Here is a 142,352-nt window from a genome sequence, read left to right on the forward strand (position 1 = left end):
TTAAATACATTGTCTGCACACAACACAAACTCTGACCACTGTTATCACAGCACTCCTCTATTCCATCTCCTCTGTACATTCCAAGGGCTCTGTCTACAGGGTCTTTTGGGGGGAAATAAATCCTTTTCAGGCCAAGAAAAGCCCATATATTTGCACAGCTGTAAGACAGAGCAGTGCAGAAAAGGCTAGGAGAAAACCATACAGAAAAGCCAAAATAAAGACACTGCCATCTGCATATTTAGCTTTTACTGAGCCTCTGTTTGGAGTTAGCTGTCAACCACTGGGGTTATTTAGCACTAGGAAACATGAGAATAAAGCCCATGGATTTAAATGTGTGATGTGCAGTTCTGCTGTGTTCCAGCTGCAGAAATCCAGCACAGATCTGGTGCAACTAAAATAATTTCTGTAGAATGTTCTGACCTGTAAGGCTGGGTTCACTCTGGGCTTCCAGTTTGGGGATCACACCAACAGGTCTTGGCTGGGAAGGGGAAAAGGCAGGAAAGATTGGACCAAACTGAAACAGATCATTTTTTAGTGCAGGAAGGAAACAGGGACAAAACTTGGTTTGGATCAAACAGAAATTAAATGCATTGAGTTTTTCTAAACTTTAAATTCCATGTCTTTTGGATTAAACACCTGGCTAAATTCAGCCATAATTGGTGGGTTAAAGATCAATTTACTTTCATTTAACTTTTAGATAAATTTACTATGCAATAGAAAATTTCCACTCTGCACATTAGAGTGTAAATACCTTTTCTCCTGGAAACAAACAGCACATTCACTGGGACCAGGAATAGTCTGAGCTGCTGAATACACAAACATTTAATTAAGGTTAAAAAACCCCAGCATGAAACACCTTGGCAAGAGGCGAGGTTGAAGAGTTGCATATTTTCTGCCTGTTTGGGGTTTTTTTTGCATATTTTCCGCAGTACTTTGGCAGCGCAGGGGCTCAGGACAGTGAATTCCCTGCTGCTGTCTGCGAGCAGGGCTAAGGCACAGGGGACAGGAGCTGCAAAGCCACCCTGGGCAGGCCTCACCTGGGGAATCCCTCTGGGCACCCTGGATGCTGAATAAACCCCAGAGAATAAACCCCAGGGGCTCAATAAACCCCAGGGGCTCAATAAACCCCAGAGAATAAACCCCAGGGGCTGAATAAACCCCAGAGAATAAACCCCAGGGGCTGAATAAACCCCAGAGAAGCCCCAGAGGCTGAATAAACCCCAGAGAATAAACCCCAGGGGCTGAATAAACCCCAGAGAAGCCCCAGGGGCTGTGCCAGGGGCCAAACTCCGGTGCACAGCTGGGGTGGCCCTGCCCCGTGCTCCCAACACCACTCCACAACCCACAAAACACTGCTCGGAATAAAAATTACAGTGCTCATTTCCTCCTTAAAGGTACTTCATAGCAGTACTAAAGCAGAAGCTACTGAACGCCGAGCAGAGTCTGAAAGCACAGAAGAGGCTGCAGAGCCCTGTTTAAAAGCTGTCTGCAGGAAACAATACACAGAGCTGTTTGCAGGCTGGCTGCCTTCACAGTATATCAGTGTGTTACACCCTCGTGGCAGGAGTTCAGTGTCTCAAAACGGCCAGAAAAAGGAGCAAGGTAAGTCACAGTGCCAGCTCTTGGCTCCTGGAGGCCACAGCGAGTTTGCAAAATGCACTCGATGGAGAGCTGTGGATTGCAGCCCTGAGCTGCAGGCTAAGCAGGGGAATAATTGATAATTTGTATGGCAATACAGACACAGAGCAGCAGCAGAGGTGCTGGGGGCTGCTCTAGGACCACCACAGCCAGCTTTGCCTCTGATAACACAGCAACAGGAGGAGCTAAAATGCTAACAGGCCACATCCAGGAGATTTACACCTCACAGGTGATGCTCATACCTTTATCAGCTTTGCTCATCCACACCCACGTTGGGAGTGGGGAGCTGGAACCTGCTTCTCCCTCAAGGCCTGGCCTCCTTGTAGCATTTAGATAAACACCATAATATGTATTTGGAATCAACTTCACTTTGATAATTCTGCAAGGTAAAAAATGTAAACAGAGAGAGCACAGCAAGTCTGGAATAGTCTCATTACAACATCACAATGGGAAGCATTTCATTTTGGAGCATAAAAACCCATCTTTTCAGAGGTATGTTGCTTTCCCTCAGTTCTGGGAGCTGGAATGATTCAGGGAGCAATAAGCCCGCCTTGCATACCTAGTGTTTTCATCAATGCTGACAAAACCATCCAGTGTATATTTGTGCTGGTCATTTTTACAGGTATTGCTAACGGCCAAGTGCTAGAACGTGTTACAGTTCTGAAGGCAAGCAACGAGGGCTATTTACTCAACAAAACAACATGGCAATTCCCAATTCATTAGGCAGTGATTCAAACCCCAGTTTTGTGCTGTCACCGGCAGTGGGGAACAGCTGGTGGACACGGTGTGGGGGTCCTGATGTGCGGCTTGGTTTCCTCTGAGGAGCTGCTGCTCCTGTCACACTGCTGATAAATCAACGCGGTTTGCTGAATTGCTGCTTTTATCCCAGGTGTTCAGCTTGGTGGGGGTTGTGCCTGGCCTGTTCCCACTCATCTGGAAAATAAAATAGTATAGAAAATCTATTTATTTATTTTGCCAAGCAACTCTTGCCTGGATGAAATAAAAGCTTGAAAGCATCTATTTACATTACAGTGTTGTCACAGGGTCTGGAGAGCATATGGCATAAAGGATTCTTAAACAGTTATTGCCAGGATCTGGGGTGATTGGCAACAATCACTTAATAATACCTATCACTTCAGATTTCTTTTGTCTCAAGACAATCTAAGGAGAGCTGGAAAAGGACATTCACATGTTGGTTTAACAGTAAGAAAGCCCTACCAGAGAGCCACCATCATCAGAGCAATACACTGCCAAAATGCTGCCAAAATGCACAAGTCCATTGCAATTGGTGGGAATGGCCTTACTAACCATATCCAGAGCTCATAAAGCTGCTTGCTTTTATCTGATGGTTTCCCAGAAAGCAGAGTTTTGTCCTTTGCTTTCAAAACAGATATTAGAGCTGCAACTTCGTGCTTGCCGGTTCCACCTGTCTGCACCTTGCATTAGGCTGGTACTAAAAACACCCATGGGCCTGCTCTGTTCCTTCCAACAGAATTTAATGGGAAACACTCTCAAGTACAGTAGGGGAAAAAAGGAGCAATACTTACAATGTCTGAATTGAAGGGCTTCACATTGATGTTGCGTGTTGAACTACTGGTGAGGGACCAGACCTTGGTTTTGTGCTTAAAGGCAGCTCTAACCTTTGGCAAAAACAGTGAAAGCAACTGAAAAAGCTGTGTTTGTTTTCACAGATGCAGCCTGCAATCATTTCCCCTTTTTCCTCCCTCCACACAAATGTCACTGTGCTATTGAGCAACAAACAATCCACCCCTACACTTTTCTTTGTCTTTATGGACTTTTCCCCGGGACAGTTTCACATTTCCTGACTGCACACAGAGCCCCAGGCTCTCCCTGGCTGCTCTGACAGGTCCAGGTGCCACCAGGACAGAGAGCAGCTGCAGAATTGGTCACTGAGAGGTGCTGGATGGAACTCCCTGGAGACGGAGCAATATTCTCCACCGAGTGAAAATCAGCTGCAGAAAGCAGATGGTGAGACAAGGAGGTGAGACTGGTCAGGGACTGAGGCTGGAAGTGACTGGTGTGGAGATCAAGGGCATCTAGGCTCATTCTCCTGTAATTCTTTACAACACCAGTGCATTTCTGTCTGGAAATAAAGCCCTTTTTCACCCAGCCACTTCTGTACCCAGTCCATGGATGTTTCTTTACAATATCTGGGTTTTACTTCCCAGAAAGAAATTCTCAAGAGTTCCTGCTGTTTAGCTAAAGGAGTATTTTAGATATGCACTGCCTGTGAAGGAGCCAGTAGGACCTGCTCTCCAAAAATAACAGCTCACATCAGCTGTGTGGTTTCTGAGGATAAAAATTCTGAAAAGTTTCTGAATTTAATTTCTCATGAGGTTCCAGAAAAAATAACAGCAATTCAAATATTTGTATTTGATCTAAAACATTTGAAACTTGAAGATTTCTAAGCCTGGGGGAGAATAGAATAAAGAGATATTTTTCCTCCCTACCTTTAACCTGCTTGCTTAATTTTACTTGATTTCAATAAAGACCAAGAGCTCCACAATCAGACCTGACTCTCCAAACTGATTTTGGCAGAGATCACACCAGTGAATGCTCTGGGCTGGAACAGGTTGGCAAGTACTAACAAATGATAATTTCTCTACAGAAGAGCACAGAAGCAGCAGCAGGTTATGGGGCAGAGCTCCTCGTGAGCATCCAGGACAAAACCTGTGCAGAGCCAAAGCTGCTAGGGTCTCCACTGGGCACTGCCCCGGCAGCTCTGCAAATGGCTCTCACAAAAACCAAAGAAAAACCATTTCTTTCAGCAATACTCGTGGCTGGGCATTTTCTGCTATCTGCCACAGGAGGAGAGGATGCTGCAAGCCAAATTTACATCAGCCTTGTCTTGGCTTTATCCCAGCTGTTCTAATGAAGCCTTAATGCAAAAAATGCCTCGGTCCCCTGCGAACACCTGAACTTCCTGCCAAGAAAAATACCTGGAATAACTTCTGCCCAGTAGGGCTTCCCATTAAGGACTGCATGGGCAACGTCCACAAGTGTGTTTTGCTGAGAATGATATTTATTTTCCTCGCTGGGGCTGCAGCTGTACCAGAGCCCCCAGCAGGGACTGCCAGGGCAAGTCCAGCTCCCATTCTGAACCATCCTCTCCCCACAGGGCAGTCCTGCCTGCTCAGCCCCATTCTGGAGCATCCTCTCCCCACAGAGCAGTCCAGCTCCCATTCTCCTGCTCCCATTCAATCCTCTCCCCACAGAGCAGTCCTGCCTGCTCAGCCCCATTCTGCAGCATCCTCTCCCCACAGTTCAGTCCTTCCTGCTCAGCCCCACAGCTCCAGCACAGCTTCCTCCTGACTCTTCAGCTGCTCCTCTTATCTTGGTTCTGTGCTCCAAACCCTCCTCTAATTAAATGCCAATTAAAACAAACGTCAAGCACGGGTAAAAATGCTGCAAGTCACGGAGCCAGAAGAGTCATGGACTAATTAAAAGCAAAAGGAAATCAGTGGCATAGCAGGCAATGATAACGCAGAAAGTCTGTTCTTGCTTCACACTTATGTTCTTTGGATTTGGTAACATCAGATTCATTAACACCATTTGGTTACATACCTCTGAGTTCAGAAGACAGTGAAACAGGAACATGAAAAATCCCTGAAAACAGAAAAAAGGGACAAGGGTGAGGTCTGGCTGTGAAAAATCAAATGTTTCATACTGTGTTTCTCTCAGGGTGTACAGAACAGGCATCAGGAGCTGGAGCCCTGTAAATATCTGAGTGCACTAAACCAGAGTGTCCCAAGTGAAACTGGAGAAACCCGCAGCACTGGGTTACTGTGGGGCTTCTCTGGAACTATTCCTGCAAAAAAATTTAGATATCTCCTAAACTTTGCTGTACCAAAGGAAAAATCTGGCTGAAAATATGCAGAAATTCTTGTTTCATGACAACACGAGAACTTTTTGTTTGTGGTTGCAAAGACCAAGGAGAGGGAAATGCTCTCAAGGAAACAACAGATCAGGATTTTTCAGGTTAGAAAAGCAAGGTGTTAGCACCAGGAGAATTTTCACAGCAGAATTTTGCTATCTTTGGGCTTTTAGTCCAACGCTAAGTTAAAAGTCCAATGCAAAGTGAAAATCCCTTTCCCTCACAAAGAAACTTTATTTTTCTGGCAGTAGTTTTCAGCACAAAGGGCCCCGTTTCACTATTTTTGTATCCACAGTGGTGTTTGTTTCCAATTAAAGAAGGGATTTACAGGAGATTGCTTTTCCCTCCTCTTTGTACCCACTGCTTGGGAATGCCCTGTAACATGCCTATATGCAGGTTATGCCTGTGCTGAAATGCCTGCTCAAAGCCAAGCAGATGTTTACATTCCTCCTCGGACAGAGCTGCTTTTCTGGGCTGAGGGCTGAGTTTCCTGCATGCAGGAGCTCTGTACAGCACAGGGAATAGCTCCACTTTTGATCTTTCCCATAAACTTCTGTTTGCTTTCATTTAGTCTCAGTAATGAAGCCTCAAATTGGCATTGAAAAATTGGCCTGGTATCTCTACAGAAGAATCCTGCCTGTGGTACACAGTGCTGCAAGAATGAATTTCATTTCATTTCTGAGGCTCAGTGCTGTCTCATTTATTTAATTATTGCTACTGGAAACTCTAAGGAGTGGGATACAAGTTCTGTTCAAACAAAGACAAGCAATTGCCAGCACTCCGTGCTTAGCACAGACTTAAAAGACAGAGGAAGGAATACAGGAAAAAATAAACATAAACATGTGAAGCCATTACTAATGAGGCATTTAATTGGATCTCAGAAGCACTTCTGTAGCCATAGATTTCCCCACCAGGCACTTACCTGTAGTGAATTAAAAACAGCAAATATGTACTGAAATACTAAAGCGTGGGCATTGACAGCCAAAATGCCAAAGATCCACGAGCTGCCCAGGATTGGTAAGAGAACAGCCACGGCTTTAGCTGTTAGTCTGTGGGAGAAAACGAACACAGGAAATTGTGGTGAGACCATCAAAGAAATGTCAGCCTCCACACCAAGGAGTTTATCAATTATGTGCTGGCAGCAAGGCAGCAGGCAGAAGTCTTCTTTACTATAAAATTCTTTTAATGGGAGAGATTTTAATTATTGTTTCATCTGTGGAAAGGGGGATAACAGAACATTGGTATCACACAGGATAAATACAGGTGGTGAGTCATGAGCTGAGGGAGCAGGGAAAGAGATCTGAGAGATGGTCATAAAAACACATAAAAACAGGGCAGGCACGTCCTCAGCTCACAGAGAGGTTTGTAATGGGCAGCCAAGGGCAGGAGTCACAGGGCAGCGAGTGCTGCACATCGAGTAGTGAGGAACTAAAAGTCAGTCCCTGCTTGCTAAAACCATGTTTTCCAGAAATGACCAGATTTCTATTTAGATGGGAACCTATGCAAGAAAATAAAAGCTGTTTCAGGGAGATTAATGTCCTACTTGTGCCTTGTGCCCCCTTGCATAGATTAAAGCACACACTGAGAGAAATGCACAGAGCTGCCTGACAGGAGACTGCTTGTAATTACAGCAAACACAAAACAAATTATATTTTTGTACAGCACAATTCAATGAAGAAATCTTTTAATTAAACTTAGAGACAAGATGTCTTGTTCATTTCAGTGACCTGAGCACGCACTTCATTATATCCTCAACGAAAAGTGTGTCATGAAGTTTATAGGGAAATCTGGGACAGGGAAGCATCTAGATAATTTTTTTTCTGTTCTGGTTGGGGTTTTTTTCTGTATTGATTCATATCTCTGTATGCTCAGCCATGAATATTTCTGCACAATTCAATCTAATTCTTCAAGGAATTTTTTCAGTCAGAAAACGAAGGAATGTCTTAAAGCTTGAGGTCCTATTTAAATTTTAAAGTGCATTTTAAAAGATACAATTTTTAAACAACTTACACAAGTTTATTTTTGCGAATCAAAGATGCTCTGGGTTGTGGTTTTCTTTTTTTTCTCTGATAGGATTAAAGATCCTCCCCAGACTCTAAGATGAAATGTGCTGCACTGGGGAGCTGCCAGCAGAACAGCTCCTGCCATGGAGTTTGTGCAGGAAAAGCTGTGATATGGCACTGAGCATCCAGGAAAATGCAGAGGGCAGGATCAGGGGCTGGGCAGGCCAGGAACACCTGGGGATGGAGCAGGTACACCCAGAACCAGGAGAGTTCAGGGTTTGAACGCCTGGGGATGGAGCAGGGACACCAAGACCTTGGAGGGTTCAAGGTTTGAACACCTGGGGATGGATCAGGTACACCCAGACTCCAGGATGAGTTCAGGTGTCCCAACACCTGGGGATGGATCGGGGACATCCAGAGCCCAGGAGGGTTCAGGGTTTGAACACCTGGGGATGGATTCAGGGACATCCAGATCCCAGGATGAGTTCAGGGTTAACCCTCTGCATCCTGAACCATCAGGGATTGGCACACCCAGCACAGCTCCACCTGTAAAAACTCCCTTGGCCACAAACCACCTCGTTTTCTTTTCCCCTTTTGTTCTCTGGTTTAATAAAATTTTCAGTTTGGAATATAATTTTCCCCAAGTATTTTCTTGCCAAAAATGTTATCATGGTTTCCCTTTGAGTCAGAGCATAAAGGGCTTCATCTGATTTGTAGCTGGGGGCAGAATAGTCAGGCAGTCAATTTTCAATATTTTCAAAACCATTCTTACAGTTTGGATGTCCAGAAGCCTTTAATATTGCAAATTACTCATATAATTTTAAAAATCACGTTTAAATAAAGATGGCTCCTCATGAAGCCCAAAGTTCAGCACATGTGCAGCAGAATTCCATAGCTAAAATGAAAATACAATCCAGATGTGGAATTTTCCATGCTAGAGTATTAATGTTTCATGCACACTCATTTAGAAAAGCAGCCATGCAAAGGTGAAATTTGTTCAAGACTGAGGGTCAGCTCTGCCTATGATTCTCTTAAATCTCAGTAAGAATTTTTGTTTTTTTTTCCCTAGTTATTGCACAGCCTTCTATGCTATTTGGCATTTCATCCTGCGTAGGAAATTATTAATTCAATGTGTTTATGGGCTTTACCTACCAATCAAAGGACCCGGCTCTACGGTTCCTGGAGCTCTTTTGTCTTCTCCCACTTACCCCTCCCCTTCCTACCCTTATTCCTCTTTAATCTTTTAACTTTAAAAAAGAAAAATACCAACTGTAAAATGCTGCTTCAGAATGCCATTAAGGTAGCAAGGTTAAAAAAACCCGAGAAATACAAAAGTTAATGTTCCACTAGGTGCATTAATTCTGACACGCTGCACATACTTTATCTTTTCTTTTTATTCCAGTTTTCCTTTGGTACATGAATATTTTAGTAGATTAGTTCTAGTACACTAAGATATAGAGCACAATCAAATAGAAGCTTTTGGAGAAGGAATACTTCCCCATGCACGCCTTGTGCTGTGCAACCTAAAAGAAAACAGTCACTAGCATCAATGGAGCTTTATATTGTCCATGAAAGCGCGACATGAAGCAATAATTTGGGGCAGGGGCTGTGCTTACTCTGCAGGTACTGTGGTTCAGCCCCACCAGGAGCCAGAAACCTTGCTAGAAGCTTCTTTCTTGTGCCCAAATGTGCCAGAAAACAGAACAGCCATCCACATTTCCCCTGAGTGCCCCTTCTCACGCCTTGGCAATTAACAGCCTCACAAAATTAACAGCCTCACATTAACAGTTTCCCAATGCACTTTCAAAGCTCACATACTGCCATTTTCTGCAGTCCAATAGCACCAAGTTTGGTCAGGTTTTGTCTCTCTGCATCTAAACACACTGAAGGATCAGTCCTGGAATGAATTCATGGAGAACAAAGCAAATCCAGCACAGAATCCCCTTTCTATCATCACATTTTGCCAAGTTGTTGTTTTTGGGGTTTTTCTGTAAAAAAACCACTGTCGTTACCGAGACAACTTCTGGAAAACACAAAAATACTTACATACAAAAATACTCTGATTTGATTTTCACATCTGGAGTGCCTGGAGAAGCCTTTGGGGTGCGAGTATCTGCACAGAGTATCTGAACCTGTGCGTTCAGGCTGTGCTTTGGGGCTGCTAAACCCTGCCCCAAAACCCCTTGGGCTGGCAGAGACTGATGGAGCTCTGCTCACCCAGAGCCAAACGGGCTTTGGCAGGGCCTGGGGAGCCCTGGGAGCCCAGGTAACGCCCACAGGTGTGCCAGGTAACGCCCACAGGTGTGCCAGGTAACACCTGCAGCTGTGCCAGCCCTGGCAGCTCAGGTAATGCTGTCCCACTCACTGAGCACTCGTGGCTGAGCCCCTCTGGCAGAGAGCCAGAGCCCAGCTCCTTTGAAAGGCCTCAATCAATTTTTCAGACACAGGAACAGCATTCTCTCCCTCCGTTAACTGCTAAGCTGTCCATTTAACATCCACTCACCCTTTCAATCTCCAGTTGGCAAAAAAGATGCTTTCCTTCCCTTTTCCTGTTCTTGGGGTTGAATTCTATTTCCTGAGGAGTAAAACCTTCTTGACGGAGCTCTCTTCCCATCCACACAGCCCCACTGAGCTGTGACTGTCCCTGTCCCTCACTCATCCCTGCCCTGAGCACCCTGCCCACACTTACACCAGTGCACAACGGCCACACTGACACCTTACGAGAGACAAATTTCTCTGCTTGCAGAAGGAAAACTTTGTGACTTCTGTGAAGGGGGCCCTAATTCACGAATCAATTTTATTGGTTCTATATGGAGCACTAATCCTTTCAAGAGTTCTGACACCCACTTTCCTGTCGTGATGCCTGCTGAAGCAAGAACTAAATTCAGACTCATAAGCCAAGATTATATAATCATTGGAGGAAATACTGTCTAACAAAAAACAAAATTCCTTCACCACAAGTCACAGAACAAGACAGGTCTTTTAACTAAAGATTCTCTCTTGTTTCTTGAGCTCCTCTCTAGTCACCTCCAGCAGTACCCTTTGTGATTTATATAAAAATAAATAAATCCCCAAACCTGCTAACTAACATTTCAGACTCGTGACTGAAAAAAGAATAATTCAATTGCAGTTTCCTGTGTGTTACAGCACGTGCTGCAGGTGCTGCAGGTGCTGCAGGGCTGAGCTGCCACCAACAGCAAAAGGACAAATGAGCAATAATGGTGACAGCTCATCTGTCTGATGGAAGGAGGCAGCAAAGGGCACAAAACCCACAGAGCAATCTCCAGGGCTGATGAGGAGCCACTGAGTCCATCTGGATCAGAGCAATGAGCTCCCTTGCACTCTGAGGGGTACAGCTCCATCCTGAGGGACACACGTGGGGTTTGCCTCTGCTCCTGACTCCAACAGCAGCCCACAAATTCCTGCACATACACAAATACACAAATACACAAATTCACGTGTGCCTGTTCCTCCTCCTCCTCCTCTGCCCTGCCTGCACAGTCAGGCTGCTGGCACAAGCAATGCACTTCAATCAGCACATACACAGCTCCTTACCTAATCTGGGGTGATTTCTAGGCAGAACTACGGCAAATTAAAGGGGAAAAGAAGACAAAACTAATAACTGCAGAGGCCATTTCCCATTTCCCAAATGTTATTTGCACTTTCAAAATAATGGTGTGAATCTGACTAAGAACCATTTACAGTCACTTCAGATCATTGCTTTCTTGTGGGTGTCATTTATAACCCAGGAAGAGGCTGCTAAATGAGAGCATTGTAGCTACAGAAAAAAACATTCTAGGCTGCAACAGCAAATAAATTCAGATTGATTTTTATCCCCTGAGTGGGAAGGGAGGTGGAATTGTTCCTTCTCTCAGCGTTAACAGTCTGCCCTCTCCCCATACACCCTCCCAGGAGGGCAGATGCTGCCGCAGCAGCCTCACCTCACACCTTCCCAAAAATCCTTCCCAAAAACCTCCCCAAAAACCTCCCCAAAAATCCTCCCCAAAAAACCTCCCCAAAAATCCTTCCCAAAAAACCTCCCCAAAAATCCTTCCCAAAAATCCTTCCCAAAAATCCATCCCAAAATCCATCCCAAAAATCCTTCCCAAAAATCCATCCCAAAAATCCTTCCCAAAAATCCTTCCCAAAAACCTCAGGCTGCCTTTGGGAGACGAAGCATTTGCCCAGGACACAGGAGCCTGGGCTCCAATCACGCTTTGCCCAAGGGATTGCCCTTTCCATTTCTGCAGAAAAGCATTCTGGCTCCCTGCTTAGTGCTCATTCCTGCCTGTTGAACCTGCCCCACAATTATATATTGAATAATTAAATATTGTCTGGCTCAGAGAGAGAAGGTGAGCTCCACAGATTAGTCACAAGGCACTCCCTGAGAGAGAGGAGTCCTACCTAATCCTTGCTTTATTAATATTGCTGAATTTATATTAAACATTCAGCAGAGCAGGGACTGGAACTCAAGTCTCACTTCAAATCCCCATCAAGCCAGACAAAATTAAGGCCATGACCAGAAATGGAGCTACCTTAGGAATTTTAATACTGAGAAGGCAGTTCCAGGGGCTGCAGCACTGACTTCAGCACCTAGCCAGGGATTTAGGAATCCCTGCCTTGCTGAGGCTTTCCACAGATCAAATCCCTTATCACCTCCATTGCTTCCAGATTCTAAGAATACAAAAGAAAAAAAAAATTCCCAAAATTAAGTACTGAACCAAAACAGGTCCTTCTCCTTGTCTTTAGTGCAAGTTATTAAAAACAAATACAAAGAATTAAAACATGTGATCTTTCATGTCCTACAGTGACAGGACAGCCTGGAGGACAAACTCACAGTCAGGGGTGCACTCATCAACAGCCAGGTACACAGCGTGGGCAGGTTCTTTGTTTCAGTAACGGGTTACACTTTTTGGAAATCCAAAAATGTGGCTCCAGAAATGGATGGCAGAACGAATTTCCCAGGGGTGCTAGCTGATGGCCTTGGCCAGAAGCCAAAATAATTAAATTCTTAGAAAATCATGTGGAAAATGAAAGCAGTTTAAAAGGAAAAGAACTGGTCCTGATGCTTACAATAGTGAAGATTTGTTCCTTTCTTGAACACAAATGTTCACTTGCCTATCTGCTGCTGTGGAATGCAACAGGTGCATCTGTGATTGGTCTCTATGGTTGTTTCTAATTAATGGCCAATTACAGTCAGCTGGCTCGGGCTCTCTGTCTGAGCCACAAGCCTTTGTTATCATTCCTTTCTATTCTATCCTTAGCCAGCCTTCTGACGAAACCTTTTCTTCTATTCTTTTAGTATAGTTTGAATGCAATATAGATAATAAAATAATAAATCAGCCTTGTGAAACATGGAGTCAGATCCTCATCCCTTCCCTCATCCAAGAACCCCTGTGAGCATGGTCACAAGCTTATCCCAAAAACAGGGGAGGGCACTGCCTGTGGCAGCTCATTCCCAAAAACAGGGGAGGGCACTGCCTGTGGCACTGCCTGTGGCAGCTGATCCCCAAAAGCCTCCTTACCTGTCTGTTCCAGCATGGCCTGTCTAAAATGGCCGAGGCTCCAGTTCCTCCTTTCTCAAACTTTCCTTGAAGAAACACCAACTCTTTAAGAGAAAAAAAGGTTCTGAACCAGTTACTCCCTGAAGAGACTCAAAATTCCATCACCAGAGGCTTTTACCAGTAAATGTGCTTGTGTTCTACACACATTTCAAAATTGTCAGAGACAATTACACAGCAATTTGCCACTGCTCAGCTGACAAGTGGCAAGAAACTGCACAGCTGGGACGTTCTGTAGCCCAGAAACACCCAGGAAAAACAGCTTTCTCTAGGAATCTGCGGTTTGGCAAAAATTTCTGCCTTTTAACCCAAAGTCAGCGGGACCCGTGTTTTAATTGAGGATGACAAAGTAACAACCACGCCAAATGATGAGGAATTCATTGCAATTACCTGTATTTCCCATTTATTCTATTTTATTCTCAGATTGCTTCATTGGGAAAATACATAAGCCGCACTTAGCTAGGGGCTGTGTCAGACTGGGCAGTGATTTACAGGCTGCCCAGAGCTCTGCACGAGGCACATGCTTAAATAACATTTGTATTCTGCAATGCCACAACTGTAATATTTGTTCTTACTATTCTGCATAGAGCTGACACAGAGTTCCAGGGTTATAAATTGGAGCCAAGGGTGCAAATGAAGCAGCTCAGGCAAACTCTTGAGGTTATTGCTGTTCACAGGGAATTGTCCCATTTGTGATGAACGAGCAGCAGTTAATTGTTGCTCTGGAACCAGGGACCAAGCTGTGACTCACAGCCCCGTCCTCCCACCAGCACTTTCATGGCTTCAAATCTGATATTAAAAGATGGAAAACTAAATCCAGTTAGGACGTTTTAAAAACAAATTAATGCCAACTTCAAAGCTATAGATTTTTAAAACCTGCAAGTTGCCATAATTCTAGAAGTGAAGGAGACAAGCTGTCCTTCAGAGAGCTTTGGCAGCAGGAGGGGACAGGGCAGTGACAGCCCCGTGTGCTGCTCTCGGATGTCTCATTCAGTTCCATTCTGTTATCAGCACCCTTGCCCTGGCTGCTCTGATCCTGGTGTGCCTTGAAGGGCTCCCCAGGAGCGCTCCAGCCCCAGCCAAGGGCCAGCAGAGGGTTCTGCTCCCATCAAATGCTGTGCAAACCCTGCTTGCCCCAAGGAGATGAGCTGTGAGCCCTGCAGAGGACGGGTCACAGCTGCAGCCAATGCAGGGACTGTGGGCTGGGCTCAGGAACTGATCCAGCCACAGGTCAGCAAGAACAGCACAAGGTTCTGGACAGATGATAACAGCTGGAGGGGGCTTGGTAGGGCCCCTGCACCTCCAGCACTGATTCTGTTCTGCTCACAGCAAGGTTTCATCACAGGGATTTAATGAGCAGGTTTTAATAAACCTCATTCTCTCCACATGTGCAAGCAAACACGACTAGGCACCTCCAACAAAAATTGGTTTATCTGTATACTCAGAAAACCCAGCACCTGTTAAAGATGAAGTTTTCCCTGCATATTTTGTACCCGTCTGTTTTGTCCTGCTGCCCTTCCTACCACGGAGAGAAACAGGCACAGGCATCAGAGCTGTGTTCCTTTGGAGCCAGTACAACAAACCCCGCCTGAGGAGCAGCGACAGACACAAAGCTCTTCCCACAGAGGACATTCTGGCTCTGAAAGACACAGCCAAGGAAACATCCAGCTGTGTGAGGCTCCCCGTGTCACCCAGCTCAGACAGGGCTGTTGCTGCTCCTGCAGCAGAATCAGCCCTGGCAGGCAGGGCCCCAGCACTTGTGAGAGCTGCTCAAAGGCTGCAGCTCTCCAGGTAACCAGACTGCTTTGCTGCTCCCTTCCCACCAAAGATAAGCTTAAAGATATTTGATTTATTTCATCAGATTAAGCCTGTTTCTATTTGTCCCTGCTTGTCTCCTTTTTGCAGAGCAGCCTCCCCTCTGCAGCTTTGCTTTACATCCTTTTAATCTTTTAATACTCCTTCCAAAAAGTGCCTGAAATGCTGCTGAGCAATGGCAGCGTGGCCTGGAGCCTTTCTGCAGCCTGTGACTCTCAGCATCTGCAGTGGAGAAAGCACTCCCATTACTGTCATTGTGGTCTCTGAAAGATTAGCACTCCCTCATTAATACCCTCATTGGCAACACTCAAACCCATGTTATTTTTAGTCTAAAACCCTGAGTCTAATAAGGAGACACCCAAACTGCATTTGTATTTGTCATATTCAATGAGCCAAAAATTTAATTAGGTTGAAGCCATTATCATTGGCAGTAGCACTTCAGCTCACTAGTTGTTACTGCTTAATACTTTCATTTTAATTATTTCCTTTGTTGCCAGTCAACTTTTCTCCTTCCAACAGTGTCTAGGAGGCGCATCCCTCATGCTGTTTGAAGCCATGTTCAATGAGCACGATTCCTCTCCCACAGTGAGAAATTGGGAAGAAAAGGAGCTGCTGAAAGCAGATTTGGCCTGTCACACTGCTCTGTCTAATGGATGGCTCTCCTTCAGCACATGGAAAAAGCTTTTTCCTTTTCATTAGAGCACACAAAAGCAGGTGCTCCCTGTCTCTGAGGGCTGCCTGCAAACATCTGCCACACAGGCAGGCACAGAAAGGATTTCCTAGAGCTGTGGATTTTGAATCCCTGAAGACTTTCAGGAAAGTTTACGGATTGCAACTTGCTCCTCACCTTCCTTGTGGAAAGAGATGGAAAATAAAAAAGCAGAAACATTCTCCAATGGCATCCCAAGGAGGTGGAATTTAGTTATGGAGGAGAGCTCCCAGCAGTGCTGGGATTGACAAGAACATTCTGTGGAAATGCACAGCTGGGAGCGATCCTCACAACGAGGAGTCCTCGGACACCAGGTGCCACCAAACAGGGATGGAATCACAAGAACAAAGTGCAGCAAACCCTCAGGAGCTCTCAGAACAGCAGCTGATGACAAAGCAGCAGAGTTATCAGTGCTGACTCCCAGATTTGCACCCCAGGCAGGAGGTGGAGGGGCTGGGGAGTGTTTATAAACAAAGGAAAACACTGAGGCAGAGCCCTGGGTTCGTAAACAAAGGAAAACACCGAGGCAGAGCCGTGGCACGGAATGGATCGGTGATTAAATAAATGCATGAGCAATCTGCACGCAGCCCATGCTGCAGGGGTGCAGTCGATGGCTCTGCAAAGCGCTGTGGAATGGCCAGTTGTTACTGTGAGAGCCCAGGTGTGTGCAGCACCTGAGCTGCTCGGGACAGCCCTCCCGGCCTGGGGAACGCTTCTGTGCAGCTCTCAAACCAAGGAAGGACCAGGTCTGCACCAAAGCTACAGCTCTGCTCCAGTTCCCTGTGCAGGGGGTTGTGATCTATTAAAAATGCAGATGGAACTAGCACAGCAAGCTGACATGACTTACTCCCTGTGCTGAGATTTTCCTGCAGCCCTCTTTTGCTCCCATTCCCTACAGCTGCTGCCATTTTTTCCAATTTTCAGTCACTAATTTAACTACAGAGAAAGCATATTTTTCCAATGGATAACTGTTTTACTATTTGACTGAGTTTGAGGGATGAAGAAAATAATGAATTAAGAGAAAGAATAGGGTGAATAGCAAAGAAATATTTCTGATTTTGCTGTAATTGCTTTCTCCATGGATGATTACGATAGCTATCACTTTTGGTTCACTGAGTAAAGCGTACAGTTTATAAAAAAGACAGAGATTTTTCCAACTCATTGGACCATTTCAGAGTAAGCAGTGAGAATGCATTTAATAAGAGTTGGACTTGGCAGTTTATTCAAGAGAAGTTAATGGAAGTGTCTCTTCTGGACAGCAGCATGCAGAAGAGAGCTGGCTGGGAAATCACAGGGGGCTGGCTGGATGTGCTGTGTGTGCTCCAAACCAAAACCACTCCTGCAATGGAGACAAGCTGGGCACTCCCTGCTCTGCTGCAGTTAATATCTGTCAGTGCCTAACAGATCCCTGGCGGTTCCCTGTGTTACACCCTGACCCTTGCAGCCAAGGGAACTCAGTCCAATTATTACCTAAATGTGCTAAATGGGATCAGGCAAGAGCTGTCCCATGGGGAAGGAAACGTGCCCCTGTCCAACACTGGGGGATCCCTCTCACTGTAACACAAAACTCACCTGCCATGCAAAAAGCAATGAGACTCTGAAAGGGCTGGGCAGTAAGCAAAAAAAAAAATCTTATTTAGGCCCTTATACATCAATGAATGAGCTGAGTAAAGTCTTTGGGTGCAGCAGAAATAAGTCACAAAAAGAGTTCCAATGGTTCATAATTCAGAAATGTAATCATGTGCCTTTTCAAGCACATGAGCAATTCCATTAAACTAATCTGCTTTAATTGCATTAAGCTTAGAGAGGCCACTGCTTAAACTCAAACATATGATTAGTTATGTCCCTAAAAAAGGAATGGATAATTCAAACAAATGTTTTATGTATGCATTTAAATATTTCAAGGTATTAGATTCAGCATTCTATAAACTAAAACAAATTAGCTTTTTGGCAGAAAATCTGTTCCCTGGATGCAAAACATTCTCATTAAGCCACAACTGAATTATTGCTCAAAATTATTTTGCTGAGAATCAATAGCTAATCCTCTGATAAAAGGTTCAAGTATAATCAATGACAACTAAAGGAAAATTTCATATTCTATACGTGTTCAATATGCTTCAAAAACAACACAAAAACATGATCTTAAGTAGATTGAAGTAATAAAAGGAGATGATAATAATTCTTTGCTCAGCTGTTTCCAGTAAACTGGTCTTGCACAATTAAAGTTTCAGACACTAAAAACGTAGCTATTTTCACACATAAGAAAATTACTAGTGACCAAATACTTACTATTCAGACTGTCACAGGAGTCTATCATGCTTCAATTAGTGTCTCTGATCATAAAGTGTTTAATTGTATTCATTTTGCCTTAAATTACTGGATATTTTGCAGTTTATGTATCGTTAAAGCTTAGTCTTTTATGTTGCATGTTAAATTCCTTTTAGGGGCACTATTTTTGTTTACTTTAAACGAGCAAAGGAGCACAGCAATGGCAGTGAGAGCAGAACAGGATGTTCAGCAGGATGGTCTCTGATGTCTCCTCTGTGACAGCCTGAAGAGGCCAACAAGCCAGGAGCTGCGCTTTGTTCTGGGGGAAATGGGAATGGGGAAGATGAATAATATATTCACTTTAGGACACTAAAAGGAATTTTGCTCACAACTTTCTTTTATGTTTTGGCTTTTTAAACCTGAGGTTTGCCGGCTGCTGCCTTCCAAGCAGAGCACTGGCTCACCCTGGTGCACACTGCAGTCACGTTTGAGTCAGCATTTGAGAGGACCTGCTGCCATATGGAAAATCAGGAACAATTACTCTAAATAATTACATCAGTTTATTGCTGCTTGTTGCCAAGAGAAACAAGCCTTGTTGGTAATATCCACTCGCATTGCCAAGTAACTTAATTTTTCAGAAAGTAAACATGCTCCAGCAGCAGCAGCAGCAGTTCTCCAGCAATAAACACCCTTTCTAACCGATCCCATCACGACCCAGAATGTCTCTGTTGTCAGGATTTCCTGAGGTGATCTCTGCTCAGGTGTGGCTGAGCCACCACACCTGGACTGAGACGCGCAGAGATGGTGTCTGAGCCCAGCCTGGGCTTTGCTCTGCCCCTGGGGGGAAATCAGAGCTTCTGGGGCAGGTGAGGGGGGCATTGAGCAGAGGACATCAGCTGTGGCAGGAGCCAGCACAAGGAGCAGGAGCCCAGTGCTGGTGTCAGCCTGGGGACACAGAGCCAGGGCAGCTCCTCTGCCAGCGCCAGCCGAGTTCATCCTTGCCAGTGTGACTGCAGTTTGCCTTGGGCAGCAGAGCCTGGCAGAGGCCAGCCTGAGGAGCAGCCTGCTCTGGGACACCTGCAGGCTGGGGTTTCTGCTTTGGGAACACCCACAGGTGTGGGGCCACTCAGCCAGGGGCTCACAGACCTGAGCCACCAGGGAGAGAGGTGGCCCTGGCACCGCCTGGTGCTCCTGTCACAGCCCCTTTGGTCAGTGCTGCCAGCCCCCCAGCTCATGGTCACTGCAGGGGTGACGCTGCTGGGAAGGTGTCTGTCCTGCTGTCTATCCTGCTGTCCCTGCTGGGAAGGTGTCTGACCTGCTGTCCAACCTGCTGTCCCTGCTGGGAAGGTGTCTGACCTGCTGTCCAACCTGCTGTCCCTGCTGGGAAGGTGTCTGACCTGCTGTCCAACCTGCTGTCCCTGCTAGGAAGGTGTCTGTCCTGCTGTCTGTCCTGCTGTCCCAGCAGCTCACTCTCTGTCCATACCGCCTGTGTACATCTCACCCCAGCTGGAGAGAACAGCACTGAAGTTCCTCTTCTTTTCTGCCCCAGGTTCACTGGGCTGAGCAGGTTCTCCCCCACAGCTCCCATTTTCTGCCTCTGGCAGTCTGAAAGCACAAGCCCAGCTCTGAAGGAGCCATTTCTCCTCACATCCCCCGGCTGCTGCGGACGGTGCCAGAGCGTTCCTGCCTCACCAAACCCCACCGTGCCAGCTTCTCCAGCTGTGCCCTTGTGAGCAGGCCTGGTAACCTGCTGCTGCCACAGCCCAGCCCTGCCCTCAGCGATGCCCGTGGGGTGCAGCACCCAGGGGTGCCTGGCAGCCCCTTTATTCAGGGTACACAAAGCATTCTGCAGCCTTTGGGGACCCTCCCTCAGCCTGCTCCGCTTGTTGATCCACAACCTCCCCTGCAGTCCTCCTTCTCACAGGAGCTACAAGCCTTTCTGCTTTCCTGGTCCCCGTGTTTGTCACCGGTTTGTTGTGCTGTGCACATCCTCCCTCCCCAGTTAACAGCCTGTAATCAGCTCCCAGGGGCTGTAATGCTGGAGCCACAGGGATTGCACACCACGACAACACTTCCCCTGCACCTGTCACATCAGAGCCCTGCTCTGCTTTGTTCTCTTATTTCTTGGAAAATACACACAAGGATTTCATACTAGCATATCAACTCTGTGCTATAAAGGCTTTATCATTATCTTTTTTTCAATAGACCAGTTATTTTCCCCATGACATCCTCTGTACATAAAACTCTACTTCATCATGCCTCGCTGCTATGTTAAATCAGGGTATAAACACTTCCCAGGATCTGATTTGAACATGTATTTATGCACTTCTCTTTTCAAACTTCTTTTGAGGACCCACTTCTTTAATGATATGTACAGAAGAACTATTCTCTAAGTTCTATTTACCGTCTATTGTATTTTGTTGACTTTTTTTATTTCTGGGAGGAAAGCTGTTCTGTAAGAGCATATTTCCACTTAATAACTTAATGGGTCAAGTTTTCAGATGCATCAACCCTCTGATAATATTTTTTCTCCACTTTTCTCCCTGTAACTTTTGTTAGGTCAAATCCTGAAACTGTAATGTGGAAAAGCCTTGGCACAAGGAGCATCTCTCAGCCAGGGTACCTGGAGGGGTCTCATTTTCAGTACAGAGTTACCCCATTCCAAATCTACAGCTGATAATATTTGGGATAAGAACATGTGCTCCTCATTAAAGGCATTACATCTTGTTCCTCAACCAATCATTCATAAATCAATTTACTTATGTGCACACACACAGTTTAAATAAAATAAACTGTGTTAGTGTGCAGGGTACAAGTGTGCATTGAATCCACTCCTTGCAATACAGTGAAATATCCAAGTACATGGAGCAACCTCTGTAGCTCCTCTGGTACTTTTGAGATGTGTCTTTGTCTTCATATTTCTAACAGCGCATAGAAATGGGCATTGACAACATACAGTTATTTGCTTACTAAGTTTCTGTATTTCCTTCATATTTCTGAAGGTCACAGGAGCTCAGCCAAACCTGAAACAGTCATTTTAATTCCCAGGCCTCTAATTTCACTACAGTGTAATTATCATATTGATTTTTGTGTAGACTTATTTACTGTTTTTCTTCTCCTGTTGGATAAGTGTGCAATAAGTAAACTAACTTCAATTAGGTAACTGTCACCAATATTTAAAACTTAATGACAATTTCAAAAGTACATAAGTAATCCAAGCATAAAAATTATTTTTTATGATACCATTTCAGAACAGTGGCACCAAATCCTTATCATACAATAACCTGTGCCTCAGAAACATTAAACACAAACCATCATCAAATTTTTCTGCTACCTAAGTTCCATATTCTTTTATTTATGTACAGTGTCATTTCTCTATTTGGACTAAAGCTTCTTTAGGAGATACAAAACGGAATATTCAACATCTTCATTTAGCCCTGATATATTAAATTATCTTCTTAGCTACACACATGTAATCTCTCTGTATATTTCAGAGATCAGAATTTGTCCTTGTAATTCAGAGCTATCTCTGTGTGTGCCTTACATTTCCCCTCCAGACTTGCTAGTGCTATTTCAAAGATGACTCACTCCCAGAGGCCACCACCCCAAGGGGCTCCAGGCACTATGAAATAAAGATCTGCTTGAATTCAGGCACACATTCAAATCCAGTGTAAGTCTGTGTGCTTTGCAATGTCAAGAGAGTCTTAAAGATAAGCATATGCCTAAATATTATACTGAACTGGGGCTAGAAGCAAGGTCTGTCCTCAGAAGGAGCAGAAGAGTTGCAATAACCCAGTACAGATTAATGATGATAACCCAGTACAGATTGATTATGTGCTGTGAAATTCAGCTTTTGACCATAGCAGGAAGAGGAAAGTCTCCATTTACAAAAGGGAAAACAATGAATCAGCAAAGGCAATAGGCAGGGAAACACTTGAGCCCAGCTGAGCCACAGTTCCACCCCGTGCAGCTTTAACAAACACAGGCTAACTGGCTGCATTCAAGGGGAGCACACCTCTAACAGTGTCTGCTCTCTGCAGAGGGATGGTGCCAGTGCTCTGGGAGCAGCCCATGGTGTGACAGTGCTCCTGGGGGACTGGTGGTGTCATTTCAACGAGAAGAACTTACTTGAAGGCATTAGCATCCCCATGGACCTTGTAGTTGTCTGCGCTGATCCTGGAGATGACCCTCGTGACAGCGATCAGAATGCCGATGTTGACCTGAGGAGGAGGAGGAGGAAGGAGCCTTGGTCAGGGTCGGGGGGCTGCCCTGGGGTGTGGAACCAGCCCGGCAGCAACCAGAACCTTCTGTGCTGGGTTTATTGGCCAAGGGAGGCTGCCAGGGCTGGGCTGTGCCACCGATTCCCACCCCACAGCTCCTCTCCTTCCTTCAGCAGCTCCCGTCTGTTCAGGATAACCCGGATGGGTGCACTGCCCACGGCCAAGGGGCTCGGGATCCCCACACACAAATCAACATCCTGAGTGTAAATCGATACCCTGACGGTAAATCAATATCCTGACTGTAAATCAATATCCTGACTGGAAATCGATATCCTGACTGTAAATCAATATCCTGACTGGAAATCGATATCCTGAGTGTAAATCAATATCCTGACTGTAAATCGATATCCTGACTGGAAATCGATATCCTGACTGGAAATCGATATCCTGACTGTAAATCAATACCCTGACTGTAAATCGATACCCTGACGGTAAATCAATACCCTGACTGTAAATCGATATCCTGACTGTAAATCAATATCCTGACTGTAAATCAATATCCTGACTGTAAATCGATATCCCAAGTGTAAACCAGTACCCTGATTGTAAATCAATACTCTGTCAATCAATACCCTGAGTGTAAATCAGTAGCCTGACTGTAAATTTATACCCTGACTGTAAATCAATGCCCTGAGTGTAAATCAGAACCCTGCCTGTAAATCAATAACCTGACTGTAAATCAATACCCTGCCTGTAAATCAATACTCTGTCAATCAGTACCCTGAGTGTAAATCGGTACCCTGATTGTAAATCGATACCCTGACTGTAAATCAATACCATGATTGTAAATCAGTACCCTGACTGTAAATCAATACCTTGATTGTAAATCAATAAATACCCTGACTGTAGATCAATACCCTGACCGCAGATAAGTCAGTCTTGGGTACAAGACCGTTTTAAAGGAGCAGTGAGAAAAATATGATAAATCTGAACTGTGCTCTTCAAAGGCTCCGCTCTTTTTGATGTCAGGTCCAGCAGAAACATCAATAAAATGAAAAGAATTCCCAACAGAAAAGCAGGAAATCTTGAAAAGACTAACACTGAAAATGTTCAACAAAGGAAAGTTTGTGCTGGAGTCACAGGTGAAGGAAGAAGGAAATCTTTATCTCTTAAAGGAAATGTGGCAAAGATTGTCTTGCTGGGCAAAGACCTTGGGTTTAAAGAAAAAAAGGTAGACAATGTGAAGGTGAAAGACATATTTCCCCCTTCCTGTCCAAAGTTGCCCATCAGCTACAAAGCATCAAGAACAAGGGTAGAACAAAACTATCCTGAACTACAGAACAAAAAGAAAGAGAAGACTTCAAAGAAAGCGCTATTCCTCAGTTAAAACTTGATAATCATCCTCTACTTTGACATAAATATTCCAACTCTGAGGACGAGAGGGTGAATTAAAGGTATTTAAATTTGATTATAATGATTTTCTTGGGGTTTTTTTCCAAATCCTCTGACCCCTTTTTTATTTTAGGTTTCTGAGGGCAGATCATCACGTGCTGTAGAATCAGAGCATATCTGTAATAGTTTATTTCTGCCACGGCTCTTGAGTTTATCCAAGGGCCATCCTGTGGAACTGCCAGCTCCTCAAGTGTGCCTGTTGCTCAATCAGGTTTAAGAGATAAGAGGTGAAATTCACCGGTCTTGGGGCCATTTTCCCTATTGCTACCAGATCATATTTTGTAAATAACCTCTGTAAATCCTTTGAGGTGGTAGCGAGCACATTTGAGAAAGCCATTTCTGTGCTGGGCTCAGAGCCTTGACAATGCTTATTCCAACTGCAGCACCAGGAAAATCCAATTTACAGGGACAGGAACAGAGGCTCTGCCCCTGCAGCCCAGGGTCTGCTCCAGGCACACAGAACGCCCTGAACTCTGCCCCATCCATGGAAACACCCAGGCAGCACATGGCCGATAACAAACAAACCTTCTGCCAGAAGTTTAATGTCTTCTGTGAAAAATTCAGGGGCTTTGTCAGGTTGGGTTTCCCCCTCGACTGAAGACACGTCCCAGACGCTTGGGCTGAGCTCAGTTTGGTTTGCAAATTAACTGCAAGGGCTTTTTGTGCAGCTGCTTTAGGACGATGATGTAGAGCCTTGTGTGCTGTGTTTGGGGTGTGGGGGACAGTGATCTCAAGGCCTTAAGATGCAGGTAGAAGCCAAAAGACATACATATAGAGGGAACTATTTCCCTCATCATATCCCTCGACTCAAACCCCAAAGAAGGAGCATATTTGGTGTGGGAATCTGTGTAGGGCTGGGAGGTTCTGTGAATTACTGCCTAGAAAAGAGTGTGAGAGTGTTCCTCCCCATCCCTCTGCTTCAGGCTCCGTGGTGCCTGGGTGCCTGTGAGGCTGGCACCACGGAGCCTGAAGCAGAGGGATGGGCTGTGTCTGCCTGGTCTCTGGGGACTGGGAGCTGAAAGGAGCAACCCCCTGTTTTCCTCACAGCATAATCCTCTTTCTTGGCAGAGACACTGCTGATGGAACTAGTCAAAAACTGCTTTTTGAGAAGTATTTTCAGACTTAAATGCTAGTTTATGCAGCTGGTGGCTAATTTGTTATTTAAAGAACACAGGCACACATGCACACACACCAGATAGCATTTAGCCCTGTTATTTCCCTATAGGCACCAACACATTTTTCAGCTGGAATTTCCAATGCCCAGAGAGGTAATTTGTCAGCTCACTTGCTGCTATTTTGGGCAGAGCTGGGTTTAGACTATTTAACAAATTGCTCTACATGGATCAACCTTGTGAGCTCACTCTTTCTCTTTCTGAAAGTATTTGCATCCCTACAAGAACATAATTTGAGCTGCACAAATGTTATATATCCTAAGTCAGAGCCAGCCAGTTAAACTCTCACTTTCTCTGCCAGGCAGCTGCACATGCAGACTGCAGCAGGCTGTGCTGGCTCAGGAGGGAATTTCACTGCCTGGGGCGTTTTGGTGACCACCATGCTTGGGCAGCAGCCTGGGGAGGTTTGGTGCCACTGACAGCATCTCACTGCTTCCTTTGGTGCTGAGCAATGGCCAGAAAGCAATGCTAATGAGAGCAGGGGACATTTGAATATTAGATTATTTTAACTGCTCTCCAATCATCTACACCTACATACCTCGGAATGCAAACTGAGGTGCTGACCTGGCACAGGCTCTCTGCAAACACTCCTGACCCCTGGGGTGAGCACAGCCACAACTGCCTGCAATTTCACAGGTGAGCACCATTCAGCACCTGCTGTGGAGGTGTGAGCACCATTCAGCACCTGCTGTGGAGTGTTGTTTGTGTGCCAGCCCTGCAGCTGTGACCCTGCACCCCTGGGAAGGGGCAGCTCATCAGAGCTGGACCCAGCAAACTCACCTGGACAGCCCTGCCCTGCCTGAAACCAGCAAACTCACCTGGACAGCCCTGCCCTGCCTGAACCCAGCAAACTCACCTGGACAGCCCTGCCCTGCCGGAAACCAGCAAACTCACCTGGACAGCCTTACCTGAGCCCAGCAAACTCACCTGGACAGCCCTGCCCTGCCCGAACCCAGCAAACTCACCTGACAGCCTTACCTGAGCCCAACAAACCCACCTGACAGCCCTGCCCTGCCTGAACCCAGCAAACTCACCTGACAGCCTTACCTGAGCCCAACAAACCCACCTGACAGCCTTACCTGAGCCCAACAAACCCACCTGACAGCCCTGCCCAGCCCACCTGCCCTGCCTGTACCTACCAGAATGACAAACATGGCTGGTGCCACAAACGCCCAGATTGCTCCGTCCTCCAGGGAGAGCCAGCAGCTGCAGGGAGACCAGAGTTGTTCCAGAGGAAACACACACAGCATTTAATCAGCAATGTCATTAATTGAAAACAACCCCAACTTATAAAACAGACAAAAGAGAGTGCAAGAAGGTGATGAATTCTGAGAGCAAGAGAATGATAGCCCATCAGGACAAGGCTCCTTCTCCCCTGACACTGGGGACCCAAGGTGGGTCTCACCTGGGCTTGTCACACAGTCAGTGACCCCTCTCTGCCCCAGCCCACCCTCCCAGCAGTGCAAAGATGGGAAGAGAGGAAATGCTTTATGTGCAACTTGCTGCTCTGGTGTCCTCAGCTACAGGCTGTTTCAGGGCTGCAGCACTCTGAAATGTCTCATTGCAGTGGATTTCTCTCATTGCAGCCCCCCTGGCTGCTGCTGGGGAAGGGGCTGGCAAACATAACCAGGCCCTTCTTACAGCCCTGATTTCACTTTACCACCTGTGAAATTATTTTAGGATTAAATCATATGGTGTTTTTTCAGATAAATTTGCTCTTCTTTTCCTAAATCAGAAAGGAAATTAATTTTCAACGTTTTGGATATTATCCATTCCAGATTTCAGGTGTGTAACTGCAGTTTTCTTTGGAAGACTGAATATCTTCAGTCAATGATTTCTCTCATCTTGGTGCAAGCTTTCCCCCTGAGCTCCCTGCTCGCTCACTGAGGAGTGAAAAGCAGGGAAAGACCTCGGGAGCTTTCTGTGCATCATCTCTGCGAGAAGCAGACATGAGGCCTCTGTGTTTAACAACATCTCTACACAAGTCATCCTCTCTCTGCTGCTCCTCAGGGGGATGTGCAGCACCACAGCCCAGCTAACACATTTACAGGTTTCCAGCCCCATGGCACCTGCGGGAGGCGTTTCCATACTCACTTGCCACTTTCTCCGTAGCTGTCCAGGGACGAGGAGGCAGAAATGACACAGATCACCAGTGGGCAGCCTGCAGCAGGGCAGCGAAAGGCAGATCCAGAGGCATTATTAGGAATAAAAGCACATCTTCCAGTGAGCCCTGCAGGGTCTGCTAAATTTTGTATGAACAGCTCAGAGCCATTTTCAAATTTAGTCTAACTTGACATCCTCCTGCAGCTCTTTAATCCAACATTAATTAAGCGATGTCAGACAAAATGACTTTTTAATACAGAACTAGTTTAACTGTTAAACGGGATCAGTGCTAATTTCCCTGGGAACCACAGTCCTGTTCAAGCCCGGGTTTGGTTTATGGACGTTCTGCCTCCTGCTCTCCAAGCAGTGCTACATGTGAAGCAGTTTCAGCCTTATTTTAACCTCCTTTAACCACTGCCAGGCCCAGCTGTGCCACCTCATTCCAGGCCAGGAGCTGGAGAGGAGGCCAGAGATTTACTGCCAGCAGTTCTGAATGCAGTGAAAGCCATCCCTTCAAATATTAAATGATTGCCTGCTAATTCCTGTATGATTTAATAAAATGTGAAGGTTTGAGCTTTGATCATCTTACAGAATTTAATAAACAGGTCCCAGACAGAGTATTAGACATGATAGCTTAAAGTATCAATTTTCTTTTTAAATTCTTTTGGTTTTCTGCATGAGGGTTTTACAAAATTCTCTGACAGGCAATTTCTGCTTAATTTTACCACTATCATCCTCACAAATCATGTAAAGTTTTCCAGTACTGTCAGAAGCATCATTTTTGGAAGAAGTATTTTCATTCTTTAATAACTGCAGCTAGAAGCACATTTATAGATATTTATATGAAGATATATATTTATAAATATGGGGTATCCTTAGTAGTCAAGAAGCATTGGATTTTGAAAGCTTCTGTGACTTCTTTACAAGGAAAAACCCCAAAGAATACAAAAAAACAGGCTGTAGAAACTCTGTGGCATATAATTCAAAACAATTTTAGGACATCAATTCTAAAAGGCTAAGTATGTCATTTATTGAGAAATATGATCATTTATTGAGAAAGATGAAGCATTAGACACAAAAGGAAGTGTATTTCCCTCCAATGATAAAAATATCTACTTTGCTTGGTGAGGATGAGTATATTCTCCCAATTTATATTGGGGAGTTCATTTTCTGTGTTTTTCTTCTGCTGTGCTACATCAGATCTGGGCAACAAATAACAGGAAATTATGGAATTTGTGTCATTTGACAGCTCAGAACCCAGTCTCCACTCTGTGTGGCAGTTTCTGCAGGAAAGGAAAGTGGCTGAAGTGGGAAAGCATCCAGCACCACAAACTCTGTCACCTGCAAACGGAGGGACAAGGAAGCTCTGCTACAGCCAAGCGCCAGCCCGTGCAATCTCCTGACACTCCCATGCCATTTTTCAATCTCCTGACACTCCCGTGCCTGCTTTCCATGCACGACTGTGCAGGATGCAGATGGAGCGAGCCACTGGTGTGAGCTGGAACCAAGGAAAGAGCACAGCAGCGAGGTGAGAGTTCCCTCACTGCAGCCTCGGAGCTGCCCTGATGTGACCATCAGGGTCTGATCTGATCTGATCCGATCTGGTCTGGTCTGCAGAGGTTGTGGCTTTCCCTGCACTGGGCTGGCTCGAGGGCTGCACCTTTTGGGGTCTGACTGCAGCCAGAACAATTCTGCATTTTCTCATCCAACAGACCTGCTCGCAGTAAGGCAAACTGTGATCATAAGATGACAATTTCAAATGTGCTTCTGAACGTAATCTCGTCCTATAGTGAGGAGACTTAAAGTAAGCAGCTACTAAATGCTTACCCCATCCAATTCCATAATAATATAAGTGCTTGCTTTCTTCTGACCCAAATACTTTGATCACCATGCTGTAAAGATGAAATCCTTCCACCAGCATCCAGGCAAACGCACTCAGGAAGAAAAAATGAAGGAGAATGGCCAATATCTTGCAAGGCAGCTAAATTGGGAGTAAAAATGAATACATTACTTCTTTGTGATACAGTCACATCAGTTTTCTTTTTTTTTAAACTTCTATAGACATTTACAGGCTAAATGCTAAATCACTGGAGTAAAACTGTCTTAGAAAGCAATATACAATTTCATTTTTCTATTGCATTTGAAATGTTGGGACTTGGTAGTGCAATGAAAATGGAGGCTTTCCTGCCCAGACTAGAGCAAGGACATTCTAATGCAAATCCAATGTGACTATCTGTGTTCAAAAGCAATAAATTTGGGGTCAATTTGTGTAAGTGAGGTCTGTATGTGGTCTAGTATTTCCCAAAGTTCAGTGACATATTATTAAACCAGATTAGCTTATTGACAAAAGCTGTAAGAGCCTTTCCAGTTAATTTTATCATAAGGCTATAAAATCCACTTTAATGCCTTTTGATTTCTACCAGAAGATTAGTCCACAAAAATCTAAATGCAACATAAAGCTGACGTCCAGGCTAGTTCTGTCAAATGGATATTTTCCAACTTTAGAGTAGCCAAACAATATGAATCACAAAGCAGCAGAAAAATGGCACGCAGTGAATTAGCAGGAGGTTGGTCTGTATAGAATTTTGTGTAATACCTGCTTGCAGATTTTACATAAAACCCATAGCAAAGTTGCTGCTCGTTCTGGTGAGGTTTTGTGCCCTAATTATTGCTTAGCAGTTGCTGTTATATGGCAAAATTGCCTTCTGTAAAAGCACTGAGGAGCTGAGCCTTCACACACTGAACCCAAGCATGTCTCTCCTGCTGCACCTGTGAAACACCCACTTTCAGCAGAACACCTGTAAAAAGGCAGACCTTGCTCCTGCTGCTCCTAGAGGCGACAGCTGGAGGGTCTGTGCCAATAGAAAAAGCAGCCCAGCCTGCAGCAAGGTCTGTCCTGCTATTGCTGATGAGAAGGCGAAGCAGGCTTTCAGAAAGGCCAGACAATATTTGTCATTTCTTTCCTGAGGACAGTCTTAAAACAGATAGGTAATTTTACAGCTATATCACAAACAAAAGCAGCTTGTTTCACCTCTCCTTTTGGATGTTTCCAGCAATTCCAGGCAGGAGTATTGAGTGAGAAAGAGATAAATACCCCAATCCAGAACTGCAGATAGTAGAGACATTAGATTTTCCTGGTTGTGCTGGAAAAAACCCAGGGCTGGCTGACACCTTATACTTCAATTTTCATTTTCCTGTGTCTCAGTAATATAAAGACACAAAAAGACATCCTGATTTTGGGACGAATTGCCTTCCTGGAATATGTCATGATCAGATAACTATTGAAGATAAGTGTCAATGACCAGATTTTTATAAATAAATGAATAAATTAGGTGTACTTGAAAGTTTAAAGTCCTGTTTGTGAAGATAGAGCTTTATGGTTAAAAATCATTATTATCCTACAAAAGAAAAAAAAATCCACTGTTATTCTACAAAAGAAAAATTGCTGCAGAATGAATTGTAAATCATTAAATAACGCATCTGAGACTAGCAGGGGATGCTGTGTGCCATATCTGCAATCAAAGCTGCAACATGCCCAAGCCAGAGAGGGGAAAGGACGGGCAGGCCCAGGGCAGGAGGCGATGCCAGCTCGGGCAGGGGGCACAGAGGGTCCTGCAGGGCACCCAGACAGCCCAGCCCCACACTGCAGCCCTGGCACAGGCACCGAGCACACACTGACACCTGCCAGGGCAAACGCTGCCTCCCTCTCTCTGTAAACCCGCTCAGCAGCCCAATTACAGCTGCAATTAAAGGCATTTAGGCTGCTGTCAGAGCTGGTCAGGAGTGGGTAATGACAGGAGACCGATAAAGGATGAATCACAACCCCCCGGACTCCAAGAGGACAAAGCATAAAAATAAAAGCCCAGCAGACAGTATTTACATCAGGTCTGTCAACTTTCGGATCTTTACAGAGTTATCCCAAACAATTACAGCTCTTATAGAGGAGGCAAGGCTAAAAAATCCTTGGATTCTGTCAAGTATTTCATTTCCCAAAGCCTGGGGTGTAAAACAGCTCTCACTTCCTCGTGCTGCCATCCCCATTTCACCAAAGTGGGTTTGGGACAGGTTTAAGGGGAAATCTGCACCCACCCAACTGCAGCCTGAGCCTGTGTGAGAGCTTCACAAGCTGGAATAAGCAGGGCCTGAGTGTGACCGAGGCAGGGCATGAACGTGGGTGGCTCTGGGGCCGGTACCTGGAGAACGTGCGTCCTCCAGCCCACAGCAGGGCACACAGCTGGAGCTCCATCCCACAGCAGGGCACAGCTGGAGCTCCATCCCATCCCACAGCAGGGCACAGCTGGAGCTCCATCCCATCCCACAGCAGGGCACAGCTGGAGCTCCATCCCACCCCACAGCAGGGCACAGCTGGAGCTCCACCCCACAGCAGGACACACATCTGGAGCTCCATCCCACAGCAGGGCACACAGCTGGAGCTCCACCCCACCCCACAGCAGGGCACAGCTGGAGCTCCACCCCACAGCAGGGCACACAGCTGGAGCTCCATCCCACAGCAGGGCACACAGCTGGAGCTCCACCCCACAGCAGGGCACAGCTGGAGCTCCATCCCACCCCACAGCAGGGCACAGCTGGAGCTCCACCCCACCCCACAGCAGGACACACAGCTGGAGCTCCACCCCACAGCAGGGCACACAGCTGGAGCTCCATCCCATCCCACAGCAGGGCACAGCTGGAACTCCATCCCACCCCACAGCAGGGCACACAGCTGGAGCTCCACCCCACAGCAGGACACACAGCTGGAGCTCCATCCCACCCCACAGCAGGGCACAGCTGGAGCTCCACCCCAGGAACAGACTGAGGCCCTGCTGGCCTTGCTCAGCTGCAAAGAGGCTTTCACACACCATCTGAAGTGGCTCAGCCAAATTGTCTGACAGTTTGGGATGGGTGAAAAAGAAAGCCCTGTGAGAATACCTGACGCTGTCATGCTGGGTGAACCGTCCATTGCCCTCGAGCCCATGTCCTTTCAACGGGGTTTTAGCTCTCTACTTAAAGAGGATTATTTTCATGCCTGGTTTCTACTGTCTTCAGTTTCATCTTTTGCTGCTCTCCAATGTCTCAATTTCATTTTTCTTCTGAACCATCCCCTCTCATTTTCTCCCTTGCACATTGCATGACTCATTCAGGACCCACCCGAATGTTAAACAGCAAAAGAATATGAACTTAGTTTTCCACAGTGCTTTTAGGTCCTCAGGTAATGACTGCCTGTGCAAACCAGGCATTACAGTTATTTATAAACGTAGCAGAAATCCAAGGGATCCCATTTGAGCTGAATATAAATTTAGGTAGCTGTTGTATTGGCAAAATGAACAATGTGCAAACGTCATATTTACTTCTACGGAGAAAAAATACCACCACCACCCCCAATAAGAGAAACCACTGGCTGCTTCTGAAAAACAATGTGGAGCAGCAGCTGGTCACAAGGCTAGCCGAGTTTTTACCAGCACAAACACAGTGGAAGTTTATTGTAAAATCAGGTTTTGCTTCTGCTTTTGAGGTGGAACTTTCCATCAAAGACCTCATGTCACTTTAAATCGTGTTTTTAAAATTAACAGGGGAAAGAAATTGGGTGTAGTGGTATGTGATGCAGTTAGCTTGGCCTATTTGTCTTGCTCTAACTGGGCTGTTTTGGGTGCCAGTTTAATGGTTTAGAGCTGGTGCCCTGCCCGAGGAGCTCCCCTGCAGCAGGATGGTTTCTGGCTAGGGCGTGTTAGAGACAGATCTCCCCCGGCCGTGCCCGTGTCCCACCCTGCCCGGGGCTGCCCAGGACCCCCGAGACTCACGGTTGCGGGGCTGAACTGGAAGCTGGCCAGCAGCAGGGCCTGGGCCAGCAGCACGGCGCTCGACAGGTTGGCGTGGATGTGGTAGCGCTGGTTGCGGATGGTGCTGACAGACCTGCGGGCACAGAAACACTCAGCACGGCCCCGGGGCACTGCACGGGCTCCTGGTCTGGCTGGGGTGCCCCCGGGGCCTGTGCAGCCCTCCTGCCAGCAGCGTGGGCAGCGCCTGGGCAGGGCATCCCTCCATGGGCAGCGCATCCCTCCATGGGCAGCACCTGAGCAGGGCATCCCTCTGTCCCCTGCAGGCACAGAACATCCCCCTGCACATGGCAAAGCGATGGCCAGTGACAGAATATCAGCAAGGGCTTGGTCCTGGAGGGCGCTGGGCTGACAAGGAGCTCACTCCTCACAGAAAGCACGTGGCACCTGTGCCCGCTCTGTGCCAGAGCTCCTGGGTTTATTTTGTTGGTATTCGCCTTTCTGGGAAATGACATTGGTTCCTGCTCTGATTTGTACAAATATAACCTCTGAGAAAAATAGCTCCGTACACAGATGGGCAGTGCCTGCCTTGAGAGGAACCTGACTGCGGTTTCAACATCATTTGAAAATATCTCCCTTGGCTTTTCAGAAACCAGCTGGAAATCCGACAAGAACAGGCTTTCCTGGAAGTCTGCTGACCTCGTGTTTCTGTTCTCATCCCAAAATAAGAAACAGAAAACAAAAACATTGATCTGAACATCTCAGGCTTGCCTTAAATTCTGTTCCCTTTGAAAAACAAACAGTGCTGGTGATAACAGGTTCCTATTCCAATGCCCCCTCCTGCCGCCCTACTCCATGGAACGGGAATGAAGAAGGAGAGCACAAGAAGTTCTGAGATCCCAAAAGTAACTCGAGGCTGCTCTGCGTGGTGCCAGTGGCTCTGTTCTGAGTGGCTCCATGTGCCACAGGCTGGGCAGTGCCACCCAACCCACTGCCCCCTGGGAAGGGGCTGCCCTTGCCAGCACATGGAGAAGCAAAGGACTTGCCAGATTCTTCTGCACTTATGTCACCGTCATCCAACACCACATTGCAAAATTCCACTTCAGCTGCTTAACGAGACCCTGCTCTCCAGTGAAAAGATAATCAAATTATTTTCAATTGGCAGTTTGAAGGATGCTGTATGTAGGTGGGGTCTTAACCCTGTGACAGTCAGCTGGCTCCAAGCTCTCTTCCAAGTCTTGTTTGCCTCCAGCTGCTTGAGGAGTTTTCAGCCCTGCTGCAGCAACACCTCCTCCTTTTGCTCCCTTTTCCTTTCTAAACACTCCAACATCCAATTTTGCCCTCAGACTAAAGTGGAGCAGATCATTCCCCTTAGCCCAAACATGCCAACAGCACAATGTCAGATAGGCAGATGTTTGACTTATTTAGAGTGGATTTTGCCACACGTTATGCCCTTAATCCAAGTATGACCAACACAGATCTTGAAACTTGGAAATAATATGGGGTCTGGGAAAAAAAAACAAGCATTGCAATCAGTTTACTGAGATTCAGCTAGTCCTTTTCCCTAGAAACTGGCCTCTTAACACGATGTCCAAAATACAAGAAAACAAGAATCAAACCCTTAAGTGAGAACAATATGGTTTAGTGTGCGAAAGGAGACAAGAATCCCACTCCTTGCTGTACTCCCAAAGTGCTGCACAGCCTTGGACAAGTTACTTCACCCTTAGTCAGGTTTTCTGTTTCTTATTTAGACACAAACCCTCGTGAAGGCTTTTTTCCAGAAATGTTTGCATGAAGCCCGGCTGGGCCTCAAACTCATTTGTCACCAGGGGAACATAAATAGGAATAAAGGTCCTGGGTGCCCTGGGGCAGAAACCTTCCCAGCACAGAGGGCCCTCACAGGGCTGCCCTGCTCTGGGCAGGAGGGGCAGAGGTTCCTAACCACGAGCCATGGAGAGAATTTCACACTGCTTACAGTGTCCCTCACCCCAGTAAAGCACCACAGAAAAGCAGCCTGATGCAGAACAGCGAGACACTTGAACATAAACGTGGGCTGCATGAGGTAATTGTGTACAAGCTGTGTGAAAATAAAGTCAGGCAGCCAGGGCTGAGTGAGACTTCCTTACTGGGCATTCCTTTCTGCACACGCTGCCTCACAGACAGGGCAGAGGAACAGCAGAAAGGGCTGTCTGTGTACCCTGAGCAACCCAGAGGTGTGGGGGGCAGAGGGGGTGATCCTGCAGTCCCTGCTCACCTTGCACTGCACTCCAGACCAAGGCCTCCTACAAGGCTCTTTGCAAGGTTCCTGAACTATAGCAAAGCATGGACAGCTAACAAAAATCAAAATCTCTCACGAGATTGAAATAGCTGGCTATATAAAGACCATCCCATTTCAGGAAATGAAAGTAATTTGGAAATAATCAACCAAGTGTTACAAATACATGCGCAGGATCTAATTAAGGAAGGTTGTAGAATTAATAGCCTTTGTTTTATCCTGAGCAGCTGAAGGGGTCCTGGCTGCCCAGCAGGGATGAAGTTGAAATTACTCACGACAGCACGGCGAAGGTGACCAGGGTGATCGTCAGGCAGAGGATGGACAGAGCACAGCCGATGTAAGTGATGGAGGAGAGGGCCACCTGGTGTTCTCTCGTCAGCTGCAGCGAGGAGAGAGAGCAGAGCTGTGAGCTGGGGTCACACTGAGCACAGAGAGAGCAGAACACAGCTGTGAGATGGTGTCACACAGAGAGACCAGAACACAGCTGTGAGATGGTGTCACACACAGAGAGACCAAACAGAGCTGTGAGATGGTGTCACACACAGAGAGACCAGAACAGAGCTGCGAGTTGATGTCACACTCAGCACAACCAGCCCTGCCCACAGTGTCCCTGTCCTGTGTCCCAGCCCAGGTCCTCAGCAGCAGCAGTTCCTGCTGTGGCTGCAGGGCTTGGGCAGCCTGGGCAGCTCAGCCCAGCAACTGGCAGGGCCCTGAGATGCTCACAGGGATGCAGCAGCAACGCTCCCAGTGATGCCTACAGTGACACTGGCAGTGATGCTCACAGGGATACTGGCACTGACACTGCAGTGATGCTCTCTCCCAGCGATGCTCCCAGTGATTCCCACCCCTGTGCAGGGAGCCCAGCAAACCAGAGAACCCAAACGAGGGAACCCACCCACCAGAGCCGTTCACAGCCATTGAAATGACAGACCCATCACTGGCTCTGTGCAATGGATGGAGCTGCAGTGCCTGCTGAGGGAGCTGGGCTGGCACTCCAGCATGGAAACCCAGCACAGACCCAGTGTGAGCAGCAGGAGGGCAAAGCTCTGCTCTCAGCCTCTGCCTGCTGGCATCTCCTGTGGGCGTAATGCAATTGTTAGGAACATCTGAACTGTGACTTCACCAGGATCTGTGTTAGACCTGGACAGAGTCAATGCAGGCAGGACAGGGTGGTTTGGCCACTCATCCTAAATTAATCAGCATGTGTTTTAACTTTCCATGCAAGTTCTCATAAAAGAATGACAAAAGAGCCCCACCCAGCAAAGGGAGCCAGGCAGTATTAATATGTAATAAGTAGAACAGAGCTAGGCAGGAAAAAGCTTTCTCATCCTAGAAGAATTTTCAAACATTTTTCCTGACTCAATTTTGGATAGACTTGACATTTTCATAAACTGAAGGGAAAAAATTAATCAAAAAGTTTTAATTATGATGCTTGAGATACTGTGTTATTGTTTCAATCTCAATTTGCTATTAATTAAATTCCAAGCTGAAAAAAATACTAAAAGGAATGATATCTTTCCAAAACTTTTCTACAGCACATTTATCTAATAAAAACTAGTCTTTCACATATGTTTGGGATTTTCTATTATTTTACACACACACACAATAAAACTTCCCACCCAAATGAAGTATTCCATCAGAGATTATCAAACCGAAGCAGCTCAACCAATAAACTCCCCATTAAAATTCCTTTTACAGGAGAGAAATAACATGCCATGTGGTCATGGGAAAACAAATACAGACAAAAAGATGTGTTGTGTATGTGTGTTTTTAGCGTAATCATCTGCCAAGCTCATGTGTGCTGGGTTTCCAGCAGAAGAGCTCAGCAATCTGAGAGCCTTGAAGGGATGCACTGAAAGACAACTGTTGCTATGGTGTTCCTGTTCCTAGGAAATACGATGCAGCTCTTGAGTATTTTTTCTTTTCCAGCCAAAGACACATTTCTTTTCCCTGACTGGACAGCATCAATTACAGAAACAAAAGAGTTCTGTGTACTGGAACAGCTTTAAAGCTCCAGATAATTCCTACAAAAGAGATGCTGTCATCCCTCATCCCCCAAAGCAGGCATGCACAGGCATTCTGCACTGAATATTCCTGAAATAGGAATAATCTGTGTGGCAAATGGAGCAGTTTGGAAGTGATTTCCTCATCAGGTACATTCATGTCCAAAATGCATGGGCCTTATTTCCTGGTGCCTCCACCCTTTTCCCTGGCTGCAGGTGGCTCACCATTCTGCAGGAGGAGGAGGGGAGCTGAGGAGGCTTTTCAGATGTAAAGCCACTCTGAAATCAGTATTTCTCAGCAGTCCTTAAGCCAGAAAATGCTCCCTGGAGAGTTTCTCTGCTCAGGGAGAATTCAGATTTGCAGTGCTCTGTCTTGGTGTTTGCCCTGGCAGAGATCTCAGAGCAGCGCTGTGCCCTTACTGTCACCGACAAACGCAGAGGGTCCAAGGAGCAAACCAGGGAAAATGGGCAAAAATCACAGAAAGGCTGGGTTGGAAGGGACCTCAGAGCCCATCCAGGGCCACCCCTGCCATGGCAGGGACACCTTCCCCTGTCCCAGGGACACTTCCCACTGTCCCAGGCGCTCCCAGCCCTGTCCAGCCTGGCCTTGGGCACTGCAGGGATGCAGGGGCAGCCCCAGCTGCTCTGGGCACCCTGTGCCAGGGCTGCCCACCCTGCCAGGGAACAATTCCTTCCCAATGTCTGCTCTAAACCTCCCCTCCTCCCCTTTGAAGCCATTCCCCCTTTCCTGCCACTGCCTGCTCCTGTGAACTGCTCCTCTCCATCTTGCAGGACCTGCAGGTGCTGGAAGGGCACAGTTAGATCAGCCTGGAGCCCTCTCCTCTCCAGGCTGAACACACCCAGTTCTTTCCATGTGGGAAAGGTGTTCCATCCCCCCAAAAAACAAACTGTTTGGTTTTTCCCACAGTAATCCAAAAGAAGATAATGATCACATAGACTGAACTAAAACCCAGAGACAGAGTTTCTTAGAAACACGACATCAAAGAAATTGGAGAGAAAAAAAATCTTTCTCCAGAAACCCCTGCAGGGCAAGACAAAATGTGAATCCTCTATGACTTAGAAATGAAAAAGGGAAAAAAAAAAATAATCTCTTCTACAACAAAAATGTACAAAGATTCACTGCAACTTGAAATAACCTGCGTGATTGCAGGATGGAGGGATGGCCGCACAAGGGCTGAGAGCAGCTCCTGCCCGTGCAGGTGTGAACTGCAGGGAAAGAACAGGAAAAAGCACACGAAAGAGCACAAAACCAGGCTTGGGATGATCCCCAGGGTGTGCAGCCTCACTGCAGGGCTGTGGTGAAGGAGGAAAATGAATTTGTATTTAAAGACATCAGAGCCCCACAAACCTCCCAACCCAGCTGTCCCTGAACATCTGGATGTGGTGTGTTCCCATCTGAGGGCATAACAAGGAGCAATTTGTTGGAAGTACCTGGGTTGTCAAAGCCTTGGGCCTCATTAATTAAGAAACTCTTTCAATTAATTCCAGTGCTCTGATAAGGGCTGATTTTACCTTACCTCCGTTTGTCTTTTTGAAAGTTTACAGACTTCCTGCATGATGTGGAATGTAAAACAGTGATTTGGGATGTTTTTGTAGTCAGCACAAAAACTCTAATCAAGCTGTAATGCTGTTATTAAGGAAAATAGCATTTAAAAGTACAAAATAAAACATTGAGCAAGCTGTGAAGTCATCCCATGAGCCTGATTCTCACACTTGTCCCAATCTACATTAAATTATTCCTTTCTTCTGAAATGTTTAGCTTCCTTGCATTGATATGGTCGTTCTTTTACCCTGAAAAGCCAGGAAACAAGCTCACGCAGTCAGGAGTGTCAGCAACCACCAGCACTAAGAGACAGATGTTTCTGAGCCTCGGCTTTGACGAGGTAAAATGGAAAATTCCTCCCACCCTCTCAGCCTAGGCTGCACCATCCCTGGGCGCTGCTGGGAGCCTGGCCAAAGCAGGGATGGAGCAGATCCTCCCTCCCGGGGCACTGCCCGCTGCCCCAGCCCTGCTCTCCATCCTAACAGCAGTCACTGCTGCTCAACACTTGTGTTCTGGGCACTCACGGGCAAGCAAAAACTGCCTCACAAGCAAGCTGAGAAACGCTCCTGGAAACACACCAGCTCAGACTGCACGTACAAATCCTTCATTTATAATGCTGTTCACAGGGAAAGAAAAAAAAGAAAGTGATATCTAACCCCTCTGTTTATAAATAACTGCAAGGGAGATGAAAATATATTACGATAATGAGATGGTACTTTTGTATCTGGAGGAGCTGGGAAAGGTCATGCAGGCTGAAAGCCTTATTCAGTAGGCTCCACAGGGAAAATGGTTTGTGTCCAGAGGAGAAAAGCTCCTTATTTATGTGTAGTTACTGAGTGACCACACAGAGGAGCACAGCAGCCCCAGAGCACCTGCCTGGGCTCCCTTTTTCCAGGGCACATTGCCCTCCTGTCCCTGTCCCTTGCCAAATTATTCACCTCTCAGGCCACTGGCTGCACTCTTCGGCTTGGCAAAGAGTGAACTTCTGGCTTTCTCCAAAGGAAGGCACTTCTAACCTAAAATTTTCCCTTCACATGCTGCAAATCATCTGTCTATTTCTGCCTTCAGAGGTCACACATCAGACAAAGCTCAAATACTCCAACCAGGCCTTGTCATAGCTGATCCTGACAGCTGTACCAAGTTACAGCTTCACTATTTAGACACAAAAAGCAGTAATTTCGCTGTCCAAATCTCCTTTCTGAAAAACAATTCATCCTCCAGAAAAAGGCAAGTTCTTGAACCAAAGAAGGTTTCACAGCCTTAAAAATGAGTCCTGCAAGCTGAGGAAGAGATCACAGCCCTGGTTGGTATTTCAGCCTCACTCCCTGGCACAGCCCAGGATATCTCTGCATGTGCCCATGAGTGGATAAATTTCATTAAACCAGGTATTTTTCACTGCTGGAAATGCCATGACAAACTGCATTCTGCCCTAAGTCCAAGCAGAAAAATGAGTTGGATTTTCATCTCCCTTTTGGTCAGCTTTGCATCCCACAGGAAATTCCCTGCAGTGCAGATGGATCTCCCTGTTTATTATCTGACAGATCTGCAGGGGCTGCCCAGCACTGAAATGCCCCCAAACCCTCTGCAAACCTGAACATCCTCCCTGAGCATCTCCTGGGGAGCAGTCACAGCCAAACCCACTGGAGTTGTACCTTTAAATTGTAATCTGAATCCAATTAAGAAAAGGATGAATAATTAACTTTGGCAGCCTGAGTGTCTCAGAGACATTAAAACGCTGGCCTTGGCTGACGAAGCTAATGGTTTTAATTGCCTCCAGAAAGGCTGCTGAAATTCAATCTCAGTCCAGAGAGGCCTTTATTTATATGTTAAATAATAATAACAACAATACAAATCTGTTTTCCTTCAGCTTGCCAAGCACTTTGTTAGGTACATAACATTCCATTTCTGAAATGAACATCTGTGGTGAGCTCAGGAGGCCCAGTCTGCTCCCTGAGAGCACAGGATGGGTTTTGGTGGGGCCATGCTGAGTGCCACTGTGCAATCACCACCCACAGAAAAGCCCAGTTTGGTGCACAAACTTCTTTTCTCAAGCCACAATGCATCAGATACTGCAAATTTAAAGAAAAAAAGGCCTCTGAGAGTCGCGCTTCACAGTGCAATCATCTTTATCTGCCATTTCCAGCAGAATTGTTTTTGAATTCCCTTTCTCTATTAACTCCACAGCTCCCAGCAATTTCCAACCAAGTGCTGCAGAGGGGGCATTTCAGGATTAAAGGCACATTTCCCTCCAGCCAGCCCAGCCTGGCGTTGCTTATTTAAAACTTTTCACTGTGACACGAAAAATACAGGATTTTCCAAATATCTCTGCCAAGATATTAATTAGTATTTCTAAATGCCCACGTCATCTTTCAAAGTACTTCTGGGCACTGTGTCATCAAATAGCAGGGGCTCTGCTCATTACAAATCTCAAAGTTCTTAGTTCAAATGAAGCTTGAAGGAAGCATGGCAGGGAGGAAGGACTCAAGTTGTGAGGTGGTACCAGATTATAATGAAGTTTGGGGATCAGAAAAGCTGACATTTCCAAGTTCTTCTAAAATCTGTTAGCACAGAGCAGGGTGGGTTTTTTCTGTATTTTGTGGTTCAGTGCTTTCATTTCCACCACAGAAAGGAAGTCTGTGTTCTTTTGGTGAGTTTTCTGATTAAAATAGATACTCTATCATGCTTCTCAAACAAAGCACTTATTTCGACAGTTATAGCACTCTTAAAGATTTGTGCTTTCCAAAATAAAAAGTCATTTTTGCTCTCCCCTGCCGAGTGAAATTCAGTAACTGCCAAACAATTCTCTAAGGAATTCGAGGGTTTAGTGTCCTGCAGCACTGGCCCAACTTTTCCCGTGTAATTCTGTGGGATTGGGGACAACCAGAAATTCTCCAATTTCCTCCCATGGAAATCAACAGAGCTGTGCTGGCAGAGGGGTGGAACAGCAAAGGAAGGAATAAATTCAAAATCAAGAAAATCAAGGGGTCAAAATCAAGGGCAGGTCTCAATTTTCAGGGAAGACAGCACGGGTGCCCTAAGGACAAAAGGAATCTGATCCCCAAACCCAGGGACAATACCCAGACAACAATCCCTGCCATGAAATGGAAGGGCAAGGGGAGAGAGTGAGAGAGAGCAAAGAAAGTTTACAAGGCAGCCCTGGAATAAACAGCCAGGCTGATTTATCTTTGTTCATCTGATGGCTGAGGCTGCCTGAACTGTCTGTGGAGATCTTTTCAGTTACACAAAACGTCAGTGGTAATGAACAAGGACCAAAAAAATCGCAGTGCCTACCCAATTTTTAAGTATGCGACACAAAGAAAAATTACTGGACTTAGGCATTATTCTTTTCATGTTCCCAGCAATGAAAAGCATGCTGAGAAAAGTAATTATACAAAAATTACAAAACAGCAGAAATCAGAGAGTGCCACATTATTTCCATTTCATTGTCCTATTTGAGTGTGGAGCTGGCTGAAAATTTTAAGAAAAAAGCTTATGGTTTCAGACTGCTATTTTATTGCACACAGAGTGCAGTGTTTGATTAATAACTGCAATATTAGATTTAGGAAACAATGCTCCAAACTGATAAATTACCCATCTATCCCCCATATTTTTAAAGCATTTTGCAATACCAAGACTTTCTCAAAACAGCCTTTATGAACATGAATTGATGCACCTTTTTCTCAGTCAGCCATGCATTATCAAAACTCAGCTATAACAGTGAAAGCTAAAATAAAAACACATATATTGCCACAAGAAAAGAAATTTGGGATGATTTTCTTTTTGTAAATAGAACTCACAGATGAATACCCAAACCTTTTCACAACCCTGGGCTCCCTAAAAATGCTAAGGGTTGTTTCTACAGCTCCACCATCAAGATCAGACAGTTTTAAGTATTTTCCCTTGTATAAACACTTGTCTGCTTACAAGCCTATTGGTGAGCTGCTTGAACTGTATTGATTGATGGTCTCTTCTGAATTGCGAACAGGCTACAAATGGCATAAAAACAAAGTCATTTCTAGCTTTAGAAATGCAGAAAATGTGTTCAAAACCCCAAACAATTTCTACCACAGATTGTATGACACTCCTGCTTAGCTGGAAATGCCCATCCACATGTGAACTTTATAGGAGCCATTTTTATATTCTCACAGTTGGAAAAGACAGCAAGAGGAAAAGCAGGAAAAAAGAGCAATTTAGAGAATGGTTTAAGAGACATAAATATTTCAGCTGTGTCGTGCACTGCTGTTCTGGGGGAGGGGGACCCAAGGTTCAAACTCTATTTTCCTGTGGGTGAAAATGATTGCTCTTTAAAAGGATTTTTGAACCCTAGGTCCCCAGGTGTCCACCATCCTTTAGCTGAAGTGACATTTTCGTGGCAGATGGTACAAATAGCCTGGCACGCTTCGGAGCTGTTGGATCACTGCAGAAACAAATCTGCCAGATGGCTGGCATGTTCCTTGGCAGGAGCAGAGGGCCCCTGACGGATGGGGGGAGCCAAGCTGCCCAAAATGCAGCAACAGCCTCTCAACGTTCTGTGAAGCCCTTTTGGTGCAGCTCTGTGCTGGGCTGGGCTGTCGAGGAAGGAGAGCTCCTGCCTGTGTGTGTGTGTGCCAGGGAATGCAGCTCTGCCTCTCCTGACACTGCCCCTGTCCCTGCCAGGAGCCCCCAGCCCAAGGGGATCCTCATGTCCCCTGTTCCAGCCAGCAGGACACTGCTGCAAACCCTCAGGCAGCTCCTGGCCCTGCCTCTGCTCCTGCCGGCCCTTCCCCAGAGGGAACAAACACATCCAGATAAACGGGTTCCTCCTTTCTCCCACCACAGCTGCACCAGCGGCTGCCCAGCTGTTTGTGCTGGATGGAGGAGAGCCTGGAACACTGCTCTGTGGACAGCAATTCCCAAAGTGCAGCTGCAGCAATGATCTGTTTGCTAGAGGGACTTCTCCCCCTGCCTCAGGCTCCCCATCAGAAGGAAAAGCTTGAGAGAAGCCCCTTCATGTGTGCCCAGCCCCTGTGAGCCAGTGTGTGCTGGGAGGTGGCACTGAGCAATGCTCAGCTCCTGGGAAGGTGGCACTGAGCAATCCATGCTCAGTCTCAGCCCCTGTGAATGTCCCACGCCAGAGCGTGCTGGAAGGTGGCACTGAGCAATCCATGCTCAGTCTCAGCCCCTGTGAGTGTCCCACGCCAGAGTGTGCTGGGAGGTGGCACTGAGCAATCCTCTGTCTCACTGACCTGGTCAGAGCTGTCCAAGAGCTCCCTGCAATCTCCACATCCTGATTTCCTGCTAACCCTAATGACACCCCGGACACTTCTCAAAGGCAGTCAAGGGTTGAACACGTTCCTTCAGGAACATTCTGCTCATCTGCAGGCCCATCCTACCTTCAGTCAAGTCGTTTATTTGTTTAAGCCAGTGGATGACCACTAATCAGCAGAATTCAAAATAAATGTTATCGTTCTCCGGTGAGGACCAGCAAGATAAGCCAATGTCAGCAAGCAGGAATGCGGGCCAGGCTGACACAGACACAGCCCAGAGTGATGAAACACAAACAGTTCCAGCCCTCTGCAGTGCCAGGCAGTGCCAGGCTCACGGCTGAGCACCACAAGGCTGGGGGTTTCCAAGGTGGTCATTCAATCCAAAATAAACTCATTACAGCTGCTAATCCCCACACCTCTGAAGGCTCTGAGCTCAGCAGCAGCATTCTGTGCGTCCCTCTTTCACAATCACACAATCACCCTGGCTGCAGTGCCTTAGGGCTCCTGCTGAAACCAGTGCAGAATCTGGAGTGCTGCACAGCCATGTTTGTAATCCCAGCTCAGTTCTAACTAATTCACAGCATTCAAAGCTCTCCCCATCCTGGTGTAGAGCCCACAGACATCACAGTGAAGGTTCATTTTGTCACGTTTAAATTAATATCCCAGAATTTCAAACTTTCCTTTGTGACTAGTCCCTTTCAATTCCTTTCTCTGAGTATTGGAATAAAAATGATTTTTCATCTCAGCAGATTTCAGCCTTTGGAGATTACCTCCAGCTGGAAAACAGTAGAACAGCAACTGAATTAACCTAACCTGTTCTGAGCAAAGATCAAAAAGGAAAATGGAGAACTCGCAGCTTGTTCTCAAAAACTTTCTGGCATTTCTGTGCTCCTCAGAAACTACACCCACCTGACAGCCTGTGCCACACATGCCTGACAGTTCACCAGACCCCTCATCTCAGCATTTCCAGTGCTCAGGAGACAGCAGCAGCAAATGCAAGATGCCCTGCAGTTTCATTCCTATGAACGTCTCAGTGGAACAAAATGGAATCCACGTGGGACAGTGTAATTCCTCCCCAAGGCAGGTGCATAAATTAATAACAGTTCTGCCGTGCTAAGGAACATGAGAACACAGCTGTCAGTATCCCCTTTTTAGCTTTTTGAATTGTTTTCTGTGCAGCTGCCTGCCTTTCTGCCAGGGCTGGCAGAACTGTGCCCTCCAGGTTTTGCTGCATGGAAATCTCTGCTCCCCTGAGAGCTGATTTATCTGTACCCTGGGGAGAAAGGGAATGGCACTTCCCACAGGAGAAGGGAAGTGTACAACACCCAGAGAGTTCCCATGAAAAGTTAATTCCCCCCTTTTTTTGGTACCAAAATACAGCTTTTGATGAAAAAATCTACAGATCTACAGTTTTCAGGCAGTTCATGTCCAATAACTTATTTCCAATTTTTATGAAAAGCAGAGCCTTTTGGGTAAGAATCTAATTTTTTCCAGAATCCAGAGAAAAATAAACATTCTGTCAAAAACAGCATTCATACAAACAAAAACGTGATCCATTTCAAATTATCTGGCCACAGATGCATTGTAGCTGCGTAAACAGAACTGTTCAAGTGTGGCAATTGCATACTCCCACCCTCCTTTACTTGCTTCATACTATCTGTGCACTTCATTTATGAGCAGAAGATTAAAATATACAAAAGTTCAAGATCAGATCTAACATCACTGCAGCAATGTCTTGGAGCATTTGTTCCGAGGGGTGATTTAAAGGGGCCCTTTGAACCTTGGCTCACGAATTCCTGAAGATGGTGAGCAAACACAAGGATGTGCTCAAAGCCCACAGCATTTTAACATTTGCTTAAGAGGGTTCCAAGGACACCTGGGAGAAGCTTCCAATTGTCAGGCTGGTTCAGCAGGGTTTACTCAGCAGGCGTTTTGGGAATTTGTGGCTGCTCAAAAGGCAGAAATTCTGTCTTGCCTGGCTCTCATCTTCATGCCAATCACACAATGAAGGTAACAGTTCTTTTCACTAGTTAAAAACATTAGTACCACAAGAAAGCCCTAAATGGTCCGTTTAAAGGAAATGTCTTGGACAAAGGTTTGGGATGAGATTTTCCTTTTATCATAAAGGGGAAAACAAAGCTGTGGAAAGACATTCTGGTGGATGGAAATGCATCAGACCAAAAACTTAAGGAGAGAGCAACTATTGAAAATGGAGCTATTACAGGACTGTGAGGCACTGGAAGGTCCATTCACATCCAGCCTTTCCCAGTTATGTGTTTCAGACCTCTTCGGGAAAACCTCATTCCAAAGAATTGTGTATGAAATATCTTTGATCTCTTATTACTAATATCACATGATACTAAAACTTATGGCAGCATCCCATTAATCATCACAATCCTAAATCTGTTTAGTTGAAAGCTGGGCCCTTCAGAACTATTCCCAGTGGAGAGCCAACCAATCTTTCAGTGGCATTTAATTGGTGCTGTCCTGTTTAATCCTGGCTAATTCCCTGAACGCTGCTGCTTAAAACAGGGTTAATAATAGCACATTTCTCCCAAGACATTTCTGCCTTACAAGATGGGAGGTCTTGAGGCAAAGCTGCATTTTATTATCAGCCTGAAGAGTTCCTAGAAAAACTGTACTTGGAAACCAGATGGGGCCATTAGGTGCTTTACAAGCAATAAAGATAATAATGGCTAGATAAAAACAGGATGACCTGAGGAAGCCAGCCCCCCTTCAAGTGGACAGACAGGCACAAAGGGCTGGGGTGTGAATCAAACTCTCTGGACAACACAAGAGAAACAAGAAATAAATACAAGCGGGGTACAAGCGCACCCAGCTTCAGTCACTTGGGCGATGAGAGGGTGTAACTGCTGTGTTTGTGGTTCATTCCCACCAGACAGAGTCCCTGCCCCGCTGAGCCTCACCTGCAGGGGCACCACTTGCATCAGGATGGCGAAGTTGGTGAGGTGGTTGCAGAGGCACACGGAGTAGTTGAGGTCCCCACTCTGCCTCACGCAGCCCTCGTCGGACCAGACGCCGCTGCCGTTGCTGGGGGCACAGAAACCAAACGTTATCCCTGCCAAAATGCACCTGCTGGAGGTTAACAACACATGCTCTGTGCCACACAGGACGCGGAGAGGCCTGGAGGCATCTCAGGCTGGAGACGCCTGGACACTGTGAGTGTCCTCTCAGTTCCACCATGGAAATGGTAAAGGAAAATATTCACTGGACAAGGCACAGATCAGAGCCCACCATGAACGCCTCTAGAGACCTGTTCCCAGTTTTATAATCAATGAATGATAACTGCATTTACATTACATTTTGCATCTCATTTATGGCATCTCACCCAGACCCAGTTCTGAGAACTGCAGCACCAGACAAGTCAATATCTTGCAAAAGCCCCAGGATCAGAGTGTTCTGTGGTGCCTGACCCTTGCCCAGTGCCACAGCAATTCAGGCTGGCAGCACCAATTCCAGGCCAGTTCTGTCCCTGCACCCGAGGGGCAGCTCCTGCTGCAGGAATGGCTGGGCAGGCTGGGGGGCTGCTCTCAGCATCCTCAGCCACCTGGCTTTGTTTCTGAGCAGTGATCCTCATGAGCTGGCTTTTCCTGGGACGAGCCAGAATTCCCTGTGCCCTGCCAGCCCTGGGGTGGGGCGGGAACCCAGAAGGTCCATCAGGCACCACAGGTCACCCACCCCCTGTTTGACAGGAAATATTTATCTCTTCTGGTATTTCTCCGAGTCCTGCACTCTGACTGAGTGGTCTGTGCTCCCCTCTTAAAGAGAGGTATTACCTCATTCTCCTTGAGTTCTCAGAGAGACTCTACTGTGGGTCAGAAACCAAATTAACTACGGTGCTCAGGGAATAAACCCATCCTGGCTCATCTGCAAGGACAGATTTCATTTCTGGGTTTGTATCCTCACAAAGCCTCCAGGGCCCCAGCCCCAGTGGAGAGCAATGCCCCAGCCACCTTCATTTGCTTCATAAAACCTGCTTCTAATTTATCCTAATTTGTGAGTAACCATAACAACGAGGAACTGCCAACAGCTGGGGCAGCTCAGCACAGGTGAACAGAACTTCAGTGAAACAATTACTGTGACCTTCCCAAGTGCAGGTGCTCAGGAGGGATCACAGCATCCCACACCATTGCTGCATCAATTAGGCTTGCACTCAAAACCTGTTAATCCCCATGAAATTAAAAATTCACCATTTGTATTCCTTCTCAATGAGTTCACTAAGAGCAGTGCATTTCAAGAGGAAAAAAAATTAAATTTATTCAGTGCTAAAAAAAAAAGAAATAAAGAATAAAGAGCTACTGCTTTTCCATAGCTCTTATTTTCTGAGTGAATTTCGAGGTGATATTTATTTCCCTTTAATTCTAATTTGCATTCAAGATGGGCCATTGCGTGATGTTGTCCATTCCGTGCATTGGCCAGAACTCCCAGCTCTGAAATACCGATTTCACAGGCTGCTGTGGCACAGGGCCAGCGAAAGCAGAGCTGTGCTGGAGCTTTGCCACCCTGCAGCGTCCGAGCAGGTGCCCAAGCGGGCTCGCTCACAAAACAAGATAAGCAGGATCTGTATCAGGCTGCGACTTTGATCACAAAACGCTTCCAGCTCCCAATCACCACCCAACCCAGGGGCTGGGAATACCAGCTCTCCTGTCTGTGATAAGGAGAAACAATCAGATTGTGGTTTCTGTAAGCCAGTGGTTCCACTTCTTTAACCATTTCCATGAATGAAAGGAAGCAAGAAGGATTTAAATACACAGCATCACGAAGTAAGTGTAATGAAATAAAACCAAGCTAAAGAATGTGGAATTATGCAACGTACCTATAATCCAGGAATGCACAGTAAAGATGAACTCTGTTGCTTTTATTTAGTGCTTGGCTGTATTGTCTGGGCGTCTGCAAGAGAAAAACAGAAACCCTGAAGGAACATTTAAAAAGGGCTAAATGCCACTATTAATCTACTTCACATTCTCATTGCTACAATGATTTCAAGAGACTACAATAGTTCTGAGATTAACACAGCAGAACTGGCAGCGAAATTGTTCAGTCCTCACATCTCCAACACAGGCTCCAAACATGCTGAGATGATATTCAGCCTTAATTTTACACACTGGGATTAAACTTTCCCTGCTCTGAATGAGGAATCTGTGCCTCCTTTAAGCAGCAAACCAGGATCACAATTGTACATAAGCACAATCACTGGTGTTCATTTATGCAGGACTGGGACATCATTCCTCAGCTATACTTGGCTTCTTTGGGTTTTGTTCATCGTTTGTTCTCACTGTGCAATAAAAATGTCACATTTTACGATTAATAACTCTGAAATATGTGCACTACAATGACCAACTCCCAGACATTTTCTTTCCACAACAGCAATTATTTTAAAACATACATTCAAACTGAAAGAGCCATGCTGTAATTCAAGATTTTATTTTGGCACACCTCAGCATTATAATGACATAATTTCTATCTTCCATAAACAGGTTTAGCAACTAACTCAATCTCCTGTATTCCAGAAGCTTTGAGATCCCATTCTGCACTCCGTTACATGAGCTTGATGACAAAATTATTCAAATTATATTTGAGTGAAGTAATAGCTTGTTACAGAAAAAATATGCAAACTAGAGGATTTCCAGTGTTTGTTCAACCCTTTCTAATACATAAATCCCTAAATTCCACATTATGTGGGCCCTGCCTTATGGCAAATTTTTAATTACAAGTCTTCAACATAAAAAAAAATCACTGGTGAATTAACAGCTCTCGGATTATTGCAACACAGTTCTGCTGTCAAGACCAAAGATAATCAAGTTCTGCTCTCCTTGTTTTAGGGAATGAAGAAAAAAACCCCGCCACCTCATCCTGCTGAAACTCAACCAAGTACAAGAAGTTCCTGATGCAATTCTCCTTCTCCTCTCCCAGGGGTGTCAGGCACAAGGTAGCACAGCTCCCTCCTGCCTGGAGATAACGGGGAAATTTCTGCCCAGCCAGGGCTTGCAGGGCTCCACACGCTTCCCAGCTGTGCTGCAGATAAGGGCATTCATTCCCTGCTCAGCATAAATGGAATTTTCTTATCTCCCTGAGCTCATCCCTGGCCCAGGCTTGCAGCTCCTGCCTCACCTTTTCCCCAGCCTTTATCCCAGGGTGGAGCTGCAGGTCAGGTGCTTTGTGAGGGAGGACTGCCACTGCCACATCAGGACTGTCCCCCCAGCACTGTCACTGCCACATCAGGACTATTATCATATTTCTCGAGTCCCATACCCCCTCAGTGTTTTCTTACAGCTGCAGATCTTCACAGCACAGACTCCCTCTTCTTCTTCTGCATGTTGTTCCTTCCAGGCTCTCCCTGACTGGCCAGCCCACCCCTTTTATCCAGTTATCTTCACCAGCCACAGCTGCAGCCCAATGAAGGACATGGCAGCTGCAGCCCATCAAGAACAACTGGGACCTACCGGGGCCAGGCCGATGTACAGATATTCAGGTACAATACAGATATTTTACTGGGACTCAAAGGCCACCTCTACTATACAGGACTGTCACCCCAGCACTGTCACTGTCACCCCAGCACTGTCCCCGAGCACCAGCTGTGCCCAGGGATGTGACATCCACCATCTCTCCTGAAGTGAACAACTGAGAGAACCTACAGCTGCCTTCTATTACAAATTATTTCACTTCTGTGACAGACAGCGGCTAAAAAACCACAGAAAGGGAGAGAGAGAAAGATCTGCTGTAATGACAGCAAAGATGGAGCAATAACTGCCATTTCTGATTTGTAAGATTTCTCTGGATAAGTCTGGATTCTAATACTCTAAATGGAAGGGGCACCTCAGGGTCGGGTTGGAAGGAGACATGGTACTGCAGTCGTGCATGTTTTACACAAATAAATCCCAGATGTATGCTTTACCCTCAATTACATCTCTCTGGCAAGAAACAAGTCCTTGTTTTTCTCCATCCTAACTCTAAACACAGATGTCACTCATTAGACAATGAACCACACCAAGTGAGGCTCTGACCTGTCTGAGCTGCGTGTGCACTCAGATGCACAAAGAATAAGTAAATAATAATAATGAAAAATAGATAAACAGATTAAAGAATGGCAAAGAAAAGTCTATCCTAATTTGCCTTCTTATTTCTCTTAAAGAATCTGTCCTGTGTTTTATCACCCATTATATAATCTCCAAAAGGCTTTCGTGCCATTTATGATAACTGCATAAAACACTCATCTTCTGAGGCTTCACTGAAGTTCTGCAGCAGAACTGTCATTAGGATGGAGAGCCCCCAACACGTAAGAAACTGGCTGCAGAGGAATAAACTCCCTCTGATCTTCAACAGCTCTACTTCAAAGTACTCTCTAATCTATGAAAAAGGAACTGACTGTACCTCAATATTGCCCTTTTAAAGTTAAACTGTGTGTGACAGCTTGTATGTGGCTTGGATCCTGTAGAACTGAGGATATTGATTTAATGACATTGATAACAGAAAGCTTAAAATACAAGTAGGCCCTTACACTAAAAGATTAAGTCACTTGAGTGTTTATTAAAAGCCTGTGAAAGGACAGTTTATGAAGCTTTCAGGGGAGGGAAAGCAGCAGCACACTGAGTAATCCAGGATCTGTGCGTGTGCTCTCTGTAATCCAAATTATTCAAATCACTCCTTCTGCACGGAGGGGGCCACATGCAGCTTCTCATGCAAAAAGAATTGCACTGAGAGAGGAAAAATTACACTGAAAGAGGCACCAAAGCAGGGGCAGAGTCAGTGCTGTGTGCTGAGCCTGTGCCCTGAGGAGGGACTGCTGGGACCCAACTCAGGAGGGTCTTTTCCAGCCTGAATAATTCTGTGCTTGTCTATCTGTGTGCACACTTGAGGGTCTTTTCCAGCCTGAACAACTCTGTGTCGTCTGTCTGTGTGCACACCTGAGGGTCTGAGGGTTTTTTCCAGCCTGAATAACTCTGCGTTGTCTGTCTGTCTGTGCTCATACCTGATGGTCCTTTCCAACCTGAATAATTCTGTGCATGTCTGTCTGTCTGTGCTCACACCTGAGGCTCTGAGAGTCCTTTCCAGCCTGAATAACTCTGCATTGTCAGTCAGTCTGTCTGTGTGTCTGTCTGTCTGGCCCCACGGCTGTGAGCCCAGCAAAGCCCAGAGCTGCTCCCAGGGATGTGTGGGGGGACCCCAGCCCTCGTGGGAGCCAGGCACAGGCCATGCTGGGAGGAAGAGGAGGCCAGGAAACGGGGGCTGAGAGGGCTGCTGGAACCTTCAGGAAATGTCAGAACACAACTGCAGAGGAAAACAGGCAGCAGCTGCCTGGGGAAGGCTTGCCAAGGAGCAGCAGCCACAGAGGGTGGGGTGAACCTTTGGAGATTCGCTGGTCTCTCCTCTCCTCTCCTCTCCTCTCCTCTCCTCTCCTCTCCTCTCCTCTCCTCTCCTCTCCTCTCCTCTCCTCTCCTCTCCTCTCCCCTCCTCTCCTCTCCTCTCCTCTCCTCTCCTCTCCTCTCCTCTCCTCTCCTCTCCTCTCCTCTCCTCTCCTCTCCTCTCCTCTCCTCTCCTCTCCTCTCCTCTCCTCTCCTCTCCTCTCCTCTCCTCTCCTCTCCTCTCCTCTCCTCTCCTCTCCTCTCCTCTCCTCTCCTCTCCTCTCCTCTCCTCTCCTCTCCTCCAATTTACCCCACTAAGTTCAATTTGTCTCTGTTTCCTCACTTACGTGCGTACGGTTCAAAACAAATTTTGATTCTGTTCTATGGATTAAATTAGAGACTAAAATGATGCATCTAATGTAAGGATTTTCCGTCCTCACAGTGACATCCTGACTGTTAGCGTGACCTATTCAGGCTCACACGGTTTATTGACTTTCCTTTCCACCTATTTCTCCTAATTAGCCAGAAGATTAAAGCTTTAGGGTACATTCGTCTGCTCAGTTACCTGGAAAAAGACAGACAGAAAGAATAATCACCCCTGTCTATGGTGGCTGTATTGGCTGTTTTCTTCCAAGCTCTGCGAAATCTGCATTGCAACAGATCTGGGGCTCAGATCAGCCAACTATTTTAATTTAGAGTCCGTTTGACTGATTCACCCTAAGATGTAACTAGTATATGTAATGAAAAAAAATGGCAAATTGCACAAAAAGGAATTTCGGTTATGAATAGGGAATTAGAGTGTGTTATGGATAAAAGCCAGACTTTCGGATGTTTCATTGTTGTGAACAGAGCCGTGCCAGCACACTCTTTCTGAAGCAATGAGCACAACACTTTCCAACAGGAAAGTTTGCTGAATGTATTTCCTAATGGGACAATCACACAGTTAAAAAAACTGCATGAAATCACCAAGGGTGGGAGGCTGTGACAGACTGCAATATAAAAGTAAAAATGAGTGAAATATCAGAGGTTATAAAGTCATCTGAAATTGGAGAAGGTTGCCACATGGATTGGGTTTGATTATTCCTTTGCCTGAGGCTAAAAATAGTTGACATATCAATTTCCTGCAAAAATAGTGTTAATCAAATATTTCACCAATATCCTTCCCCAGTTCTCAGAGTTGTCTATTTAACAGCTGCTGTACTGGGCAAGCAGTGTGAGAACAGAAAAGTAATGAAAAGACCCATGAGCAGCAGACTGAAAAATATCTTGGCTGCTCTACCAGATATCATTTCTATAAGAGAGAGGGAAAAGGAGGAGGGAATGGACGAGGGAATTGTCCTGCTGCTTTCTTCTTTAATTATGGCACACAGCAAAACAAAAAAAAAAAAATTACTGCTTTCAAATGTGTAGAACATCAGAGGATCTTGCTGTTTTTCAAGCCCACATCCATTTGAATAAAAATGCCATTCTCTTGTGAGAATCCCATCTTTTTTACAGCACCGCACAAGGGGCTGCATGCAGCAGCTGCCAAGGCAACGTGAGAGCACTTGCATGAGCCAGTGAGGGCTGTCAGCCCTGTCCTGTCACGGCCTCACCTGTGATCTGTCCCTGGGTGCTCCTGGGGTGCATCTCAGGTGCATTTAGGAGGAAATGTGGGGCATTTTGTGCTAAGGGAGCAGCAGCTCTGCTCTCTGGGTTTGGGCGCTCCTGGGGTGCATTTCAGGTGCTTTCAGCAGGAAATGTGGTGCATTTCCTGCTCAAGGAGCAGCAGCTCTGCTCCTGCATCTCAGGTGCATTTAGGAGGAAATGTGGTGCATTTTGTGCTCAAGGAGCAGCAGCTCTGCTCTCTGGGTTTGGGTGCTCCTGGGGTGCATCTCAGGTGCCCTGCCTGCAGCTCAGACCTTGATAAAGGAGCAGCAGCTCTGCTCTCTGTCCCTGGGTGCTCAGCAGCATCAATGCCAGTTCTCTCCTCACTGCTCAAGGAATTCTGCCAGCAGAAACTGTCTGCAACCCCTGAGTTTAAATTATCAGCTCCCCAAACACACACACACAGCTCCAGGTGGCTTTTCTTTAATTTTCCAGCTGCAGAATTCCCACCACAGCAGAGAAATTCCCCCCAAGAAACCCCTCTGGGTTTCACTGAGCGCAGCATCAGGGGCAGAGCTGGTGGGAGCCCCAGGACCCCTGAGCACAAACCTCACCTTGCTCAGCCCCAGACCCACACCCTCTGGGGCTGTGCTTCCCCACCTTGCTCAGCCTCAAAGATCTCAAACACTTTCCAGTGCATTTCCCTTTGCTGCTCTGTGGGCTGTGAGCACTGGGCGTGATGAGGGGCTGCAAGCCAAAGCTGCTCCAGTTTGGACGCCAGAACCATTTAAGATGCAGCACTGCAGCGCAAACCCATGGCAAACACCCACTGACTGCAGTCTGGATTAAGAACACTCACAATATTGTTGTAAATCACGGTAATAAAGGAGAGCACAGAAAGGTTAAAAAACAGCTCCAGAAAGAAGCAGGTTCATTTTCATTAGAGATGCATTGAATGGGAGATGTGCACAAACAGAAACTGCAGGATAAGGACCTTTGAAATTCAATTTGGTGAGCAACTGGGTTACATCAGTAAATATTTGATGTTTAAAAAATTTAAATGCCAGTCAGGGAGAAGCAGAGCTCAGCGTGGCAGCTTTCCTTGTGTAAGCACCAATAGACAGAACTGAACTGATGATCTGTGTGAAAAGCTGCCTTAATGCTTAAGTGAAAGCATTTTTCATGTTCCTTAAAGCACAGCTCCATTCCAAAGAAAGAAGAGGTGAAAATATTAGTATTGTCTCTCAATAAGCAGTCCCATTTACATAATTAGCAACATAGCAGTGAGAGAGTTGCGCTATGTCCTTCCGGTTAAACAGTTACATCCATATGTAAAATTCTGTGTACAGAGCCATGTAAAGCTGTATGGAGGGATGGAGTGAGGGCAGAGCTGAGCCTGTGACACTGAGGCAAAGTCAGTCTACGAGCAGAATAATGCAATAGATTTTGTGATAATGCTGATACAAATCCAGGATATTTTTGTTATGGTTGTTTTCTATTCTGTGCCTTTTTCTGCTACTCTGCATTATTACATTAAAAATGTGCTGCTTTTCTAAAACAAGAAGTAGACATGCCTCCTATGCACCCTTTGTTAATCTGCTCTGTTTTTCTTTAAAAACTCATGTGAAAGTATTCCCAAAGGAAAACAACTGGTCTGACTGCTGCAGAAAAAGCCATTTATAAAAGGACACATTCTCTAATCCAACAGAAGCATGATTCAAGAAGCAAATGAACCTTCCTCTCCCCCATTTACCTGTGTTTTGACAAAGACAGAGATGTTTCCCCTTGCCACGCAGCCCTGCAGGCCCAGCAGAGAGCTCTGGGCAGGGAACACTGTCCAGGCAATGGCAGGGACCAGGAGGCAGGCATGGACCAGAATCCCTTCAAGGGATGCACACAGGAGAACCAGTTTTAAAAATACTTTTCCTATTAGGCAGAATTTCCACAATTCTCACTTTCCAAAACAGTGCCTGGACTTTTCCTCCTGCTGGCTTTTTATAATTTTTTTTTTGTAAGAAAAGGAACGTTTGCAGCAGACAGGAACCACTCAGGACTCGCTGTGGTTCCCAGTCCCTGTCACTGTCACAGGGCCGAGCCCACACACTCCTGCATTTCTGCTTTCACCAAGCTCAGGTGCAATAAAACCCCCAGAATACACAGATTTTCTGCCTGCTGATAATGAGCTCCAGCGACAACAAGAACTCAAAAGCAGCCCCAAGCTCAAAAAGCCAGCAGCAATGGCAATTCTCACTGGCCCTCATTGATTCCAGTTGTACGCACTTCTCTGCCAAGCCAGAAATGAAATCTGAGTTAGCCAACATCTGTTTCCTGCAAGAGTGAAAGTCATAATTAAGAAGAATCAATCCATATTCACTCATATTTAGTATGGAGAAGGCTTTAGAGACCTTTCAGGCAATTTTTCACACAGCAGGACATTGTGGTTATCCCGAGATACACTTCCAAGTGAAGAAGCAGTACGTATGACCTTTTCTAAACACATCTTTAAAAAGCACAAAGATGCCCTAATTTCCCTCCACAAAGACTGAACGGAATCCGAGCCCTCCTCTTTGAAGAGCACAAGGACTTTGACAGCCCGGAGCGGTGAAACATTAAAATTTCACTTACTCTGCATGATAATAAGAGGAATAATGAGCTGTTTTTATGGAATATTTGGGAACGGTGCATTCATCTTCTCTACAGAAGCTGCGACCCCCTGCCCTTCACCCCCGGGGACAGAGCGGCCTGCTGGGGACAGGAAACCCTGGGAGCAGGAGGGGTCGGATGGGGCCAAACCCTGCAGGCAGCAGGGGCAGGAACAGGGGCAGGAGTGTCCCAGGAGCATCCTCGGAGCATCCTCGGAGCATCCTCGGAGCATCCTTGGAGCATCCTTGGAGCATCCTTGGAGCAGCGGTGCCAGAGGGGCTGGGGGAGCTCCAGGGATGCTCCAGGGATGCTCTGATTGAGAGGAACAGTGGATTTGTCTTTCCAAACAAGCTCTAGGTCTGCTGGCGGACAAAACCAGCACTGGGCGGGAGATAAAAGAAACAACGGGAAGGGTTCCACTGATTGATGAATGGAAAAAGATATTGTGCTTTTACAAATAAAGTTTAGGTTTGCCGGTAAATGAAATTGGACATTGAGAGATGAAAGAAACAATGGGGAAGAAAAACTCCTAAATTCCGTAAGAATTAAAATGAAAAGGGAGGTTTAGACATTAGAGAGGAATTTTCGGTATCAGGCATATTGGGAAGTTTGAACCTTTCAAGTTCCTCAGAAATGGGGAAAAACCCCTAAATGCAGTAAGAATTAAAAATTAAAAGGAGGGTTATACATCAGAAGAAAATCTTTGGTATCAGGTATTTTGGGAGGTCTATACCTCTCAGGTACCTCAGCCAATGGGGAAAGAGAGAAGGGAAATGCAGCTGGAAATTAGGATTAAAAGGAGGCTGCATCCTCCAAAAATCTGAGAGATGCCAGGGAATGCCCCATGGCCTCTCCCTTTATTGGAATAAAGCCAGAAAGGACTCCTCTGTCTCTTTTTTGGACATAAACCTCTGGTGTTTGTGGATTAATTTTCCTAACACAGGGATGCTCCAGGGCTGTTGGAACCCTCTTGGTCAACTTTAGTCAGAGTTTGATCAGGTCTGAATTTCATGCCTTGGAAAAACCCAAGTTTTTGAGGATACTCAGCTGGTTTGTCCTCATCCCTCTGCAGGCTCATTCCCTTCCATACAGAGCAGCGTGTTTGAAAGGGAGTTTTGAAGACATGATTTAATGAAAGCTTTAGGAGGAGTTTTAATAGCTCACGTCAGGAACGGAGTGCCAGGCTTAATGGTGAAAATATTTACCATTCAGTGGTTTGTTGTGGATATATTTTTTAGGGCTGGATTTATATGTTGGCGTTTTCCATTCTCATTAAACCCCGGCTCTGCGAATGCCGGCTGCGAAAGCAGCGCCTCACATTCCTTGTGAATTCCATGTGCAGCCTCTGTTCTGTGCTGCCCCTTTGAGCCCTTCCATGCCCTGCTGATCTCCCGGGACAATGGGAACACTGGGGTACAAATAATGACAGAGCACAATGAGCATTCCGAGCGGCGCCGCCGCTCAGCACAAACCCCGCAGCACGGCCGCGCGATAAGGCTGCTGCAGGCAGACTGGAAAATATTACAGAACCTCACGCTTGCTTAAGGACAAGATATTCGGGCCCGCTAGGTGAGATAGGGGAATGCTTACTTTGTGTGACCAAAAAGTCACTTGGATTCGGGACATTTGGTTTTATTCCCCAATTCGCTTTTCCCATGCGACTTTCCACAGGTTCTTTCCCGTCTCTCCGTCTCAGTCCCCATCATTATCCAGGAATTGACGGGGTAATGGAATAAAGTAATGGGCGCAGGCTGTGTGCCCTGCTGGGACAGGGGAGCCCAGCCCCAACTCCCACCTGAGCGCCCACCTGGGGTCCCGCCTGAGCCCTCACCTGAGCTGGGCATTTCCCAGAGAGCAAATGCAGGAGCCTGCCCAGATCCAGGGCTGTCCCCGAGCCCCCTGCCCGGCTCTGGCCAGGGACACACACACACACACCCATCCCACTGCTTCACCTGACCATTTCTAGCCAACAAAGCAAAAATGAACCAAAACCAGCCAGTTGCCCCACAAACGTGCATGTTTTCTTTGCTTTAATAAGTTACAGCTGCTGTGCTATGCACGGTCAATAAATAAAGAGGAGCCACGCAAGGGGGACAGGAGTGGGGCTGAGCTGCCCAGACACAGCCCAGCTGGGGCTGCACTCCATCCTCATCCTCATCCAGACATAAAACCTCTCCTCTGTAATGCCCCAAGAGCTGCGAGGAGATGTGACACACCCTTTTGCAAGAATATTGCCTAGATCTTAGCACCTCATTAAGATATTACACTCTCCTGACCACATCTTTCAATGGTTTCCATTACTGCCTTTTTTTAAAATTTATTTTTCCTTTCCATTGTGGGAAAAACCCTCTCTTGGGAACATTTACATTTTTTTCCTCCGATTTGAATCTTTTCTCCCATTCCTGTGTATTTGCCAAACATGAGTTGTCTTTTAGTCTGCTGCATGAATGGGGATGAAATTCGCACAAACTATTCCGTGTCATTTTTCATTCACAGGAAGCACCAGGGCGCCAGAACTATTTGATGTGCGCATCAACCCGCATCCAACAAATTGAGAACCAGCCTGGAATTAGGCCTGGAGCATTAACTCCAGCTAGGAGGCTGAGCAACGCGAGACTGAGCCACGGAGCTGATTTTTCAGATGAGGGAGTCAGGGAAGCAGTGTGCACATCCCAGACAGAGCAGGGGCAGAGAGGTGAAAGAGAGGTGAGTGTTGGTGCAGCAGGGACAGAGAGGTGAGTGTTGGTGCAGCAGGGACAGGAACACAGCCAGGCTGCTCCTCCTGCAGTGCCCAGGGACAGAGAGGTGAATGTTGATGGAGCAGGGACAGAGAGGTGAGTGTTGGTGCAGCAGGGACAGAGAGGTGAGTGTTGTGTTGGTGCAGCAGGGACAGGACCCGTGCCCATCCCTCCCTGCACAGAGGGCTGCAGAGCTGCCAGGGCAGGCTGGGACTGCACAGGGCTTTTCCTGGGGTAACCAGGATGGAAGTTTCAAAGGAGGAGCACATTCAACCTCTCAGTCTTTAGTCGGGTTGCAATAACACCAGGCTGTGCCCAGCTGAAGGTTTTCATGAACATCCACTGAAGGGGGAGTGGGCAGGAGGGCACAGCAACCCCACCGTGCCACAGGGGGTGCAGGGATGGGGCAAAACCCCAAAACTCCCCATAGGAATGGCAGGGATGGAGCAAACCCCCAAACCCCTCCACAGGGATGGGCTGGTTCATCGGCCAGGTGACAGGTGCCACACAAGGACACCTCCTGCTGCCATGAAATGTGAATATTCCTCCGTTTCCCAGCTCCCAGCCCTGCTGGCCCGGGCTCAGTTTCTCCAAGATCCCTGAAACGAGCCTGGGTCCCTCTGGAAGCTGATCTAATGGTCTGAGGAATGTGCACAGCAGAGCTTTGCAAAGCCTCCCAACTCCCTTGTCTGTTAGTGAGTGCAACAGCTTTAGATGGGCAGAGAATGAGAAATTATCTTCTCCCTCCAATGGCAGCACTGCTATGCTAGGCTCCTCTCCTGCCCTTCAGGGAAATGTCCCCTCATGGTAACCTGGGTTTTAGGGGAAATGTCTCCTTATGGTAACCTGGGTTTTAGGGGAAATGTCTCCTCATGGTAACCTGGGTTTTAGGGAAATGTCCCCTCATGGTAACCTGGGTTTTAGGGGAAATGTCTCCTCATGGTAACCTGGGTTTTAAGGGAAATGTCTCCTCATGGTAACCTGGGTTTTAAGGGAAATGTCTCCTCATGGTAACCTGGGTTTTAGGGAAATGTCCCCTCATGGTAACCTGGGTTTTAGGGGAAATGTCTCCTCATGTTAACCTGGGTTTTAGGGGAAATGTCCCCTCATGGTAACCTGGGTTTTCAGCTCCTGGTCAGGCTTCAGTGGCCAGGAGTTACATAAAATAAATGAGTGTGACATTCCTGTGAGCTCCTGGACACACCACTCTGTAAACCATCAGTGAATCTCCTTGTCTTGATTCTTCTTTAAGAAAAACATATTACACCAATAGTGGAAATGCTTTTAGATCTGATAGAACCATAACTGTGTGCAAACAGGAATGGCTGAGTGCACAATTCAGTGGACTGGGAAGATTCTGCAGACCACCAGAACAGTTACAGACCAAAACCCCAAACCCTTCAGCAGAGTGCTGTGTGCCAGGGGCTCTGCAGGGCCCAGAGGAGCTGCCCTGACTCCCGTGGCACAAGGCACAGCCATCAGGGCTATCCACAGCAGGGCAGCCCAGTTTAGGAACATAAAATGTGTTCATTTTCAGGAGCACAGTGCCTCCCAGCATGGCAGAAACTCTTCAGCATCATCCGGGTGAGAGCTGAGGGTGTTTTACGCCACAGAGGTTGAAGATTTCTTTCTTTTGCTAAACAGGCTATTTTGGGAAACATTCTTGCTGGCGCTCATGGGAATATTTCCAATGGGACAGCACTCCCAATTAAGACCTCTTCATAAATAATAAGCGGCTGGCAGCCCAGAAAATCAATGCGTTTTTTTAATAAAGAGATGATGGCTAGCTGGTCACAGAGTGATACGCAATCCAAATAAGTCAAGAGATTCCTTCCAACCATGACTTAGAGCTCAGGAACCTTTTTAGTACCCTCCTAACCAAAAATGGCACGTGCTGAGCATAGCTACCCTGTGCTCACACCATCCCTGCCCACCCAGAGGGACACAAAAGGGGCTTCATTGGAAATGCCAGGTCCTTTCCTGCACACATCTTGTGGTAAATAATTCAAACTCAAGGATTTCTAGAACTGAAGGAAGGGGCAGAGCAGTGTTTGGATTCTCTGCAGCACAGCCAAGCCCAGGGACACCAAGGCAGTCCCTGGCAGCTTTTCCCTTTTTCCCTTTTTCCCTTTTTCCTGGAGCCCTGCCCTGCACACAGAAAGAGCCCCACAAATTCACTGCTGGGCTCACACCACTGCGGGACAGCCCAGGCATCCATCCCCAGCCTAACGCGCCGAGTGAAACTGCCCTGAGCATCAACACAAAGGCAAGAAATATCATTTAAAGGCAATCTTCTGCTTCATGGCCAGCCCCTCGTGATGGCCTGCTCGTGCTGCAGGGACTCAGAAAGCAGCAGAGGGGACGGAGGGGGAAAGCAAAGCCATTCCTTGCTCTGGGACTGGAAATGCAGCAGAGGGGACAGAGAGGGAAAGCAAAGCCATTCCTTGCTCTGGGACTCACACAAGGAGTCTCCCTTCTGTCTCAGAGCACTACAGAGAGAACGCCCAGGAATGAAAGAAAATAAAACTTATGAAAGCTCCAATAAAACTCTCAAAAGTTTTATTTTCTTCCATTCCTTGCCCAAATCCTGTCTGAAATGTTATTTGCCAACAGAATTACTCCTGCTGCCCTTTCAAGCCGTGCTGTGCTCCCCTCTGGTGGTGCCCAGCATGTGCTGGGTTCATTTCCAGCAGGATGCACACTGCAGCTCAGGGAGCCCTCCAAGCACTCCCACCAGAAGCACAGTCAGGCCTCTTAATTCTTTTTTACACACTAATGCTTCATTTTTGCTTATTTCCCACCAGCAAAATATTGATCCAGCCCGTCTTTTTCCGGAGATTTGTTCCTATGTCTCTTCCCGTTGTTTGCCTTGCCAGAATCCCCCGGTCCTCCCCACATCCAAGGCCAGCAGAGCAGGAGGAGCAGCAAACCCCAAGGGCCACACCTGTGAGGTGAGTCACCTGTTCCAGGGGTGTTTCACCCCTCGTGTCTCTGCTAGGAAAGCTCCTATTGACAATTGGCTCACTGAGGCAGCTCAGGATGAACTCTGGCATCATCTTTAATCTCTTTATGTGCCGCTGGAGCTCCAGGGTGGGTTCAGCAGGGCTGAGCCTGGGCTGTGACACAAACCCTGTGTCTGCATGCATTTCCCTGCAGAAATCACCGAGTGATCAGAGAACTGTCCCCTCATTTTGAACAGAAGTACGGCAACATGTTCAAAACATTTTGATGTTCCTCCTCCCGGTCACACTCCCTGGGTTTCCAGGCTCTAATTTAATGAAGAAAATGTTAAATTGAGCCCTACCTGTCTGTTCCAAGGACAGAGAGGTGGCCCAGGTGGCTCAGCACAGCACAGGTAATGCTGCAGGGGCGTTTATCACCCACGGCTCCAAGGACACTCATGGTGTTTGTTTTTTCCACATTTCCTGACCCAAACACAGCAGCCCCTCCTGCTCTGCCCAGTTTCCCTCTCCCAGTGAAGGGGTTTGATCTCTGATTTGGGTGCAGGAGGATCAGGTGCACCACATTCACCTGAGCCACAGATCAGCCCTGCTGGGGCAAAGCCTTCCCCAGCTTTGCATCAGGATAAAACACAAACAATGCTTTGGGGTTCCTTTGTCCTCTGATGTATTTGGGGCTCTGGGTTTGGTTTTTTGGTTTTTTTTTTTTAATTTTAGCACCTGACAAAGCCTGAAGCCAGCAATGACATTTATTTATCTGTGTCCTAGTGATATAAAGTTCCTAAAGATCTTGTTTTCATTTTATGAGATAAAGAGAGGGAAGGGAAACAGCTTTGCTTTGAGATGGTTTTTAGTATTTCAGCTTTTAACTTTGAGAACAACTTCAAGGCCAAACTGAGACACCTAAAATAGAGGGCCTCTAAACAAAATGCTGACAGCCTATAAACTACAAAAGTTATGGAGAACCCCATAATAGTAATAATAATTTCTTTCATTTATATACAGTGATTTTTCTCCCAAAACATGCCTTAAACTGTAAGTCAAACAATCTCATCCGTGGCAGTAAAAAGGACTAAAATAACTTGTTCTGTAAACGCCAGTCCAGTTGCTCCTGGGGACTTTGAGGAAAACTGAGTTCAACCAGAGAGGAATTTTGTCCTGCTCACCTGGGCACTGCAGCATCTCCCGAGGGGGGACAGAGGGCTCCAGGTGAGATCAGGTGTCTGGGGACTCACGGGGGAAGCCTCCTTAACTGCTTGGACTAGATGAGCTCATCTAATCTTTGTTCCCCCATGAACTGGGCCCTCAACACAGCCCTCAAAGCACAGTCAAATTGACTTTCCCACTCCTGAGTTTTATTTCATTAGGAGCACACGTGGTTTTATTTGGGGCCCTCGGGGTGCCCAGCATGCCTCGGGTTCTTTGCCTCAAGCCACCCCCTGTGTCCATCACACAAACTGAATTATCCCTGACCATTTCCCTTCCTGAGACAATTCCCCACTCTGCTTTGTGTCTGATCCAAGTGCCCCAACTGCATTCAAACAGCTTGCCCCAAGTTACAGAAGTGGATTGTGCCAGGTCCAGGAATGGGGTTTGGGTATCAAAGGCTTGGTCAGTGTAAAATTATCTTTTCCCTTTGCCTTTGTGATCACAAGCACTCACTTTACACAGTTCACAAACACAGTGATCAAGGGAACCACAGAAGCCCTAATTGAGGGACCATGGGGCAGTAAAAGCATGGGGTAAATACATGAAAATCAGCTTCTTATGCAAGGAGATCCATCTTAATAGTCACCCTTTCAGAAAGCAGATTCACACATTCAGGACTGCTGTTCTGAACAAAACCAATTTATACTTTAATTCAGCAACAGCCCTAAAAGCTGCAGTTAAACGAATGGAAACAAGAGAATTGCGAGAGAGGAGCACCCACAGCTTTGTTCCAGAGTTAGAGCAAAAGCAAAGAGCCCGTGAGGAGCTGCATGCTGAGCATTCCCAAGGGGACGAGGCCCCTGAGGTGCCAGGGCAGCAGAACATCCACGTTTGTGAACAAAATTCCCTGGTGGCTCAGCCTGGCCCTGCTTGGAACTGCAGCAGCAAAGGGGAAAAGGCAGCCAAAGGATGAACTCTACCAAAACCAGATAATTCCCAGTCTTTGTTCTTGTTTTAGCCCCAGACAGCTCAGAAAGGGAGGCTCTCCTCTAAATGCGTGGTTTGCTCAGAGCCCTCTGGCTCTGGCACCATCCTGGCCCTTTCAGCTCCTGAAATGGGCAATGGAGGGCTCAGATTCACCCAAAACGCCCAGCCCAGCCAAAATGCCACGTGAAAAGCTCTCTGCACAGCTCTAAGGCAGCTCGAGCACAGAGCCAGCTCTCTGCACTGTCGGCTGACAATATCTTCTGAATTTCACAGAAACACAGCGACTGTTTGGTTCAGAGTTTGAGCAAAGGTTTACATTGTTTTCATTTTTAGTAATTTTATTCCAATTTCTTATGCTCTTGCAGTGTCAGGACTGAAGAAATTGCCTTATTCCACAAAACCTTCAGGGGTTTCTGGAAGAAATTGCTTTAAACTTTACCCTTATAATTTAACTTGCTGGCCACATCTTTTGCTTGCTTTAGAGTTTTCTCTACATACATTTCTCTGTACCTCTCCCAGCTTTCCATAAACAGCCATTTGTCTGTCAGCCTTTTCCTGCGCTGAGTGTTCTGATCATGCAACATGATTGTCTCAGATTAAATACTTTGATTTAAACAGATACCTGTCAAAGAGAGGTCTTGTACAGCATTGAGGTTTCATTAAAAGGATTAATCACAAATTTAAAGGCCAGATTAAAAGAAAAGGGAAAGACAGAAAAAGAATTATATTTCCAGTACTGAAAATAAACCAATTACTTCAAGGCAGCAATTCCCTTGTCTGGTCATTTTTCTGTGAGCAAGGGCAGCCCCAAGTGCTGCCAGGCAGGAAAGGGGGAAGGTGGGGACCCTCAGAGGGTGGCCAGGCTCCCGGATTCAATAATTCCACACAGTCTGAGGACAAGACAAACCCCACTGAGAAAAGGCCTCGGTGCTGAGGTTAATTCACAAACACCCAGCTCTGACTCCCCCACTGTCAGCCTGGAGGTACCAGCCCGTCCTGGGGTTTGTCTGAAGACATTCCAGATTAGCCAAATGGCATCTCACCATTAATTATTTTTTTTTAAAATGTAGAATGTGAAATGAACATCTCTAATTTCCTATTTTAAAAAACAGCTCATTTTTCTCAATCAATCTGGATCATTCAGTCTCCTTGAAAAGGCAAATTACTGCTTGATTGTAGGGTAATTATTCTGGTGGAGATCACTTGAATGACTGCACTGTACTCTCTGACAGGCAGTCTCTGTTATTTGAACACTGATGTTATTTAATTAAAGGATGAAAAATATCTTGGGTGCTTCAGAACAAAAACTCACTGCCATGAATAAAAAATATGAGTGCAGAGTTTATATTTTGAAAAATAAATTCTCTCCTCCCAGAAATGCTACATCTAAGGAAAAGTAATACAGAACTCATTAGCAAGAGCTCATTATGGGGACTGTGACTGATGCTCTGGGTTATTATAATCAGATTAGTATAATAATCTATTTAATCCAGCTCCATGACAGTTCTGTACAGATTATTTTGAATACTTCAGCTGGCTGTGCTAAACCCACTGAAAAATTCTTCCAATTACACTGACTAGTGTTAACTTAAAAAGAAAATGTTTACTGTGTTAAAAATAACCCTTTCAGCATTTAGGGAAAAAAATCCCTTTATTTATATTTATGTTCTCACTCTTCACATTTTGAGTCACGTCTCAAGATCAACTAACGATGGCCTTATTTTGGTGCCAGTGATATAAATCCTGGGAGTTTATGCCAATACTTTTATTTGTCATAATTTATTGGAACTGACATTTTTTTGGACGCTGCTCTCACAATGACTTACGAGTTTAATTTGGTTTCATTTGTTTTGCTGTTTAAAATAAATTAAGACCAGGGCGTGGGGGATTTATTGTCCCTCACGACGCTGATTTACGGATGTTGTGCAGTGTGAATTCACACGCGGTGAATTCAGCTGTGCCACCTGGCCTTGCCCGGCGCTGATCTCCCTGGGATGGGTCAGTTCTGCCCTGGCAGCTGCTCCAGGCTGTGGGTGCAGCACAGGAACAGAGCTGATCATGCACTGATGGGTTAGTGTGCCTGGGGGTGCCTGTGCGGGACAAGGACTCCTCCAGCCCAGACACTGCAGAGGGGTCAGTTCTTTTTGAAAAAAAATTCCAAAACACCCTCAAAACTTGACTACTGTAAGTATAACATGACATGCTTTTGTTGTGTTTAGGTCTGGAACAGTTCAGTTCAGCCAAAATCCAGATGTTGGGGTGTCGCAGACATCTTCTATGGAAAATCCTTTCCTTAGGGTTTTTCCTCCTGAGAAGCTGAGAGGCCTCAGGAACAAAATGCAAACAATGGTTATCTGCTGCTGTGGGATGCAACAGGTGCATCTGGGATTGGGCTCATGTGGTTGTTTCTAATTAATGGCCAATCACAGTCAGCTGGCTCGGACTCTCTGTCCAAGACACAAACCTTTGTTATCATTCTTTTTCTGTTCTTAGCTAACCTTCTGATGAAATCCTTTCTTCTATTCTTTTAGTATAGTTTTAATGTAATATATATCATAAAACAATAAATCAGCCTTCTGAAACATGGAGTCAGATCCTTGTCTCTTCCCTCAACATAAGGAACACGGTCACATTGGGGTTTAGGAGCCCCTGGGAGGAAGGGCTGCTGGCCCTTGGGGAGCTCGGGGGTTAATGCACAGAAAGCAGGGACCTTGCTGGCAAGCACAGGTGCACTGCAGTCACACAGCTGCCAGGGCTCAGCAAAACAGGACAGGCATGAAAGAGAAGGCCAATTTAAAAAGTGAGTTCAGTTATCTCTTTTTCTGTGGATAAATAGGGCTGATGACCATCCAGACAGAGAGAACGTCACCTCAATTAAATGAGCAAATGTTAACAACCAGAACTGTTTGGCGACAGCAGCGACCTCAGGTGCTCTGTTAACAACCCCAGGTCAGGCACTCAGCCCTCCCAGCCAGGAATGAACTCCTCAAAGAGAGCTGAGCTAAAGTTAAACCTCTGAACGATTGCCTGCAAAGCAGTGGCTGGTGTGACAAGGCTCTGATGAAGCAAACACCGATGGCAGCAAGGAGATGCTGCTCTACAATAACACCCTGCCACGGGAGCAGAGCTGGCTATTGATTGAGGAAACACAGAGGAAACACAAAGCAATTGTGCTGCAGAACAGCAGAGCACCCCGGGGCCAGGGATGCAGCACATCACCAGCAGCTGCACTTTGTTCTTTTAAATCATGCTTCAAAGCACTTTATGAATCTGTCTCCAATATGGATCAGATAAAATCAACCTTAGGATAATGCTTTAAAAGAAACTGATTTTATCCCTGGGAAGCAACAAGTCCAGTATAACTCCAGTATAACAAGGCTTCTTACCAGCTCTTAATTTCTAAAATAGCCTTCCAAGAAGGCTCACACACCTTTCCCTCGTCTGGGGGTCAGCCTGTACAGCAGCCTGCTGTTCTCAGTGCCTGACAGTGACTGATTTACTGCCACCTCTGCCTGCTTTATCCCACCAAGTCCTGCATTGCTTTACTCCTCCATAACCACTTCATCCTCACCCTTTTCTTCATGCATTTGGTAAACAGCAAACCTTGAACTTTCTCACAGGTGCCTTGGAACACCTTAGACCTGCCTGGCAGTGCTGAGAGGACACTAAATACCCTGATTGCCTCTGAAGGAAGGAAGGAAAGCAGGACCCAGCTGCTGGAGAGGCTGGGAAAGGAGAGGGCATTGGGAGCTGCTGACACCTGAAACTCCAGACAGAAATACGGGCACTGATCAGTGCTAATGCATTCAGCTGCTGGCCTCTGCATATATTTTCTTTATTATGTTGCTTTTCACAGAGTTTTGGCCTTGTACAGTTGCTGCACCCTACTGGGTCTTATTTTGCATTCTATTATTCCTCCAGTCCTATCCATCTCATAATTTCATACAGATGGCATTGAAGAGATTGATTCATCTTGCAGTTTATCAGCCCAGCGCTCACCCAGCAGCAGGGATTGATGACAACACCCCATTTCTCCTAAATTACCTTGCTTACCCAGGTATTGCCCCGGCTCTGTCCCCACAGGCCTGCCTGCAGTGCCTGCCAAGCACACAGACAGCAAACACTCGGCTCCTTCCCTCTGCAGGTGTGGAAGGAGCCTCCTGCTTGCTGTGCAGTGTGGTGCCAAACAGAACAAAAGGTGCTGGTGCTGCTGTGAGCAGGCACCCAGAGGGGAAAGCTCAGGCTGCAGGGTGGGCACTGTGCTGGGCAGAGCCAGCAGCAGAACCCAAGGCATCCCCTCGCTGTTTCCCCCTGCAGACCGTGCTCTGTGCTCTGTGCTCTGTGCCAGAGCCAAGCCTGGCTCACACTGATCCAGGCCAGATCTGGCACGCAGCTCAGGAATGGAAATTGGCTTTCATGCACAGAGCAGCAGGAAGGAGAATGCAAATAATAACTGATTCTGACTTCTCAAACTGCACACCAAACTCCATGGGCACGCTGCCCCAGGTGAGCTAAAATGTCGTGAAAACACTTTGCTAAACTCCTGCAGAACAAAGGGAGCAGCCTGGGAGGAGCAGAGACTGACTCCTTCACCCAGAGCTGAGTGAGGAGCTGACACCTTCACCTGCAGATATTCCCAATTCTGCCCCAATTCTCACAGCCCCATTCACCCAGAGCTGAGTGAGGAGCTGACACCTTCACCTGCAGATATTCCCAATTCTGCCCCAATTCTCACAGCCCCATTCACCCAGAGCTGAGTGAGGATCTGACACCTTTATTTGCAGATATTCCCAATTCTGCCCCAATTCCCACAGCCCTGACTCCCTCACCCAGAGCTGAGTGAGGATCTGACACCTTCACTTGCAGATATTCCCAATTCTGCCCCAGTTCCCACAGCCCCATTCACCCAGAGCTGAGTGAGGATCTGACACCTTTATTTGCAGATATTCCCAATTCTGCCCCAATTCCCACAGCCCTGACTCCCTCACCCAGGACTGAGTGAGGATCTGACACCTTTATTTGCAGATATTCCCAATTCTGCCCCAATTCCCACAGCCCCATTCACCCCAGAGCTGAGTGAGGATCTGACACCTTCACCTGCAGATATTCCCAATTCTGCCCCAGTTCCCACAGCCCCATTCACCCAGAGCTCAGTGAGGATCTGACACCTTTATTTGCAGATATTCCCAATTCTGCCCCAATTCCCACAGCCCCATTCACCCAGAGCTCAGTGAGGATCTGACACCTTTATTTGCAGATATTCCCAATTCTGCCCCAATTCTCACAGCCCCACTGCCTCTCCCAGGGCTGAGTGAGGATCTGACACCTTCACCTGCAGATACTCCCAATTCTGCCCCAGTTCCCACAGCCCCATTCACCCCAGAGCTGAGTGAGGATCTGACACCTTTATTTGCAGATATTCCCAATTCTGCCCCAATTCCCACAGCCCCACTGCCTCTCCCAGGGCTGGGGGCTCCCCCAGAGCGGGTCCCCCCACGATGGAGCCCTGCAGGAGATGCAGCCAGGTCTCCCCTGTTTGAGCAGCTCCTGTTATCCCATGGAGCCAGGGCTGGTGCCTGGGGACTGTGCCACAGCCTGGGTTACTGCACCCTGGTAAATTCCAGCTTGGCCTGAAATGAGGGAAATGATGGATGCCCTGCTGTCTGCAGGTGAACAGAGCACTGTGGATATATCAGTATATTACACAAACTGCCACCTCTTTGGCAGCTGGGTTAAGGAAACCCAGGCAATAAAAAACGAGGTGGGAGCAGGGCCAGGGAGAAGTTCCTGAGGAGGTGCAGGGCTGCCTTTCTGTGACATCCCAGCTGCACTGCCTTCTCAGGGCAAGTGAGGAGCCCTCTCTCATTACAAGGGCTGGAAAAGACAAAATTGGCCCAGAAGAGTTGCCCTGATTGTTTTTCTTCCTGGCCTGAAGGATGAACAATACAAGATGAACAAACAAAGAAGCAACAGATGTTTCAGTGCCCTCTTGGAAAGTCAGGACATTCACAAACCCTGAGAGACTAAATCAGAACTGCAGCTCTGTGACTCATCTCCCACACCATAACCCAGGCTCATGCTCCCTCTTATTTCCCCAGCTTGGTGTTTAAGTGCTCACCTCCCCTGCCCTTCTTAAACCAATTAAAAAAACCTTACAGACTTCATTGCCATCCCACATTCAGCCAAGAGCCCCTGGGGACTGAACATCCTAGAAACAAACTGCGAATCTGAAATTCTCTGTACCTTGAGATGATCTCTCGGTACAATTCCAACCATTGGAAAACAAAGAACAATATGGAATGGCAATTATTTCAGATTCCTTCATTACCAAGGGCCCTTTTTTCCCCAGATGTTCCAGTCCAGGCTGGCCGCATTTCCTGCACTCCACTGGAGAATCTGGCTCTGGCCAGCACGGGTGGTCTGAGACACTTGTAAAAAAGGCAGGATTGTGTCACCGGGAAAAGTGCTTTGTTTTACAGGCTGACCCCGAGCAACCTCTTTGCAGAACAATTATACAGAACAGAATATCCAATTCTCATGCAACCCCTCCATGCTGAAGCCCATATAAGCTCAGGAGACACACATGCCGACAGGGAACAGAAAAGCTTTCACTCTCTGCTCACAAAGCAGAGCAGGCTCTGCAGCTCCGCTGTGCCCCTGCGCTGTCCTGGGCTGATTTTCACTCCTGGCCCATCCAGAGCTGCACATTCAGCAGGTTCAGTGATGCTGGGCTGTGTTTAGTTTGTTTAACACCCATTTCAGCGATAACAGAGACCATCTCCTGGTGCTCCCACACAGGCACTGCCTCACCGCTCACCTTGGCTCCAGGTTTGCAGTTTCTGTGGCTGGCACCAGCAGGACAGAATGAACCCTGGAAAAACCTTACACATACTGTACCAGAGGACTGAGTCACAAACCAGAGTGGCTCTAAATGAAATAACACAGCAGGCTTGTTGGATATGGCTGCGCAGGTCTGGCTCCCAAGGCTGGCACAGGGGCAGGAGGCTCCTGCCTCGCCTGGAGCTTTGTGGGGGTACCCCAGGTGGGGACAGCATGGGGACAGCATGGGGACAGCATCCTCCTGCTCTCCCAGCCGCTCCTCCCTGCCCGGGCCCAGCAGACCCAGGCACCTCCACACAGGGCAGGCCAGGAAGCCGCGTCCCCGTCCTCTGTGGCATCTGAAAGCGATCATTTCCCTGCCAGCCCTGCAGGAACGCTTCCCACAGGAACAGGGAATGTTATGGGGTTATAAACAGCTACTGGCACTGCAACATGCTATCACTGCGGTGTAAATCACTGCAGGGGCAGCCAGGGCAGCAGGCAGAGCCCTCCCTGCCCTGCAGGGCTCTCTGGGCCCCCTGGGACCCCAGACCCAGCGAGGGGCAGAGCCCCACGCTGCACCCTCATGCTGCTCACAGCCCAGCTGCACACAGGGCTTTGGGCACTTCTGTCCTTCTGCCAATGAGATTTGCAGCGTAACACCAATTTTCATCAATAGAGAACAGAGCTGCACTTCTGCCACACTCTCAAATTAAATAGAGTACACTAGAATACACTCATCTATATTTAGTTCCCAAAATATAAGCTACTTACACTCTCATCAGACCATATGTTTAAGCTGCGCAGTTTTTTTCCCCATGTGCTCTGAAATTTACCCTTATTTTTAGCTTATGTTTTCTCGGGGTTGGCAGACGTTCTCTCACGGGAGATGCCGTGTACAAAACGTGAAATATTAAATACTGCTCTCTGTGTGCTGTCCTGCAGAGCCCTCAGCTGAACGTGGCTGAGCCACCTCCCGGCCAGCTCTGCAGAAGCACAGGGACAATGGGACAGAGAGGGGACACTGGCACAGAGAAATGGCACTGGCACAGAGAGGGGACAGGCACAGAGAGGGGACAATGGGACAGGGAGGGGACACTGAGACAGAGAGGGGACACTGTCACAGAGAAATGGCACTGGCACAGAGAGGGGACACTGGGACAGGGAGGTGGCACAGGGAGGGGACAAGCAAAGAGAGGGGACAATGGGACAGAGAGGGGACACTGGGACAGAGAAATGGCACTGGCACAGAGAGGGGACACAGGGAGGGGACACAGGGAGGTGGCACTGACACAGGGAGAGGGGACAGGCACAGAGAGGGGACACTGGGACAGGGAGGTGGCACAGGGAGGGGACACTGGGAGCACTTGGGACGCATCAGGGAGCCAGAGGTGCTCTTCGTGCCTGGTGTGGAGGCTGCCCAGATGAGATATGGAGATTGATATTTGCAATGACAGGAGCTTGGATTAGCTGCTGAGGAAAAGTTGCCCCGTTTTGGATTTTCTGCAGTGTGCAGTTTTCTGAGCCTAAGGAAAGCATTTAGAAAGATAGAGAAAAAGTTAAAAGGGAATGATACTATAAAAGCCCTTTATTTTCCCCATATTCCTTCCTGCATGACTGAACTGGGTTTTATATGTTTTGATGATACCACAAATGTGACATTTCAGCCGAGAGCTATAGAGCCCTGAAAATAAAAATGTGTCCTGGAAGCGCTGATGGATCCCTGACAGGGCTGGAGCTCCCAAACTAATGGGAAATGATGACAAGCCCTGCACACAGAACAAATGGGCTCAGCCTGAGCTGCAGCCTGTCTCATTGGCCTGGCACTGCTGTGGTCTGTGCAATGTTTGTCTGTGCAATGATTGTCCCAGAGCCCTGAAATGATGACTGTGTGTGCAATGATTGTGCAATGATTGTCTGTGCAATGATTGTGCCAGAGCCCTGAAATGATGATTGTGCGTGCAATGATTGTGCAATGATTGTCTGTGCAATGATTGTGTGTGCAATGATCGTCCCAGAGCCCTGAAATGATGATTGTGTGTGCAATGTTTGTCTGTGCAATGATTGTCTGTGCAATGATTGTCTGTGCAATGATTGTGCCAGAGCCCTGAAATGATGACTGTGTGTGCAATGATTGTCTGTGCAATGATTGTGCCAGAGCCCTGAAATGATGACTGTGTGTGCAATGATTGTCTGTGCAATGATTGTCTGTGCAATGATTGTCCCAGAGCCCTGAAATGATGATTGTGTGTGCAATGATTGTCTGTGCAATGATTGTGTGTGCAATGATTGTCCCAGAGCCCTGAAATGATGACTGTGTGTGCAATGATTGTCTGTGCAATGATTGTCTGTGCAATGATTGTCTGTGCTGAAATTATCTCAGAGCCCTGGGATGATGACTGTCTGTGCAATGGTTGTGCAATGATTATCTGCCTTTAAACGTTTGATCACTATATGTAATCCAGTAAATCTCCAAGTGTTTCAACAGATCTGCAGTGAAGACAGAGTCAGGCAATTATGTATAAAACATCCAAAATATAGTAGATACCTAGGAAAAAAAGGTCACAGCTTCCTTTTTGGAGTCTGCCTTCCAGGAACAGTCTTCTGTAACCACTTAAAATTTGCTGCTCTGGTAAATATTCTTGCCAGTGCATTTGTTTTCTGCTGGCTAGTTGATAGTTGCAGGAAGAAAACTCAGAATCTTTTTTTTTTTTTCTGAAGTGGAAGAATATTTTTATGTGTGGCTTTGGGATTTTTTTAGACCATATATACTGAGTTCTAACTTTCCTCAAGAGAAGGGCAGAGAATGAGCTCAAATATGTAAATCTTCTTCTGGGATATACAAAATAATCAAACAGAGAAGTGAGAAGCTAATCACTCTGCAGACTATGAAGAATCAAAATATACAATATAGAAATATACTACATACTGAATTTATGCTTTTGTTCCCTTGGGTAGAGAATTTACCACAATAAAGCACTAAGTCTCTGCAAATTCTTCATAAATTTTTTATGGGAAATTCTTCTATCATTCCTCAGGTTTCATGTTCACAGGACATATTTGGGTCTGATGTTTGTGTGGTTCACCGTGAAATACATTATTTAAAGTGACATCACAGACTTCAAGGTGGTTAGATAAGTGTAAGGTCACTTGTTCCTTAAAATAATGATCAGTGTTAATAAGAACAACACATTTTGGAGCAGCAAACAACTGCACTCCAACAGTCAAAGCTTCAAGGCTTTGGTGTGTCCCTCTGGAATGGTGCCCCATCGTGGTGCATTGTCCCTGCCCTGCCCTCCAGGCTTGCAGCAAGCACATTTTGGGAAGTTTGGGCCATTTTGGGAGTGCAAAACCTGGGAATGGCCTGTTCATCCAAACTAGCACCATTTCACTCACCCCTGTGAGCTCTGCTGGCTGAGTCAACATGAGAACCTGGTCCCACAAAGCTTGAGCCATTTCTATAACCATGGAGCCCATTTCTGTAATGATGGAGCCCATTTCTATAATGATGGAACCCATGTCTATAATCATGGAGCCCATTTCAATAACCATGGAGCCCATTTCTATAACCATGGAGCCCATTTCTATAGTGATGGAGCCCATTTCTATAATCATGGAGCCCATTTCCATAACCATGGAGCCCATTTCTATAACCATGCTTTCTCCCCACTTTGAGCAAGAACAAGTAGAAGCCTTTGACCAGGAAATAGATCACGTCAATACTAACACAAAGAGTTTCATGTATCAAAACCAATGGAAATCAAGACTCCAACACTGAACAAATCTAGGGGAAAAGTTCTGTATGACTCACAAAACAACCATTGCACAGAAGGTGAAACTGAGAAATCAGAGGTTAGAAGAAAAACTCAATACTGTTCTAGCTTTTTAATTACTTGGAGTGCAAATGAATAGCGTTACACTGCAAAGCTGACTTTCTTGATAGAGAAAAATCAATCCAGTTCTGAGAGCCTTTAAGTAATACTCCTAAAAAATTACCATGTGCCTGCCACATGCAAAAATCAAGAAGACTTATTTTTAGGTCAAGGTGGAAAAAAACCACAAAGAAACAAACAAAAATCTTTCTCCCAAATCTGTCATTCCAAATCTTTTTGAGGGTAGAATTGGCATCCCTAAGGACAAATGGGAATCAGTAAGATTCCACCAGTGTGGCTGAATAATTGCAAAATCGCTCAGGAAAAGCAAATTCCCTGGTGTGTCTGGTGCTTTCTTTAAAGTTATTCTTTTGCTGGCTATGCAGGCTGTATTTGATGTCAACTATCATAGCAGACAGAAACAAGGAATGAGGAATACAGACAGCACTGGCTCCTGGAGCTCTCGCTATTGAAATTATTTAAAACATCCTCAGGCAAATAAGAATTCTGCTGCAGAAAGTGCTGACAAGGAGCAGCACAACCCACACACAGTTCGCCGTGAGCCCATCTCAAGTGCCACAGGATATTTTTTCCTTGCAGGTTGATTAATTAGCTATCTCCTTGGGCAGTCAGTTCATGCATCGCCTGCCTGAGAGAGCAGGGAGGGGTGGCTGCAGTGCCCTGTGGGCATGGAGGGCTCAGCCTGGGGCTGAGTGCCAGCCCTGCGGGCATGGGAGAGCTGGCAGCAATGCAGGGCTGCAGCAGTGCAGAGGAAGGAGCAATGCAGCGCTGGCAGCAATGCAGCGCTGGCAGCAGTGCAGAGGAAGGAGCAATGCAGCTCGTCCCTGTCCTGCAGCAGTGTGCTCCGAGCCAGCCCATGCTGCCCCTGCAGAACTCTACTCCTCTTTGGGTGTCAAAAAGGGAGAATCCCTCCTCAGCAGCTGCACATTTCCTGCCAGAACAACGACCCAAGCCCTCCTGGCTGTAAATGTCATTATCCACCAGGAGAGCAGCTCCAGTGCCTGGGGAACGGGCAGTGGGGAGGGAGCAAACCCCAAACGTGGAGGGAACAAACCCCAAACGTGGAGGGAACAAACCCCAAACGTGCCATCTCCTCCTCTCTAAAGTGTGAGTGCTCTGCCCTCCTGACTCAATGGACAATTCCTTATAGCAAGGATTTCACTTGTGTAACACGGTGCCAAACTTTGCATTGATTTTAAAATAATGACCTGGATTATTATTGGGGTTTTTTTGCTTAATTGTGGTACATTCTGCAAGAGCCACAGTTTCAATTGTATTTTAGTACAGTTCTCTCTGTCAAAGTCCATCCACTGAAAAATTCTACCTGTGTTCTGCAGATGTGGGCAAGATTCATTGTTTTTCCACAATCAATATATAAATTAGCCAACACTTAACTTGCCATAAAAATTAATTGGCTCCACATTGATTTGCCTCCCCCAGGGTAGCACCAGCATTTGTGTACCAACGGGAATTGCTTCTTCCCTTGTTTTATTTTCTTATCAGCAATGCTGTTAAACAAACCCCAGGTGTGGCCTGGCCAGGAGCAAGGGAGAGAAGAGGAGGAGATTGGGTGAGCTTTCAGGCAGAATCCCACTGCCTCGTTCAGAGCTCAGAGAGCAGGGACAAGTGAGGAGAGGCTCGTGAGCGAGGCTGAGCTTGAGGAGAGGGTCTGGGCTGCCTGCAGGGCAGCATCCCCAATGCTGAGATGTTCCTGCAGCTCCTGCAGGATAGCCAGGGACAGCTGAGGGACTGGGAGAGACAGGAACAGGGCAGGGGAAGGAATGGGAACAGGAGAGGGAATGGGAGAGACAGGGACAGAGTGGGAGAGGGACTGGGAGCAGCAGCTGCTGAAGGAAGGAGCTGATAAAAATCAAGAAGAGAAGATGCTAAAGGAAGGAAGGAGCTGGTAATCCAGAGGAGAAGCTGATGATAATGGAGAGGAGAAGATGCTAAAGGAAGGAGATATAATTGAGAGAAGCTACTGAAGGAAGGAAGGAAGGAGCTGGTAATCCAGAGGAGAAGCTGATGAAGGAAGGGGTTGATGGTAATGGAGAGGAGAAGATGCTAAAGGAAGGAGCTGATATTGGAGAGCAGGGGCTGCTGAAGGAAGGGGTTGATGGTAATGGAAAGGAGAGGATGATAGAGGAGAAGCTGATAATGGAGAGCAGAGGCTGCTGAAGGAAGGGCTGATGATAATGCAGAGGAGAAGCAGCTGAAGGAAGGAGCTGATATCAGAGAGCAGGGTCTGCTGAAGGGAAGGGGTTGATGATGATGGAGAGAAGATGCTAAAGGAAGGAGCTGATAATGGAGAGGAGAAGATGCTGAAGGAAGGAGCTGATAATGGAGAGGAGAAGCAGCTGAAGGACGCCCCTGATATCAGAGGGCAGGGGTGCTGAAGGGAAGGGGTTGATGATGACGAGAGGAGATGCAGCTGAAGGACGCCCCTGATATCAGAGGGCAGGGGTGCTGAGGCCTCCCTGGTGCAGGGAAGGTGCCAGCAGGGCCTGGTGGGAAGCAGCCCTGCACAAAGGCACAGAGCAGAGGCAGCTCCTCGCAGAGGAGGGGAGCAGCTGCTTGAGGATGCAGTGTGAGAGCATGGCAGCAAAGATGAGCACATCTCGGTTCCCCCAGCACTGTGTTTGTTCAAATGGACCAGCACTGACATGGAACAATGCTAAATCACTCCTGACTCGCAGTATCTCAGTAAAACACGCCTTTTTTCCCAGAACCAAACAATTCCTCAAAGTGGCGCTGCCCTAAACTATACTTGAGGGAAAAGCAGCTGCATTAAGGATTCCCAATTTGCATCTAATCTTCACGAGAGGATTCTCACAGAGGGAGCAGCAGCCAGGAGCTCATAACTCTCCAAACTGCAAACTGCACGTGTTCCTGCTCTGCAAAGAGCAACGAGGAGACAAAGCCCTGGAGGGAACTCCGAGTGCTCAAAACGAGTGTATGAGAAGTTTTCCTCCAGATGTGAGGCAGCTTTCTCTGCAGCACCAGCCAGGAGTGAGGGACCACAGAGCAGCCCCGGGCTGGGACTGCTGCCCTCCTGTGCCGCCTCCTCATTGTCTCACTGTCCCTGCACTTCTGGGCCCTCTTTGATTCACACCCTGCTGCTGCTCCTACAGCCGAAACACAGCAATTCACAGCAGCAAAATGACAGGGACAGCAGATCTCCCTTTCCAAACAAGCTGGTGGATGAAACCAGCGCTGGGAGATAAAAGAAACAACGGGAGGGATTCCACTGATGGACGAATGGAAAAAGGTATTTTGCTTTTACAAATAAACTTTAGGTTTGCCGATAAACGAAACTGGACATTGAAAGATGAAAGAAACAGTGGGGAAGAAAAACTCCTAAATTCTGTAAGAATTAAAAATTTAAAGGGAAGGTTGTACATTAGAGGGAAATCTTTGGGATCAGGCATATTGGGAAGTCTGAACCTCTCAGGTACCTCAGAAATGGGGAAAGAGAGAAGGGAAATGCAGCTGTAAATTGGGATAAAAAGGAGGCTGCGTCCTCCAAAAATGTGAGAGATCCCAGGGGAATGCCCCATGGCCTCTCCCTTTATTGGAATAAAGTTCCAGGACTCCTCTGTTTCCTTTTGGACATAAACCCTGGTGTTTGTGGGTTAATTTTCCTGACAAACACGTGTGCTGCATCAGCCACAGCTGTGTCAGACTGGAGCTTCAGCAGGGCAGAACCCAGGGCTGCTGATGCTGTGCAGCCGTGTGGGCTCCCCAAAACTCTGGTGCTGTTTGACACAATTTCCTCCTCTGCTGCCTCCCCTGACTTTCTCCAAAGCACGTCGTGCTGCATTTCAGCCCTGACACTCATCCCTTCTGAATTTCTACCCTGTGCTGTAATTCCTTGGATCACAGCAGGGAAATGTCAGTGCTTCTCCAGTTGTTCCTGCTATGAAAAACATCTTGCTGGAAACAGGATTTTTTTTTTTTTTCCCAGATAATCATTTTACAGAATGTGCTGTTGCCTCACTGCAAACATCTGGGCGGCCCCTCAGCCTCCACATCCTCCCCAGGCCTGGAGGAGGTTCTGGGGGTTTCTGTGAATTTCTGTGCTCTGCACACGGTAACTCACTGAGCTGGTGAAGAGCAGAGCAGCACCACTTTCTACATCTGTCAAAAAATGTCTCTCTGTCCCTGAAGCGTTCCTGAATAACAGACCATTGCAATTTAGTGTATATTTATATTAAATTAAATTGTCCTCTTAGAGGACTTAATTCAGGCAAAATTTTGCTGATGAAGAAGAGCAATGAGATATATTCAGTGTTCACAGAGGCTGTGCTGCAATTACAGCCAATCCCCCTGGCAGAGCCCAGCCTGCTCCCCCTGGCCCACGAATTAACCTGAATTAACCTGAATTAACAGGTTTTTATTGGCTCTGAGGTGAGTTCTGAGCCCCACAGCCCAGCCCTGCCAAGGGAAGCACTGACACAGCACTGACAGATATTCCCTGTACCCTTCTCTAATTAATTAATTAGTCCCCGTTTTGAATACCTCGTGTTTTAAAATGTGGATGGGAAATTGGGCTAAAAAGGAGGCTGCATCCTCCAAAAATGTGAGAGACCCCAGGGGATGCCCCACGGCCTCTCCTCTATTCAAATAAAGCCAAAAGGACTCCTGTGTCTCCTTTTTGGACATACACCTGTGGTGTTTGTGGATGAATTTTCCTGACACATTCATCCTTCCCCTCCTCAGGGGCTCTGCTGCCTGGAGCAAAGAGAGATTCCTGACAAACGCAGCATTCCTGTCTGTGTCCCAGAAAAGGGAAAATCACAGTTCCAAGAGCTGCCAGTGAATCATCACCTCTGCAGCACGGGGAGAACCTGGGCAGGCACAGCAATGTGCATTTTGGAAATATCCGTGCAAAACTCCCTCTTCACCAGTGCCCACCTCCGAGAGGCCTCTGGGGACATTTGGGGCTCTCAGTTTGGAAAATGTCAGCAAAACAGCACATTTCACTCCTGGGCCTCGGGGATGCTCCCTGCCGCTGCTGCTCCAGCCTCACCAAAAGCCCAACAGAAGGAAGATAAACAGCTTGGAAATAGCTTTAAAAGGAAAATATGATAAAATATTCAGGAGAACATCTAAGAGATGTATTCTAGGAAATGTTTGAGAATTTAAATCTTTCCTTGCTGCTCCCGTTCACGGCTGTAAGTGGGTCAGAGATGCTGCACTGCCTCCCCTCAGCCCCTCAGAGCCTGAGCTCCTCCATTCTGATATCAAACCATCAGAAACTGAGCTCCTGCATTCCATTGACACCAAACCATTAGAAACTGAGCTCCTGCATTCCATTGACACCAAACCATCAGAGCCTGAGCTCCCCTATTCCACTGGCACCAAACCATCAGAAACTGAGCTCCTCCATTCTGGTATCAAACCATCAGAAACTGAGCTCCTGCATTCCACTGACACCAAACCATCAGAGCCTGAGCTCCTCCATTCCACTGGCACCAAACCATCAAAGCCTGAGCTCCTCCATTCCACTGGCACCAAACCATCAGAAACTGAGCTCCCCTATTCCACTGGCACCGAACCATCAAACCCCTCAGTTATCTCTGTGTGGACCAGGATCAAAAAGCAAAAACCACAAGGGAATTGTTGTTACTGAGCACCCCAGTGGGAAATCAGCATTTCACCCCAGTGTGCTGCAGGCTGCACAAGCACACATACCAGAGCACACACAAGCACACACCAGAGCTGAAACGCACAGCAAAACGCACAGCAGAGCACACACACACGGGGACTCGAGCTGCCTGGGCACCCAGCAGCCTTTGGCACTGAGGAGAAAGAAACCACAATGCTGGGGAAAACAGAAATGTGGCAGCCACAAGTGGCAACTGAACGGCTGCTAAAAACGCCCACAAAAATCACGGGAGAAGTAAAATGCCCACAAAAGTCATGGGAGAAGCACAAAGAAAGGATCCCAGGCACAGAAGTGCAGCAGAGCCCCCCATGTCACTTACCAGGGTGTGGCTGAGCTGGATGGTGATGAGGGGAGAGCCCGACAGGTTGTGGGACAGCTGGGGCAGGGGCTCCACCTTGATGGAGATGAGCAAACTGCTGGCTGAGATCAGGGAGCCCCGGTGGGCAGCAGCTCCAGCAATCCTTGGGAAGGAGCAAACACGTGAGGGAACAGAATGACCACTGGGTTTCAGTTCATACACAACAGCAGAGGGGCACAGACCCTCCCTGTCCCCTGAGTCCCTACAGGGCAGCCAGGTCTGGCCCCAGAGGTCCCAAGGAGGGATCCAAACAATTCCCTGAAAGTGAGGAGGAAACTGGCAGGGGCTGGATGGTCACACAGATAAATCAGTGTGTGAGACACACAGACAAACCGCACAGAATAAACACAGGAATGTGTTTAGAGGTGATTTATAGCTTTACCTTGAAAAATAGATTATGTCAAATTAGATTTGTTGGAAGGAAAGACAAGTCACAACACACACAGCTGAACTGGACTAAACAGCTGATTAGACTGGAAATGAATTTATTCTAGGGGGAAGTCATTTTGCAGTACATAAGAATCCTTATTTTAAGGTAAGACTTGTGAGTTTGGCATTTTCACACATTCAGGAGTAACTGAGATCCACTGGGTTTCAGGGCAGACTTTTTTTACCCTCTCAGTACCAAAGCGCAGGATTAAATAAATGACTGCTGTCATCTGTGCCTTGAGCAGTGGATGAATGGGTTTCACCAGGGAAATGCGAGCCTGGGTGAATTAACCACCAGCCTGGGTTCCCAAACACAGCCCACCTGGAAAGGGCCAGCCTGAAACAAATGAAAAACCACCTTGTTTGCACCCACCACCTGTCTGCAGCGGTTTCTTGTTTTTATTTCAGAAAAACCCCAAAACCCTCACGTCAGAGGCTGAAATAACTGCACTCAGCTCCTTGTCACAGAACAGAACTCATTTAGCACAACCCTTCAGTTCTGACCTTAAAAACCCATCAGCACCAGAGATTACTTCTGCTCCCAGAAACCTGCATGGGAAAGGGACTTGTTCATCTGAGGCAGAATTTGCTGCTCTGATGCAGCAAATTTCAGTCTAGGTAAGGGCTTGTGCAGCGAAACTCATTATCCCACAGTTTGGGGTTTCTCCTACCCAGATTAGGAACGTGGATGCTTTTCCCACACCCTTCCTCTGCTTGTTTTCCCTTCAGAGACCCTGGTGAATTTTGGAGTGTGACAAACCCTCAGCAGCAGCAGGGAATGGAGCTCCTGCAGAGCCAGAATTGGGGAATGGAGCTCCTGAAAAGCCAGAGACAGGGAATGGAGCTCCTGCACAGCCAGAATTGGGGAATGGAGCTCCTGCAGAGCCAGAATTGGGGAATGGAGTTCCTGCACAGCCAGAATTGGGGAATGGAGCTCCTGAAAAGCCAGAGACAGGGAATGGAGCTCCTGCACAGCCAGAATTGGGGAATGGAGCTCCTGCACAGCCAGAATTGGGGAATGGAGTTCCTGCAGAGCCAGAATTGGGGAATGGAGCTCCTGCACAGCCAGAATTGGGGAATGGAGCTCCTGCACAGCCAGAATTGGGGAATGGAGCTCCTGCACAGCCAGAATTGGGGAATGGAGCTCCTGCACAGCCAGAGCCAGGGAATGGAGCTCCTGTACAGCCACAATCAGGCAATGGAGTTCCTGCAGAGCCAGAATTGGGGAATGGAGCTCCTGTACAGCCAGAGCCAGGGAATGGATTCCTGCACAGCCAGAATTGGGGAATGGAGCTCCTGAAAAGCCAGAATTGGGGAATGGAGTTCCTGCACAGCCAGAATTGGGGAATGGAGTTCCTGCACAGCCAGAATTGGGGAATGGAGCTCCTGCACAGCCAGAATTGGGGAATGGAGCTCCTGCAGAGCCAGAATTGGGGAATGGAGCTCCTGCACAGCCAGAATTGGGGAATGGAGCTCCTGCACAGCCAGAATTGGGGAATGGAGTTCCTGCACAGCCAGAATTGGGGAATGGAGCTCCTGAAAAGCCAGAGCCAGGGAATGGAGCTCCTGCAGAGCCAGAATTGGGGAATGGAGTTCCTGCAGAGCCAGAATTGGGGAATGTGGTTCCTGCAAAACCTTTCCTCACCCTGGCCCTGGTGCCAGCCCCACGTTTACACAAGCTGCCCTGAGCAGCAGCAGGATGGGCTCAAACATTGCTGGGTTTCGTCTTCTCTGGGTGAACAATCAAAAGCTGCTCCCCTCGGAAACTGGTATTTATGGAGCCTGAAAATAGCTCTGTGTCTGCACTGCACAAAAGCTCCAAGAGTGTTGGTTTTGGTTTTCCACCACAAGAAAAGAAGGAGGCTGGGTTTCAAATTACAGGTGTGGAAGTAGCCCAGTGGTAGAAGGAACACAAAAGAAATTCTCTAAAACAAACTACTCTGAAAGGAAAAAAAATATTCTACTGAAAAGTATGCAAAAAAGTTATAACAGTAGGCACAAAAAAGAAAAGCAAGCAGAAAAGAAGTGCATACTTATTTTAAAACATCTTTGAGTACCTGGGGTTTGGCTCCACAGAGGAAGAATTGCTAAGGCAGCATTCCCTGAATTATTACCTTTTTGGATGCAGCATTCCCTGAATTATTACCTTTTTGAATGCTGGTTTGAGCAGACCTGCATCTACAGGTTTAAGGACAAGATCTCACAGTGCATGACATACTGCAGACATTACAGTTTGAGTTAATTGTAGAAATGTAGGAAACATTTCTTTGCCAGCCATTTTGTGGTTTTTTTACAATTGTGAACAGGGCAGACCCTTGATTCTGAAAATGAGTGCTGAAATCAAACCCAGCTCAGGGGAGCAGGAATGGATCTCCAGGCTGTCCTGCCCCCAGATTTCAGGGAATGCACTCCAAAATTACAGATCTGTTCCTTTTGTGTACCAGAGCCCCAGGGTCTGACAGTGCTTTAAATACAGAGCTTTGACATGCAGCACCTTCAGTAAACTTTGACCTGAGCCAGGATCACTGTAATTCTCTTTGTCCCTTTGAAAAACTGAGATTACATCTTATTACCCTAACAAAATTGCACTGATCCTCCTCTTTGGAAAACATAGGCTCTGCTTAGTTATGGCCCCAATTTCTTCACGTGAGCACAAAACATTGCAGAGCAGAGGCAGAGCTGCCTTAGAGCCACCTGTGAGAGAGCAGGGCAGGGAACAGCACAGCCTGTAACCGCTGGGAAATGGCATTTAGGGATCACCTGAGTGTGAACAGCCAGCAGCACAGCCTGTAACCGCTGGGAAATGCCCTTTGGGAATGGCTGGGGGGTTACCTGAGTGTGCTCAGCCTGGATTGCCACCTGAGCAGCCAGGCACTCACCTGGTGTCCTCGGGGTTGATGTTGTCAAAGAAGCGATGCATGCTGTGGTAGAGCAGGCCCACGATGGTGACGCAGCCTGTGGAGAGGGAACAGGGTTAATTCCCCAGAGCAAGGAGAGAGAACGGGGGTACTGCTCAGAGCAGGGTTATACCCTATGACAGGGAACAGGGTTATACCCTATAACAGGGACAGGGAACAGGGTTATACCCTATAACAGGGTTATACCCTATAACAGGGACAGGGAACAGGGTTATACCCTATAACAGGGTTATTGCTCAGAACAGGGTTATTGCTCAGAGCAGGGTTATACCCTATAACAGGGACAGGGAACAGGGTTATTGCTCAGAGCAGAGTTATACCCTATAACAGGGTTATACCCTATAACAGGGTTATTGCTCAGAACAGGGTTATACCCTATAACAGGGACAGGGAACAGGGTTATTGCTGAGAGCAGGGTTATACCCTATAACAGGGTTATACCCTATAACAGGGTTATACCCCATAACAGGGTTATACCCTATAACAGGGTTATCCTCAGGGCAGCAGTGCCAGGCAGGAGAACCCTTCCAGGGCTGCAGCCCCTGTTCACTGAGAGCTCTGCCTTGCCCATCCCTGCCCTGTGGCCGTGCTCACAGGGGTCTGAGGGTGAGGGAAGAGACGAGGATCTGACTCCGTGTTTCAGAAGGTTTGATTTGTTATTTTATTATATATATTACATTAAAACAAAGCACGACAGTGTTCTGGAAAATGAAAGAAAACCCTTATGGTGAGGAGCTGCAGAAGTGGGAAAGGGAAAAACTCCCCTCACGTGCTATTTTTGGCTTTACAAGTTGGTTTGCAATTACAGTTACTCAAACCTGGGAGGACTTGCAGTCTGCAGCCAGAGCCCCTGCCAGTGCAGAGAAACAAAGCTGCCGCCCCCAATCAGGCAGACAGGTCAGTAATTAGCAGAGAATTCCTCACTGCAGGTTATTTTCAGCTAACTTTGCACTTCATAGAGCAGGGACCAACCATCCCTCTCCAGAGGTGGCTGCAGAAAACCTCTGAGTGGGTGAATTCTGTGGGTTGGAATTTGGGGCACACGAGCCACATTTTCAAACATTTGAGAATGGAAGTAGATGCTTTTGTAAATGGGTTCCTTCGACTTCTGAGTAAAGCACAGATAATTAACATTGCTATTTTAGAGTCTTGACTAAAGGTGCAGATCTTAGCCATGCTTCTTTTAGGGATTTTTAAAACTTTTGCATAGGTATGGATTTCTGAGCTCTGCCTTTTTGCCATGAGTGTAGTCTGTATCTTCATTCTGTTCCTGTAGCTGCTATTGCTTAAACATGTAATTTTATAGTTTAATTTTAGACAAAAGACCAATTTTGCATGAAGGGATAGGTAATACCTGACCTGACATCCTAGAATTTCTTAAAAATAACCGGTTCAGATAATTAAAAAGAATAATTACGAAATTATGGCTTCTCTGATGTGAAAATGTGTCAGAATTAAATGGCTTTGGTCTCTGTAGCTCAGCCCCATTATTCAATATTAATCCAATTAGTATGAAAACTGCACCACATTAATTGCTCGTTAGCCTGACAGGGCTGCTGCTGCTTCCTCAGGCTCGGTGCAATCCACAGGGATCAAATCAGTTACCTGGGAAAACAGAGGGACCCAAAAGCTGTTCTGCAGCGAAATCATGTTGGATACCCTGTGCACACGGGTCCAGTTCTGTCTTTAATCTCTTCCTTACCTTTCCCATGGAAAGCCTCACTGGGGATGGAGATGTAGCTCTGCCCCCGGGATGGGAACCGATAGTGGGACACGTTCAGGCTCTGAGGGAGCATTTTGACCACGGCATAATCTGTGGGACAGCCAGAGAGAAACATCAGCACACCCACAGCCCCTGAGTGCTTAACCTGCCCTCCCTGAGCTGCTGCTGCATTGCAATATTCCTGTATTAAACCCCAGGACAGGCAGAGCAGCCCTCCTGCAGGCACTGAGACCCCAGGGTGTGATACAGTGATGGGTGCCTGGGGCTGTTCAGTTATTCACCCCTCAGAGGGGGCTCAAAAGGCAAAGCAGGCAGCCAGAGCAGATTAAACACCTCTGACACCTGCAGCATCCAAAGGTGCCAGATCAAATTAAGGCGCCAAGATGCTAACCCGCAGTAAAATAAAATTCTCCAAAAAGGTCAAGACTGTTCCTATCATTTTCAGCCTCTTGCGAAACCCTTCCAAAGATGAAGGTTTTGTAGCACCCAAACCTCCAGGGGCTGCACACGAGCTCCAGGCCCTTTAACTCTATTTAACTCCATTAGCACAGCGTTACTGAACCCTTCACACATAACCCTGATTCTGAATTCCTCCCCAAACAAGCCCGGGGAAGCCCAGGCACAGCCAGAGCCCATCACCTCCAGAGACAAATGAAACTCGGTTTGGCATTGCTCAGAGGGATGAGGAGCTGAGTGTGTGCTGGCAAGGAGAGCTCAGGGCTTCAGGAGAAGGGGAGCACAGTGCCAGCTGTGCCAGCTGTGCCAGCTGTGCAGCCCCACCTGCCACGGGCGAGGAGCCCTCGAGGGTCAGAGGCAGCGAGTTCCCCTCCAGGTGCAGGGACAGGTGAGCCAGCACCGTGTCGATGGTGTGGATCAGGCTGCTGAGCACGGCGGGGCTCTGCGGAGGGACGGACACACAGACACGGTGAGCAGGGACGGACAGACGGACGTGAGCCCAGCCCAGGGGCTCCCACGCTCCCTGGAGAAGGCGTCACCCAAACCGAGGCCACCCAGAGTGTAATCCCCAAAATGTTTGTCTGTCACAGACACCTTTTATGGAAAATCCTTCCTTAGGGTTTTTCTTCCTGAGAAGCTGTGAAGCCTCAGAGACCAAATGTAAACATTGATTATCTGCTGCTGTGGAATGCAACAGGTGCATCTGTGATTGGCCTCGTGTGCTTGTTTCTAATTAATGGCCAATCACAGTCAGCTGGCTGGGACAGAGAGCCAAGACACAAACCTTTGTTATCATTCTTTCCTTTTCTGTTCTTAGCCAGCCTTCTGATGAAATCCTTTATTGTATTCTTTTAGTATAGTTTTAATGTACTATATATAATAATATAATAAATCAGCCTTGTTAAACATGGAGTCGGATGCTCGTCTCTTCCCTCACCCTCAGACCCCTGTGAACAGCATCACATTTGCAGAGCAGCCAAAGGAGAGCTGCCCCACAGCCCCACGGCCAGCTGCACTCAGCAGGATGAGGCCACAACTGGGCAGAAATGCTCCTGACAATATCCAAAGATTGGCACCAGCTCTTTCTCGGAGCACCAGCTGAGAACGCTGCAGCTCAGCCTTTCTTTCATCTTTATTCAAATGCTCCTCAGCATAAAGGCAACTTTAACCCTCCAGGCTGAAACTTGATTCATGAAATCTCAGAGTTAATGCATGTTCCAGTGAAAAGGAAACCTGTTTTATCTGAAATCCATTTACACCAGAGATGAGCAAGGATCTGACACTAAGAACTTAAATCAATTAGACATCCTTTGGTCTCAAAAGCATTTTAGGCTTCAATGAGACCTCCCTGCGCTTTAGCTTCTCCTTCTCTCAGTTTAAAAGCTCTCTGTCCTGAAATCTGTGGTTTTTTAACATTCAAGCAAAAAGCTCAGGAAATTTCTGGATTCACCCTGCAGGTCTTTCATCAGTGACAGATGATAAAATAAGTCATACTGCCAAAAAGTGAAGTAATAGTGACAACCATTTCTGTTACCATCATGTGGATTTGTGCAGCTGAGGGAAATCACCAATCTGAGCCCATTTCTCTTACCTCTGGTCCATCAATCCAGTCAGACAGCAACAGGAAGTCTTCAATAGCTTTCAAAAACGCCTGAAAGACGAATAAAACTCGATTACTTATTGATCAGCTACATCTCCTGGCAGGGCAGATCTCTGCCAGGATTTTCTCAGGTCCATGTTGGGATGCCAAGCCCACTTCCATTGCAGCGTGGTTGGCCATTAATTAGAAACAAGCACATGAGGCCAATCCCAGATGCACCTGTTGCATTCCACAGCAGCAGATAATCAATGTTGACACTTTGTTCCTGAGGCTTCACCACAGCTTCTCAGGAAGAAAAAATCCCAAGAAAACGATTTTTCATGAAAAGATGTCTGCGACAGAGTCCTGCTGGCATGGAAGGGGAAAAGGGAGCACAGAAACTGCACTGAAAATTAAAAAGGAAAACCCACATTTCCAGCTCAAACTCATCCTTTGAAAAGCCTTCAGAGAATGATTATAGTCATTCCACACAGTGAGACGTGGAAGACACCACACAACAAACCCAAGTCAGACCTGTCAGAAGCGATTCATTATAACGTGTGTCAGTAATCAGAGAGTTTATTGCACATCACTTAAATCAAATTTCCTGGCGCTGTGAGGCGTGCACGATCAGGCAGAGATAACTGCACAGAAAACCTCGGTGCCCGTCTCTCAGAATTAGCTGCAGACAATGCAGAGCCCCGCATCAATCAGGCAAATGACAGGCTGCTGTGTGTGATCAGACTCTCGTATTTGCGTCCCAAAATAGCTCTGCTAAGGATAATCACGGCCCAGTTTCTGCCTGCAAACCGCTGTGGTGGCACCCAGAGCAGCCCCAGCAGGGACTGCAGTGATGTGGGAGCAGGCACGGGCAGGATGCTGCTCCCTCTGCAGCCAGAGCACAGGGAAATATCCCGGGAAAACAAAGGAAACAACGAATTAAAGCTTTTCAGAAGGGCTTTGCTGCATATTACACCGTGATCCGTGAAATCCAATCTTTAGAGTTTGCAAATGCTCAGCTTTTAACGCAGTCTCTCAGTCGCTGTCGCTGTGGTTTGCAGAGGGTTTATTTGTGTTTTTTGTCTGAGTAAAGCGCCCTTGTCGCTCTGAAATTACCCTCGGGCTTAGGGGAACAATCAGCAGCGGGGCCAGAGCTGATTCCTGCAATAATGGCTTGGCAGTGCTGAAATCAGGGAATTAGATGCCCATTGCTTTCCAGCACTGTTATAACTTCACGTCAGTTATAACTGTATGTTAGTGCCCATCACTTTCCAACACTGTTATAACTTTATGTTAGTCGTGTTATAACTGTATGTTAGTCATGTTATAACTGTACGTTAGTCATGTTATAACTTTAGGTCAGTGCCCATGTTATAACTGTATGTTAGTCATGTTATAACTGTGTGTTAGTCATGTTATAACTTTAGGTCAGTGCCCATGGCTTTCCAACGCTGTTATAACTTTATGTTAGTCGCGTTATAACTGTGTGTTAGTCATGTTAGAACTGTATGTTAGTCATGTTATAACTGTGTGTTAGTCATGTTAGAACTGTGTGTTAGTCATGTTAGAACTGTGTGTTAGTCATGTTAGAACTGTGTGTTAGTCATGTTAGAACTGTGTGTTAGTCATGTTAGAACTGTGTGTTAGTCATGTTAGAACTGTGTGTTAGTCATGTTAGAACTGTGTGTTAGTCATGTTAGAACTTTAGGTCAGTGCCCATGGCTTTCCAGCACTGTTATAACTTTATGTTAGTGGCCCATGGCCCCTGTTCTCAGCTCACCCTGCAGAAAACACCTGCTTGCTTTTTCCCATCTGTGCATTGGCTTGGACAAAACAAATTCCTTCAGCCTGTTTCAGAGGGGACAGTGACTCCACCGTCTCCCTGGGCAGGCTGTCCCAGCACTTGAAACCCTTTCAGAAAAGGATTTTAGGGTAAAATCCAGCTGAAATCTCCCCTGGCACCACCTGAGGCCGTTTCCTCTTGTCTTTGATGTTTGGGAGAGCAGACCCAGCCCCTCAGCGCCTTCCTTGCTCGGGATGGGTTCAGAGGCATAAAGTGACATCCCCAGGGAGATTTCAGACACTCAGAGAGACATTTCAGCTCTGCTCAACTCCTGCTGCTCCCTAAAGAGCCACAGCTCTTTCCACAGGTGGTGTCTGCAGTGAGCAGAGGCTTTTCAAGCTGCCCCGGACGTACCTGGGCGCTCACCTGGGCGCCACTCGCTCACCTGTGCCAGGCTCAGGGCCGTGTGCTGCGCCAGGGCTCGGCTGGGCAGGCTGCAGGACACGTTCTGCAGGTGCCCCAGCAGGGACAGGGCCGAGGGGGAGCTGCCCCTGTGCTGGCCCAGCGCTGCCAGGACCGGCTGGTACGCGTCCGTGGGGAGCTGCAGCGGGACAGAAATCAGCACAGGAGAGACCAGGTTATCCATAGGTTATTCATACTGCATCCCAGCAGGGACAGAAATCAGCGCAGGAGAGACCAGGTTATCCATGGGTTATTCACACTGCATCCCAGCAGGGCAGAGAACAGCACAGGAGAGACCGGGTTATTCATGGGTTATTCACACTGCATCCCAGAAGGGACAGAAATCGGCACAGAATACCCCAAATTATTCATACTGCCTCCACCAGGGACAGAAAAACAGCACAGGATATCCCAAATTATCTGTGTGGGCCCAGGGAGAGAAGGAAGGGAAGGAAGGAGAGTAAGGGAAGGAAGGGAAGGAAGGGAAAATTATCAGAATGGTTTTTAGCCTCCCATATTTTCAAAGTTAATAGCAAAACTTCAGAAGTTGCTACCTTTTTTTTCATTATTTAACATAGTAAATATTTTATTTAACAGGGAATTTCCTTTGTGTTCCCACCTTCCCACAGTGGCTAAAACTTCTGCCCATGCACGTCCAAAAGCATTTATAATAGAGGTATGAAAGTAAGTGCCATTAACAGAAACCAGGCAGGGAGGAGGGTGTGTAACTCTGATTTATGCACGTTCTGCCTTTATGGAAAAGTCCTGAGCTCTGTCCTACCGCAGGGCTTGTCGTGGTTGTCATCAGAGACCAGGGCAGTGTTGAGGAGAGCAGGACTTGCACACCTGGGGAAATGCAAACACAAACGAGGCTCTTACAAATCTGGATTTCTTGTATCAGATACATAATTTTATATATAAATTCCCGCCTCAGGCTGGATCAGTTCCAACTGAAAGCAACAGATTTGCTGTTCTGTGGATTTTATTTATTTCCAGTACCGTAGCCACGCAGCCTTGTGATAGAGAAATCAAATTTTCTTCTAATCTACATCTGACCAGGAGTTATTATTTGCCAGGGGTGTGGAATCTCAGTGCAATCCAACACTGGCTGCATGCACAGGACCCATTTCTCTCTCAGATCCAAAAGGAACATGAACATTCACTCAATTAAAAACCAGGCTGTTCTATTTGCTTATGTCAAACCACATTACCCTGCTTCAACCCTGCTAGAAATCTCCCAAAATCAATAAATAGATATCATAACCTTTCTACTTATGCTCATTACTATTGTAATACCCATTGCTTCCTCTGAGAATATTCTAATTTCATACATTAGTGGGAAATTTTATAAAATCCAATCAGTCTATTATTTTAAAGAGAAAAGCCAAAAATTAAATGGCCACATTTCCCAGGTGCTCCAAAACACCTGATCACATTAAAGCAATGTTGGTTTGAAGTTCTTCTGTCTAATTAAAAAAAAATATATACCTGGCATCCCTTTACATTTGAATTCCTAAGCCCCTGGAAAATACACATCCAGCTTCACTTTCAATTAAGAGGCATACATTTATTTTTCACAGCATTCTGATAGTTCCACATGACACTAAAAAACCTGGAGTGGAACCAGGAGTTTAGGAGAAAACCCCATCAACAGAGCAATTAATGCCATGGAAATTGCAGTAAAGTCACAGGTGCTCACAGCATGAGCATCTCAAGGCGCAAATCAAGGAGTTTGGGATGCAGCCTCCTGAAAACCAGCAGGGATTAAGGGTGGGATGCAGGCAGAATTCTGCACAGCTCTGGAGAAATGTGGGATTGGCAGAATGGGAGGGTCAGCAGGGTTTCAGAAGGCAGCTCCCAGCACTGATGTGCAGAATCAGATTTGGGGCCCAGAGACCCCCCAGCACACCCAGAGGGAAGCAGAGGGAGCAGAGCCCTGCTCGGGATTTGGTTCCCTGCAAGGACCTTCCCAGTCTGTCCGAGGGCAGTGCTGGGCCCACCGGGGTTAAAAAGGGGTTAAAAAGGGGTCTCCCTGTGTTTGTTTAAGCCATCCCTCCCTGGCAGTGGGACAGGGCACACATATTGATGAATGGGGGCAATTTGAAAAGCTGCTGCTCTGGGGTTTGGCAGCAGAACGTTTCTGTGGAGCTGCATTAATCACAGAGGGTGAATAATGGCAGATGGAGCTGGACAGTGTTATAGTAACCCTCCACTGTTGTCAAAGACACAGCAGCCAAACACAAAAGCATTTTGTCCACCATGAGCACAGCATCATAAACTTTTTAAAGATTGAAAACTATGAAAAGTGAGCAGCCTTTTTTGACAGGTGCCCTGCCCCAGCCCCACTCACCTCACGGCAGCAGTGAAGCACTGGCGCACCTCACGCGATCTGATCTTTGCTTGTGGCCTTTTTACGATTGTATTTTAATTGTGGAATAAATCCTTATTAATCAAATTGGCTAATTAATTTATAACACAAACTGTGAAAAGCGAGCAGCCGTTTCTCACAGGTGCCCTGCCCCTGCCCCACTCACCTCACGGCAGCAGTGAAGCACTGGCGCACCTCGCGCAATCTGATCTTTGCTTGTGCCCATTTTATGATTGTATTTTAATTGTGAATAAATTCTCCTTATCAATCAAATTGGCTAATTAATCTATAACACAAACTGAAAAGTGAGCAGCCATTTCTCACAGGTGCCAGGAGGCACACCCATCCCTGCCCCAGCCCCACTCACCCACGGCGGCAGTGAAGTACTGGCGCACCTCGCGCGGGCTCAGCGCCCTCTCCCAGATCACAAACTCGTCGAAGGCGCCGCTGACCGAGCGCGGGGCCGCTCCCTCCGTGCCCAGCAGGTCAGGGCTGGCGTCCCCATAGTCGTAGAACACCTTCCCCTCGGGGTCCGTGGTGCTCAGCGTGCCGTTCACGTACACCTTCAGGCCTTCCCGCGACCGCCAGGTGAACAGCACGTGCGTCCAGTAGGGACCTGCGGGGGAGAGGCACAGCAGGGCTGGGGGCAGTCCAGAGCCTCCAAACTGGGTCCAGTGGGGACCTGCAGGGCAGCAGGGGCACAGCAGGGATGGGGGCAGCTCCAGAGCCTCCAAACTGGGTCCAGTGGGGACCTGCAGGGCAGCAGAGGCTCAGCAGGGCTGGGGGCAGCCCCATCCAGAGCTCCCTGTGGGACTCTCCCTGCCATGGCGCTGCCAGGGAGGCCAAAGCTGAGCCGTGCAATGCTGGTGCTGTGCCCATGAATCCTCACCCCCTGGGGAAGCCCATGCCTGGCAGGATGCCCCCAGCCCTGCCTGAGCCTGGCCTCGCTGCAGCTCCATAAATTCCCCTGCTCAGTGCTGCTGGCCAAGGTCTGAGGGCTCCTCACTCCTGCCTCAAACCCAGCCCAGAGAGAGCAGCACCAGGACTGCAGGAGCTGGACAGCAAGCACATAAACCACTCTAAAGTTCTCACAGTTCCCTTGTTGTGCTTGAGAGCCAGAAACCACAATACTCCTTTTCACTTGGACTGGATGATCCACAAACGTGTGAATTATTCTTGCCATTTGCAGCTTTTCTCTTAAAAGAAGATTTCTGAACTGATTCATTAAGGTTTATGAAACTGCTACCGTGAGTCCAATTTTAACAATGTACAGGCAGCCAAATTAGGGCCAGAAAATATTTATGGAATGCCATTAGCATTACTGGAAGACCAGCATTTGTTCCAGTCAGGAGATATTAGTGCTCCCCAGCAAGGCACAGTTTAGACAGAAGCAGTGAGATATGTGATATACCAGAATGTTTATTAATGCTATGGCCTGGCACGGGAAACCTGGCACTCAACAGAAGCAGCATCATGAAGGCACCAAAGAGCAGTCAGAGAGTTTCCAAACAAGGCTGAACTCAGCAGAGAGCAGCCCGGGGTGCCATGGAGTGAACCTGCATTCTCTGCTCCTGCTCCCACCCAGTCATGCAGGAAGCACGGGAGTCAATGAGGGCTCACTCCAGACACCCCTGCAGGCTGGGCCAGGGCTGCTGGCCATGGCAGTGCTCTATTGCACACCACTGCTGTCCTTTGGCACCTTACCCCTCCCTCTCCAGCACAGAGGTGTCTGCAGCTGGTTTTGTACATCCCCTTCTCTTCCCTCGAGTCGTGCTCCTCTCACCACCTCTGTCTGCAGGAATAAAGCAAAACGCAGCAAAGAAATCTGGTTTTTTTTAAATACAGAAACATTACCTGGTGGGCTGAAGCTCGCTTTCCACCTCATCATGGCACTGCCCCGGGTGTAGAACTCCACGGAGCCCTCGCCCTCGCTGGAGCAGATTCTGAAGCCGCTGGAGATCACTCGGCCCCCAGAGGCAGGGAGCAGCTTGGCCTGCTGGTCCTGGGTCTTCCAGAAGAAGGAGAACGTCACCCCTGAGGGGAGGGAGAGGAGGATGAATGAGGAAACCGAGCGCAATTGAAGGTTCCAGCATGCAGAGCACAGGCGGTGGGAATGCCTCTGAGCTCAGGTCATCTGCTGGCACCAACCAGGACGGCCTTTTTAAAACCAACAGAGCTCCAGCTCTCATTTAACTTGCAGCTGGAAAAGACTAAGTTTTCAGCAATCAACACTCAATTGTCTCAGAATTCAGCAAAGTGTCAAGCCTCATTTTTAGAGTTCATTCCAGGGAGGAAAGGAACAATGGTTATTGAATAACATAGTTTGGCAGCAAAAGTCAATCACAATGAATGGGTTTCTCACCTTCAGGCCCACACGCCTCTGGATTACTGATGCAGGAATTTCTGTAGCTCCCAAAGAAGAGAAAGGTGACTCCTTTCTTTTCAGTCACGTAAATCCCTTTGTTCACCATCCCTTCTACAATATCTAGAGCAAAACCAAATCCAGTTTAACATTCACACAAAGGAAAGCTTCAAACTTCCTGTAAATGTGATTTTAACAGCCTGCTATAGCTCAGATGTTTATCTAGGTCCAACTGTATGGCTTTGTCACTTTCTCTGTTCGTTTTCCTTTTTGGTGTTTTGTGTTCCAGTTTTGTGTGTTCAGTTTCTTTGTTTGTTTCCATTGTTGTATTTTTAAAGACACATCTTTTATTTCAAGTTTGTAAATATTGCACTCATACCCACTCAGCTCTGTGGTTAACTAAGACTGACAGAACCCATACACCCAAAAATAATTATTTTAGAGTAATCAGAGTAAACTTTATGCTTTAAAGAGTTTGGAATGCCAGACCCTTCCTAGAGGTGTCTTACCATGTTTCTTTACTGAGCTAGTAAAGAAATTCTTTCACCAATTAAAACGTAACAAAATAGCATTTCTTTTTTCATTTTTGAAAGGGCAAGCTGGTGATCAAAGTTGAATTTTCACTGAGAAATAACTCAATGAAATATCCCTGACAAGGTGCACACAAAACCAGAAACAGATCTCAGACATGCTCTGATAATAAATTATCCTTATTTAAATACCAGTTTTCAGGTATTTTCCCCTCTTCTTTGAGGAAGAAGCCATCAAGCCCCACCTCTAACTGACAGATCAAATTTAGTTCCTTTTTAAAATGTGAGTGTGTACTATGGGGTAAATCAAGCATTCCCAAGCTCTTCTCAAGGCACCTGAACTATAAATTCCCTCTGCAGGAAGCTCCCATAAGGTGGCACATTCCTGCTCCCACAGGCCTTCCTTGCCATGGGTGTCTCTCTCTAATGCTCAAATTAAGCACCCTTTATTATGTGAGAACTGTGCAAATGGTCTATAAAGCAGGTAAGAGAGGGCTGGAAGGAATTAGGGTCATTTGGAGTTCACCATTAATAGAGTTCCCATTTGCCAGCACACTTTTACTGCTAGAGAGTAAAAAACAGTGGGTTTGGTATTGCAATGTAGAAGTGTGGCTATGTGAGCAGCCCAAGTGACAGCTTTGCCATCTCCATCCTCGTCCCCAGGTCGGGTTTGTGACACTTTGATGTGAGTTATACCTGAGTAGGTATATATATACAGTGGGCACCAGGCCACACCTCAATCGCAGCCACACAGCACAAATGCAATTACTGAAATTAAGGGACTTGCAGCTGCTGTAGCTGCTTCCCAGCCTGCCAGGATCCTGCCTGGAGTTGGCAGTTTCTGTGTGTGGGTGTTAAAAAAATTTATATATATATATATATATATATATATATAATTTATATCTATATTTATATATATATTTATATATATATTATTATATGTGCTTCTCGTTAAAAAAAAACAAACAAAAAACCAAAATAAATTATCATGTTAACCAAAATTGTCACAACTGACAACACCTCACTCCCAGGCTTTGCAAACCTGCTTGCATTTGTCTTTCTTAACATGTCCTCTAAAACCATTATAAACCAGTGAAAACCAGAGGGCTTTTTTTCCATTTCAGCCTTGAAAGACAAGAAAAAAATTAACCTGCTTACTCTCACATGTTCCTCTGAAATGTCACCTCTGTTTCTTTTAAGCAATATGAATTTCTTCAGGTTTTGGAGGATCTCTGGGGTCCATCCTCCCATGGGATTCACATGGGGATGCCTCTCCCAGAATCCCAGCAATGCAGGTAACACTGCAGGGCTGCTTTTCCAGCAGTGTGTGACAGCGAAATAATAATAATAATAATAATAATAATAATAATACCCTTTCACCACACGAACACTTGAACCTGAACCCAGAGTTCACTCTGAATCCAAGGCTACAAGAACCATCCACGCCTGAGAAATGCAGAACAAAAAACCAGAGATTCCTCACCTACAGTTGCAGAGGAGTTAGAGTAGGCAGAGTCATTGGTATTTACAAAGGTAGAGTTATGGGGAGGAAGCACAGTGAAGTTGTGGATTCTTAGAGCTGGGTGGAACAACAAAAGAAAACAGGCAAATGAGCAAACAATGAATAAACACCGTCAGCAATGAAGTGGCCAGTTCATATCTCTCACACAGCACAAATCTCAGATCTGCTGACTGAAATCTGCCCCGGCTCCACCTGCTCAGGGAAGGCAGAGCCTCTGCAGGAAGGTTCCCCTCAGGTGCTGAGCACAAAAATCTGTAAAATCCCAGCTGGAAATGGAAAAATGGGCCAGGCTCTGCTCATTTGTGCCCACAGAGCACATCAGAGCAACGGGCACAAATCCAAATACAAGAAACTCCAGTCAAATATCAGAAAACATCCAACTTTTTTATGTCTGACCATAAGGTTTTATGCTCTGTTTTTTTTCTCTGATTTTGAAAATTTAACAGTGTCTTGCACACTGTAATTGTTTACCCTGGGCAGGCAAATAAAGGCTGATGAAAAGCCCATGAAAGTGGATGGAGAGACATTGATTTGGCATTTAGACCAACTGAGCTCGCAGAACAAAAAGACAAATGCTCTTAGGGAAAGAAAAACACACACAAAACCCTCCAGATAAAAATGCATTAAAATTGAGGGGCCAGATGAAAAACCTGAGAGCGGCCACTTTCTTTTTATTTGCCATATTCTGAGCTGATTGTTTCCTTTCAATTGCTGCTAGTGCTGAGATTTCCAAAGCATTAATTTGCTGCCACACTCTCAGCACACAAATGCTCTGAGAGATATAAATCTGGCTTCACACACAATGACTTCAACAAATAAAATGGATTAACGTGACAGACAGATCATGGTGCTTCAAGGATTTAAGAGGAGAAACATGGAATGAAAATAATTGCATGATATGATGAGTGGAAAAACAAGGCAGACTCTGCAATAAACAGAAGAGCTGTGTAATCAGAATGGAGCCCACACCAAGCAAATTGTCACCTGGAGTAGATCACAGCAATAAAGAACACTTTTCTTGTATATCAAAGTGAAACATCAGATAGATAAAACCCCTGCTGGAGGCAGCTGAAACGATATCTGTGTGTGATAAGGCACAATGTAAACAAGTGGGAGGAACCTGAGCATCCAGGGCAGGGCTGCAGAGAGTTCAGCACTGCAGAGACCCACACCTCTGGCTATGGGGCCCCCTGCACGGAACTGCAGGACAAAATCCACCCAATGTGTTCAGCAAAGTGCTGCAGCTGGCTCGTTTATAAACCTCTTTATCACCATGTTGTAATAGGAGTCCAAAGAGAGTGCTCCTGTGAGCACCAGGAACTTCATTTGTTCTGCTTTCTGTCTTCCAAGGCACTGAAATATTCCTGAATTTTGCTGGAGTAAAATTAAACTAAAATCGAGAAACAATCTAACATCAATTGTCCTTTTCCAAGAGCTGTATTTTATATATATTTAATTTTCAAAACAGCTTGGCTGTAATGCGATTGCCAAGACAGTGCTAGATATGGAGCACCTCACTCTTTTTGAAACCATGTGGAGTCCAGGATCAGAAAATTACTTTAACACACTTTTAGAGAACTTATGTGGCAACTTCTGTAAGCCAAATTATCATTCTCTTGCAGTCAGTAGGAATGCTGCCATCAGCTCCTAATGGAAGCAGAACATTGCCCACATCTATTTCTGGTCAGGCAATTCCATTCCTTCAGAAATGCTGCGGAAAGAGGTCAAAGTTTGGGCTGAGAACACTTGAGCACCTCTCCAGTGAAGGGGTTTGGATATTCACAGATCAGAGACTGACATTGCCATTCGTGGTGGAAGGTTTGGGGGGCACTGGGGGGCTCTGGGGATGCCCAGCAGCACATCTGGGGATGCCCAGCAGCACATCTGGAGCTGGCCACGGTGTCAGTGGGGCAGAACCAGCTCTGGGGAGCTCTGGGGACCCTGAGCCTCAGAGGGGAGAGCTCAGCTCCATTCACACCTGCAAGGGCCCAGCTCTGGGGACAGAGCTCAGCTCATTCCTGGCGAGGGATGAGGGATGAGGGATGAGGGACACCCCCACAGCTCTGGGGAGCCCCAGGGGCTGCACCTCCCATCCAGAGAGCAGAAGGGCCATTCCCTCCGGGTCCTCACCATCCCCACCCTGGCTCAGCAGGGACGGCTTGGCTTCAGCAAATCCCTCCTGATTTCACCCAGCTGGGAAAAGAGTGTAGCTTCTATCAGCTCACGCTGCAATAAGGAGACTCCCAAAGGCAGATAGAACAGTGTGGGCTCCCATCTGGACACTCATTCCTTTGTGTAGAGCTGCATGAACGCTCATGAAGGTTCATTGAGCTGCCCCCAACCAAAGCAGAGCCCCCTCTGTGCCCTGCTGGCAGAGTCAGGGACCCCCGAGTGCCCCGGGGCACGTCGTGCAGGCACCAAACAGCCAATAACAGCGTGATCCCACTGGCTCCGTGCATCATAAACCTCCTCTCTTTATTGCCTCAGCCACGCACACCCAGCCCATAAAACCCCGGAGAACACTCCATAAAAACCAGAGATCACAAATACAACGTCGTTTGGGCATCGGAGCCCTGCAAACACATTAACTGGGGAAAACCCAAGCTCTGAGCCACAGAGCTGATCCCCTGTGCCGTGTCCTGCAGGCACAGAGCTGAGCCCCTGTGCCATTCCCTGTGCCATCTCCTGCATGGACAGAGCTGATCCCCTGTGCCATCCCCCGCAGGCACACAGAGCTGATCCCCTGTGCCATCCCCTGTGCCATCTCCCACAGGCACAGAGCTGATCCCCTGTGCCATCTCCTGCATGGACAGAGCTGATCCCCTGTGCCATCTCCCACGGGCACAGAGCTGATCCCCTTTGCTGTGTCCTGCAGGCACAGAGCTGATCCCCTGTGCCATCCCCTGTGCCATCTCCTACGGGCACACAGAGCTGATCCCCTGTGCCATCCCCTGTGCCATCGCCTGCATGGACAGAGCTGATCCCCTGTGCCATCTCCTGTGCCATCTCCCACAGGCACAGAGCTGATCCCCTGTGCCATCTCCTGCAGGCACAGAGCTGATCCCCTGTGCCATCTCCCACGGGCACACAGAGCTGATCCCCTGTGCCATCCCCTGCAGGCACAGAGCTGATCCCCTGTGCCATCCCCCATGGGCACACAGCTGCGTCCCTGCCGTGCCAGGGAAGCCTCGGTACCTCCGTTGGTGTCGCGGAACTCCCGGATCCCATCCACGTCTTCCAGGGGCCAGTAGTGGGAGGCTGATGCCAGCACTTTGAACCCTTTCAAGAAACACAGGTCAGGAGATTATTAAATTAAAAGAGCAGCGAGGTGCGTAACGAGTCTCCACAGAAAATAACCGTAAAAGAGGTCGGAAGGTTAAGTAAACCAAAATATTTTATGTAAATCAGGCGTGGCACACAAGCGAGGCCAGAAATCAGAGCAGCAGAGTAGATTAAAGCCTTATCACTGATTAGCCACTGCAGAAAACCTGCTTCTGAATCCCAGCTGATTCTCCTTCTAATTGCACCTACAAGGTGTCCCAGTCTCTGACCGAACCCCTGCTGGTGAATGTGGCAGCACCACTGAAGCTAAGGAGTCACTCCAGAGTCATTCCAGATTCTCCTGGGGTTTGGAGCAGTGGGGACAGCCCAGAGCCCTGGGAGCTGTGTCCTTGGCCTCTGTGGCTCATCCCACACCTTTCCTCACCTGGCAGACCAAATCCTTTTGCTTGTTTCATGTTTGCTCTGTCCTTGTCCTGTCCTGGACACACCAGAGTTTGGTATCATGGATATTCATATTTCAGTAAAGTGGCTGATGCCGCCCTGTACAGCCCTGTGATGGTCTCCATCCTCATGGCACAGTTTCTGAGGTGACAAATCCTAAGATTTTTGGGTTTTTTTATTTTGAGTGCAAAGTTGATAAAATTGCTAAACTTCCCAAGAGGCAATTGCAGGTCTGAGCAAACAGAACTCCGAGTTCTGCATCTTGTGAGGGTACAAGAACTGCTCAGACTCGCTTCCAAAGTCAGCCACACCAGAGATATCTAACAAATGATTCATAAGTGAGTCCATTAATCCAGGCTCTATTCTTAGCCCACCTAACTCAGTGTTTGCCGTTGCCATAGAGGCTTTCCCTCAGGAGGGGAGCAGAGCGCAGACAGGATGGGGATGTCCCATGGGATGGAAATGGCATGGAAATGGGGTTCTGCGGCTCTCCATCTCCTCTGGGGGCCTGGAGGGCAGAGAAGGGCACAGCTGGCACTGAGAGGAGAGGGCACTGCAGCCTTGGAGCGCCCACAGCAAGAACACACAGCAACACTGAAAATTCCAGGCGACCCCAACTCAGCTGAGGCCTCTGGATCAAGCACCTGTTGGGCATGAATGTAAATCCTTTCAGAGGCAGTGACACCGATCAGGAGAGACCCCAGGGCTGGTTCCAAACCAGCAGCATCCCTGCAGCAAAGCCTGCACCCATTCCTGCAGCAAACCCTGCATCCATCCCTGCACCCCAAACCCAGCAGCAAACCCTGCACCCATTCCTGCAGCAAACCCTGCACCCCAAACCCAGCAGCATCCCTGCATCCATCCCTGCACCCATTCCTGCAGCAAACCCTGCATCCATCCCTGCACCCCAAACCCAGCAGCAAACCCTGCACCCATCCCTGCAGCCATTCCTGCAGCAAACCCTGCATCCATCCCTGCACCCCAAACCCAGCAGCAAACCCTGCATCCATCCCTGCACCCATTCCTGCAGCAAACCCTGCATCCATCCCTGCACCCCAAACCCAGCCCCTGGCGCTCCCCGCTCGGGGCAGCAGGGTTTCCCCTTTGTTCCACCAGCCAGAAGCCACAGACACTCGTTTTTAGGAAACGGGACTCTCTTTTTTCGGTGGAGCACAAGCCATTAATTACTCCTCCAACAGACGCGGCCTCTCCCCATCGCTCTGCCTTTCACTCGAGGGTAATTACATGTGGTTACGGCTGAAAAAGGCAACCCAGGGGCTGGCAAAGCAGTAAAGCTGTACTTGCACACCACCACGAGGCTTGAGGTTAAACTATTTATATAAACACAGGAATTCTGCAGTTGCACACACAAACCCTTCTGAGCTCTCAGGGACTTTTTTCACATTGGAAACAGATGAGAAATCCTTAATCTGCTCTGTGACTGATTTAAACCCAAGTGTGAGGCTGGGAGGAGGGGAGAGGAGCTGAAGCTGTGCCAGGGAACAGCAAAGTGAACAAACTGGCACAGCAAACTGAAAAATGCTGAATATGGGCGGGAGAGGGAAATATTCTGTGCAGAGATCTGATTCAGAAACTCACACGCAAGAAAAGTGAGGATAGGACTTTCCCACGTATCAAACACAAGGAATTTTTCTCCAAATGTGTTTGTGTCCAGAATATTCCCTGGGTGGGGTGTTGAATTCAAAACGGCTGGGACAGCCTGACACTTTGGATATCGCATTTTTAACACAAGCCGGCACTCAAACAAGGGCTCAGCTTCTTTGGGGTACGAAGGGAATAAAAAAAAAAAAAAAAAAAAAAAAAAAAAAAAACCACAAACTGCAAAAAAAGCCAATAAATACTCAAGCGCGTTGCCAGAAAATGGAAGCAGAGCGTTCCTTACCTGGGTGTTTGGGGAGCTGGGAATGGTTCCCGTACACCTGCACAGAAAACATCGCACAGTGAGACACGGGCGGGCAGAGCCCGCTACGAGGAGTCCAAATACCCCTCAGCGCTGCGGGGACTCACAGCATTACCTGGTATTTCTGCTGAAATAAAATCAGCAAGGAATAATGGCAACAGAGCAGCGATAACAAACTCTCCATGGTCTACGCAAGGCTAAAAGTGCAGCTGGATTCAAACTCCTGTAAGGTTCCAATCAAAAGTTTTCCTTTGCGACTTTTGGTATCAAAAGGGACATTTTCCATGCAGGTTCAAAAGGTCCATCCCTTCAGCGCTGGCAAAATATCCTCGCAGACCCTCCGAGCGCTGTTTTCTTGCTTCCCCCCTCGGTATCTTCATTTAACTCCGAATAAACTCCCGCGACCGGAGGAAAACTCACGGAAACGCGCGGCGGGCGCCGGAGTTGTGCTGTCCCGTGGCGAGAAGCCCAGCGCTTCTCTTGCAGCGTGTGCCACAGAGAAACGATCTGGGTTGAGCTTTCTGTCCGAGCCCAGCGCTCCTATTGCAGCGTGTGCCACAGAGAAAAGGTCTGGGTTGAGCTTTCTGTCCGAGCCCAGCGCTTCTCTTGCAGCGTGTGCCCAAGAGAAAAGGTCTGGGTTGAGCTTTCTGTCCGAGCCCAGCGCTCCTATTGCAGCGTGTGCCAAAGAGAAAAGATCTGGGTTGAACTTTCTGTCCGAGCCCAGCGCTCCTATTGCAGCGTGTGCCACAGAGAAAAGGTCTGGGCTGAACTTTCTGCACTCCCGCTCCGCTCGCTCCGAGGGAGAGACCCCGGGGAAACTCCCTGTCCGCCCCCAGGCGGGTCAAAACGGGCTGAAATGGGCCGAAATGGGCCGAAACGATCTGGTTTGCAACTTTCTGTCCGTGGTCTGTGCTCTCCGCGGCTCCGCTCGCTCCGAGGCGCTGCAGGGACAGGCGCTGCCTGTGACCCCGGGGGGAAACTCCCTGATGGCTCCCAGGTGGGCTCAAATGAGCCGAAATGGGCTGAAATGAGCCAAAACGAGGCGAAAAGATCTCGTTTGTAACTTTCTGTCCGCGCTCCCTGCTCCCCGCCGCTCCGCTCCCTCTGGAGCTCGGGAGGCGCTGCCTGTGACCCCGGGAAAAATTCCCTGCTGGCTCCAGGTGGGCTCAAACGGGCTGAAATGGGCCGAAATGGGCCGAAATGAGCCGAAAGGAGCGGCGCGGTCCCGCCCGTCCCGCTCACGCCGCTCCCCCAGCCCGCAGCCTGCGGTGATGTCAGCGCTGCCCTCCGGCCCCGTCCCGCCCTGCTCCTTCCCATCCCTGTCCGTTTCCATCCATTCCTGTCCGTTCCTATCCGTTCCTGTCCGTTTCCATCCATTTCTCTCCATTCCTGTCCCGGCCCCGCCGCTGGGAGCGGCCCCGGCACGGAGGGAGCTCCCCAAAATCCGCACCTGGGAGCGATCGCGGCCACACCCAGCACCTGCAACACCCCCGAAAACCGACACCTGCTTATTAAAAACACCTGACACCTGCTTAGTAAAAACACCCGACACCTGCTTATTAAAAACAACACCTGACACCTGCTTATTAAAAAACAACAAACTCATGTTGCGCTCTGTCCGAAGAAAGCTTTAAATCGCTGGGCAAACTGAGGCATTCCTCATCGCACCGGCGTCCTCACAGCTGCACACGGTTAGGAAAAAATCTGCTGCTGTTGCTGCTTTGCTTCGTGTTTTAATAAAAGTAATTACATGTAAGTATTTTATGAGAGTCTCCCAATTACACTCCATGTCACAATTAACCGGCTTTTTACATGTAAAGGAAAAATAGCAGCTAGAGCTAGCTGATATTCTTAATTTTATCTGCTCTTCTGTGATAAAGCCTTGTTTTCAGTTCTCTCTAAGTTCTTTATTTTCAGCCAAATTAACTGAAAAACTAATATTTTGAACAAAATTTTATAAGCTTTCCATCCCTGTTAACTCCTTCCCTGCATTTCCCTATCAACACTCTGTACCTGTAGCTATTCTGTACCTGCACCTGTTCTATTTTCCTGTATGGAGGTGTTCTGTACCTGTTCTATTCTCCTTTCTGGAGATATTCTGTACCTGTTCTGTTTTCCTGTATGGAGGTGTTCTGTACCTGTTCTATTCTCCTGTATGGAGATATTCTGTACCTGTTCTATTTTCCTGTATGCAGGTGTTCTGTACCTGTTCTATTCTCCTTTCTGGAGATGCTCTCTACCTGCAGCTGTTCTCCATCCACACCGTTTCTGTTCCCCTTCCTGCACATCCCACAGCCCCTCACACTGCATGGATGCTCCAAGGTTACCCAGGTTCAGTGCTGCAAAATTTCAGTGTTGAAATAAAACGTGAGTTTCGTGTGCAATCCTGATTTAGGGCCCATAAAAGAAGAATTTTGAAAATTCTGAATTTCAGTTCCTACAAAAATGAGTGTATTTGCCTATTTCTCTCCAGCTTTTTGAGACTTCCTCCCTCATTAGTGTGAGCCAAATCTCCTGGATGTCCCGCAGGAAGAGGAGGAATTCTGTGCAAACCCTATAGTGACAATTAGAGCCATTCTTAGAAATAACAGAGATCTGCAGCTAAAAATCCCGAGAAGAAGCTAAAATGTAAAAAGAGAAAGGCAGGAATTTGAAATATTTGCCAAGAGGGGCCTGTCAGGGGACGGAATACGCTTACCAAAACAAGTGTGAGGATCCAAGCAAACAAGCTCCCTGCCAGGAATTTCTGCAGGAACAGCAAACTGCTGCAGACACTGGGGACTGTCCGCAGAACAAACTCTGAATTTATCCCTGGGATGCTCTGAAACACGATCTGGGAAAGCCACGGGACCGACTGGGGCAGCATCGTGGGGCAAACTGGAGCCTCTGTTAACCGTGTCAATGTGTTGTATTTGCAGTTTAGTTTAATACATTTAATGATTTGAGCGCTGGGCACCGGGGAGGCTCCGGGGAGCCCAGCAGGGAACAGAGATCATTTACGGTCCTGGTGGGGCCCTGCAGGTCCTTGCACGTCCCTGCGGGTCCCTGGAGGTCCCTGTGGGTCCCTGGAAGCCCTTGCAGGTCCCTGCACGCTCCTGGAAGCCCTTGCAGGGCTTATCAGTCTGCACCGATGTCGGGGATGGGGGTGAGCCAGAAAAGGCTGAGTTGTGCTTTTCCTTAAGGTTTGCAGCACACGAGTTCTGCTTTCCTTCTAAACCTGCAAAGAGCCCTGAGAGTGCTGAAAAAGCCCTTAGGGGCAGCAGGAACTGAGGGTTTACAGCTCTCGCCTGCCCAACGCGCTCCGAAACACCAGCTAAATACTCTGTGAACACCCAAAATACCTAAATACCCTCTGAATACCCAAAACACCAGCTAAATACCTTCTAAATATCCACAGCACCTTCCAAAACACCCCAATCACCCTCTAAATACCCAAAATTCCTAAACACCCTGTGAATATCCACAGCACCCTCCAAAATATCTGAAATACCCTCTGAATACCCGAAACAGCCTCCTAAATACCCTAAATACCCTCTGAATATCCTAAATACCCTCTGAATACCCAAAACAGCCTCCTAAATACCCTCTGAATATCCTAAATGTCCTCTGAATGCCCAAAACAGCCTCCTAAATACCCTAAATACCCTCTGAATATCCTAAATGTCCTCTGAATGCCCACAGCACCTCCAAACCCCCCTAAACTCCCTCCAAAACCCCCTAACAGAGGGCATCAAGGGGTGGCCACTGCACAGCTCCACTGCCCAGGACAGACCAAGCCATTAACGATGCTTTGATCAAATCATTAACCATGTTTTGGTCAAGTCATTGTCGATGTTTGGGTCAAACCGCAATTAACAATATTTCTGTCAAACTGTGATTGCCAACCTGGCCTTTTGGTGGAATCCCCCAGCCCGTCCCACGGGATCTCTGAGCTGGCAGAGCTGGGAAGGACAAACGGAGCAGCTCAGATGGGGAAAGGGAAAACAAACACAAGCCCTGCAGTCAACTCAGCAAAGGCCAACGCGAGCAGGGAAAAATGTTTTTCTAATTAAGAATATGAGGAGTTACTGGTGGATGCCAGAAAACAAAATACAGCGTTTTGGCAATGCAGTTTGGGCCTAATCAAATGAAAATGCTTTTGTTGTGCAACATATGTAATGTTAAGCTGATTTTATGTTTATATAGATAGATAGATAGATATTCCATATGAAAACATTAAGACACTGATGATTCAAAGACCAATTTAGCAGGTAGAGAAAACCATACAATAAATTATACATTCATAGGTTCCCTAAATGAGGTTCCAGCGCCTAACAGGGTTATTGGATTGGCCCTTTTATTGCCTATTTTCTGTTCATTGGACAGCCTTTGCATCTTGATAGTGCCTTGAGTATCTGACTCCATGCGCTGAAGGAAACATCAGATTTTTGCTAAGCAGTCTAGGATTTTGTGCCAATCTCAAAGATTTAATTTAATGAAATCTTTGATTATCTGAGTCTTAATACCAAGCTCACATAAAATTGGATAATTGTGTAAATACGATGTTTTACAAATCCTTTTTTTATGTGATTAAGCCAAATCCTTTTTGCCAGAAGCCTCTGTGTGTAACTGGGAACGTTCTGGGACCACTCAGGTACTCAGATCCTCCTAATTACACAAATAGTGTTTATAATATCAGATGATAATGATGAATAATCGCTAGAGGGTGACGAATGCTGTCACCTGCTCCAGAACCTGAGTAATCACTCACGTCTGCCCGTGGAACAGCCCTCCCAAACATCCTAAAATCACAGGGCACGCCCTGGAATCCTGGAACTGCCTAAAAACATCCTTCCAAAACAATAAATGCAAGAAAAGAAAAGAAAATCCCATTTGTATCTGCCATTGTTCTTCATGCACACTGCAGGAAAGTAAACTGGAATAAAATCAACCGTTCAAAATGTGATTTGGACTATGAAAATGGATAGGATATGGCGATCAAAGAAACACCCCTTTCTTTTTCTGGAGGATTTGTCAATCCCCCAGTGATTTTCATAGGCTCCTTAGAGAAATGTCATTTTCAGATGTCATTTTCAAGCTAGAGAGGATTGATGCAACCTGATTCATATCCCTTTTAATTAGTTAGAAATTCAGATTTTTCAAGAGATTCAGTGTTTCCCTTCTGGGCTCTAAGACTTTTTAGCATATGCAAAGTCAGCTGGGGTGAAGAGCAGGCGATGGAAACACCAAGGAATGCCCAGCACACCAATCTGTAGAGTTAAATAGGGAGAAACAGCTCTGTGGGCAGGCCAGCGCCTGTGGAAATGGCATTACAAACTCAGCACATCAGATTTGCCACAGCCAGGGATATTTGCCATGTGTTTAGGAGCAGGATTTTTTGCTCAGAGAGAATAAAACCATTAATCCTCTGCTAGTAGTGAACCACTGGCGCCCCCATCCACTCCACAGGTGTAAATTAAAATAAAAATCAGCCTGGAAAGTGCTTTAGTGATGAACTAAATCAGACAGCATTGTTTTCTCATCAAAAATATCTGCTATGTTCTGCTGGATGTGCTGCTGGATGGATGGATGAGTTTTTCCCCAGGTGAAGCTATACTTTATTTCAGTGTCAGTTATCAATATGTTGGCTGTCTGCCTCTAACAAGCTCTGATTTTAACAGTTGTTCACATAAATGTGATGAATTGTGGGAAGGATGATGGTGCTGCTGTGCTGTGAGCATTAGGATGGAGGAATCCACCTGCAGAGCTCGGTCAGGGTGCGTTTCACGCTTCTGGCGGATTTCACCTGTAAAAAATATAAAAATCATCGTAGAAATTCAAAACTCAACGTGGAAATGTAAAAAAAAAACAACGTAAAATTACAAAAATCAATGTAAAAATGAACGTTAATATCAATTTCCGAAGGGACCGAGAGCCGCTGGGCGGGCGGCGGCCGCCACCGCGTGGCCAGAATGGGAACTGCAGCGGGGGCCGGGGCAGCGCCCGGAACGGCCCGGAAAGGCCCCAAACCAGCCCGGAACGGCCCGGAACGGCCCAAAATCGGTCCGGAACCGGCCAAAACCAGCCCGGAACGGCCCCAAACCAGCCCGGAACGGCCCGGAAAGGCCCCAAACCAGCCCGGAACGGCCCGGAACGGCCCAAAATCGGTCCGGAACCGGCCAAAACCAGCCCGGAACGGCCCAAAATCGGCCCGGAACGGCTCAAAACCATCCCGGAACGGCCCCCGTGTGCTCTGAGAATCCCCCCCTGCTGCACGGGAAAAGGGCATTAATTGATTAATTAATTGATAGATTAATTCTGCAGTGCGCGCCCGGTGTCCGGGACACGGCTGTTCCCAGCTCCATCGGAGCCGTGCGTTGTTCCCTCCGAGAGCCGCTCACGGCTGCTGTGAGCCTGGCCGAGCCTGCAGGGACCGTCCCAGGCAGCTCCTCACTCATAAACCGGGCAGGATTCTCTCCTGCTGTGGTCTGAAATAAGCGTTAGACCTAGACCCCAACTTAGGTATTCCAATAAAACAAAACGTAAAATAAAAGTACCAGATCCAGAATCAAAAGACAATGAATAATACCACAATGTGCAGATTCCTTGATAATTATGACCCACGTTTTAATTTATAAATGCAACAAAGCTCCCTGGCTTGAGCTCATTCCCTAAAACCTGCCCAGAGAACCCAGGAATCTTTCCTTTTTTAAATGTTGTTATCCATTGAAAAAGTCTGACAGGAAAACTAACCTTTGTATGCTCAGTCTAAACAAAACACACAGTGCTTCCCTCCAGTGCTATTTTTGAAAGGCACCAAGATGGAAAAAAAGCCATGAGCAAGATACCTCTGGTTTTGTGCAGTGGCAAGTTCATACAGCAGGAGCAACAGGAATTATTATCACTGCTGGGAAATCAGACTGGGGCAGACTGTCCACTGAAAAAAGTTCAGCACAAAAAGCATTTATTATTTAATTAATCTGCTGTCTTTGGCTCAGCACCTTGTACAGTGACTTGAAAGGCTGCATTGGGAAAGGTAAAATCAGTGACTTTGTCACTTCAGCAATCACAGGAGCAGGGACACTGGGTAAAGTTTTCTTTTTTGATGTTACAGATCACCACAACCTTGAGGAGCTTCCTGTTTATGACTATTTTACAGTTGGTTTTCAGTCCTTGCTAATAATAAAGTGTCAACACTGAAATAGGCAACTCCGAGCAACCCATAATTGTCTTCTAGAAACCTGAACTATATTAATGGCACTCAGTTATGAATGTTTGTACTAAATACATTAAACCCATGAATTTAGAGAGAAGTTTGATCCACTAAAAGTTCTGGTAACGTTAATATAAATATGAGGGTACTTGAATTATTTAAAACCAAGTATTCACAAGGACTAAACAAATGCTGCAAGTGGGCTTTGCTGCGCTCCCCAGACACTGCAGGTGGAAGATTCCCTCACAGCAGGATGAGCACTCCTCTCTCAGAGCTTGGGAGCTGCGCTGAGGATCAGAGCCAAGCTCCCAGGCAGGTTAGGGCAGCCTCCCAGCAGCTTTTTGGGCAGGAACACCAAGGGCAGGTGAGCTGTGACATGGCACCACTGGCACTGTCAAACCACACCGACTCCAGGGCTGCTGCTGCCTGCTCCTCTCTCTAAGGGCTCCATGCTGGTTTGGAGCAGCAGTTTCCAAAGTGAGAGCTTGAAGGCACAAAGCTACCACAGCACGCCTAGCAGAGCAGCGGCCAAGGCAGCAGGATTAGCCACGACCTGCACAGGAATTAGTGACACTACAGGCAAAAGCCCACAACAAGAGTTAGAGCAGGATTATGCAGCAAGAAGAGTCAATGCAACATTCAGTGGGAATTTGTTCCTTTACAAACACCAAGTGTGCAACATCCCTCATTTTCATCCAGGAGCTTCAAGTCTTAAACACTTCTGAGTAGCCAAAAAAACAAACCAAAAACCCCAACCCCCCAAGAATTCCCAAACTGAACTAGCTTAAAAATGACTCGAGCAATCTTGGAATATAATCATAGGCCAAATTTTGCTACTAGGCAGCAAAAGTTGAATATTGAAGTAATTAATGTACACAAACATGCAAGTTAAAAGGAATAAATGAAATGCTCCACTTTATTAAGAAACCAAAAATACAAAACTGAAGAGTTCAAGACTTCATGTACTCAAACACTACTGAAAAAAAATTCCTAAACTTAAGTTTTGCTTACTAGCAGTACTAATATTGACCAAGATTCATCTCTACAAGGTAGTGTTAAAAGTTGACATTTTCCACCATTTGTGCTGTAATAAGCCAGTTTCAAATTAAGAACTTGGTGCAGTTACAGTAAAGTCTAGATGTTTAAATCACTGTGGCTCCAGCTAATATAGCACTGGGTAGGCAAGAGCGTTTCAGGCCAAACCACAGCTGTTCTCTGGTTAGTGAGTCTGAAGATGCTTAGGATTGGTTTAACCAGCTATAGCTCTACTGCTGTTCCATGCAAAGACACAGCTCAAGTCAGCTCACAGGCCTGGGTGCCGTTTGCTTCTGGCTGCTGAAACACAGAGCTGCAGGCAGCAGTGAGGAGCTGGGGCTGGCTGCAGCACGCGCAGGCAGAACTGCAGGCTGTGCTCTGCACCCCTGCAGCACCAACGCTCCCCTCACTGCTGGGGCTCTGCCTGGCAGTTCAGCTCGCCTCACACGCCTCAGCTCTGGCAGCCAACAAAAAAGGACAGGGTAACTGTTAGCTCAGAATTAGCAAGAGGAGCTTAATATGAGAAGCAGGAAGGAAAACAGAATGAGAAATGCAGTAGTAGACAATCAAGTATTACCCTCAAATGAAGAACAGAAGACACTTTGAACAGTTTTCCTAACAATGCATGAAAGTTCACTTGCTTGGAGATACTTGAAATACAACTTTATTACCTAAACAAAAGAATGGGAATGACAGAAACAAGATTTTCCACTTAACACTCTGATGTGACTGCAGCAGTCTTGTATTTGAAACTCAAAAGGGGAAGTAATTGCAGTCCAAAAAACAGCTAAATATGCAGGTCCAAAATATGAAGGTTTTTTGTTTTGGTTTTTTTTTTCATTTTGTTTTGTTTGTTTTTTTTTAAACTGCCACATTCACTCTCCGAAGCCCATTCATCTCTTTCAGCATCCCAAAGATTAAGCACATGTTCTGTTCAGCTAGATAATAAAGTGGCAAACACGCTGCATCACCAACATCACAGGACAGTTGCCTATAAAACTAGACTTCTGACGCTGGGCTCCAGCTTCATCCCTCACAGGTCATCATCTTCATCTGGCAGTGCAGTGGTCTGAGCAATCTGCAACAAAGGAAGGCACACTTCAGAACTGCTCTGCTGCCTGTGCCCTGAGTGAGACAGCAGCTCCCAGGCAGCTGTTCCCTGTCACTGACCTGTAAGTCCTGCTCATACTGTGCTGCCAGTGCTGGGTCCATAACAACTTCAGGAGGTGCAAGCGCAGGCATGGCAACAAACTCCAAGTTGGGATCTCCAATTAGCTTCCTAGCAAGCCACAGGAAAGGCTTCTCAAAGTTGTAGTTACTCTTAGCTGAAATGTCATAATACTGAAAAAACAACACATTAGACATTATTTTAAAAACCCTCTAATATTTAGAACATTAAGATAATCAGCTCTTTTACCTTCCTTTCCTTTTTTTGACTGCATGGCTTTTGTTTCCATACTCATAAGCAGCTACAATTTAAGTGTCCAGAAACAAGCAGTTTCTGGCAGAAACTATGAACTGAAAGGTTATCAAATCTCATCCAGGACAAAACCTTCAGGAGGCAATACTCCTGTGACATGATCTACTGTAGTCCCAGTCCTGCCATGGGGTGAGATTCTGAGCAGCTACAGCCAAATGCACACAAGTTGTTCAAGAACTTAGCACAGCTTCTGCTCCAGGCCAGTGATGAGCATCCTTATCATCACCTCCCCCTGCCCTGAATTTTGGTTTGAAGAGCCAACAGATGTGAGGCTGGCAGAGCACCCAATTCACCCTCCACAGCCCAGCTGCACTCCCAAGACAAAACCAACTGGATTCCTCCAGACTTACCTGGAGATTCTTCTTCCTATGGAACACAATGGATTTTGCCTTCACTTTTCTGTCCTTAATATCCACTTTGTTGCCACACAACACTATAGGGATATTTTCACATACTCGTACCAGATCTCTATGCCAATTAGGTACATTCTTGTAAGTAACTCTTGATGTTACATCAAACATGATGATGGCACACTGAGCTGCAAGAGAAGCAAGGTCAAGTTACACCTGGTGTAACCACTTGCTTTCAACACAGGATGGAGAAGAGGAACCCAGAGACATCCCACGTTAGGGTTAAGCACCTGCATTAACATTTCCCTCTCAGCATCACAGTTGTGACAGCTGCTGCTCTGTTCACCAGGTCAGGGCAGGAGTGCACAGAACCCAGCCCATGCTGTGTCAGCTCACAGCTGTGCTGCCTTTACTAGCTCAGCCGTATCACTGAGGAACACGGCATTGCGTGTATGGGAATACACAAGACTATGGAAGCCGACTTGGCTTTACCCAAATACCTGGCAGAATCACTTAACACCTATTCAACTCATCTCAGACATGCTAATAAGGCTTAAAGGTCGGCTGAGGGCCAGTGGTCCACATCTCAGGATGCTCTTGTCCAGAGCAGTTTCTTGAGGAACTCAAGAATATTATACAAAAAGAAGATATAATAAAGATACAGGTGAGTGAAGCAGGACAGGACAGATCTTTGCCAAGCAGAAATAAGGAACACTGCCCTTTTTCAGAAACACAGACTGTGGCATGAAGGTGTCCAGCTTCCTTGAAAACTTTGAGTTTGTGTTCCAAGGCCTTGCCTGAGCTCAGTGAAAAGGTTCCCCCTTAACCAGCAAAGGCTGCCAGTGGTACCTGGTCATTCCACCAATACCAGAACCCACAGTAACCCCTGAAACACAACCCTACCAGGTTCCCACGTTGGCACATGTTGTCTGGCAAAGGACACTATCCTCTCTACAAAGAGTCTGAGGAGTTCTACACCAGCTCATCACTGCAGCCACACTGACAGCTTCCAGCAGGACCAGCATGGGCAGAAGGAAGCACTGAGCCCTGAGAGGCACAGAGCTGTCCCCCCACAGCTCTTACCTTGGATATAGTAGCCATCACGCAGGCCACCAAACTTCTCCTGGCCAGCTGTGTCCCATACATTAAATTTAATAGGGCCTCTGTTGGTATGGAACACCAGAGGGTGAACTTCAACACCCAGCGTTGCTAGGGAAAGAACAAAAAGCATTTAGCAAGTCATGGATTGAACTTCCATTTGTGAGATATTGGAGCTCAATATTTCTTCAGACATACCTACATACTTCTTTTCAAATTCACCAGTCAAGTGACGCTTTACAAATGTTGTTTTACCAGTGCCACCATCACCAACCAGAACAAGCTGAGGAGAGATAAAGGACAAAAGTCAGAATAATGCATTTTGAGACATGTATCAGTCATTCTAGCACAAATACTACTCACTGCTACAAAGAGCTTAGTTCCTACAAGGAGCTGTAAACAAAGACAGAACTCTCCATGAAGCATTTCCCTGTGGGAACCAATCTGTTAAGCCCATCCATCATGATGTAACTCTGGTCAGTCTTATCCAGTCCTTGCAGGTAAGAACTGCACTGAATTGTGAATATGGTTCTACTAAACTACAACAGACTGAATGGAATGCTTAGGGCTTTCAACCTGAATGTGACCAGATTTAGAGAGGAAATTATCCAAATATCTGCTAGAGAAACCCATTATCTTACAACCAAAACCCCACCAACTAGAATATACTAGCCAAGAATTGCAGGAAACACAAGAAATAACCTTAAAGAAGCAGTCTTCAGGACTTTCTAGCTGTTAAGATAGCAAAAAAAAAGCCACCAACCCACCAGCCACTCAATACACCAGAAAATTATCTTCTGAAACACTTGAACAATGAGCACATAACAGAAAGAATGCTATTCTAATTCATTCCGAGCAAGTCTAATTCTAATTCACTTTTAGAGTGCACTTGAATTCTTAAATTTAAAAATCATTCTGTAGGCAAATATTTATTAAAATGTATTAGACTAAACTGCAAATAGAATATATTGGCACAGTTAACAGACTCTTTTTGTGTGTGCTGTATCCAACACTACAGTAAATCGCCCCATTAAGGGAAGACCAGCACTTCGAAACCAAACCCACCATCCACGTCGACACTCAAGAGTCCTTTATGCTACTTTTCTAGCGAAGGGGAAAAAAATCCCCAAAGCCACGCCGCGAGCCGCACGCTTACCTTAAACTGCACTTGTGGCTCTCCTTGGGCGGCCATGCTGGCTCTGCGGGGGAAATGGCAGCGTGAGAGCGAGCGCGGGGAGCGGCCCCGCCGGAAGGGGCCGTTTCCAGCTCCGGGCGCGCTCCGGCCGGCCCGGCCCGGGCGGCGCCTCCCGCCCGCGTGTGGCGGCACCGCGCGCGGCAATGGCGGCGCCGCCTCCGCCCGCCCCGCGCCCGCCGGGCCAGGGCCGGGCCAAGGCCTCGGCAGGGCGGCTGAGCCGCGGCCGGCCCCGGCCCCGCTCCGCATCCGCGGAGAGTCCCCCCGGCCCGCCCAGACCCAGCATCCCGCCGCTCAATGGAGCTGCTGCCCCATCGGGAGAGGCCGCGGCCCGTCCCGCGGAGCTCCGAGCGGGGCCCGCCCGCCGGGCCTCCCCGCGCACCGGGCCGGGCGCGCTCCCCGCCATGAGCCACCATGACTGAGCAGCGCCGCCTCCCCCCGCCCGGGCCGCGGGGCCCCGCTCGCCGCCCCGCGCATCGCGCCCGCCCTTCCATCGCGGACGGAGCCGCGCACGGCCCCGGCCCTCCCAGCGCCCCGCTCCCGGGGCCGAAAAGCCGCCACGCGCCTCGGCTCCCGCAGCCGCAACGCTCCCTCAGGCGCAGCCTCCCGCCGCCCAGCCCAGCCCATCCCAGCCGCGAGCTAACGGCCACCGCCGCCCCTGCCGGTGGCGCTTTGCAGAGCGGCCACGCGTGTCCCGATGGCGGCGGGGCGCGGGGGGCCGAGCCCGGGCCGGTGCCGGGCCCGTACCTCCGCTGAGGCTCTCCCACTCCTCGCTCCGTGCCGGGCGCAGGGAAAATGGCGGAAGCGCCGTTCAAATACCCGGACGGCGACGCCGCGCGGCCGCGGGCGGGGGCGGGGCCGCGCGTCACGTGGTGCGCGGCGCGCGGGAGGCGGCGGGAGGCGGGGCCGGGCTGCGGCCATGAGGGAGCGCGGCGGGCATGGCGCCGAGTGGGACGGCGAGCGGAGCACGGCACCGGGCACGGCACCGGGCACGGCACCGAGTGGGACACCGAGCGGGTCATGGCACCGAGCGGGGCACCTCGCAGAATAGTCAGCATGTATAATTAAGCGTTCAGTTCAGAGGATGCACAAAACATCTGCTCCCCATTCAGCAAAGGCAGCAAAACACTTCATTGGTGTTAGATCACTGCCTAAAAGATTAGAGTCCGTGAGATCCGTAGGTAATCAGCAGAATAATGACTTTTAAAAGGAATTTACATTTCCTGTATCAAAACTCAGGTCAATTGTGAGCAGACTTAGCGAGTGTGGAACAGATAAACACACAAAAGGCAGCAGGTACAGAGCGTTTGGAGATGTGAGAAGGAGCACTGCCTTCCACAGCCCGTGCACGCTCTGCCCTACAAACCCTCGGGCCTTTCACACAAGCCTGAACCGCTAAAAAATAACTAGACCACACTTTTTACAACTCCTTCTCTCATAACAATCTCCCACAGCTGAGTTACGATTCTTCGTGGGCACCGGGCAGGGCCCTGTGAGGCCAGCCAGCCTGAATGTCTGCCCAGCACGGCCTCCCAAACAGCCCCTCATCCTGGCAGGTGCCTCAGGGATGGTGGCTCCATCACCCCCAGGGCATCCTCCTCCAGTACCGGCACAACCCAACAGCATTCCCAAATGCCCAAAGTGTATGTGGCCTCGAGGCCCTGTCCTGTGGTGGGCTCGCTGCAGGCAGGCACGAGGCACTGGCCCCAGCTGACGGTGCCCTGGTGCCCGCTGAGGGGAGCAGGAGGTGCCCCCTGAGCTCCCTCACGGCTCCTCAAGGACGCTCTCCACACCTCTGGTGGCCTTGTTGGGCACATCCAGCACCCCACGGCCCTCGCAGAGCAAGGGGCCAGCACTGCCCGCAGCACTCGGGGCTCCTCTCCTGGCTGGCCAGCGGTCACTGGGCAGGCCGGGCAGTCGGCCCTGGTGGCAGGAGCAGCTCCTGGGCACTGTGGCAGCTGTGGTCACTGCCGAGCTGTCCTGCTGCGGGTGACACAGCCGCTGCATCGATAGCATCCTGGGACATGCTGTCAGCTGGTGATGCTCTCTCCACAGACAAAGGGAAAAAAAGCATGCAGTAACTTAGATAAATTGTTCAACAGCCTCCAGTGTGGCAGTGAGCCTCTTTAATAAAGAGGCTTTTACAGCAGGAGGGTTTAACGGAGCAGCTCTCAGGTACAACGGGCTGTGGTCTAAGGGGCTTTCCTTCACTGTGCCTCACGACCATGATTTTCCATTCCTCATCCAAACTGACCTGCATTCACTAGAGTGCAGTAATAAAAGCAAAAGTTGTTCTGGAAGCCTGGCATTTAGAATAGTTCTCCAAGATCTCAAAACTCTGTCCAAACATCAGTGAAAAAAACTTGTTTGAAAACTGACTTTCAAGGAACGTACGAGTTTTGCATATGTCTATAAATACCAAGGTCATGGGTTCGCTCTGATTTTTAAGGCCTCTGGTATTTTTTTTTATCCAGTGTACTTAAATTACTTTTATTATCTTTGCTGCCGTCCCCATAATCTAGAATAAATAAATTGCATGTTTTTCCATATATCTGAATGAATGGAATTGACAAGTAAAGTATTTCATGGCAGCTGATACATACAAATGCAGTTTATTTCTTGTAAATTTCCTCTGACATAGACACAAAATACACACAAAGCTTTACAAGAGCGGCTGGCATGTGCTGTGATTTTTGGTTATTAGGTAGTGTAATGTCAATTCAAATATTGCATGAGATTTGCTTGGAAAAATCACTGGCACGTTGAATTTGCCTTCCCTTTTTGAGAGAACTTGGGTTTATGTGGTTTCTAGCACTTTTGCTGAGCGCCTCTAGGTGTCAGGATTATTTTTTCAGAATATGCAACTCATCTTTTATATTTCTCAGCACAATGCTGTCCTGGTAAAACCCTTGTGAATTCCACCTCTCCTTCTGACAAATACGAATGTGTTTATAAATAGGAGGCCATAAAGCCACATTAGTGGAGTTTGGCAGTTTTAAAGGATATAAACATGGGGAGAAAAGCAATCTGTAACTGTGTATGTAACACTGTGTATGTGCTTTAGTTATTTCTTAATATTGTAACAAATTTATTAGTGAACTACTTTTTCCCTGCAAGCTATCTAGTACTTTAAATTTGGAATAATTAAAAATTCCATTATCATAGCATTTGAACTTTTGGCAAACACTTATTTCACTGTTAAAAAGATAAATTACCACGTGGAATCTAGTTTTTAGCAGCTGTTTTATCGGCATGGATAATTAAGCGTTCAGTTCAGAGGATGCACAAAACACCTGCTCCAGATAACCCATTCAGCAAAGGCAGCAAAACACTTCATTGGTGTTAGATCACTGCCTAGATTAGTCTGTGAGATCCGAAGGTAATCAGCAGAATAATTGCGGACTGCCCGCCGTGCCCGCTCCATCGTGCCCGTTCTGCGGGGCTGGACTGCTCGCCGTGACCGGTCCGTTATGCCCGCTCCATCGTGCCCGCTGCCGGCTCCCCGTGCCAGCTCCCTGCTCGCCGTGCCCATTTAGCCGGGCCCGCTCCTTGTGCCCATGTAGCCGTGCCCGCTGTCGGTGCCCGCTGCCCGCCCGCCGTGCCCATGCAGCCGTGCCCATGTAGCCGTGCCCATGTAGCCGTGCCCGCTCCTTGTGTCCATGCAGCTGTGCCCATGTAGCCGTGCCCATGTAGCCGTGCCCGTGTAGCCGTGCCCATGTAGCCGTGCCCGTGTAGCCGTTCCTCGGTAGCTCTCGGTGCCCGCTGCCCGCCCCCGTCCCTCACGTCACGGCGCCGGGCGGGGCGCGGGCGCGGGCCCGAGCGTGCGCGGTGGGCAGGCGGCCGGGCGGGCAGGCGGGCGGGCCCCGCGGAGGAAGCAGCGCGGAGGGCGGCAGCGCCGCGGGGCCGCCGCGGGGATGAAGGACCGGCTGGCCGACCTGGCCGAGGTGGGCGCGGGGCCGGGGCGGCGGGCGGGCGGGATGCGTGCATGGATGGATGGATGGATGGATGGCGGCACGGCGGGCCGGGCGGGCCCCGCTCCCGCCGGGATCCCGGGCTCTGTGCCGCCCTCCGCGGTGCCTGAGCGAGCCCCGCTCCGCTGCTCGCCGGCCGCCGCGGAGCGCCTCGGGCGGCGCTGAATCGCGCTGAATTGCTCCGAATTCCGTTGAATTCCCCGGTGGTGCCGCCCCAGAGCCGTGGCGGGGCGGGTTGGCCCGCCCGGCGGCTCCCGGGCCGTGATGCGGCAGGAAAGCGCTCTGCAAGCCTCATTTTCCGCGTGTTTACAAAATGGTAGCTGCCTCTGTTTATACGCTCCTTTCCTTTCCCCTACTTGTGCTTTGGAAACAGTATCCTAAAAAAGAAGGGAGAGTCTGGGGACAGGCACCATCCGTCTGTCTGCAACAGGATATGACTTGGGTAGAATAAAAGGATATTGGAGGGTTTTTGTTTTGGGTTTGTTTTGTTTCTTTCCTGAAAAGGAATGGAAATGGAGAACGCTCAGGAGTTCCTGTGATAGTTCCAGTACTCCACGTATGTGTGGAAGTTGGGCTGTGTTGAGCTGCATTCGGGTCTGGGGCTCTTTCATCTTCTGGATCATAAAACACATTTTGGAAGCTCCATCTCTAGTGATGGAATTACCAGTCTCTTTGTTTTCCTCTCTGAAAGGGTGAATAGGCATTGGAAAAGTTTTAGAATTATTAAATTACAGTTTCTCTACCAGGAATGATGTCTTGGAGTCATGCCAAAAAAACAGTGTCATTTCTTTCAGGTATAGTTATTCCCTTTCCAGGCTGTGGGAACGCGTGCCAGATTTCGATGCTGGTGCACACTTCCCAGATAGATGAGGCAGCCAGTAGTGATCCAGATTTCTTTATATTTATAGTTCTGTACCCGCAGACTTAATCCTGTTCTGTGTTTCTGTAAATGGAAGAAACCAAGTCCACACCCTGCCACACCCCCCATTGACAGCGTTAAAAGTGTTTAATGCAGCTGAACAGAGGAATTTGTAACGCAGCTTTAGAATTTGACATCTGAAAACATTACTGTAGTGGGCTGCTTTTTAAATATGTATGGGCCAGTATTGCTGAAGTGCTTCTTGTGTTCATCAATGTCATTTTCACTGCAGAATTAATGGACAGCTTAAACATTTTGTTCTAATGAAGAAGACTGAAGATCTAGTCTATGTTTCATCACAATTAGAAGTGTGTAGTTGACCTGAAGTTTTGTGAAGTTGCATATCCAAGGGAGATGGATATTCCCATTTCCACGGGCAGCTCATTGAAGTAGCAGCTTCCATCTTCTTTATCTGAAATAACAAAAATATAATGATTTTGTGAAGTGGTTTCTCTTCTATAGAATGAATGCTTTGAACAGAGATGCTTGACACATGGATGAGATGCTCTGAAAAGGAATAGCGAATCCAAAGAAATAATGTGTTAACTCTTGCTTGCCTGTTTCCAAAGCGTTTAGGTTTATTAATGTAGTTTCACTGTATTGCATTTGGCTAATCATTAAGAGTGGAACATAGGCATTGTGGTTTTTCAGCAAGCCTAGGCCTGCAAAGTCTTTAGGAATAGCTGTGCCTCACCTCTTTCCCTTACCATGAGGGTTTCCCTGTTCCTTTGGGCACTCCTCACCTGTGCCAGGTGGGTCAGCTCCCTCCTTTGGGCACTCCTCACCTGTGCCAGGTGGGTCAGCTCCCTCCTTTGGGCACTCCTCACCTGTGCCAGGTGGGTCAGCTCCCTCCTTTGGGCACCCCTCACCTGTGCCAGGTGGGTCAGCTCCCTCCAGCCCCCAGAACCTCGCTGGTGCTCAAGGAGTCCCAAAGATCCCAGCCTGCACTGGCCTGCTCTAACTGAGCACACCATTGCCTTCAGAATGAGCAGAAATTCTCATTTCCCATCTCCTCATTCGTGTGTTCCTGCATTTTACTGGGCAGCCAGCAAAACTTTTTGCTGTTAGTTTTTCCTAGATCATTACAAGGAAGAGGGAGAAATGCTGCCTATCAGTGTTTGTGGTTCCTTGACACAACATTAACATAACTGCCAGGTATTTTTGTTAGGGCACTATGTTTAGGCTGTTAAAGAGTGGCCAGAGAAAGAAGTGGTTGATGACATGCAGATTATATAGCCTTGAGATAATGCTGCTTCCTCTTGTTTTCTTGGCTCAGAGAAGTTTTGTAAACTATGTGCTTTTTGAGAAGACAGCCACCATAATTGTAATTGTTCAACTTTAGGGCGTTATTTTAATGTAATTTCTAAATTACTCTAAGCAGGCCCAAATGAACTTCTCTAAGCTGTTTGAATTGTCTTTTAGTGCAATTAATGGGACAATTGAGCAAATCCAGACTGGTTTTAGTTATTTTGAGCGCAATAAATGTAGGATAAAAAGGTTCTCTGATCCAGTACACTGCTTTCAGCAGTGTTTTACAGTAGATGTTTAGGGAAGAAGAGAATGAGTAGTACATAGCTGTGATTGGAAGGTGTGCTCCCAGCCTTGAGTGGTTTGCTGTTCACAGACACAGGTCCGTCTGAAAGGGCTCTAGAAGAGCTGTACAGTCCATGTTCAGACCTTCAGCTGGGCGCGTTTAGCTAGCTTCAGGTATTGCAAACAGACTGCCTTTTAAAGTCTGGCAATAAAACTTATTCATACTTCCTTGTTGTTCTGTCATTTCAGAAGGTGGTTAGACATAAACCTCTGCTCAGGCAGAGTGCTGGGTTAGGTCTCAGCTTTGGGCTGCATTGCCACATGGCTCCAAAATTTCCCCCTTGTGATGTGCTGAAGGGGATGCAGAGCTGTCTGCTGGAATCCATTTCTCATGCTTGATAGGTGAATCATTTCAAGTACTTGATTTTTATATTTCTTTACTCATGAGTGTTAATGAAGATCTGTTACATGTAATGTTTGAAAAATGAGTCTTACACAGCAAGTTCCTATTTGAAAAATGAGTAGTACATAGCGAGTTCTACAAGTTCATATCTGACTGCAGCTTTTTTAAGCAGGGCCTGTGACTGGAGCAGAAGTACACTGATTTTTCCTAAGCACTTTCTCGGCCAGTCTCTCAGTGCTCCCAGAGCCGTTCAGAGCAGGCGAAACGCCTCGGTCACAGAGGCTGGGATTGCGGGAGCTGGGTGGTGCAGAAACAAGCACACAGTGAGGCTTGCAGCAGGAGGAGAGCACGGCTGCTGTTTCTGCCTGAGTCAGGCTGTGACGTGAGGGCTGCTGAGGATGAGCCCCGTGCCCTCGGTGCAGTGTGAGGGCTTCACTGGGGCTGGAGCAGCCCTGCTGCTCAGGGCTGTTAATGATTCACCTGCCCCAGCCCTGCTGGCCCTCTGGCTGCCGGGTGCAGGAAGGTTTCTGGGTTCACAGGGCTGTGGCTCTGGGTGAGGTACTCCTGGGGCCAGGATGCTCTGGGGGAGGCTGTAACTGTGCATAGGGTACTCCTGCGGGCTGGTTCCCCAGGAGAATGGTCAGCAGCCTGCCACAGGAGGGATCTGCACATGATCTGCTCTGAGAAACTGCCAACCTTGGACGCAACTTCAAGGGCAAGTGGGAGTCACGTTTTTCAGTCAAAAGCTGTTTCCAGTTCCAGAGGTCAGTCATTGCAAAGAGATCCTCAGCCTGAGTTATTTCTGCAGTTCTGTAAGGTAGTGGAAGTGACAGAGATTCATAAACCATCAGCATAGTTTCTGCTTGGAGCTGAAAATGACATTGATTAGAATTTCATGACATTGGTGAGGATTTCTGTAGTTTAACCCTGCTGGCAGCCAGAGCAGCACACGGCTGCTTTCTCACTCTCACCCTGGTGGGATGGGGCAGAATTGCAGAAGGGAGAGAACTCATGGATTGTCAGTAAAGGCAGTTTAATTGGTAAAGCAAAAGCTGCACGCAAGCAAAGCAGGAAAAGGAGCTCCTTCCTACTTCCAATGGGCATAAAAGTGGCATAACACTGTTATGTGTTATGTCACACATAACAGTGGCTGGGGAGGACAATGCCCAAACCTTAGAGGTGCCCCCCTTCCTTCCTGCTGCAGCTTCATGCGCTGAGCATGATGCCCTGTGCTCTGCAGTGTCCCTTGGGTCACCTGGGGACAGCTGCTCCCACCTGTGCCCCCCAGCCCCTTGGAGGGGAGCAGGAAAGGCCCGGCCTCTGTAGGTGTACAACTGCAGCATCCCTGTGCCATCAGCCCTGCACAAATCCCAAAGCCAGCCCAAACCCAGCCCATGCCGCTGCTGGGGAGAGAGTTAACCCTGTGCCAGCCACAGCAGCACCAACCCCTGCTGGGGCTGGGTGGATTTCTCAGTCTCTGAGTGTTTATGGAGCTTGTGTCCCAGACTTTGAGTCCCAAGGTCAAGGTATGAGCTGCAAACAGAGTTTATTAGATTGCTCTTGGCATTGACGTGAAACTTTTTATCAGCTTCTGGTGATACTGCTTGTACTGGGGAGGTGAAGTCCGGGGAGAGCAGTGTGTTTCTGCTAAACTCTGATAAAAGTGAGTTCTTGGTCACTGGTGTGCTTGTCAGAAGAGGCACAAAAGCCCATCAGTTGAAGGGAGTCAGCAAATGAGCTGTATTTTAGGTAAGAGATGATTTAACAATACAGAAAACAGAGGTTGACGAATTCCTCAGGTGTCTCAAGTGCTGCCGACTGAGGTAGGCTGTCCATAAATCCTTGAACAAATTGATCTGTCAGTGGTATCGCTGCCACCAAGTGGGACAGTGGAACACACACGGCACAGGCTGTGGGCTGGGAGTCATGGTCAGCTGCCTCCCAGCTGAGATCTCCAGACACGTTTCTGAGTCACATTGCTGTCTTTCATTCAGTCAGGATTCACTCAGGTGTTACATGGTTTACTAAAAGCTGACATTCGGAATCCCTTACTAGGTGCTATTTTCATTATTTTTAGTCCAGATTGCTAAATATAGGATGCAGTTATGAACAAGCAGAAAAATTATCCTTTATCAGTAAATATAAACATAAATAGTCCTTTTGCATAGATAATTAAATGTCTTTAAAATGTAGCTCCTTTTTAAACATTAACTTGGAGCATGTGGCTTGGTAGCAGTGCAGTCTTGGAATGGTAAAGTCGTGGCTGACTTCCTTGGGGCACAGACTTCCTCCCTTAGTTGTGTTGAGCAAGGCTGTTAATTGATGGCAATCTGTAAGGACAGATAATTTGAGTTGTGGCGTTATCTCCCCAACATGAGCGGCAGCCAGCCCTGGTGGTTGGTCCAGGAGGGCAGTGACATCTCCTCCCTGGATTTCTCCTGGGGCATCTTTGTTTCCCCAGCACAAACCCAGATGGGCTCTGCCCCGGGGCTTTATGCATTCCCTGAGTTTGTGGGAGAGGAGCTGGCACCGAGTCTGTAACTTCTCCCTGAGGGTTGGGCCACTCCTAGATTGTGTTAATTGACAGTAACTTCTTTATAAGATAATGGCAGTGTTTGACACGGGATTAGATTGCAGAATTGTCATGCAAACAATGCGTATCTCCTGTAATTTAAGAAAACCAGAACTAAACTTCTTGGGTAATAGGATCAGAGGTGAGGAGCAGAAAGTGGGTGTTAGGAGATCAGATGGCCTTGTAAGAAAAGAAAGGTGACTTGTAATGAAAGTCCCTTAATGACAATTATCTCGTAGTTTATTTTTCCTAACAGATAACCTGTTGACTGTATGCTAAGGCTAATATTCTGTTCTAATTTTGACCCACTGCACTTCAAACAGTCTGTGCTCCAGGAGGGACTGGAAGGAGAGAAGCTTGAACTCTTTCCCTGCTATGATGCACATGAATTGTGTGTTTTCCTGTGATAGAAGCTGAAGCCCGTGGGTTGGACTGGGGAATGGGGCAGAGCCTGGGTTCCTCAGCCAGGTCAGGGGTTCGTTTCTGGTGCTGGGGCTGCCCTGGTGTGGGGTGGCAGAGCCTGGGTTCCCCAGCCAGGTCAGGGGTTCGTTTCTGGTGCGGTGCATTTCACTGGGGCTGCCCAGCACTCAGTCCCTGCTCTCCAGGAGTCACTTGACTCCTGGGGCCTCTCTGCTTGTTTGTTTTTAGATTACAGCCCTCAGCAAAGGCAAACCTCCCTGGCTTGGAGGGCTGCTGATGGAGATGTGTGTGAGCAGCAGAGTGGCAGGGCTGTGGTTTCCTCCGAGCATGTCCTGGGGTCGGTGTCACAGATTTGTGTTTGTTGTCTTTTACAGTATAAAGGAAATGAAGATGGGGAGACAGTTATCATCGAGAAAGACCATTTTATGGATGACTTCTTCCAACAGGTAAAATTACAGTTTTCACCATGGATTGAAGACTGACTGTTTCTTCTCTGTGCCTTTTAATTTCAGTAATGAGGTTGAACAATTCATCTACACATCCTCCCCTGTATGGTTGGTAATTGTATGCCAAAACAAATGTTGGTAATGCTTTGTTAGTTTATTTCAGGGTATTTTCTGTGTTTATTGCAGAGAAATGTTTTTAATTCCCTGTCAACAAGAAATTTGCTAATGAAATTTTAAAATTGTTGTTTATTAGGAATATTAGCACTTAAGTTTTTTGGCCATTCAGAATATATTTGCTATTACCAATACTGGGTTTTAGTTTAAAAAAATTAATTACAGACTGTTTAAATGTTGACACTTCTGCTGGGATTTCTTTCTCTGCTACTTACAGATGAAATAGCTTGGGTTTTATTAGCAGGGTTTTTTTGTTTGTTTGTTTTTTAAAAAATATTGGCCCTAAATTTTTCTAATGTCTTCTTTGTCATATTTCCTTCCTCTAGGTTGAGGAAATCAGAAATAACATAGCAAAAATAGCACAAAATGTGGAAGAAGTGAAGAAGCAGCACAGCATTATCCTGTCAGCACCAAATCCTGAAGGAAGTGAGTAATAATTGTAAAGATATCACATATGTGTGGCAAGATATTCTGAAATATTGTTTGCTTATTTTAGCTGTCCGTAGGAATAGAACTTCAGATGGTCAGGATGCAAAATGTAACACTAAGTAAACATTTTCATTTTTATATTGAATTAATACTTTCATTTGTTTATTTTGACCTTTTTAAAGTCTCATTTGAAAAAATGTGCGTTCAGAATATTTCTTGCATCATCCAAACCTTTCCTAGACCAAAACTCAGTTTAATATGGCTGTTTTCCTTCTGAAGCAGAGAGGCTGCTTAGGTTTCTTCTAATCTGTGGAAATGCTGAAGCTGTCAGCTGCAGCTTGTGCTGTCAGATCTTTATTCCTGTGTGGCACCAGGGCCAGCTGCTGCTGCAGTGCTGGCAGTTCCACGTGCAGTTCCACTGCAGAACTTGCAGTTCCACGTGCAGCCCCATTTTTAGAGGCCTTACCCCAAAGCTGGAAGTGCAGTTGTGCTTTCCCAGCACAGAACTGGGAAGTTCAGGGCCCCTGCCCAGACTATGGCCCTGGCCCAGCCCTTGTCTGTGCTCCTGGGCAGGGCTCAGAGAAAAGGGAACAAAAGATGCTGAGGTGTTTGTTGTGTGAATGTTGCAATGCTGCCTTGCCATTTATCTTGTGACTCCATCTCAGTGGTGGAAACTGAATTTGGGGTGTTATTTTATCCTGTTTTCCTTGGTGTTTGTTTTCCTTGGTGTTTGTTTTCATTCCCACAGCCGATCTTACAGCTGCTTTTTCAGGGTCTCAGGTTTGACCAGGGCCCACCTGACTGTTGCATGGCAGCACCTGTGAGCAGTGTGTGTTCCTGGGGATATGCACAGCTCTCTGTGTTCTTGAGGACGTGCACAGCTCCCGGAATGCTCTGGTGCAGGCCTCAGAATGTCCCAGGTGGTGCCTGGCACAGACATGTCACTGAGGGTTAAAGCAGTGCACACATGGTACCCAGAACTCGTAGAAAAGGGGAGAGAAATCCCTGCTTTCACCTGCACTTACAGCTCAGGAGCATTTAACTTTCAACTAGCAAACTGACATTACCCTGAAAGTGTTAACAAAACTGTTTGTCACCTGGTTTAGTTGAAGATTTGGTAATAATCATATTGCCCAGGTGTAAGCCTGTCATGAGAAGCAAGCCCCTGATGGTTGCTGTTACAAAAAACAGTAAAGTACTTGGGAGTTGTACTGAATGAAATTCTGAGATTGCAAGGTGGATTTGTAGACTTGCTGACTTACTATAATCAATCATTAACGGTTCAAAAATATATTTTTTAAAGGAACAAAGGAAGAACTCGAAGAACTAAATGAGGAAATCAAGAAAATTGCTAATAAAATCCGGGCCAGGTTAAAGGGTAAGTTGTGAGGACAAGTAAAACTCCTTTCTTTCAGAAATAACCTAGACAATGACAATACAAAGTAATTCCTCCATAGAGAAATGTCTTCTGCAGCTGAAGTGCTTTTTGGGGAGATGATATTTTGGAAGAAGCTTAACTTTAACTGCAAAATGACACCTTTTAAAAATTTTCCAGTGTAATGTTAAGAGTATGATTGAAGCAGTTACTGTGTTTAAAGATCTCTACCAATTACCACAATTATTTTAAAATTTTACTTATATATGCCACCCCTCTTCCCTGAAATGTTACCCATGTCCCTGGGGAACTTGTACCTTTAAAAAGGAATAATAATATTTACAAAGTGATTGAGCTGTTAAATTGCTGACACTGACTCTGTACACTTGTCTTGTTCTCAGCTATTGAGCAGAGCTTTGATCAGGGTGAAAATGCCAATCGGACATCAGTGGACCTCAGGATCAGAAAAACACAGGTAGGCTCCCTTCAGCTTAAACAAAGTCAGGGTGTTCTGTGGAGAATGACTTTAAGTGTTCTGAGCTCATTTCAGAGCTCCTGTGCTGCTTTGTGGGGCTGTGAGTGCCACTGGGAGATGTCATGTGGAGCTGGTATTGTGTGACAGAAATGGCCCTTTCTGACATCCTTGCTGTCCCTCCCTGATGCCCTGTCCCCCTGTCTGTCCCCGTCTCACTGCTGTCCCCCTGTCTGTCCCCTCAGCACTCGGTGCTGGCACACAAGTTTGTGGAGGTGATGACCGAGTACAACGAGACGCAGACGCTGTTCCGGGAGCGCAGCAAGGGCCGCATCCAGAGGCAGCTGGAGATCAGTGAGTGACCCCAGTGCCCCAAAACCAACCAGTTACCTGTTGGTAGTGCCCCTTGTTCAAACCAACCAGTTACCTGTTGGTAGTGCCCCTTGTTCAAACCAACCAGTTACCTGTTGGTAGTGCCCCCCTTGTTCAAACCAACCAGTTATTTATTGGTAGTGCCCCCCCTTGTTCAAACCAACCAGTTATTTATTGGTAGTGCCCCCTTGTTCAAACCAACCAGTTATTTATTGGTAGTGCCCCCCTTGTTCAAACCAACCAGTTACCTGTTGGTAGTGCCCCCTTGTTCAAACCAACCAGTTATTTATTGGTAGTGCCCCCTTGTTCCTTATTCATTGGTGTTCAAAGCATCAGAGATCTTGGACAGCATCTCACAGGGCATGAGAGAAAAGTAACAGTTTTACTGCATGGCACAAACTCCTTGATATTACTCTTTTCAGAACAGCTGTAAAGAAAAGAGAGAAAATTCAATAATTTCCTTTAGATTGAAAATTATTAAAGAAATTATCTTTTTCCTTTGCTTCATTTACTTCCAATGTTGCAACTTTAAATGAGGCATCAAGAAAAGCTGCATTCTGAAACAGCAAGTGTTATTAAAAGCCATTCCAAAATTAACATGCCTAACAGGATAACAGCTCTTTTTATGTGGTTCCATTTTTGTGCACAAGGACACATCATCTGGCATGAAATCAGTGCCGCTGTTACATGTGCTTTAATCATTTGTGGACTGACTCACATATGACTTACTTCCAATTCATTATTGGGAGTATTTAGAAAGGCTCCTGACTTTACTTTGAAGCACAGTGGAAAGTGTCTTGGAAAGTGTCTCTACATTGGAAAGTGCCTAAAAAGTGCCTAAAATTAAGGGTTTTTTTAATGTGCTCTATAGAAACAAATATATACATTGCTGAAACAAGGAATGCTAACAGGGGAACTGGCAAATTACAAGAAAATGTTACTTTTCAAAGTAAAAAGTGTGCTTTTCAAGTTTGTCATTAGCCTCTCCTGCTAATTGTTGTCTTTATCCTAGCTGGAAAGACCACCACTGACGAGGAGCTGGAGGAGATGTTAGAGAGTGGCAATCCTTCCATTTTCACTTCTGATGTATGTATTTGTGTGTCAGCCGCCTGCCCTAGCCCTGCTGCCCGGCTCCTGGAGGGTGCTGGCACTGAGCCTGTCCCTGTGTCCCTGTGGCAGATCATTTCAGACTCGCAGATCACCCGGCAGGCGCTGAACGAGATCGAGTCCCGGCACAAGGACATCATGAAGCTGGAGTCCAGCATCCGCGAGCTGCACGAGCTCTTCATGGACATGGCCATGTTTGTGGAGACACAGGTGCGTGCGGCTGCCCGGGCACCAGGGCTGGGCTCTCCTCGCTCTTCCCCTGCCACGGGCAGAGCAGCTGATCAGATTCAGATAGTGCAGTCTAGAGGGACTCTGTGATTCTAGACTGTGATTAAAATACATGGAAATCAATTACTGGAGGTTCCTTGTTTTGTTGTGGACAAATTGACCATCTCAGTGTCCTTAAGCTTTCAGTAACTGACCACAGACTTGCCTTTCAGTCAGTATATTTAGTATTTTTTTCGATTTGATTAATTGCAATATGCTGGAACATCTCTGGGCATGTTTAAGTAAGAAAAACTATCTTGTGGAACATTGTTAATTCCTTGGGGATTTTGGGTTTTCAGCCTCGGTGGAATGACACGTGTGTCAGCAAGGCTGTGTGCACCTTGCACCTCTTGCAGAAGTGCAGCTCTGTGTTCACCAATGTGAATGTAAAGGGCTTGACAAGTCCTTCAAGTCATCTCTTGTATTCATAGCCTTTGTCTTGACATGTACATAAATCTGTTCTACTTTTAGTCTTTAAGTACCAACTATCCACCAAAAGTATTCTTAACCTTGATCTTGAAATGGTTTGACTTCTGCAGGAAAGTGAAAAGAATAGTGTTAAAGAGAAACTTGCCTGAAAAGCAAGTTAGAGGAGCTTGCCTGTTCTTGGTAATTGGGTTTTGTTCTACAAGTCCTTTTTTGCTTTGATATTAAATATTCAGCCAAGAGAAATTGGTAGCAGGTTTCTTTTGAATTACACACGAACAGAAGTTACTTGTGTATCATTCTGTAATGCTTTGCTGTTTATGCTGCTGATTATTTCTTCTGCTGGACAGAGACCCAGGTAACAGACTCACTGTCATCCCTCACCAGTCCTCCATTTCACTGCCAATCGCCGTTGCTCATAATCAGTTTGAGTTTGTCGTGCCCTGACACCCAGTCCCTGAGCAGCTCACGTGTGTGTGCTCCCAGAGAGCTGTGGGACCTCTGGAGGCAGGGAGTGTCCTCCTGTCCCTCTGATCCCCGTGTGCCACCCAGCTGTGGCTGCTGAGCCTGCCCTGCCTCCCTCCCTGCACACCAGGGGTGTTTGCAGGTGCTCACCTCTGCTCCTGCACAGGGAGAAACTCCCTGCCCTGCCCGTGAGCATTCCTGGTTCCTCACAGCTGGCAGCCCTTGCTTCTCATTCCCTTTTTCCTTCACATGCCACACAGAACACATGCCATCCCCAGTATGTGCATCATCGATTGTGAAAGTAGTTCTTGATGTTCTAGAGCCTTTCCTTTAGATTGATTAAACAAAGATCTGTCATTCCAATAACCTGGTTTTCCTTCAAAATCTCATTTTAAGGGAGAAATGATCAACAACATAGAGAAGAACGTGATGAATGCCACAGACTATGTGGAGCATGCAAAAGAAGAGACAAAGAAGGCAGTTAAATATCAAAGCAAAGCACGCAGGGTATGTTGTCTTTCTGTCATTGTGCTAGGCACTGTTTTAATTTAGCACAGCAGCATTTCCAGTGTGAATGACTGCTGTAGTTAATACTGAAAATGTATAATACCAGCAGAGGACAGACACTTCTGGGACTGTGAGAACACATCATGCACAGCTAAGGGCGTGTTCACAGTTTCCCACTCAGAACTGCTATTACAGAGTGTAAAAACCCCAAAAGAAGAATTAATGTATTATTTCGGTGGATAAATTCCCATCTTTTTCTTATCAGCTTTCACAATACCTTAAGTTATTCAGATTCTAAATAACCTTAAAAGTTTCTGGCTGTTTATCACAAGTGAATTTACCTGAATTTAAAGCTATAAAATCCATTTGCTAGCAGAAAAAATTAAAAGTGATTTTGCTGAATAGGCTTATTTTTTAAAAATTCTGCTTTGATTTTTAATGATTTCAGATAAATTAGGGGAATCTTCCCTGTGGAAGGGGTGTGGCATTGTGCCATAATACTGAATTTGTGGAGGACCTGAGTTCAAAGGAAGGTTCTGGCATTTTCCAGGGCACTTGCTTTGTTTCAGTATCTTTCTTCCCATCAGCCACCAATAATATATTCTGATATCAGACTACTAAGTAGTTTATTTTTGCATTCTAATTTCCCCTTTTGATGTGCTGTGCAGTTGGGTGAGGCTCGTTCTGGTGAGCTGGATTTGAGGGAATAATTCATTTTCTATAGATAGAGATCCACCCAGAGATAACACGCCTGATCCTGTATAAAAGATCTTTTCAGAAGTGTTCAAAGAGCCCACTTAATGTCTATGTAAATGGGGCTTGTGTCATCTCTGATAACTGTACAGGCATTAATCACACGAGTTTACCTGTTTAGAAACCTTAATTCTAATATTTGCAAGATTATACAGATAATTTTATCTCAATTTAAGAATATGGGAGGCTTTAATGAAAGTGCTTGTGGATCTAAAAACTGCTTGAAAAATTGAACGTAAATGCAAGTGTTAATGTGCCTAATATTTACACTGCCTTGTTTTTTTGACAGAAAATGGTGATAATTATCATTGTGTCAGTGGTGTTGATTGCCATAGTAGCTCTAATAATTGGTTTGTCTGTGGGTATTCGGTGATGCTTGGATAACCTCAGCATGCATGGCTTCCTGCCACTGTGGCAGTAAGTAACTAATCAACTAATTTCTAATTTGGCTCTTGTTTTCTCTGTCTCCTTCTGCTCACCCTTCCTGTGCCCAGTGCCCTGTGGCCCTGCTCTGTCACCCTGCAGGGCCTGTGGTGGTGACCCCCGTGGGGGTTTCTGTGGTTTTAAACAGAGTTTTTAAAAAGTAGATGTCTGCAGCCATGAAATTGGCTATTATGGCTTGGAGAGCATCTTCAGTTTCTCACTTTGGAACTGTTTATTAATGCTAGCCTGAATGGAGCAGTGGGACATAGCAATGTGTTTGGGACATGGGATTTGTCTCGGTGCCCACGTTTCTCTGCAGTAAAGTCCCATTTCCCATCCAGACAGTGCTCCCAGGCTGAGCAGGCAGCAGCAGCTCCCTGCTGTGGGTGGGTGCAGCAAATGCAGCTGCAGCATGCCCAGTCTCTGAGCTGCACCAGGGGCAGGGCCCAGTTCAGACAGCTCACCAGAAATTCACATGTCTGTACTAACACCCTTTAACACCCAGGTTTGTGGTCTGGGGCTGAGCTCTGGTTTGTGGGAGGGGGGCAGAATGCACTGTCATCGCCTGCAGTCAGGAACGCCTGCCCCATCACTCCCTGATTTGCACAGAAGCATGTCTCCTTTTTAACCCCTGCAGCTCCTCTGAGCTAAGCCTGCACAGTTTCAGTGACCTTGTGGTGAGTTCCACTCAGGGTGCAGCTGTCAGGGCCTGAGCAGGCTGCAAATATTTATCCAGGGAGGGTGGCAGTGAGCAGCTACTTAGAGCTGACCTACATCTGTTTGTCATGATGTTTACAGAAGTTGGGCATGAGTAATAGCCAGTATTCTGGAAAGGAAAATAGGGAAATGTTGCACAGATGCTCTGTCTTGTGACTGTGGTTACATGTGTGTTAGAAACAGGAAATCACAGCAGTGATTTCTCCTTAGAAAGAAAATCCCAGCACTCAGCCTGGCTGTCAGTCTTGCTGTGGCTCTGAATGTGTTTGATTCTGTTCTGGCAAAGTATTTCAGTGTTAACTTTTCTCTCTTTTCCCTGCAGAAATTGATGTTCATAATAATATGTGTAACTGTACTGCTTCTGATACTTGGAATTATCCTAGCAACAACTCTGTCCTAGCAAGCACATTCCAAGAGTTACCAGCCTTGAGGAACTCCAGAACATCTCCAGTGAAATCAAACCTTTTCCACATTTGATGCCTTACCATGATGACCTGTCACTAACGGCTAAAAGTGAAAGCAGAATCACTCTTAATGTTTACTCACAAATGAAGATCAGAATGTACCAGGGGGTGTATGGATTTTACAGCATAAACTAGACACTTGTGAGACTGAAACTTGGTTTTGAACTAAATAACTTTGGGTTTTTTCACATCTCAGTGTTACAGTTGCAGTAGGGAGTTGAGAGACTATTGAGTTTTGAGTGTTTGGCTTTTTTTCCTATTGCTAACCTAACTCTAATCATGACTTTAAGTACCTTGCCAGTGCTGCCTTTGTTAGCACTCTTGTGAATATTTTTATGAGATGTAGCCTTGTGTTTAAGTGTATTAATTATTTAGTCACCTTAACCTATTTAAACCTTGTGCTTTTTCTCCGACAAGTGCTAAAATATCTTACCCTGACAGGACTACTCCTTTAACTGCCTAGTGCATTACTTGAGAAGAAAAACGAAAAAAAGCTTTTTTACACTTGCCAGGTTTTTTATTTTTCTGTCAAGGTTAACTGCTTTAAATGCTTCCTTCATGGTTCATAAAAAGTTAGTTGCAGCATTTCTGGTAAAAGCACACAGCTCTGAAATGCTGAATTTGCACTTGGGCAGGTAATTTTACAGGTAGTTCTTGTGCAAAGGAAACTGATGGATCAGTTTAGCCTTACTGCTTACATGAATATGACAAAAAAGACTTTGTAAAGCCAAATCAAGTTTTCTTGTTCTGGAGTTTGCTAATGTTGATGTATGAATACAGCACAGGGGGATGAGCTCCCCCAGAAGATCTGAAACTTAACACAAACTAAGACACTGATTTGTTATGAAATGTGTGTGGCTATAACATGGATGAAGTGTTTTGGTGTACACATGCCTTTGTAATGCCAGCTTGCACCACTTCAAAGAATTCAAACGTACCCAAATAACTGCATTTAGTGTTACAGGTTATTTTTGTATTTTTGCGTGTAAGATATTTGTAACTTGGGTTTGTGACTCCTCGTTGTTTAAGCATATCCATGTAGATATGTAGATATATTTACACTCTAAGAGAAGGAGAGGAGAGGATGATTTGTGCCTTTTTAAACATAGTCTGAAACTGTGCTCATCAATGTGTTCAGATATTCAGCTCTCATGTTGCCTGCAGTAACTCGGTCCTACCAGTTTAGAATCCTTAAACTTGGGTTTTGTTGAAAGTGTCTGAGATCAAAGTTACTCAGTAAGGGAGAATTCAGGCTTCATAAAATTCAGCAAAGTTTACAGTTCCTCTTGTATGTATGAATATTCCTGCTTTGCTGTCCAGGTATACTGTGAATATGCTGGAGCTATTCAGATGTCAAGCATGTTTGAAGAAGAAAACAAATATTGTTATTATTATTATTGATCTCTTTACAAGTCAGCCATAAAGAAGTCGCTTGGAAAATTCGGCTTCAACAATGAACAAATTTCTTTTACCTCTGAGTCCAGAATGCTCACGGATGTTTGGGAGGAAGTTTACATGCAAAGTAAGGAAGGATTGGTTGCCTTAATGACCATTCTAGGTAAATGTCTTTTATTCTGTAGTTTTCTAGATTTTTATCAGTAAATATTATTTATACAGATATGCAAATTAGATGGGGGGAAATCACTCCTGGTGTTTTCCAGCTGGTTATGTAAACTGACCCTCAGAATCCTGTCCTGTTGAATTTTTCTCTCTGTAATGCAGTAATTGCCCATCAAGACCAGAAATTGGAATAGGCTACTCCACAGTTTTTACTTCTTGTTGAACAGCTGCCTCAATGAGTTTGTTTTAAAGCAAAACAGACCTTTTCACGTGGACCTCTTTGTTTGGAGGTCGGAGGGAGTAAATCTCTAACCTATGCACTAATAAACTCATCCAGCGAGCCTGCTGTGTCTGCGTTGTGTCCCTGCTGTTCCTGGGGCCCAGGAACGTTCCAGAAGTGTTGAACTGGCTTACATCTAACACAGGGTGAGGTGGCATCTTCTCTGCAGCTTCTCACCAAGAAAGGTGTGGAGATCATTATGGGGAAAACAATGGGCTGTGTTAATTTAAGCTGTGCCCATGGGGGAGATTTTAAGAGAAGTGTCAAGGTAAGAAAGCTCGAGGCTGCAATGAGTGAGTGCTCTCTTCACACAGAAACAATCTGGGAGAGCTGCAGGGACAGCCTGACAGCAGTGAGGGGGTTTGGGGTTTTACATGAGAAAGTGGAAAGCAAAGCCTGTGGCTGCTGCAGGGGGCAGACAAAGCCGTTTCTCTCAGAGCCCTGTGCCCTGCCTGCTGCAGAATTCACTGCCCTGGGAAGGCTCTCAGGAAACACAGTCAATTCTAATTGTGTTCTTCCAGGCCTTCCCTGGGATTTCGGAGTTGAGCACAGCTCCAAAGCACAGCTCTGGGGTCTGGGGTGTGTTTGGTGAGAGCCATCAAGCTCCAGTCCCCTCTGAAGCATCGGCTGAGAGCTGCAATCAAGGCAGCCTGGCTGAGCAGCCAGCAGGCTGAAGGGAGGAATACACGCATTAAATATACCAACAAACTGCTTCTAATCTGAAAAGCTGCAAAAAACCCATTTCAGAACATCCTGGGTTTGAATCAGTTCCTACGAGCACACATTGCATTTCCAGCTCACACGCTTGCTCTGCTTTTGCTTTTCCCTTTTGGCAATTTATTCAGAGTAGAGTTAGTGGGTAGAATCTCAGAGGAGAATAAAAGCCAGTGTTTTGAGAACTAATGAAGTAATTATCTAAAGCATTATTTACAATGATTATTTAGAAGATAATGAGACCCTTTAATTGTGTTTGTTCTGCATAGCTGGCCGTTCAATAATTCAGGGTGTTGCCATACAATTTTCTCTGTTTACTTTGCACATTTTTTGTTTGGGAAAACGTCACATTTTTGTGCTGTGTGTGAAGCACAGACTGGGCCCTCTTCTGGGCATTGTTTGTCACATGAAGATCACTGCTCCCCTGGCTGCACAGGGGCTTTTGGGCTCAGAAGAAATGAAGGGGAAATGAAGCTGCACCTGTGAGAGGCTGCTCTGGCTTCATTCCTGCAAACTGGAATATTTCCATACATCAATTACTCCCCTGATGTTCCTGTCAGCATTTCTCTCACTGGAGCTGGAGCCTGACTTGCAGTTTTATTTTCATTTTGGGAGCCGTGATGGGGACGTTTCAAATGTGAGGCTTTTAAAAAGAGCTCGTTTGTGCAGGGGAAATTCAGAGCATCATTAACATTTCAGTAGCTAATAACAATTTCACCGCAGCTGTGAACAGGCTGCTAAATTCACAATTCTCCTGAAGCACAGGCAGCAGGGCCCAGGGAGTGGAGGGAGATTCTGCTGTGAGCTGTCGGCTCCTTTGGGTGTCCTGTGGGGCTGGGCTGGGCTGCACATGCAGGGTTTGGAAAGCAAGATGTTTATCCCCACAACAAATCATCCTCAATAAGGATTTAGTCCAGGGTTTGTGTCTCTCTCCTGGGTTTCCCATGGGGCTTCCCTGGACTGTTTTTATTCTTTATTCTATTATTATATTCATTTTTACTAATAATATATTTTATTATCATTATTCCCCACGCCTGACATCACCATTTGTGGGGAATTGATGTTACTGTCCCAGTGCCACCATCCTAAACATCCATTGCTTAAATAATCGCAGCTCCTTTCCATGTCCCCACGTTCCAAACCAGCCCCTGCCTCCTGAGCTGCCCACCAAGGGCTGCACTGATTTTAAATAAATCCATTTGCATGTGTGGAGGGTGCATTTAGATACTCCTACAGCGCAGAGCTATTTCTCACCACGGATTCACACAGTGAACGAGGCTATTCCTCAGTAGCCACTGATGGCAGGATTTAAAATAAGTTCACCTGGAATTAGGTTCAGAGCCACGGCAGGAACCACAGCAAGATGAGCAGTGGGGTTTGAAGGGCCCAGGAGAACAGGGAGAGCAGGGCAGGTGTGCCATGGGGAGAGAGAAGGGAACCTGTGCCATGGGGAGAGAGAAGGGAACCTGTGCCATGGGGAGAGAAGGGAACCTGTGCCATGGGGAGAGAAGGGCAGGTGTGCCATGGAGAGAGAAGGGAACCTGTGCCATGGGGAGAGCAGGGCAGGTGTGCCATGGGGAGAGCAGGGCAGGTGGGCCACGGGGAGAGCAGGGCAGGTGTGCCATGGAGAGAAGGGCACCTGTGCCATGGAGAGAGAGAAGGGAACCTGTGCCATGGGGAGAAGGACAGGTGTGCCATGGAGAGAAGGGAACCTGTGCCATGGGGAGAAGGACAGGTGTGCTATGGAGAGAGAAGGGAAGCTGTGCCATGGGGAGAGAAGGGCAGGTGTGCCATGGGCAGAGCAGGGCAGGTGTGCCATGGGGAGAGAGAAGGGAACTTGTGCCATGGGGAGAGAGAGGGGCAGGTGTGCCATGGGGAGAAGGACAGGTGTGCCATGGGGAGAAGGACAGATGTGCCATGGAGAGAAGGGCACCTGTGCCATGGAGAGCAGGGTACCTGTGCCATGGGGAGAGAAGGGAACCTGTGCTATGGAGAGAGAAGGACAGGTGTGCCATGGAGAGAAGGGAACCTGTGCCATGGGGAGAGCAGGGCAGGTGTGCCATGGGGAGAGAGAAGGGCAGGTGTGCCATGGGGAGAGCAGGGCAGGTGTGCCATGGAGAGAAGGGAACCTGTGCCATGGGGAGAGCAGGGCAGGTGTGCCATGGGGAGAGGGGCACCTGTGCTATGGGGAGAGAGGGGCACCTGTGCCATGCAGAGCTGGGGGTTTGGGGGCAGTTTTGGGTTCAGAACCCCTGCAATCCTGCAATCATGCAATCCTGCAATCCTGCTCCCCTCAGCCCTGCTGCCCAGCAGCCTGGGGACAGCTCTGCCAGGCCCGGGCTGACAGCTGGGCACTCTTGTGCTCCCTTGACTTTGCAGCTATTTATAGAGAGATTCTGTCAGAGTTCCCATGTCTGCAGCTCCCCCAATGGGGTTTTGGGCATGGTTTTCCTTCCAATGTGAGGCAAATAAAACCGTGGAACAAACCAGTCTTAGAAACAAAGCATCAACTCACAGGACAATAAAATGCAGCAAGTGTTGATATGTATTTTTAATCACAGCTAATATATGTATGTTTATAATCCCTAAAATCACAGAAATTACTATAAACTTCAGTTGAGATTTAAGAAAATAAAGGCAAAATCTCAGTTGCCCTGCAATCCAGCTGGGTGCCCAAACCCACGCTAGAGCTGGGCTTAGGTTCCATATCTGCTTTCTGTGTTTTGCCTCCTCAGAGCAGGTTCATTGCTAAGGCAAGCATGTGCTGACAGAGTGACTCAGCCCTGTGGGCCAGGATGCTTTTCTTGGGTTTCCATGAGCATTCTTTTCATCCCACACAGACATAAATAAGTGCCCTTGATGGCTTCCCTACCATTTATACTAGAGAAGTGAATGTGGCGTTATTTTAATTGCATTAAACACCTTTTCTGTGCTTAAAGGGGAGCTGTTTCATTAACATCAAGCTCTGCCCTCACACCCAGCACCCCCAGTGCCTCAGCACAGTGCAGTAATGCACAGCAGAAAAAGGAAAACTGAACTGAATTGCTGTAAATGGCCAGCAATTGGATAATTCTGAGATCTGACCAGAGCAAAGAACAAACTCCAAACTCCCCATCCCAAAGAGAATTTCTTGGTTGGTGCTGCAGGGTTCACCTTCCCTCCAATGTGAGCTCCACACTCAATGGGACTGAGCCCATCCTGCTGGCCAAGCAGAGCCAGCCTGACTCATAGAGAGAGAGAGAAGCTGAAAATGAGGGTGGTGTGCCTGGAAAAAAGAGATCTCACTCTGTGTTTACCCTGTGGGAGCGGTCTTGGTTACACAAGATTAAATGTTATGTAAAGTGAGAGAGCAGCTGCTCTGCCAGCGCCTGCAGCCAGCTCGGAGTGAGGGGCAGGGGCATCTCAGGGGGCAGCAGGGAGGAACCAGCCCTGCTCAGTGTCCCTGAATCCAGGAGAGAGGCACAAATTACACCAGTAACCCTCTGCAGTTTTAGGAGTGACGTTGTGAGTGTTAACCAGTGACAGGACTACCCCATTATGACTTTTCTTCTTTACTCTTCTAATTGGAGTTATATACTGCTTGTATTGTAAGACGCCTAATTTAAAATATTGGCCAGTTTGCAGTGATCCCCCAACAACCAAAAAAAACCCCCAAAACCAAAAAACTGCCGATGCTGATGTTGAATGCCTTCTGTGAAGATCCTGGACCATTTGTCTGCACGTGTGCCTTGTGAGAGGGGGGATCAGCTTCCTCCCAAAGCCCTGAGCCTGAGGCTGGCGGGGAGGAAGGGAAGGCAGCCCTGAGGACCAGCCCAGGATGGCTGGAGATGGAGGCACAGCCCCATCTGCCTGCAGAGAAATTGCTTTTCCCGTGGCTTTGGGTGCCTCAGTGAGAGGAACTGTACCTGGTGTTTGCTGTGATCCATCTTCTCTGCTCACTAATGGAGCCCCTCTCCAGAGCTTCCAGTGCTTCTCCCTTCGGTGGGTACAAACACGATAAAAAATGCTTTACAAAAATCAATGAACACTTAAGTGTTTGGCAGCTCAGGATTTTACTGGATCCTTTACTCAGCAGTTTAATGCCTGGTAGGAGAAAGGCACCAGTTAAACCTTCCTCTGCAGAGTTAGCAGCTATGACACACCTGGGGCTGGTTCTGCTTTCCTCACTCTGCGTTCACAACAGAATCAGTTTTCCCCTGCACTGAGCTGCGCTGGGGGAGCTCCCGAGGCAGGAGCAGCTTGTGCCCAAACCCCGCTTTGGGACAGAGGTTTGTGCCACTGGAAATTTGGAGCTTTCTTGCTTTAAAGATGGAGTGAGTGTGAGCTGGGGCAGCGGGCACAGCTGAAACCTGGGCACCTCAGGGACCCCTGGGCTGAACCAATCCGTGCCGAGCCGATCCGTGCTGAGCCGATCCGTGCTGAACCGAGCCATGCCGGGCTGAGCCAAGCCGGGCCGGGCCGGGCTGGGCTGAACTGGGCTGGGCTGGGCTGGGCAGGACTGGGCAGGGCTGGGGCACACAGAAACATCCCAGCACACAGCCCGGGCACGGCCAGGTGCCCCAGCGCCCGGGGAACGCAGCACCGGAGAGCCCCGGGCAGGCTCAGCTCGGCTCGGCACGGCTCGGTTCAGCACGGATCGGCTCAGCACGGATCGGTTTGGCATGGATCGGTTCTGAACAGGCTGTGAGCTTGGCTTGGTACAGATCGGTTCAGCACGGATTGGTTCAGCACAGATCGGTTTGGCACAGATCAGTTTGGCACGGATCAGTTCTGAACAGGCTGTGAGCTCAGCATGGATCGGTTCAGCATGGATCAACTCCAAATGGGCTGTGTGCTCGGCATGGATCGGTTTGGCCCGGATCGGTTCGGCATGGATCGGTTCGGCACAGATCGGTTCGGCACGGATCGGTTCGGCACGGATCAACTCCAAATGGGCTGTGTGCTTGGCATGGATCGGTTCAGCACGGATTGGTTCGGCACGGATCAGCTCAGCGCGGAACAGCTCAGCACAAATCGGTTTGGCACGGATCCGTTCGGCCCGGATCGGTTCGGTCCAGCACGGCTCAGCCCGGGCCGGCGGAGGCACAGCAGCAGCCGCAGCAGCAGCAGCAGCAGCGCTCTGTTGCCATCCAGTGGCAAACCCATCGGTGACCCCAGAGTGACCCAGCGTGGCTGGATGGAGGAAAGGAAAGGGAAAGGGAAAGGGAAAGAAAAGGAATTGTCTGCTTTTCCTTTCCCCGTGTCAGCCCCATCTCTATGCCGGGGATTGATCAGGCAGGATTGTCTCTTATTCACTTACAGCTGGAATGAAATGTCTGAGCAAGAAATCCTTCAAATAAAGCACTTACGCTGTGATTTCTGATAGAATTTGAATTAAATTCTTCCCCTCAGACAAAGCTTTAGCAAGAATGACATGAAAAATGAGAAATGTATTTTCTCCTTACCGGGCTGTCAACCCTTCATCTCCATTGACACTGTGATCCAATAACACTGCTGCCATCACAAAACCATCTCCAGAACTCTGCCTCCACAGCAGAAAATGCTCCTTGTCAGTGCTAACTCTCAGCATCACCAAAACATCAACAAACAACCCAAAAGCATGAAAGATCTGGAGATCCAATGCTGCAAGGGGCGTGTGAAGAGCTCCAAAATCAGCTGAGAGACCTGAGGGTAGGCACAAATCCACACAAACTACCAAAATAATAATAAAATATTTATGATAATAAATCCTAACATCTTACAGTTCCAGTAAAATGTCAGTTCTCATCTGCTGTGGCATAACAGGTTGCATATGTCAAATTTTTATGACTCAAATTGCTAAACATGTTCTTGAGATAAAGAATATGTTTCAAAACCTTCCTAGCAGTGAGTCTGTACTGGTACTTTACTTTCAGAGTGGCTTAATCAAATTTACTCATATAATTTTGCATATGTTTAAAAGAAGGCTTTCAGAAAGTTTACGATGATTTACATATTTTATCCCTGTGTGTACCCACACCCCCCTGCACAGATATTCATGTTTGAAACCCACCACGACAGGGAAGGAGCAGAGCTGGCTTGGCTCAGTTTAACACGTCAATAACTCCATTTTACAGTGACCTGAGAGACTTTCAGGGGTCAGGTTGGCCTGGTGCATTTTTGTTTTGTTTGCACAAATGCGCGCAGAGGAGCAGCCACGTTCAAGCCCCACCTGCAGAACGTGCCAGAATATTCTGGTGCAGCTGAGATCCCGGGCTGCAGATCTGAGCTGGGGCTGGAGCACAGCGAGCTCAGTGCTGGTGCTGCCAGAGGGAGCATTGCAGTTTGAAATGCAGCTCAGCTGAGGGGAAAATCTGACTAGCCAAAATTAGACTCAAAAAAACCCCAAAAAAGCAAGGCATTTATGGCATGAAGTGGTTATAAAAGTAAGAGTGCCTTGCCTGATGATCAGAGCCATAATCTAATCTGGGAATGAGCGCAGGAGCCTGGCTGGGAGCAGCTCTCCCTCAGAAAATGGCAGAGTTTTGTTGTTCTGCTGCAGTGACGGGGGATCTCAGGGAAGGTCCTTTGGGGCTGGGATCTGCACAACAGAGGGCCTGGGGACCTTGCTTTTAGATT

The 142,352-nt window shown here is 47.2% G+C and overlaps 3 protein-coding genes across 6 annotated transcripts; 1 reads left to right on the top strand and 2 right to left on the bottom strand.

The window, feature by feature from the left end:
- Positions 1-2,475: 2,475 nt before the first annotated feature.
- On the bottom strand, positions 2,476-102,838 carry ADGRD1 (adhesion G protein-coupled receptor D1). Of its 2 annotated transcripts, XM_058037128.1 has the most exons (26): positions 102,755-102,838; positions 102,622-102,658; positions 100,191-100,274; positions 96,957-97,052; positions 94,944-95,066; positions 94,436-94,615; positions 92,949-93,197; positions 90,995-91,059; positions 90,197-90,352; positions 87,981-88,040; positions 86,714-86,831; positions 85,913-86,023; positions 84,172-84,247; positions 80,825-80,966; positions 48,536-48,609; positions 46,626-46,749; positions 35,161-35,264; positions 32,635-32,746; positions 28,664-28,817; positions 26,828-26,894; positions 25,873-25,939; positions 22,018-22,109; positions 6,456-6,582; positions 5,224-5,265; positions 3,186-3,278; positions 2,476-2,571 (listed from the first exon to the last, which is right to left on the bottom strand). In XM_058037128.1, the coding sequence occupies exons 1-26, from the start codon at positions 102,821-102,823 to the stop codon at positions 2,476-2,478; spliced, it is 2,718 nt and encodes a 905-aa protein (XP_057893111.1). In that variant the 5' UTR covers positions 102,824-102,838. The 2 variants fall into 2 exon arrangements, with proteins under 2 accessions (XP_057893111.1, XP_057893112.1); XM_058037129.1 differs by lacking the exon at positions 96,957-97,052.
- Positions 102,839-110,719: 7,881 nt separating this feature from the next.
- RAN (RAN, member RAS oncogene family) lies at positions 110,720-115,825 on the bottom strand. Its single transcript, XM_058037215.1, has 7 exons — positions 115,734-115,825; positions 114,951-114,993; positions 113,993-114,077; positions 113,780-113,905; positions 112,697-112,884; positions 112,037-112,207; positions 110,720-111,944 (listed from the first exon to the last, which is right to left on the bottom strand). Exons 2-7 carry the CDS (start codon positions 114,984-114,986, stop codon positions 111,900-111,902), a joined length of 651 nt encoding a protein of 216 aa, XP_057893198.1. The 5' UTR covers positions 114,987-114,993; positions 115,734-115,825; the 3' UTR covers positions 110,720-111,899.
- A 3,017-nt stretch (positions 115,826-118,842) lies between these two features.
- STX2 (syntaxin 2) lies at positions 118,843-135,103 on the top strand. Of its 3 annotated transcripts, XM_058037090.1 has the most exons (11): positions 118,843-118,930; positions 125,179-125,250; positions 125,751-125,850; positions 127,157-127,231; positions 127,630-127,703; positions 127,946-128,054; positions 129,085-129,158; positions 129,252-129,389; positions 130,734-130,844; positions 131,887-132,014; positions 133,060-133,149. In XM_058037090.1, the coding sequence occupies exons 1-10, from the start codon at positions 118,901-118,903 to the stop codon at positions 131,968-131,970; spliced, it is 867 nt and encodes a 288-aa protein (XP_057893073.1). In that variant the 5' UTR covers positions 118,843-118,900; the 3' UTR covers positions 131,971-132,014; positions 133,060-133,149. The 3 variants fall into 3 exon arrangements, 2 of the variants coding, with proteins under 2 accessions (XP_057893073.1, XP_057893074.1); XM_058037091.1 differs by lacking the exon at positions 131,887-132,014 and having other exon boundaries at positions 133,060-135,103; XR_009115357.1 differs by lacking the exons at positions 131,887-132,014; positions 133,060-133,149 and having other exon boundaries at positions 129,252-130,230; positions 130,734-130,817.
- Positions 135,104-142,352: the final 7,249 nt, after the last annotated feature.

The sequence above is a fragment of the Melospiza georgiana genome, chromosome 18 (assembly GCF_028018845.1).
Source record: "Melospiza georgiana isolate bMelGeo1 chromosome 18, bMelGeo1.pri, whole genome shotgun sequence".
Classification (NCBI taxonomy): Eukaryota; Metazoa; Chordata; class Aves; order Passeriformes; family Passerellidae; genus Melospiza; species Melospiza georgiana.

Excerpts from the sequence above, each read along its gene's own strand:
- ADGRD1 (XM_058037128.1), bottom strand. The coding sequence starts at position 102,823 with ATGGAGAGTTTGTTATCGCTGCTCTGTTGCCATTATTCCTTGCTGATT. Across the intron at positions 90,353-90,994 it reads CAACCACGACAAGCCCTGCG|CTCCCCACGGACGCGTACCA; the intron begins GTAGGACAGAGC and ends GTCCCGCTGCAG. Across the intron at positions 25,940-26,827 it reads AGCTACGGAGAAAGTGGCAA|CTGCTGGCTCTCCCTGGAGG; the intron begins GTGAGTATGGAA and ends GTCTCCCTGCAG.
- RAN (XM_058037215.1), bottom strand. The coding sequence starts at position 114,986 with ATGGCCGCCCAAGGAGAGCCACAAGTGCAGTTTAAG. Across the intron at positions 114,078-114,950 it reads AGCCACAAGTGCAGTTTAAG|CTTGTTCTGGTTGGTGATGG; the intron begins GTAAGCGTGCGG and ends ATCTCTCCTCAG. Across the intron at positions 113,906-113,992 it reads ATTTGAAAAGAAGTATGTAG|CAACGCTGGGTGTTGAAGTT; the intron begins GTATGTCTGAAG and ends TTCTTTCCCTAG.
- STX2 (XM_058037090.1), top strand. The coding sequence starts at position 118,901 with ATGAAGGACCGGCTGGCCGACCTGGCCGAG. Across the intron at positions 128,055-129,084 it reads CCAGAGGCAGCTGGAGATCA|CTGGAAAGACCACCACTGAC; the intron begins GTGAGTGACCCC and ends TCTTTATCCTAG. Across the intron at positions 130,845-131,886 it reads ATCAAAGCAAAGCACGCAGG|AAAATGGTGATAATTATCAT; the intron begins GTATGTTGTCTT and ends TTTTTTTGACAG.